Raw genomic sequence first — 144,179 nt, forward strand, 5'->3', positions numbered from 1 at the left:
ATACATAAGAAAGCATTCTAATTAAGCATAAAGATTAACTTTTTCTTGATTACACATTAAAATTCTTAAGGAAAGCTTGATTTGAATTTAGAACAACCAGTTAGAAACTTCTCAAGCTTGAGAGGGGTTGAGAAGAGAAGTCATTTGAGAATAATAATAAAAAACCATAAAATTCATTCTTACCTCAAGGATTAGCTTGCTTCTTTTTCTAGAAGTAAAGCCCCCAACCAATCAATTGGTTTAGCAAGCGGAGAAGAGAGCTCCAAGAGTGGTTGAAGAGAGAGAGAAGCTCCAAGCTCCCCAAAAGTAAAGGATTTTTAAGGGATAATAGAAAATATGATTATTTTAATGTAATAGTGGCATGGTATAGCTCACAGATGAGAATACAAAAGAATGAGGGTCTATTTATAGATGAGGGAGGCCACTAACTGAGTCCAGCTGGGTTCTAGAAATTTTCAGCCTCAGTTTGACTGAATTTGGATAAGATTTGGACCAGTTTAGCTCCCCTTTTGATCCAGTTTGATCCAAGAGAGAGGAGAGATAAAAATATCACAATTGTTTTGAATTAAAAACCCTCCTACACATGTGAAGGAGGCACCTACCTCAAAGGTCCCCCTCTCCTTTTTACCAAGGTGTCAAAAATTCATCATTTCTCTAAAATATCTCATATTTTTTTTAGTAATATCTCTTAATTTTTATAACTAATAAACCTTGTACTCAATCAACTCTTCATGTTATGTGAGCATTTACTCATTTTTGGGTATTTTCTTTTATTCATTGGATTTATCTCATCCCAACACATGGATTAATCATATTGGCTCATAGGAACCTTAATTAGACCATAATCCAAATTTTTTTTAAAATCTAGACCCTTAGGCTAAGGTCCCTTATATCATTTTTAATTGATTCCTAATGCATATTGGAGAGTTTATTTTGAACTTCTGTTTCAGGAAAATATATTTAAAATATTAGAAGAATTTTTATATCTAAAAATATCTCAATATTGAATTACCTCTCTCTAGAATTTTTCTTCTCTGTAAGCAAAAATAATATTTTCTTGTATTCAAAAATAGGGAATGATTACAGGGGATTGAGGTAAAAGCTTATTCATTATTGAGGCTGAGGAGGAATCTTACAATTCTAGTTTGAAATTCAAATTTCAGATTTGGGAATGCCCTTAGGAAGCCAAGAATGGCCACATAGCCATTCTTCTCATCATGCACAGTATGAATGGCCCTAGGGCATCCAAGGGCACCCAAGAATAGCCATAGGGCCATTCTCGCATGACCCCAAGGCTCAAGGTCATTTTGGAATGGCCGTAGGACATCCAATAATGGCCATAGGGCCATTATTTTCATGCACAACATGTGGAAGAATGGCCCAAGGACCATTCTTGGATGACCCCAAGGTCTCAAGATCATTTTGGGATGGACATGGGGCATCCAAGAATGGCTATAAGGCTATTCTTCTCATGCACAACAGGTGGAAGAATGGCCCTAGGGCCATTCTTGCATGATCCCAAGGCCTCAAGGTCATTTTGGAATGGCCATGGGATGGACATGGGGCATCCAAGAATGGCCCTAGGGCCATTCTTTTGTATCATAGTGCATGCAGTAGTGGCAATGGAGGCATCTAAGAGAACGGCTCAAGGGCCATTCTTGCATGACCCCAAGGCTCCATGGGTGCATCCAAGAATGGCCATAGGGATAATCTTTTCATGCACAACATGAGGAAGAATGGCCCTAGGGCCATTCTTGCATGACCCCAAGGCTTCAAGGTCATTTTTGGGATGGCCACCATGGGGCATCCAAGAAAGGATATAGGGCCATTATTTTCATGCACAACAGGTGGAAGAATGGCCCTAGGGCCATTCTTGCATGACCCCAAGGCCTTAAGGTTATTTTTGGGATGGCCACCATGGGGCATCCAAGAAAGGATATAGGGCCATTATTTTCATGCACAACAGGTGGAAGAATGGCCCTAGGGCCATTCTTGCATGACCCCAAGGCCTTAAGGTTATTTTTGAATGGCCATGGGGCTCCCAATAATGGCCTCCTTCCATGCACAATAGGTGGAAGAATGGCCCTAGGGCCATTCTTGCATGACCCCAAGACCTCAAGGTCATTTTGGGATTGCCTTGGGGGCATCCAAGGCCATAGGCCATTATTTTCATGCACAATAGGTGGAAGAATGGACCTAGGGCCATTGTTGCATGACCCCAAGGCCTCAAGATCATTTTGGGATGGACATGGGGTATCCAAGAATGGCCCTACAGCCATTCTTTTCATGCACAACAGGTGGAAGAATGGCCCAAGGGCCATTCTTGCATGACGCCAAGGCCTCAAGGTCATTTTGGGATGGCCATGGGGGTATCCAAGAATAGCCTAAGGGCCATTCGTTTAATGCACAACAGGTGGAAGAATGGCCTAAGGGCCATTCTTGCATGACCCCAAGGCCTCAAAGTCATTTTGGGATGGCCATGGGGGCATCCAAGAATGGCCCAAGGGCCACTCTTTTAATGTACAGCAAGTGGAAGAATGGCCCAAGGGCCATTCTTCCATGACCCCAAGGCCTCAAGGTCATTTTGGAATGGCCATGGGGCATCCAAGAATGGCCCTAGGACTGTTCTTTTCATGCAAGGCCATTATTCCATGACCCAAATGCTCAGCCCTTAGCATGAACCAGGCTCTGATACCGCAAGCACACACACACACTCACACAAACCCTAGAAGAGAACACACAAGGTGAGAGGCTGAAAATCCTTCTTCTTCTTCACACAACCAATGAGGTCTACAAGAAGATAAAGTGACTAACACACATAATAGAGTATATGCAAGCGATCCATAATGTGAACACGCTAAGAGGAGTGAGTAGATGTGGACTAGTTGATGTACTTCAACTGTAGAATCTTTGGCAAAGATATGTCATGCCAGCTATCAAACCCGCTAGTGATATAAATGTCGAATGGTCATGCAGGCGTCTCGTGAGTGTCAGATCATGTTGAGCTTGACATCTCAATAGGATCAAGCAATGATACAATTTCTAACATCTCTCCATCCTCTTCAAAGGAAGAACTGAATACTCAACCCGCATGGACCAAGAATAACTAGTCATATCCCTAGTAACTTGCCTAAAAAGCTAATATAATACCCCAATCCTATTGAAAAAACAAATAGGCTAGAAGTAGACTAGAAACTAGTAAGGGTATTCCAAGTGCAAATGGATGATAAACCTTCAATAGTCCCCATTATTGGAGTGGATGCCAATGTAGAGTCTAGTTTCACCTTACTTAAGATAAGATCAAGAAAAGAGCTAGTCCATTCCAAAACCCAAGGGACTCAAAACATGGATTGGGAGTTCAGGGCAAAAGCTTTGAGGCCATTACCTCCAAACTCTTGGGTAATGATAGAAGAGTGCCACACTCAAAAGGGCTAATACACATTCCATATACCATTATTGGTCTTGAGGGCTATGTAAGTGATAATGGACACACCCCTAGGACTTACACTACCTTCCTTTCCTCCCAAGTCTAGATTTATGTTGTTGGCTCCTATCCCAGGCCTATGGAAGGATCTAAAGGATTGGATGGATGATAGATTAAGAGCGGGCATGGAATGTTGTGGATCTTGATTTCCATGATCGGTTTGTGATCATGTGCATTCTGGTTTCCATCTCCAACATGTGGGTTTGATGAACTTGCCTTAGAATCGAGTTGTCTCCTAAATTCTTCAATCTCTTTGTCTTCATACATTTGTTTTCTACAAGGAGCAATCTAAATAACATACCACCAAGGTTCTAGTTAGAATAAAAGATTATATTGAAAACACATAAACTGGTCAAAAATGTGCATAGGGTCTAAAAATGTAAATTTATTATCACAAATAACAATGCATATTGTACCTTCTCTATCCACAGTTTAGTGCAATCAAATACAGAAAAACCTACTTCGATCTCTTCTAATTGTGGTTCTAGGCCTATTTGTCACCACTTTGAACTACTCCACGTTGAAGATGAACATGTTGAATTCTCTAAAATCTACTTAAAGAATCTCTTTATCTTTTTCAAATATTTCATTTCATCTTAAATCATATTATTATCACTTGCTCGAGCCTTACTTTGTTTCTCAAACATAGCCATTACTCCTGAATCGCACGTTATTTTTTGCTTGTCTATATGACCCACACAAAAATGATGGCCTCTCGACCATCATAGAGCTCCAAATGACCAATAAATACTATATTTGGAAAGTGCATGTGCATGTGCATAAGGACAAAAAGATTTAGAAATGACGTTGTTCTTTGCTTGTCTGTATGCCCCACACAAAAATGATGGCCTCTCAATCATAGAGCTCTAAATGATCAATACTATATTTGGAAAGTGCATGTGCATGTGCATAAGGACAAAAAGATTTAGAAAAGGAAGGGATTAGATTCATGCATGATTAGGTATACATATGTTTGGGGACAATTATCATACCTTCCTCTCATGTCCTCTTTGGAACTCCTCTTTTATAATCATTATCTCCTCCCCTTCCTCTATTGCCCTAGTAATAGTCTTATCCAACCTTCCTCGGGGCCTCGCCCGTGGATGTCTAGGACGAGAGGCTAGCCCGGGGGCGGCGGTCCCTCCTCCGAGATCGCGCCCGAAAGACTCCCCTCACCCGGAAGGCACGGGCGATTCCGCCAAGAAGGGGAAAAATCTTTTAACCAGGAGATTACTCTAACGAGTCAAATTTTTTAAAAAAATCTGGACCCTTAGGCGGCTAAGGTCTTCTAAATCAATTTTAATTAATTCCAATTGCACCTTGGAAATTGTTTTTTGATTTTTTGTTTCAGGGAAACATTTTTTTTATATTTGTAGAATTTATTTATCCAAAAATATCCTAATTTTGATTTACCACTCTCTAGAAATTTTTATCTCACTAGGCAAAACAAGGAAAAATGATATTTTCTTGTATTCAGAAACATAGAATGATTACAAGGGATTGAAGTAGAGGCTTATTTGATATTCAGGCTGAGGAGGAATCTTACACTCTATGTGAGCAAGCTCATACCTTTGGACCCACTTGTCCATCTTGAGATAATTGAGGGTAAAAAATTTCATAATCTTTGGCCACAATGTATGATCCATAGTATGCTCCCCACCATTGCCATGTGGCACTTGTTAGATAGACGTTATAGGTTAAAACAATTACGTGGCATATATAGATTAGATAGTTAAATTAGAATGGGGTTAGATAGAGGCCATGGCATTTAGACCTAAACAATTCTATGACACTAGCATCACTCCAACCATATATTGATTGGAGGTTAAGGAAGGAAAGGCACACATTTAGCTTTGACACTTAAGCATTCTCATACAAATGTGTTGTTGCTTCTTTCATGAGAGTGTGGAAAATGCCTCTATCATCTCTTCCATTGCATTTTATGTGTGTATATCTTCTAGATCGCCCATTAATGCTTGCAATTTCTACATGTTGTTTGGAACAAGATATCGCAATGCTCCAATTTGTAGCCTAACATAGTCTCATGGTTCACAACTAAGTGATTCACGTCCTTTGTGCCATCCTAAAAACAATAGAGAAATCAGTTTACAGAGATCATAATCTTTGACCACAATGTATGATCCATAGTATGCTCCCCACCATTGCCATGTGGCACTTGTTAGATAGACGTTATAGGTTAAAAAAAATTATATGGCATATATAGATTAGATAGTTAAATTAGAATTGGGTTAGATAGAGGCCATGGCATTTATACCTAAACAATTCTATGACACTAGCATCACTCCAACCATATATTGATTTAAGGAAGGAAAGGCACACATTTAGCTTTGACACTTGAGCATTATCATACAAATGTGTTGTTGCTTCTTTCATGAGAGTGTGGAAAATGCCTTTATCATCTCTTCCATTGCATTTTATGTGTGTATATCTTCTAGATCGCCCATTAATGCTTGCAATTTCTACATGTTGTTTGGAACAAGATATCGCAATGCTCCAATTTGTAGCCTAACATAGTCTCATGGTTCACAATTAAGTGATTCACGTCCTTTGTGCCATCCTAAAAACAATAGAGAAATCAGTTTACAGAGATCATATGAAATTTCTAGAGAGAGAGATTAGGATTGAGATGATCAATGATAGAAATATCAACAAATCTTCCATGGATTGGACATGATGGATTGTTGTTTGACGGACTGATGAAGATGAGCATACTTGCACCTTTTGTAGGGACAAAGAATTCTCTCAAAAAGAAAATCTCCTCGTGCTTATGTCAAGGCTCCATCCCCCTCCATTGTTGTTGACATAGATTGTTGTCAAACAATGGAGTTCGAGTCCTAAAAACCATTACAATCAACATTAAAGAAACTATCATGCATACATCAAAATGGTATGCCAAAAAAGGAAAGCCATCTGCGGGGTGGATGATTGCTACTACGATCATAGTATGGGTATACCACAATCGTGGTATACCCATACTACTACAATCATTGTATTTACAACTATAGATTGTGGTATGCCCATACTACTACAATCATGGTATTTATATACTATAATCTTGGTTTTCGACCTACTATATCTGATGGTAGGCTTAAAAGAAAAAAATGCCAAATTTAAGACTCATGCGCCAGAAGCTAGATATAACATGAAGTAGTTTAGGTATGGTCTCTGTACTCTCTCTCTCTTAGTAGTTCACATAAGATCTCTCAAAATTTGGATAACGTGTAGTTTAGGTAAGGTCTCTCTCCTCTCATCATCTCCATATGTCTACTCTCTGTCTCTATCTGTCTCTTAGTAGTTTAGGTAAGGTCTCTCTCCTCTCACCTCATCCATCGGTCTCTTAGTAGTTTAGGTAAAGTCTCTCTCTTCTCACCTCATAAGAATAACACTTTTATAATTAAAAAATTCCTTTATGCATCTTTCTAGGCATAGAAATCAAATTTAATAAGAATAACACTTTTATAATAAAAAAATTCCTTTATGCATCTTTCTATGCATAGAAATCAAATTTAATAAGAATAACACTTTTATAATTAAAAAATTCCTTTATGCATCTTTCTATGCATAGAAATCAATTTGAATAATTAATATCAGTGATATCCATGCATATTCATAGGTGAATATGTACATGGAGTAATTAGAATATTTCTTGTGGATGCAAAAATGGTGGGAATTACTCTTTTGGAATAACATAAAAATAAACTTTCTTTTTCACAAAATTCTGGAAAAATTTACTGTAACCTCCTTTGTATGGCTGACCATTTCTCATTTTTATCTATCTACACTTAACTTAATTAACCCAATTTATAATTATAGAACTCTAATCTACACAATTTTCTAAGTTCAAGAGAGTAAACAATAAGAAGAGTTTAATTAATCTCTTAGTTAATCTTTCTAGGATTAAGAAAGGCTGGAATGTAAAGAAGAGAAGGGGGTGGCCTTTTCATCAAAGGCATAGCATTTGAATTTAATTCAAGCATCTGCAAAACATAAAAACCATAGACTTTTCATTTAAAATTCATAAACAAAGTAAGAAAATTAGCTTACATGGAGCTTGTAAGTTCTCCTTTGGCTTGAGGGATTGAGGGTTCTACTATTGTTTGAAGCAATAGTGGCCCACCAATTCACTTTGGAGAGGATTAGGCCAAAAACAATTGAATTATTAAAAAATTCAATGTAGATGGCTCAGGAGATAGGAGTAGAGTAACAGTGCATAAACACCATTAAGCTTTTACAAAGGGGGGCTTCTATTTATATGAAAAAGTGAGCCTCTAACCAAGCAAACTGATTCTAGAATTTTCCAAATCAGTTTGGTCAATTTTTAACCATTTTTGGGTCAATTTAGCTTACTTTTTGGATCTAGTTTTGAAATAGGAGAGAGGAGAGATGAAAATATCTCATTTTATTGATTAAGAATTAGGAGTAATGATGAGAAAAAGGTGCCTACTTCATGAGGGGAGATCCCCACACTGAGGTGTCAAAAAATCAGTTTTTTAATTCTTTTCTTTGGTCCTTAGTCCACTCTTCATCTTATGTGAGCATTTACTCATTTTTGGGGGGGTTTTCTTTTGTTCTTCAATATATCTTCTCCCTACACTTGGATTGATCCTATTGGCCCATAGGAGCCTTAATTGGACCATAATCTACTTTTTTTGAAAATTTGGACCCTTAGGCTAAGGTCCTATTTTTAATTAATTTCTGAAAATCTGGACCATAATCTAAATTTTTTTGAAAATCTAGACCCTTAGGCTAAGGTCCTTTATACCTATTTTTAATTAATTCCAATTGCACACTGGAAAGTTCTTTTTGAATTTATGTTTCAGGGGAAACCATTTTAGACACTGGGAGGATTTTTATATCGAAAAATATCTCAATTTTGAATTACCTCCCTCTAGACATTTTCTCTCTCCAGGCCAAACAGGGTAAAACAGGATCTTTCTTTTATTTTAGAGAGGGGAATAGTTATAAGATCAGAAGGGGAGGTTCTTACACCTGCACACCTCAAAAGTTGGAGGGAGGAATCTTACATCCTCTCCCACTTAAAAACGCGAGATGTCCTCATCTTGTAAACTAGAGGACAACTCTTTCCCTTAAGATTCAATTGATTCCGGGGTTCCTTATAGTCTGGTCAACCCAACTGAATCCTGGGATAAAGATCCCTTATATAGAACTCATCATCAGATCACAATTCATTCAGATCATATCATTCATATCTTTAACACAATAATGGTCCATTAGACTGAAATTTCCATCTGAACATTCCTCCATGGGAATTTCAATTATACAGATTTTTAATTTGTCATCCCTTAACTTGATCCACTGGATCAAGTGTTAACAGTAGTAATCTGTCAGCACAATCCACTAATCTCATAGTGATTTGCTGAAGTCATTATCGTCATTCTAGTTACGAACATCATCATCACAGGGACTCGTCCCATTCATTCTTATTGTGGTTTTGCTCAGCTTATCGCTTTTCAACCAAAATTCAGGAATCATCATTTTTTAATCAAAATCCAAATCAACTCATCAGGTCTCAACCAGAGTTTTAAAATCATATCAACCACATTCGAATTCATCATCTGGATAGCATTTTTGCTTATAATTTCAAGGTCTTAGATTTACTCATATATACTGCCAGTAAAGAGCTACAATTATACCCTCGGTATATATGGGTAGTCATGGTCCTTGGAATTATAAGGTAAATACCATCATGAGACTAAGCCTCAAGCAAATCAGGGATTCCATGCAATTACGGTATTTCTATCTGAAGACCCAATTACTAATTTATGAATTTTAGTCTGAATATCGATTTGTATGAATTTCATCACACATTTCTAACTTTTTACTATTACTTCATAAATTTTTGACATTTTTGGCTTCTTGGTTGATCCACTTTAGCCAATTCGCTCTGATACCAGCTGAAAGATCCCTATCCCCTTTGCGCAACGAATTCTGGGGTGCTAGCAGCAAAAGTAGCACTTCTTGCGCAGGGCAGGGTCCCTCACTCGGGGCCTCACCCACGTATATCCGGACAAGAGACTAATCCTCAGTTCTTCCAGAACCGAACCCGGAAAAACTTCCCTCGCCCGGAAAGCACGGGCAATTCCTCCAGGATATTTTCACTCTAACGTAGTCAAGAGCCTTAAGTAACTGAACTGATCTGACCAAACCCGTAAGTCCCATAGTCAGATCGAGGAAAAGACTTGCACTTGGATCATAGAGACCAACGCTTTTTTCCTCATTAAGAGGCACATCCATTGATTCTTTTCCATAGAACAATTTTTATATAGGATTTACTTCATCTATCGTACCAACAGAATTGAGTCTCAATTTAGGGATCCATCAGTCTAGCCTAACCCCATCCAGTCCCGTGGGTTAGCCAACCGCCCAACCACTGTAGTGATGGGATCCATTTAAGAATTTGGTTGGGTTTTGTCCTGGGTACCAGGGAAAAGAGTTCCCGGGCTCCCTAGCCAGATATTCATGCAACTTAAAACTAGTCACACCACTTACACACCCAATATGAAATTGCCTTTTTCACAGATTCAGCTGTCTTTAAAACAATCTTATAATGAAACTATAGTATCACTGATCATAATCCTCCAAAATATTTGGTTAAATCCTAATTTTTAATTTTTCCTCCGTCGGTGTACCTATAGTATTACTGATCATAATCCTCCAAAATATTTGGTTAAATCCTAATTTTTAATTTTTCCTCCATCGGTGTACCTATGGCATCATTGGCAACCAGAACGCTCACCACTTGTCCACTCAGAGGGGCCTTTTCGATAGTTCCAAGCTCATAGAGTAACCGGTAATATTTTCACTTATAAAAATCAAAATGGAATCTCCGTTGAAGATCAGCAAGATCAACCAAATAATCTCCATAAAAGAGCCATGGACTCATCCGTTGAGGACTAGCAAGGTCAATCAACCAGATCCATGCTCGAATTTAGAAAACAACTCTTACTCCTTGTTCCAATATCTTCCCCGACGCACATGTGGGTATCTTGGGCGACCCAGAGCCTGAGCACCTTATGGTTAGCACCCTCTAGGATCCTTCGTAGGTCACCTAGCGCTTCACTCATAGGCCGCTTCCTTGGTCCCTCATCCACCGTACTGGAAGCTCACCATTTAAATCGAACCGAGGCTGGTCAAGACCTCGGCCGATCTTGCTACGTGAGACGTCCTCCATTGACTCTCCGTTAGCTGTTGGAACTTTATCAGTTAGGTCTCCACACGACCTCATTCACAAGACGATCAAAATGCTTCCCCAGCATTCTTGACATAAAATAGTCATTTAAAAATAGGTCATAAATACAGTTTCTATAACAAACTCTCGTCTTTTCACATTGTTCCACATCAATCCACATTATTTAATCCACATCCATTTCATATGTATTCCCATCCTCATCCAATCACAGAAATTGTTTTGGTTTTTATTTTCGCATGTACTTTGATACAAACTCTATTTGATCTTGATCATCGAAGAATAAGAAAGGAGCTCTTAATGTGACCTTACAACAAGGGTACATCTCTATATTATCTTAAGGAAGAGGTTCACAAAGCTGCCACATGGCAAAGTAATTTGGAGGTTCGGGAAAGAGAGGAAGAGGTTTGAGGAGGTTTGGGTAGAATTTGAATTTGGAGTCTGAAAAAATGTGCGAAGTACGGGTTGCCCACTAGTATAGATTATGCGAAGTACGGGTTGCCCACTAGTATAGATTATGATGTTCATATTATGATTTCCTGCAATATTAGAAGAAATATAGCAATATCGTGAGCCAACTTAGAAGTTGGCATTGTGCACAATTTTATGTTATATTTGGGGTTTCTTATTAGGTATAAATTAATTAGAATTTTTATCTTCAGCTGCCTTTGAAAAAGGGTCAACTATCACTTTTGAACTCGTAAAAGAAGCATGGGACAAGGATGACGAGTAATACCATGTGAAGTCAGTCAAGATACTGGTGGGTGTCTCCAGGTGTAGATTCATTCAGAATTGCGTCTCCTTTCTTTGGGAAGTTTGTTGGTTTACCAATAATTGATTGTGCTGGCTACGTCAATTGTTGGTAAACTTGATTGTTTGCAAGCAAAGTGTGTATGGCAAATAGGAAGGGCCAGTAACATTATTGGGGCCAATCCATCCTGATTTAGGAAACCATAAGAAGAAGTAGAAGGGTGGTAAAGTTTGTTGGTTTACCAATAATTGATTGTGCTGGCTACGTCAATTGTTGGTAAACTTGATTGTTTGCAAGCAAAGTGTGTATGGAAAATAGGAAGGGCCAGTAACATTATTGGGGCCAATCCATCCTGATTTAGGAAACCATAAGAAGAAGTAGAAGGGTGGTAAAGTTAATGAGCCCACCTCTCTTTTGATATAAAAAGAAAGCCCCTTCTTTGTGAAAAAGTTCCTCCTTACTAGAAATCAAATATCCACCACCATTTTGTTGTTGGTTATCCTAATCAACAACTTGTTCTAGTTTCTGCAACCTCCTTTATCACGAATATCCATGTTTGAGCAACCTTTTGTCTGGCATCCCAATTTAGACACTCCACGATTTTGTATATGTCTATCTAGCCACTATATGGGTACCACACATTGTTGGACCAATGTGATAAACCCAAAACATGTTTGGACAAGAGAAGTGTAACCAGGGGAACCTTTCATAGGTTTGATCTAGGGCCCACACAACTTAGTTGGGATTAAAACATTCATGCTTTAGGCTTATGATGATGTTGTAGATTGGGTTAGTGTGACCATTGAGTGTCTGCGAGTCAATATAATGCTAGTCACAAATAAACCAAGGTCTAGGTGTAGCTCTTACCCATCCCAATTGGCACTAGAAAATAGGAGAACACCAAGTGGAGAAAGAAAATGTGTAGGCATATATCAATACCATTGAGGTTGGTTTTTCTTCCAATTTTTGATAAAATTTAAACTAAAGGCATTTCATTTTTTTTTCTATATATGCGTAGTTAAATGGATATTATTTTTGCCATTATTTTTTATAAAATTCGAACTTAGGAAGGAAACCTTCATGTTAGCCCATCTCTAAGGGCAAAGTGGAAAAATTATCCTTTGATATTCCAAGAAAACAAGGTATTGTTGTACATGCAAAAAAAGAAACACTATTGCCACAACATGGTATTGTTGTACATGCAAAAAAAGAAACACTATTGCCACAACATGGTACATTCAATAGTTCCATGGGGCAAATTTTCAAAATTCAAAAATTTGTATACAATCAGCACAGTAGTTGAAAGACTCATAAAAACAATAAAAATGCATCACAGGGTAGATCCTTATATGTAAGAAAATGTGAGATTTTCTACACCATGATATTCTCATAGGGCAATCAATTAGGGTCATACTACTTTTGATGAGATCTAAATCACTCAAATGATTGAGGTAAATTCATCTCAATACAATACACTTGTATCTCTAGAAGTTGATTTAAAACAAAGTGGTCCACCAAGTGTCTTAACTATGATATATAGTTTTCCCTTTGAAAGAAAAATTTACCTTAATCTTTTATGCATAAATGGGGTTCAAAAAAATCATTTCGTGTTTGTTGAATAGTTGAGATCGGATAAAATTTATATTGGCATTGAAATTTTGGCAAATTTAGTAAAAATTTGATAAATGTTAAGATTTTTGGGGGAAAAAAGCTTAAGATGGTTAAGAATTTTCCCTATTTTGGGAAATTGCATTTCTTTTCAGGTACATGCACTAATGTGAAATCACTTATCCACTTTAGAGGTTAGTGGACACCACATGCGGTAGATCTAGCTATGCAATATAAGAAACATTTTCTCTTGTAGGAGAGGAACTTCACCCCTTTTTACGATATGTTGAACCCTCCTCCCCTCTCTCTCTCTCTTCTCCATTTATGTGTGTCTCTCGATTTTTTGTTGTGGTTTTTAATTGACAATTGGTGTCATTGAAACACTAAAAAAGGTATTATAATACTGGTTATCCAAGATTTTTAAAGGCTTCAACAAAACTAGGTGGTGTTTTTGTACTACTGTTACCTAGATCGTTACAAGACAACCTATTGTGCTAATGGATTGATTTTTTTGTAATGTTTATATGTATCTACACTTCTATTTTAGCTTTTTTGCACTGTTTAAGAGTCCATAGCGGACTCTTTATAATTGGCCATTTGCATAGCTATGCCTAAGATGCAATAAGGCCTTATCTTTGATTTACATTGAACATTGTAGTCTATTGCTAAATGGGAGAGTTCGAGAGTGGTTGCAACACATCATCGGATTCACCTCATTGCACTCGAATGAAATTGCTACAAGAGGAGGAGGAGGCAATCATCATCCACTATAATTTCTGTATTTTTTGTGATATTTCCAAACCCTAGACTCCCTTCAAGCTTCCTAAACAAGAGCTTCTTTTATAGTTGATTTTCAAAGACAGTGACCTCCATACAACCCTCAAAATGCAAAAACTATGGCACCTTCATAATGGTGTGAGAGAGACGAGAAGCTTCCATTTAATGTGTAAGAACACTTTAAACAAAGACAGTGACCTCCATACAACCCTCAAAATGCAAAAACTATGGCACCTTCATAATGGTGTGAGAGAGACGAGAAGCTTCCATTTAATGTGTAAGAACACTTTAAACAAAGTTTAAAGTGAATGTTTGGGCTCCCTACGAGCTTCAATGGTTGGATTCATAGCTATGATTTGGTTTCTTGTTGCAAGAAAATTAAGTTTTGTGTGTGTGTGTGTGTGTGTGAGAGAGAGAGAGAGAGAGAGAGAGAGAGAGAGAGAGAGAGAGAGAGAGAGAGAGAGAGAGAGAGAGAGAGAGGACCCCTTTGTAGGCACGTGTCAGTGTCAAAATGTATCATGCATACCAAAAATAAGAGATTTGGAAAGATTTATTACCAAAAAAACCAAGAGTGAAGTGAAGCTTGATATTCACCAACCCATCACACACTTGGCAAAAATGCACTAGTGTCCGATTCACTATTTTACCCTCTTTGTTAATCAACAAGTCTTTGATAAAGACTCGTTGGATACATTTAATGTGTGAGAGAGAGAGAGAGAGAGAGAGAGAGAGAGAGAGAGAGAGAGAGAGAGAGAGAGAGAGAGAGAGAGAGAGAGAGAGAGAGAGAGAGAGAGAGAGATTTTACCCTCTTTGTTAATCAACAAGTCTTTGATAAAGACTCGTTGGTACATTTAATGTGTGTGTGTGTGTGTGAGAGAGAGAGAGAGAGAGAGAGAGAGAGAGAGAGAGAGAGAGATTTGTTGGCTCCTTGTTGACAAGCAGGTTGGAGGAGAGAGAGATTTGCTAGTATGCTTTTGATCGCCTGCCGAATTATTCAATGTAGAATAAACGAAGGTCTATTAAAGTTAAAGTTTGTAGTTTTGTTTTATGCATTTTGAAAAGTAATTAATGAATTTTCATTTTTACAAACTTCAGTTCCCTATATATTCAGGTCGCTGCTTCATTAATTAATTAACGGGTCTTCGTCTCATTAACTAATTAATGGGCCTAAGGTTCGAAGACCCATTAATTAATTAATGGGCCTAAGGTTGACGTCGCTCTCCATTGAGTTTTTTTAAATTAAAAAAATGGACGACTCTCTCTCTCTCTCTCTCTCTCTCTCTCTCTCTCTCTCTCTCAACGTTCCCAGGCTTGCACCTACCTATTCGCACATTTAGGTTGGGCCTGTATTATGTAATTAATAGAAGCTGTTGCCTTATTAAATTAACACATGCTAAGGTTACAATCTTATTAAATTAACCTTAGCATATACAAATATATATATATATATATTTTAAAACTGAGACTATCTGTCTGTACAGTCGTGCGATCTCTCTCTCTTTCTCCCACTTCATCATTTAGATAGGTTGGTCATTCACGCTCTCTTTCTAGCCGTTCACTCCGTTCGTTTTACAGTCGTGTGATCTCTCTCTCTCTCTCTCTCTCTCTCTCTCTTCATCGTTTTTTAGGCAGGCTGGCCGTTCGCGCTCTCTCTCTCTGGTCGTTTACTTTGTTCGTTGCCCGTTCGATCCCCCCCCCCTCTCTCTCTCTCACATGGGGGCTTTGCCCTAGTCGTGAATTGTTAGGCGAATGCCTTTTTATATACTTCATTGAGGCGGTTCTCAGAACTTTCTGGAGCACGCCTTTGTTTTCTTATTTGTTAAGGTTGACGACACCCTTTCCTCTTAAGGTTTACGCTTGGCTGCATCTTTCATCAACTAATTAATGTGTGTTAAAATTTGGGACCCATATTCACACGTTCATGTCTCTCTCTCTTGCGGGGCTATTACCCAGTGTTGAAATGCAATGCAAGGGCCTTTTAAAGGCTTGCTGGGAAACCTCTAGAGCAGGACTCCTCTGGAAACATCCAGACCTTGACTATACCCATGTTTAGTTAATTGGCCCTCCTTTCCTAGGGTTAAAAATACTCTCTCCCACCCTTGTCTAATTAATTAATATGAAAAGAGAATTTAGGACCCATATGTATATATATATATTTTTGGGAATGACTCCCAAAAGAAACTCCAAAAACAAAACGTAGTCCCGACCAAAAAATCGTCAAAGTAGGGGGTTGTTAAAAGGTCTCCGCTCAAATACAAGGTCACGTGACTTCATGTACTTGTAGTTTGTTTGAGCTTCGCATTTGACCCTACACAGAGAGAGAGAGAGAGAGAGAGAGAGCAAGCGCTTTGGCTATGGCGGGTGCCTCAATAGCTGTGAGTTCTTCTGCCACGCAGTACTATGCGCCATCGCCTCGGGATTGTCTGCCCCAACCCTCCTACATCTCCAGACTGTACCTCGCAAAGCAGCCGCTTCCACGCCTTCGTCTGCGTGCCTACGGTTTCTCTCCTGCGCGGTTCGATGGAGTCAGCCACGACCACGGCCGCGGGAGTGTGTTCAGCCGCCATGGAAAGTCCCGGCTGTCTTCTGCAGCCTCCTCGGACGATCCGGTACACATCTTTAGACATTTCTTAGAAAACGACTTGTCTATAAGAAAAACCCTCATCATGTCTGTTCCTCAAATGCATGGATTTGTAGTTAGTTCACATATCACGGTTGTGATTGAAATGCATGGAATGATGGTATGCCTCCTAGTTTCTGGTAGCTGGACTGATAAAGAACCAAGCTATGTAGGGTAGAGGGACCAGTTGTTTTGTGCCTCATATCATGGAGGTTTATCCTCTTATCGCGAAGATTTCATGATAGGGCATGGGCATGGCATCCATATCTTGGTATGCCCGCCTGTCAGCATAAATGTAAACGTCCCAGTGCCTTTTCCATTATAACTTCAGAGAATTAAACCTTCATTTTTTTTGGGTGAAAAAAACCTAACCATTTGTCGAGAGCATTGGGGTACAACCAATCAAAGGACGTTTTCTCCTTCTAAATTAGTTTCTAACTTCATTTCTCTAGAGGTATGAACTAACAATGATGTAAAACTACCAGTTTTAGATGAGAAGACTATATATTTTTCTATTGTTATGAAACATGCCTCCATCTTATTATTGGGAAGATATATTGAGCCACAACACTAGATGCCAAGCGGTGTATCTACTGGCTTAGAAAAAGAGGAAGATGACGTCACTATTGATGGTACATGCATTGAAGACACGTAATAATTTTTTGTACAGTGTAGAGCTTGTGCCAAGATAAATCACTAGACCTTATAATTGTTATATTTTTTGACTATACACATGTGGAGGAACACCATGGAAGGGTAGGTATAGACCCTAGTGTGTGTTCCAGGCATGGTTTAGTATGTGTGGAAGGACTCCATGGAAGGATTGAGATCCTGGTGAGCTTCTGGCATGGATTGTTACATGTGGAAGGACTCCATGGAAGGATTGAGATCCTGGCATGATTTGTTACATGTGGAAGGGCTCCATGGAAGGATTGATATCCTGGTGTGAGTTCTTGGCATGGCTCATTACATGTGGAAGGGCTTCATGAAAGGGTAGATACCCTGGTGAGAGTTCATGGCATGCTGATGAAGTCTCATGGAAGGGTGGAAACCCTGGTGAGCATTCTTTATACCTATATGTGCGGTGCCCGAGACGGGTTTTGTACAAGATGAATAAGTTGGGAGATGGAATCCAAAATATTATGCATAAAGCATTTGTGTGTGTTTTGACATGCATGAATGACTTGTCTTAGGTGCCTGGACAATGCCTGGTATTTCTGTTTGTGATTGTCCATGGGCTTTGGGGATGCCTAGAAACCTGTGGACGCGTGTGTGCACACTTGTTTGGGACTGAGGTGGTGGTCTTATGTGTTCTGGAGGTGTAAGTGACCCCAAACTCAATTTACAGCTTTTATTTTATTATACTGAGGTTTATGAGTGCAGGTGTTCACATACACTTAAATTTGGCCAGACAAATTATAAAGTGTTCACCTACACTTAAGTTTGGGCGGACATTTTATAAAGTGTTTACATAAAGTGGAACAGTTTTTAATGAAACTTGGCCATTACTCAAAGTCGGCAATCCATCATGCAATAATAGCTCCACGAGTTATTTTGGGAGGGAGAAGCCAAAAGCAGCCAGGCGCCCCCTTTTCCAGCTGTTTTTGGAGTGGAACACTCTAGGGTTGGAGGACAAGTGTCAGTTTAGCATGCACAACAGCTCAACAAGGCTAGTCGACTCCTTCCAGGGCTGATATATAGCTGATTGCTTGCGTCCATAGCTGCTACAGATAAAAGCGACTCTTCTCTCTCTCTCTCTCTCTCTCTCTCTCTCTCTCTCTCTCTCAGTAGGCAACTACTTTTGGTTCCTCTACAGGACTGGGCGACTGCTGTACAACAGATTTCAAGGCTGCATTTGATGCTCCATAGACCTTGGGTTCAAGGCAAACAATAGGGCAACCCTCTCATCTCTTGGGCTGACATATACAACATGTTCATGGGCTGAAGACAGTGCTGTTCAGTCCAATTCAGCAAGGTTCTTCGCGACAAATTCAAAGGCAAACAGTATCTAAACCTTCGTGAAGCCTGTGGCTCTAAGGGTGAAACCTTCGGGAGGCCTGAGCTAGGGTTTTCATGGCTGGTTATTCGAGACATCACTACTGCTAGAGGGTGTGGTCACGTACTAGAGTATGGCTGTGCCTAGAGAACTCTTGGAAGGCTGAGATTGAGGTTTTAGGCAATTGTTTTATTTGTTTTCATTATATTCTGGATGTATCTGGTGCCAGTTTGTGGAGTGTTTACTCTCGAGCACCCGTTCTCTTGTACTGGAACACTTTGTTGGTAATAAAGATACCTCGGGGGGGCTGGCCCAACTTCAGCCCCTAGTGTTATGGCTTGTGCAGGTTTCTCATATTGTTGTTTCAGTGGTTACAAAGCATGGTTATGTATTGTCAGATGGTGATGTATTATGCCATGATGTTATGTATGGGATAAGATTTTTTGTGCACACGCTTTTGTATTTGTGACAATAATCACCATATACAACATCTAGCTAGCATTGGGTAAAGAGCGAGATTTGCTAGATTCAAGTATGTTAACAGAGTTCAGGACTATGAAATGTTTTTTGGCAAAGGAGAATGATGATGACACTGTCAGAATCGTGCATGCGGAAGCTTGAATACACGCTGTGAGAGAGAGAGAGAAGTTGACGCAGAGAGAGAGAGAGAGCGCGAGAGAGAGGTTGGCGAACAACGCTTGAATTGCTTTAGCAATGAATAGATGATAAAATACAATGGTGGGCATGGGTATTTATACCCTCATGCTAGAAATGGGCGACCCAAATAGCATAAATTAGTTAAATAACCTATCCCTTTGTTAAGGCATGTTCCCACATGAGATACTACTTTTAACACCCTCTCTGTAGCTCATAGTGGGCATAGATGAAGAAACCAAGTCGATGCAGATGCAACCATGGACACCCTAGCGTGGCCTTTGCTAGGTACACCTCGGCGGATAATGCACCAATCAACCTGTCTCCACAAGAAAATGCCATCTTGAGCTTTAGCTGCCACATAGAATAATGAATTGCAGACAACTCCACATCCATGATCCCCCATTCGTTGAGCTGCGAACACATCACGTTCAAAAAATCCTCTCAACCTTGAACTGTCGACACACGACGCCCAAAATTCTGCTACACAATGAACCAGGAACTCATCCCATCCATAGTCTGCTACCAATGAACTACGAACACATCACGTCCATAGATTTGTCAAGCTGTTCCATGCCAGATGCATGTGCCTTGAACTCCGACACACGGGTCCAAATCACCAAAACGGGAGCACAGACTGCCCCTCTCTGCCACTCACATGCCTCTCTCTGGCTGAAGCACGTGGTAGCATCCATCCACCAAGCTAGAATGCTGGAGCATGTGCCAGTGTAGTCCTCGCCACACCGGCAGACGCCGTAGCATCCCTAGTAGAATCACTTGAAGACTATGAAGGATTAGGGTTAGGGTTTTCACAAGCTCAAACAGGCGTGGAAACAAAGAGATGAAGGAACACGACTTACAATATGCTTCAATTAATGAAAAGGTGAAGTACAAGCCACATGATAGTGACCCCTAAAGGATAAGTGTTCACATGACCGGCCATAAATGTGCCGGGTGGACCAAAACACTTATAAACTGCATATAAGTGAAAATGAACTAAACTGGGGGAAAAAACCTCCACTAACTGAAGTAAAAAGTGCCCCAGTAACCTACTGATGATCACTAGCACTCCTGTGGGTGCATACACAGCATAAAACCCAACAAACCCCCCTGGAGTGATATGTGATCACTGACATCATCCACCAAAAGGAAACAAATTCAAAGCATTGCGGAATGCTTCAAATTTCGGACGTGGTAATGCTTTGGTGAAGATGTCTGCCACATTCTGATCTGTAGGACAGTAGATCAGACTGATATCTCCTGCCTGGAGTCTCTCCCGAACAAAATGATAGTGAATCTCAATGTGTTTCGTGCGAGCATGAAACACAGGATTCCTGGCCACAGCAATGGCACTCTGACTATCAGTATAGATAGGTGTAGGCTCCTCCACTGAAATATCCATATAAAGGTAATCAGAATTATGGCCAACAGCAGTAACAACAACAGCCCTAGAATTCACAACAACAACACGCAGGTGGAAGAGGCCAATTCAGAGGCAGGGGGAGTCAAAGAGGTCATGGAAATTGGCAAAGGTAGTATAATGATACACGTGGATGCTTTTAGTGTGGTAAGCCTGGACATGTGTAGGCAGATTGTTATAAGAAGCAAGGTGACATGCAAAATGGGAAATTGCAGCAAAACAACTATGCATCCTCATGCAGAAACAATGAGGATAATGAAAGGTTGTTTGTTATGCAGCATGTTGTTAATGCCATGTCTGAAAATGTTAAGCGCAGCACATAAAGATGATGTATGGTACGTTGATTTAGGTACTTCGAACCACATGACAAGTCATGGGGAGTGGTTCAAGGAGATAAAAAATCTTGAAAGACCAGGTTTTGTGGAAATAGGGGATGGCATTGCTCATCCAATTGCCTACACTCAACAGTAGTAGTGTAGGCTGCTCTGTACTCTGCCTCACAAGATGAAGTGGCCACTGTGGTCTGTTTCTTGCTTAGCCAAGAAATGCATGAAGCGCCAAGGAAGAAACAATTCCCACTAGTGGAATGTCTGGTATCAAAATCACCAGCCCAATCTGAATCACTGTAAGCATGTAACTGCATGTCACCCCCCTCAGGATAAAGCAACCCAAGAGACAAGGTACCCTGCAAATAACGGAATACACGCTTCACAGCTTGCCAATGTGACAACCGTGGGCTGTGCATGAATCTGCTCAACTGAGAGACTGCATACTGAATATCTGGCCTTGTATTACACAAGTAAATGAGGCACCCAACAGCCTGAGCATATGTAGTGGCATCAAAGGAAACACTGTCATCTTGTAGTGACAGTTTCATCCCAGGCTCCATAGGAGTACTAATAGGCTTGCAATCCTGAAATTTAAACTTCTCCAGAAGTTTAGCAACATAACGTGATTGCAACAACCCAATGCCTCTGTTATCCTGCACAAACTGTATGCCCAAATAGTAATGTACAAGGCCCAAGTCAGACATGTCAAATGTCTGTTGCAGTATCTCTTTAAATGCTGCAATTTTGTCATCATTTGATCCCATGAGCAAGAGATCATCCACATAAAGACTGATGACCAGCAGATCTGTCTCTTCTTTCTTCACATACAAAGTGGTCTCTGATGGACTGTTCACAAATCCCTGAGTGAGTAGAAAAGCATCTATTTTTGCATACCAAGCTCGTGGAGCTTGTTTCAAACCATACAAGGCCTTTTTCAGCCTGCATACTTTCCCCTCATGACCATGTTCTGCAAATCCCATGGGCTGAAACACATAAACTTCCTCCTCGAGGTCCCCATGTAGGAATGCAGTCTTTATGTCCAACTGGTGAACAACCCAACCACGATGTGCAGCCAATGCAATGACACACCTAAGTGTCGACATACGGGATGTAGGAGCAAATGTCTCCTCATAATCAATGCCCTTCTTCTGTGCATAGCCCTTTGCAACTAGACGGGCTTTGTACCTGTCAATGGATCCATCTGCATGTCTTTTCAACTTGTAGACCCATTTAGTACCAATGGCTTTCTTGCCTTTGGGCAGATCAACCAAATCCCATGTTTGATTCTTTTTAATAGAATCAATCTCATCCTGCATGGCTTTGTTCCAATGCACATTATCTCGTGCATCCACAAATGAATCAGGCTCATCATCATCCTGTAAACTGGCTGCCATAACCAGATTCAAATCTATGATGTGTGCATGCTCATTGGTCCTTGTCTCCCTACGAGTACGACCAGCAAGAGGACCCTCTAAATGGCTGTCCTGTAGTGTCCTCAAATACCATCTAGGTATATGTCTGACCTGTGGTGCCTGCTGTCCCATATTTGGTTCAGCTTCTGGCTCATTTGGCTGCTGAATTTCTGCACCACCTACATCATTTGCTGGCTGTCCATTACCCTCATGAGTTGGATCACCAACTGTGGAATGAAACTCCATGGGTAGAAGACCTTCAAATACATCATTTTCAGCCTGATTTGCCTCATAACCAGCCATGGATAATTCTGATTTTTCATCAAAAATCACATCCCGGCTGATAAATATCTTCCTGGATAGTGGGTCATATAACCTGTAGCCCTTGCTCTCACGGCTATACCCAACAAAAATGCATTTTGTGGCTTTATCATCAAGCTTCCTCCTCAACTCTTTGGGTATGTGTGCATATGCAAGGCACCCAAAGATACGAAAATGCGATACAGAAGGCTTGCGGCCATGCCAAGCCTCAAAAGGAGTAATAGAAACCAATGCCTTTGTGGGACATCGATTCAAAATATGACAAGCACACATTACTGCTTCCACCCAAAAGATATGTGGTAGTCTTTTTGCCTTTAGCATACATCTGGCCATCTCCATGAGTGACCGATTTTTCCTTTCTGCAACCCCATTCTGCTGTGGAGTGTAAGGAGTAGTATACTGATGTTTTATACCTCTACTCCCAAGAAAAGAATTCAGCACATGTGACATATATTCCCCCCCTCGGTCAGAACGGAGAGTTTTCACCTTGCATCCAGACTCTGTCTCAGCAAGTGCTATAAAGGCCAAAAATGCATCATATACCTGTGATTTCTGTGTCAAAGGATAGACCCAGCATATACGAGAGAAGTCATCAATAAATGTTGCAAAATAAAAGCAACCACCTAATGACTTCGTCTGCATGGGACCACAAAGATCACTGTGTATAAGTTGCAACTTCGCAGTTGCTCTTAGAGCCTGATCACGTGGGAAGGAAAACCTGTGCATTTTTCCCAAAATACATCCTTCACAAATGTGATCTGGAGGCTTCTCCATGAGAGGTAGATCTGTAAACATATTATGTCGCTGCATAAGCATAAGACTACCAAAATTTACATGCCCCATGCGAGCATGCCATAACTCCGCATCAACCATAGCTGGAGTAAGAGTGAATGCATGATAAGCAGACTGATCCACTGGCTGAAATGCATCCAACTCATAAAGTCCATGACATAATGTACCAGTAAGCATCAAGGTCAAGGCATTTGCTTTGTCTCTGACCATGCATTTATCATCATCAAAGTGGACTTGCATTCCACAATGTGCTAAAGAAGAAATGGACAACAAATTCTTCTTTATCCCTGGTACATATAAGGCATCTGTAAGGCGGAGAATGGAGCCATCAATGGCTGTAAGCTGAATCTCCCCAATGCCACACACTGGATATGAAGCATTGTTGGCACACTGAACAGTTTTGCCAACAGGGGCAGGGCCAACATGACTAAACAAATCCCTGCGAGATGTGATATGCTTTGAGGCACCACTATCAAAATACCAAGTACATGCATGCTCTGTCATACTGAGTGCCTGTGAAGACCAAGAGGCATCATAGCTGCATGTATAGAAACAGTAATCCCTGTCCTCAACAAAAGAAGCAGTCTCTGGAGGAGCTTTAGGAGCATTATTAACAGACATTCCAGCTTCCTTTGCCTTCTCTTTGGCAATCCTCTTCCTACATTCCGTAATGTAGTGACCTGGCTTCTTACAGTAATGACATTTGCCCTTCTTCTTGGGCTGTCCATTACCTTTCTTGGTATCCTGTGAAGAATCACCATCACCAGAATTTTGATTTGCACTCTTTGGCTGAGATTTCCCTTTCCCCTTTTGACCTGTAGCAAATGCTTGTTCAGCATTTGTGTTCATGTTCATATTCTTCCTCATTTGCTCCTCTTGTAGTAAGAGAGCAACAAGTTCCTGATACTTGAGGGGTTCAACAGCATTCCTCATGCTGAGGTTCAAAGAGGTATGGAAAGCCAAGTAAGATCTTGGCAAAGAGTGCAAGATGGTGGACACAAGCTGTGTCTCAGGAATAATCTCATCCACATTGATGAGTTGCTCTCTCAAATCCTGCAGCTTGTTTAAGTGGTTAGACATATCATCCCCTTCATTCATTTTCTGATTTTCCAGCTCTCTTTTCAAAAATGAGATCCTAGCCTCATTACGAGCAGCATACATCTGCTCCAAAGTCACCCATGCATTCTGTGAAGTGCCAGCTGAACGAATATGAGGTATAATAGACCTCTGAACTGACAATGCAATGAGTGACAAAGCTTGTGCATCCCTGGCATCCCATGTCTTTTGAGCATTTGTTCTCTGAACAGGCAATGGCTGTCCTGGAGCCTGTACCTGTTGTCCTCGTCCACGAGCACCCCCTTGAGGAGGAGTCTCTGGAGCCAATGGACCTGGACGTGGTTCATCACCACTAACAAAATCCCAAAGACCTTTTGCCACAAGCACATTTTTCAGCATAAAACTCCACAAGGAGTAGTTCGTGCCATCCAATTTGTCTTCCTTAGACAAATATGTGAATACATCACTTTGCTGTTGATTTGCCATTATGCTTTACGCACAATGTTGTACCTGTTTACCAAAAAACCCAAAAGCAAAAAAACCCTGATAACAACTGTACTCCACTGAATACAGTTTACCCAAATCTGCCTGCACTCTCAATCCTCTGAATGTGCAGCTTAATGCACCAATGACTGAGTAGAGCAGCAAATGGCGTACACAATGCCAAAATGCCCCAAAATTTGCTGCACCCAAACTGTGCAAAAAACCTGTATATTTCCTTGCTAGAAAATCTGCCTGTTGTGCCTGTATATTTTCACAGAGAAAATAAAAATGCCCAATATTCAAGACTTGTACTGCTTACCAGAGTTGAGATTTCAACGCAAATGACTGTTGTACTGTGCAGGTGCAGTGTACTGTACGGAGCAAATTGCAGGTACGGTGAAAGTACGACGGATGTACTTTCAGACAGAGCACTGTACTGAACAGTGCGTTTGAGTACTCTGCAGATCTGGAAGTCGCACAGCAGGTACAGTCGAAGCAGGTACAGTCGAAGCAGGTACAGTCGGGTACTGAAGCAGGTACACAGCATGCGCAGATTTGTATAGTCACCAGGTACAGTCGGGTATGAGCAGGTACACGTCAGCTGCTGCGACTGTATGCAGGTACAGTACGGGTACTGAAGGCAGCGCTGACTTGTACTGAAATGAAGGCGGTGCACAGGTGTTAATGAAGGCGGCGCAGTGTACGGTCAGGTACAGTAAGGCAGCGCTGACTGTACGGAAGCACCTTTCTGCTGCGCAGAGCTGGAACAGTACTAGCAGGTACTGTTGTACGGGCTGTACAGTAACTGTACGGCGCTCAGGAGTACTGGCAGCGTATGGGCAGGGCAAGAGCTGAGCTTCAAGCTCTGATACCAAATGAAGACTATGAAGGATTAGGGTTAGGGTTTTCACAAGCTCAAACAGGCGTGGAAACAAAGAGATGAAGGAACACGACTTACAATATGCTTCAATTAATGAAAAGGTGAAGTACAAGCCACATGATAGTGACCCCTAAAGGATAAGTGTTCACATGACCGGCCATAAATGTGCCGGGTGGACCAAAACACTTATAAACTGCATATAAGTGAAAATGAACTAAACTGGGAGAAAAAACCTCCACTAACTGAAGTAAAAAGTGCCCCAGTAACCTACTGATGATCACTAGCACTCCTGTGGGTGCATACACAGCATAAAACCCAACATCACTGTCACTGTCATCCTCGTCAGCTTTGCCTTTGCCTTTGTCATTCGTCGAGCCTTGAGCTTTAGCTTTGGATTTGCAATCCCGAGCCAAATGCCCTCGCTTTCCGCACTTATAACAACGGCTCCTAGACTTCTTATTGGATTCCGATGCAGCATGTGCCGATTCTACATCCTTCGGAACTCGAATCTTGCCTTGGGAAATGAGCACTGCTTCCTCCTCAACGAGAAAGGAGCTGAGATCATCAAATTCCAGCTTTTCCTTCGTGACTTGTAAGCGTAATGCCCTCGAGACCATCTCGTACTCCTCAGGCAACTTCGTAAGAACCAAGGCAGCTAACTGGGTACTAGTTAATGCACTATTCATAGCCTATAACTGATCATGGATAACCTTTGCCTTCATTAGAAATGACTGCAGAGAGGTCCCGGCTTCAAACTTGATGGAAAACAACTGGCCGAGAAGGGTCACTGCTCGCATTGTTGAGTCTCGATCAAACATTCCTGCAAGCTTTGACCACATTTCCTTGGCAATCTTTAAAGTCTGAATGGCAGGGGAAATTTCCTTGGTGAGAGATTCTGCAATCGCCGACATCGCCTTCGCATTGTGAGCTTCCCAATCCACAAGAGATTTGAGAAACTCCTCCTCCTGAAGACGTGTGAACCGATTGCTATCCCTTCGGGGACGTTCCTCCGAGCCATCAACAATGTCCCATAAGCCTTTTCTGCTAAACCATAGCCTCATGATCAAGTTCCAATGCGCATAATTGTCGCCATTCAGTTTGTCATCCTTGCTCGAACACGGGAGTCCCATCTCGAAAACTCCGTCCACCTCTTCTCAGTCGACCCGGTCTTCGATAACGCACGTCTCCTCCCTTCGCCTTCTCTTCTCCCAGCCGGCGGTTCTCTTGCGGCTGCACTCCTGCTGCACGAGCGGTGCCACTGGCCTCCTCTTTGCTCTGCCGCCTGCAAGAAAACGTAGCTTTTGCTGCTGCTCTGCCTCGCGCACTTGCGTGCCTTTCTTGCCGCCTTGCTTGAGTCCTGCTTCTGCCCGCTCAATGTGCGCCACCCTTGCTGGCTGCTATGCAAACGCTGCCCTTGCTAGCCGCCATGCATAGTGCGCTGCCTTGAGATACCCGCTTTTGCTGGCCTTGGGTGCTTTGGCTGCTTTAAGAAGAAACGTAGGTTTGCTCTAGCCTTGATGCAGACGCAGTCTGCCGCGCGTCTCCTCCCTCGTGCCTTGTGTGTGTCCGAGGATCAGAAGCCTTCAAGCTCTGATACCATGTCAGAATCGTGCATGCGGAAGCTTGAATACACGCTGTGAGAGAGAGAGAGAAGTTGACGCAGAGAGAGAGAGAGCGAGAGAGAGGTTGGCGAACAACGCTTGAACTGCTTTAGCAATGAATAGATGATAAAATACAATGGTGGGCATGGGTATTTATACCCTCATGCTGGAAATGGCCGACCCAAATAGCATAAATTAGTTAAATAACCTATCCCTTTGTTAAGGCATGTTCCCACATGAGATACTACTTTTAACACACTCCTCCATAACCTTATGCTTGAGGTTCTACACTACACGTAGCTAAGTCTTCATCATGAGAGATTATTCTCTTACCGAAATAAGAAGAATCTGCTGTCCCTCTTAATGGCTGTCCAAATGAATGCAAAGTTGTATTTCAAATGATAAGAATGTCGCATATTTAATAAGTAACCAAAATGACTGAAATGCGATGTCTTCTAGATGAAGCATCCACTTCTACATTCTTGGCCTCTCCATTCAGCATTGCAAGCTCATCATTCAAGCATTCAGCAGTGTGTTCTCCAACGCATCTCCTCCAGGAAGCATTGGGAGCAGCATAATCAGCAAAGAGGCCATAGTGGCCTATGAGACCAAAACTGAGACTACATCTGAAGTTGGTGTCTCATCAAAGAGAACAACTAAATGAGACTAAAAAGTACAATAAACTGATTGTCCTACAGTTATAAGAACAGAACTGTAAGACTCCGAGATGATACTGAGTAGAAAATACTGAAAAATGTATATCAAGTAGATCCATGTATGCTGATCAGTTGAAGTGTTGCCCTCTCCTTAGATCAAGTATCTCCGCCATGGGGCTGTCTAGAATGGAGAGGTCATAGAAGCGAGGTGGGCAACTCTGATGCCGAGCAATAATGGCTCTGATCTGGCGATGGTGAGGATGCCGTGGTCGGGATCCTGGTGGGCGTGGCTGACGAGCACGACATAAGATAACTGCTCTATCAGTGGTGACTCCCTGGGAGCGTGGTCGGTGCCTTGATGGCCCAATGGAGGAGGTATCAGGAGGTGTGTGGGCTGGGTTGCTGGTGTTGGTGCCGAAGAAATCTGTCAGGAGAGAGAAATGAAATGAAAATGAAATGATATATTAACGTCTTCAGAAGGCCAAAATGACCTATGAGACCAAAAATGTTACAACAATTGGTGGATCTGATACAATGTCTGTGTAAGAAAAGCTAAAAACAACTAAACAACTAACTGAAACTGAAACAAGAGAGAGAGAGAGAGAGAGAGAGAGAGAGAGAGAGAGAGAGAGAGAGAGAGAGAGAGTTCTATTAACGTCCACTAGATGCCTCAAAGGCGTATGGGACCGGGAACAGACAATACATCATTGTTAGTACATTCCACTTCGGGTTGGAAAGGTGAACTCAAAAAGATAAATTGAGAAATTGAAAAATCCTAGTATTCCTAGGATGAAACTAGTTTGATTACAAGAGAATCCTAGTATTCCTAGGATGAAACTAGTTTGATTACAAGAGAGCCATGTAGGCAATATTTCATAGAGTGGCAACTTTTTTATTGGGTTTTCTGAAGTCTTGAATGATGGCTTTTCCTCTGCGATACACTGCCCACTTCCCATTATTCCTTGCCTCTACAATCTTTGCTAGTTATTCTTTCCTATTCTTGAGTTGTTGGACCAATCATCTCCAAATCATAAGAGGCTTCTCCCTCGATCGCATCACCTTGATCTTCTCATCTATTGTTTGGTTTCTAAAACGACATGTTTTCCTTTGACTGTTATTGACATTGGGTCACCGATGTTCACAAAGGGGACGGCCCGAACTACTTTTCTTCTCATCACCTCTGTATCCAAGACATAGATGTCATTTTCCACTTCTTCTGGTTCTAAAACTTTGACGCGCTGCCATCCCTCTTCTAGGCCGCCCACTCGAATGTGATCCCTTAGTGAGTGTATTTTCTTCTGTTCTTGTATGTGAGACATCATTTCTTGAAATAGGTTTTCTTTGAGGAATGGTACTTACTTGGGTCGGAGGTGTAGGTGGTGTCGGGACCGGTTCTGTTGGTTGGCTTTTGATTTGGGTGAGCTTGTCTTCTAGGTTGTTGATGATTTCATCCTTTGCATTGAGAGCTTCCTTCATTCTTGTGATTTCTTGGTGAAGTATCTTGATTTCTTGCATGAACCATTTCTCCCACAAGCCCGGTTTCAATCCTGGGGGCGGTGGGGGGATGAAAGGACCCCTGCAAAAGATTTGATGTGTTCCATGGCTATCTTTTTTTGTGAGTGGGTGGGATTGTCCTGAGAAGAAAAACCTTCCTCTGGAGGGGGCAGCCCCTTCCCCTTCGGGGGAGGGGGGGAAAAGCTAAGCTAAGGCTCTAAAACAAAACCTAAAATTTGCAAAAAACCCTAAAACGAAACCTAAAATCAGCCTCAAAATCCTAAATCTGTAGCAGAAATCTAAAATCAGCAGCAAAACCCTAAATTTGTAGTAGAACCCTAAAAACAACAGTGAAACCCTAAAACAAAACCCTAAATCTGCAGTAGAACCCTAAAAACAACAGTGAAACCCTAAATCTGTAGCAAAACCCTAAAACAGCGGAACCCTAAAATGGAGAGAGAGAGAGAGAGAGAGAGAGAGAGAGAGAGAGAGAGAGCCGTGTATGAGGTGGTGGCCATTGGGCCGCCTTAGCGTTGGCCACACCTCTCCCATAAGTAGGGAGTTTGATGTTAAATATTGAATAGTGATTAATGTGGGAATAAACAAATGCTAGGTGGTTGTGTAAACTAGCAATGTATTATGTGTAAGCTTAGGCTTTAAAACAGCAGTTCCAAAGTGTGTGAACAACCGTATTGTGTATGAGTTCTTTTGTGTGGGAATAGCCTCTTAGAAGATATTATGTAAGTAGTGATGTGTGGCAAAGTGACGTCTATTAGGGACACTTGGCATCATTTTTGCCATGTGGCATATGTGGTGGTACCGTGGTAGCCTATGCCCACACCTTGTAAAGGGGGCCTCTCCTATAAAAAGGACCATTTATCATAATGAACATATGCTTTCCAGGACACTGTATTTTTTTCCTAATTCCTTTGCTATTGTGCTAATAATCTTGCTGGTCAACGTCTTTCTCTCTTTCATTAGTTGTGCGTGCTAATAATCTTGCTGGTCAACGTCTTTCTCTCTTTCATTAGCTGTGTGCTTACACTCTCACCCTAAGGTACAATAGTCAACAGTTGGTATCAGAGCTGTAGAAATCAATTGCTTATATCTCTACTGGTTGCAGTTTTGTTCACTACATCTGCTGACTAGCTGCTACTACATGCGCAGAACCAAGGTGGTTCCAAACGTTATGTACTGTACGGATCCGTACGTACTGTACGTTGTTTGGTACGGAAAAAAATTTTAAGGTACGTAAAAATACGTACCATTGGTAAAAATACATAAAATCTCAGAAATTTCAGCCACCTACATAAAATTTCAATCCATGTCCACATTGACATATAAAACTTTCGAAATAGAGACACAACAAGGTCAAAAACCTACTAATTCAAAAGTGAGAAATTAGAATCACAAGTCAATGCATGATTACTCTGACAAATTCAATGCACAATGCCATACAATTTCAATCAGGATTCAGCAATCATGCAATGCATAATATTTAGTGGGCAGCTCAGCTCTAGAGAGAGAGAGAGAGAGAGAGAGAGAGAGAGAGAGAGAGAGAGAGAGAGAGACTTGAAGGAGAGAGAGGCTGAGAGCTCTATGCACGGTCCACAGAGGGTGGGCTAAGGCTATGTGAGAGAGAGAAAGAGAGAGAGAGAGAGAGAGAGAGAGAGAGAGAGAGAGAGAGAGTTATGTTGCTGCCTTGGGGGCCTGAGCAAGGGTAGGTGGGGAACGCACCGGGAAAGAGGTGAAGCGAAAGGAAGGCGGCAGCGACGGGAAAGAGGCAACAGTAGCGAAGAGAGAGAGAGAGAGAGAGAGAGAGAGAGAGAGAGAGAGAGAGAGAGTGCGACTGTAGAGGCCCTTACCGGAAGGTGTGCGCCGTACGGAGTCCAGACGCTATCGCAGGCGAAACCCAAAAAAAAAAAAAGTTTATCGCAAGCGAACGGTTATCTTGCAGGCAAGCAAAGCAGAGCAAAGCAAAGCAAAAAAAGAAAAAAAAGAAAAAGGCGTACGGATCGATCCGTACGTACGGATCCCCGTACGGTACGGATGTACGGTACGGATTGGATCCGTACGTACGTTTTGATCCAACCTTGCGCAGAACCATGTGTGGCCTCTAGCCGCCGATCTAAAGCCAAGCACCGCCTCCAATCGCCATGCGTTGCTACTCCAGAGTTGCGCGTGGCCAGCTAGTTGGGCGTTGATAGTGTGGAGAGAACCACCTCCACCAACATCTGAGGTGGCTCAGCCCGGCCATTGGGCGGTGTTCCTGAAGCCAGCACCACCGTTGTGGCGGGTAGCTAGGATCCGCCACTATTTCGGGTGGCGATACTCTCAACCGGCGTCTCAGCCTTCTATCTGTCTTTGCCTAGCCTCACTGATTTGAGATTGCCGCCGCTTTCGCCCACACGCTTTGAGACACCGCCACCGAGTGGTCAAATGGGGGCTTCTTGGTGTACCTTTGTGCTTTTGTGGGGAAGAGAAAAGAGGCCTTATTTTAATAAAAAAACCACGAGGCCTAAAGCTTTTTTTGGGCCTTTTTTTTCCTATTAAAACCAAACCCTTCCCCTCATCGTTTCTCATACTTACATGTCACATAAGGTGCAAGGAGCTACACAATGCCGGGTCTTCAACATCCTTCGTGACATGAAGCTTGTCCTCGTCTCACAACGCTTCCCATGTACCCTAAAATCTTTTCTTTATCCTCACTTCTTTCTAGCCCATAACCCATCACCTTTTTGTCACTGCTTTTTTCCAAGTTTGCATGCATGCTTAGTGTGCACTGGAGATATATGGAGTTAGTGTGCAGTAATTCCGTCAAGTGATCCAGTAGTAACGACATGGAGATGACGACTTTAAGCAAGTGAAGCCTTGGGGATGGCTAGGATTTAATCCGCCACCACCGATAAGTTTGGACAATAAACATGAGCGCATTATCCAGGATCCCTTGAGGGACGATAGTGTTGGGCCCGAGGTTGATGGGTGCTCCATGCCTTCGCCAATCAATGATTGTTGGTTTCTTCAAGTGGTGTCAGGAGGCATTTGCTAAGTGGGATTCAAGTCTGAATTCGCACACACGTTGGTGGGTCCAAAAATGGCTTAATAGTCTTGACTTCATAGATCCCAAGTTGTGACGCATATTTTCAAGTACTTTTTTCTAAAACCCCTAATTAATAAATTTTAATTATTCGAGGTCTTTGCCGAATTGTGATGGAATCTAATTTATTGCATTCTTTTACTTTTCCACATGACTGGATAGTTCTTTTCAAAGTGACGAAGAGAGAATAGCAAGTTTGTCATGAACTCTTCATGTTATCTGGATAGCCACTAGGTGGTAGGTGGCAAGTGGCAGGCAGTCTTGCCAGAATTCGGCATAACCCAGAATAGGTGTCGAGTTAAGCAGTCTTGTGGTATAGTCAGAATCCAGGTGCCTAGGCCGAGGTTTTCGGATGGCTTATAGACAACGGGTAGTGCTCGCTAGATATCATCCCCTACTTGCTGGCTTCCTATTTGGTTTCCTATTTTAGTCTCTAGGGTTGACCATGTTAGTCAGAGGGGCTGGTCACCCCTCATGTCACGTGCATCCCGCACTTGGATGCCACGTAGACATTTTTGTACAGAAGGTGCAGGACCTGGGATGGTGAACTGGTCCCATGTCAGCCCAGTACGGGACGAGTCAGCCAGGGATCCATCTCAGATGTCCGAGGTCAGGTGTGCATTGTCCTGCACAGGAGTTTAAGGTCAGGTGTGCACTATCCTGCACATGAAACAGCGCCAGTCCGCGCTGTGAGTCTCCCTCTAGAATGATGTCAGTGATTCTGTGTATCTAGTATGGTACCGGATGCCAGATCACTGAGTAGTTAGTGGTTAGGACAAGGGGCCAGCCCATAGGGCTACCCCGGATCTTAGTGTGGGCATGGGAATGGTGTGGAACCACCCCCATGAGGGCCAGGAAGGCCCAGGCTGAACCCACCAGCCATGGAGGGGCTGTAGGACAGCCCTAGGGCAAGAATAAGGCAAATTCCAGGAGTTTACAGCCTTTACATGGCTGTAGGGCAGGTATGGGGCAGCCCATACAGGCTGCCCAGCCCTTGGAATGTGGGCAAAGGCTGTGCCCAGCCCTCTAGAAGTGTTGGGGTAAAGGCATTATGCCCACCCTTATAGTGTGTACAAGCCCATAAGTTATAGTACATAGTACACTTAGTACTTTTAATGTACTAAGTGCACTATGTGTACTAGTGCAATATACATGTGTGATAGGGGAGTCACACACTCATTATGAGTTGACTTATCCCCACAATCTCTCTCTCTCTCTCTCTCTCTCTCTCTCTCTCTCTCCCTTGTTCTCTCTGTGTATGTCCCACACATGAACTCTAACCCTAATTAAATCTCCCATTCAACTGGTATCAGAGCTTGGGTCGCTTCACACACCTCCAGTGCAGGGTAGCAGCGCTCGCAGCAAGTCGTAGGCAGTGTAAGCAGCAAGGCGCTGGTGGCCACAAAGCGTAACAAAGAAGCGAGGCTGGAATTCACCACTCGTGCGCTTGCAGCTTTCAAGCGTTGGTCGGCTGGCTACTAGGCGAGTGGCGCTCAGCAGCGAGCGAACACAGGCGAAAGCATGCGGACACGTAGTCAGGCGCCTACAGCAACGAGGCGGACACGTAGGCTTTAGTCGTTGGCTGGCTACTAGGCGAAGTCGGAGGCGGGCATCCATCGAACGCGCCAGCTTCGGTGAGGGCCAACGCGTGTAGCGCAAGCCACTAAACGGAGGCGGCAACATTGAGTTGCCAGCAGCAGCACCGGCTCGCCTTCACTTGTGTAGACCCCACGCCTGTGAAGCTCGACTACAAAGCAGCCCAACCAGGCAGCATACGTGTATCACTGTAGCAGTGTAGCCGGTCACACAAGCTGGTGGTAGATGCAGCCATCCGTACAACTGCAGCACTGCAGGCACATCAGCAAGAAGCGCCCCCCTCCCCTTTCTGCATCAGATTTCTGCAACAGCATCATAAAGAAATTCAGCCTGCAGATCAGAGAAATTCAAAAAAAAAAAAAGAGGTATTTGTCTTCAATTTTGGGAATTTCTTATCAATTCAATCAATTGAGTAGGTACAGGTGCCGAATTGCTCAATTTCTGAGCAAAATTGGCAAAATTGGGTGACATTGGTCACAATCAGGATCAATTTGCAGGAAATTGGATGTCGAAATTTGGGGCTTTTGATGTAATTGTGCAATTAAGCATTCATACATGCTGTATGATGTGAGAAATCGCACATTTGGGCAAAATTGCAGCAAATTGCAGTGCAAATCAAGGGGCTTTTGTGCCGATTGAATTGATTTGCATGCAGGCACTCGCAGTTGATGCTTTGGGCAACGTGTTGATGCTTGACAAGCACTCAATGTGCCTGTAAATCAAGGGGCTTTCATGTATTGAATGTATATGTGGCCAGGGGGAAGCATTGCGAAGACTCTGGATGCCTTCATGTGTGTCAATGTACCATGTATAATCAGAAATTGATCTTAAATCAAGGGGCTTTTCAAGATTTTATGCTTGTTAAGCTTGGCAAAGCAGCAGGCAAGACTTTTATGCCTTGAATCCTCAGAAATCAGCTTGCAGTCAAGGGGCTTTTGCCCAATTTCTGTTCGGGACTGTTGTATGCAGTGTTCGGGACTGTAAAAGTCTGATTTTTACTCATTTGGACAGCCAAGAGAGCATTTATTGCTACTGTACCTGTTGGTACAGATTTGGTACAGTTTTGTACAAGTTTTGGCATGGCTGTACACTGATTTGAGTAAGGAAAAGGTTCATTTTCAGTTGCTGTACTTGCCGGTACAGGTTTGGTACATCATTTGTGAGCAATTGGTACTGTTGTACAGTACTTTGGAAGGGCAACAGAGCACATTTAAGGTGCTGTCCTAAATCTGCAGCAACCAGATTTTGGTGATTTCATCACATAAAGTGGGAGAAAAGTTGCATTTGTGCTTCCGCAGTGGGAGATAAAGTTTGGGAGAACAACTGTGAGCACTTTGTGTGCTTTTGGTGCAGTGTTTGCACATTTTGCAGGGAGTCAGGCATTGACAGGTTGCATATTGCTATGGCAACCACAGGTGAGAGCTCTTCATTGCTTCACATCAAGAAGCTTGAAGGCTCACATAACTATGATATTTGGCAAACCCAATGCTATAATGTGTTGCTCCAGAAGAAGCAGCACAAGCCTATCAAAGAAAGGGGTGTAATGCCCGCTTCTCTTACTGCTGAAGAGTGGGAAGATATGGATGAGCTGGCAAGATCTACTATCATGTTGTCTGTGTCAGACTCTTTACTTTTCAGCATTCGTGAAGAGAAGACAGCTTGGGAATGTGGCAGAGATTGCAGGACTTGTATGCCCAGCAAAGTGCCTCAAGCAAAGTGTATTGGTTGAAGAAACTCATAGGTCTTCAGATGAAGGAAGGGGCGTCTATGACAGCCCATCTAAATGAGTTTAATGGCATTGTCAGCCAAGTTATAAATCAAAAGTTGGCAATGGACGATGAGTTCAAAGCCACCTTTCTCTTATGCACTTTGCCAGAGAGTTGGGACACATTCAGGACAGCCACTAGCAATTCGAATGCTATGCTGTCATATGCAGATGTTGAGGGTGCTCTTCTTCAAGAAGAGATTAACAGAAAGAATAATTCTGTTGGAAAGTCCAGTGCAATGAATGCACGTGGGAGATCCCAGCAAAGGGGTAAAAGCCAAGAACGGGGAAGGAGCAAGTCTCGCTCCAAAAAGGACTTGGAATGCCATTATTGTGGCAAGAAGGGACACATCAAAAAGCAATGCTACAAATGGAAAAATGATCAAAAGGAAAAGGGAAAAGGCAAAGACAAAGACAAAGATGAAGCCAAAGATGTAAAGCCAAAGGGCAAAAGTGGAGTCAAGATTGAAGAAATCAATGTGTCACATGCAGGTGACAGTGAGGATGAGGTCCTATTCACGTCTTCACTTGATGCCCATTCACTTCTTACAGGAGATGGTCATGGTATGCACTCATGGATCATTGATTCAGGTGCCTCTTTTCATGTCACAGGTTGCAGAGACTTGTTTGTCAGGTATACTGCTGGCAATGAAGGAGTAGTTTATTTGGGTGATAACCATGCATGCAAGATTCTTGGTAGAGGTGATGTGAGGCTTGTGTTTTTAGATGGCTCACAGCTTATGCTCCATGATGTCAGGCATGTGCCTGAGATCAAGAAGAACCTGCTTTCTATTGGACAGCTTGATGATGCTGATTATGTTACCACATTTGGTCGTGGAAAGTGGAAGATTAGTAAGGGCTCACTGGTTGTTGCCAGAGGCTCTAAGGTGGACACTCTTTACTTCATGCATGAAGGTGTTTGTCACCATGCTAATGTAAATGCAACCGAGCTGCCGGAAATCTCTATGTGGCATAGCCGGTTGGGACACATGAGTGTCAAAGGAATGGAGCAATTGTCTCGTTTGGGTTACTTGCCTTCTCTAAAGTTTTCAAGTTTTCAGTTTTGTGAGCATTGTATATATGGTAGGCAACTACAGTGCCCCCACAAGAAAGCTCTTGGACAGAAAGATGCTCAGTTAGAGCTTGTGCATACAGATGTATGTGAGATGCGGCAAAATATTTTGTGTCTTTTATAGATGATGCCACACGCAAGGTGTGGGTTTATCCTCTTTGTTTGAAGAGTGATACATTCTCAGTGTTTCAGAAATTTGTTGCTCATGTTGAGAATCAAACTGGCAAAACACTGAAGGCTTTGCGTTCCGACAATGGTGGAGAGTATATGTCCAAACAGTTTCAGGACTTTTGTGATGCTAAAGGCATCAAGAGGGAGCTCTCTACTCCTTATGATCCTCCACAAAACGGGACAACAGAGAGGATGAACAGGACCATTCAGGAGAAGGTCCGTTCTATGTTGTCACATGTTGCGTTATCTCATGGTTTTTGGACTGAAGCTGTTATGACAACCGTACATCTTATAAACAGGTCACCGAACGCGAGGCTTGGTGGGAAAGTGCCAGAGGAAGTATGGACAGGGAAGCCTCCGTCCTACAAGCACTTGAGAGTGTTTGGTTGCGTTGCGTACGTGCACATACGCAGGGAAATGCGCACCGAACTTGATCCTAAGTCTCACAAATGCATATTCCTAGGATATGGTGACAGAGGTGAAATGGGGTATAGACTTTGGGATCCCGTGAATAGAAAGATTATACGCAGCAATGATGTCATTTTTGATGAAACATGCATGTATAAGGAGTTTGCAAGGCAACAGGAGCCTAGCAGAGTCATCTTTGATGATGATGGACATCATGGACAACAACCAAGGGCTGTAAATCAGCCATTACAGCAGCAAAACCAGCCCTTAAATGGTGCTGAAAATGGTCCAAATGGACAGCCAGACATGGCAGAAGATATCCCTATGGATATACCACAGTTAGAGGAGATACCGGGCATGATTTTACAGCCTTATGGCCTGGAACAGGAGCCACCAATAGGCGATATGCAGGCTGGACAGCAACCTGCAAATGATAGTCATTGGGTACGGATGTCCACAAGACCCTCCAGAGCCCCTGACAGGTTTGTTCCAGGGGTTGACTACTTGATGCTCACTGACTGTGGGGAGCCCTCATGTTATAAGGAGGCTTTACAGAGGGCAGACAAGGCTCTTTGGGAGCGTGCCATGAAGTCAGAGATGGATTCTTTGCACAAAAATGGAACATGGAAGTTGATGCATTTGCCTGCAGGCAAGAAGGTTTTGCCATGCAAGTGGGTTTACAGGCTCAAAGTTGCACCTGATGCAAAGCCAAGGTACAAAGCCAGGTTAGTGGCTAAGGGCTTCAAGCAGGAATATGGTGTGGACTTTGATGAGATCTTCTCTCCAGTGGTCAAAATGACCACACTTACAGCTGTATTAGCTTTGGTTGCTCATGATGATCTGGACTTGATTCAGATGGATGTGAAGACTGCTTTTCTTCACGGTGATCTCCATGAGGAGATATATATGCAGCAGCCAGAGGGTTATGCAGTGAGTGGAAAGGAGAAGCTTGTATGCAAGCTGAAAAAGAGTCTTTATGGGCTCAAACAGGCACCAAGGGAATGGTATCATAAATTTGATACATTCATGAAATCCCAGAAATTCAGGAGAAGTGACATAGATCACTGCTTATACACCAAGAAAGCTTTGGATGGCAGTCTATTGATCCTCATCTTGTATGTTGATGATATGTTGATTGCCGGGAAATCTCGTAAGGAGATGGATGCCTTGAAGCAGAGGCTGCATCAAACCTTTGATATGAAGGATTTGGGTGATGCAAATCACATTTTGGGTATGCGGATACTTCGGGACAGAAATCAGCATGTGTTGTATTTGTCTCAGAAGGAATACATTGGCAAAGTTTTGCAGAGGTTCAATATGGATGGGGGGAAGAAGACTAGTACTCCTTTGCCTCCATATGTGAAACTCAGTGCTATGGACAGCCCACAGTCAGATAGTGGCAGGGCTGATATGGCCAAGATTCCGTATGCTTCAGCTTGTGGCAGTCTCATGTATGCCATGGTTGCTACTAGGCCAGACATTGCATTTGCAGTGGGAGTGGTTTCTAGATACATGGCCAACCCTGGCAAGAAGCATTGGGAAGCAGTGAAAGGTGTCATGAGATACCTGAAGGGCACACAGGATATGTGCATTTGTTTTGGCAAACAGGATGCATTAGTGCATGGTTACACGGATTCGGATTATGCCGGTCATCCAGATAACCGGAAGTCTACTACCGGTTATGTGTTTACATTCACAGGAGGTGCTGTGTCATGGATATCCAGGATGCAGAAGTGCACTGCCTTATCTACTACAGAGGCCGAGTATATTGCAGCCACCACAGAGGCTTGCAAGGAGGCATTATGGCTATCTCGGTTAGTGGTTGATTTGGGTTATACAGGGGATATTCCATTGTTGCATTGTGACAGTCAGAGTGCCATCCAGTTGGCAAAGAACCCTGTCTTTCATGCAAAGACGAAGCATGTGGATGTGAAGTATCACTTCATCAGAGAGGTGATAGAGAACAAGCAAATTCAGCTTGTTAAGATTCATACGGATGACAACCCGGCTGATCTGTTGACAAAGAGTTTGCCTCCGGAGCGGTTTGCTCATTGCAGACACTTGATGGGCATTGGATGAGGCCAGTTTCAGCCTTGATATGGCCTTGTATATTATCATGTACATGCTGATTTTTCTTTTCCTTCATTTAAGGGCACTTTGCCTTTAAGTGGGAGGTTGTTGGGGTAAAGGCATTATGCCCACCCTTATAGTGTGTACAAGCCCACCCTAAGTTATAGTACATAGTACACTTAGTACTTTTAATGTACTAAGTGCACACTGTGTACTAGTGCAATATACATGTGTGATAGGGGAGTCACACACTCATTATGAGTTGACTTATCCCCACAACTCTCTCTCTCTCTCTCTCCCTTGTTCTCTCTGTGTATGTCTCCCACATGAATAACTCTAACCCTACTTCTTCTCCCATTCATAGAAGCAGGCGCTTCACCTCCCAGCTAGTTAGGAATAAAACGCAGCATTTATGGATTTAATTCAGCATTTATTGCTGTATTTTCAGCAGTCGTGGGACATTTAAGGCTGGCCGCCTGGGTTTATGCTGGCCGATTGCTCATGAGGAGTAGTATAAATAGCCTAGCCCACAATCCCATTCATTCATCTCATTATTCACCAAGAGCTCAAGCAAATCAAGGGCTAGACAAGCCAAGGGAGTTGCTAAGCAAAGGGGTGGAGTATTGAAGGTCAAGGGCAGGGATTTTCCTAGCCAAGAAAGGTCAAGAATTCTGTATTTTCTTTTCAGATTCACATCATTCTAATAAAGCAAATACACCATCCGTGGTGGGGGCCCTACAGAGGGTAATTGGGACCCAATACAGTGTCCTCTCCATCTCTCCCTCTCTCTCTCTCTCTCTTTTCTGCACATCTCCTTTCAGTTTGTGCGTTAATTTTCCGTTGCCAAAAGAGTGCTGAATTCTGAGTATTGAAGTTACCGATTCTTCTCCGAAGCTTCCGCATGTTATAGTGGTATCAGAGCCTACTTCAAGTACAAAGATTCTGCAAAGAAACCAGATTATTTTCTCGCTCGTGTGGTTGGTTTTTAGACGCCGGTGGACTATCCCTTTCGGAGCTACTCCTGTCCCTCGAAGGACGGTTGGTTTTCAGCCTCTGGAAGCCTATGGACGTCTCCCACACAGATAGTGGATGGTCAGATTGCGTTCCGGAAAGGAAGTGCATTTTCTTGCTATGGCGAGCTTCGACGACGAGAGAGACCAAGAACCATGGGACCAGAGTGTACTAGGCAGCCCAGCTAGGGCACCAGGCTTGAGTGTCACAGACATGTTCCAGCAGATGATGCGAGCAATCGCAGAACAGACAGCCAAGTTGGATGAGCAAAAGGCGCAGATCTTGGCTCTGGAGGAGCGTACCCGCTCTCCAGCGTCGTGTTTTCCATCTCGTCCTTCCTCTCCTTCCGTATCCCAGATACCAGATCCTCGACATAGGAACCCTCTCCCAGGGTCACAGCCGTAGCCAAGCTCTTTGCTTGAGTTGCAAATGCGTGCATTGGAGATCCAACAACGAGAAGACGAAGCCATGCGACGCGTGGAACACGAGCGTTACCTCAAAGCATTGGATGCAAGATTGACACCGGCGGCGACCTCGAATCATTTTTCCGAGAAAATGAACTTCAGTAAGTATAATGGTAAACTCGATCCCACAACTCTTTATTCATGGTTACATCAATTTGAGGCTTACTTTGCTGCAGTTAGGAAAACAGATACTGACAGAGTGATCTTAGCCAGTTGGTACTTGGAAGGTGAGGCCATTCCTTGGTGGACTCAGTGGGCTCATGCCCACACCAGAGCAGCTATGGCAGCTTATGTGTGGGACAAGTTTGTCCGCGACCTTAAGCAGCGGTTTCTACCGTCCCACTACTTTGAGCGACTCGAAGACGAGTTCAGGGGAGCGCGTCAGAACGCGCAACCAGTCCTTCAGTTTGCCAATAGAATTTCGACTTTATGTGTGCAATTAGGCTTATCTGATACGGACAAGAAAGGGCAGTTTTTCTATGGTTTGGACACGCAAATCCAATGGGAGGTGCGTATGTTTAGGCCAGCCACCTTTGAAGACGCACTCTCGCTTGCACAGAGTGCAGAAATGAAACATAATGGTGGCAAGCCCAAGACTTCCTAGCCGGCTTCTCCTAGGGCTAACGCCTTGGAGGGTAAAAGCCAGAACCAGACGGTGTCTTCCCCGACAGAGCTCGGGAGCCTCTGGCTCCAAGAACTCGAACAATGCCTCAAAGCTTACTCGAGACTAGAAAGCGGAGGCAGGCAAGACAGGTGGCAAGTTGAGTGCTGAGGAGCTTGCTCAGTACAAGAAGGAGGGTAGATGTTTCTTTTGTCATACAAAACGACACACTTCTCGGGCTTGTCCGAAGAAGCTTGCAAAGCCGGCCACCGCCACCTCCACAGCTTCCGTGGTGAGCTCATCTCCCACACAGACCCCAGCGGCTACCCCTAGTTCTTCAAACCTCGGTGCTTCAGTTGGAGCAATTATTAGCCGGGAGCTCGAAGATGAGCAGAAGGGCGCCCTTGACCAGGAGTATGAGCGCAACGAATTGCTCAAGTCCTTTGGCTACATAGGTGGCCAGAGAGTCGTTGTCTTGTTTGACAGCGGTAGCACGGAGAATGTGGTCACGGAATAGGCCGCTAGGTGTGCCCGTTTCGAGCGGACTTCGGTGGACAAAGAGGTTGAGGGTTTTAGCACAGGCATGACAACGAGCGTCAAGTATGCAGCTCTAGGTGCTAAGTTAGTGATTCAGGGCATAGAGTTTGTGCGTGATTTTATGGTTGCCGCTCTTGTAGGAGCAGACATAATTTTGGGGATTCAGTGGTTTCACAAGTTTCTTCCTGATATCAAGTGGGACAAGCACACGTTCCAGATCAATCGGAATGTGTCAAACGCCCCGGTGACCATTAAGTGTGAGCCCGGAATTCCGAACTTTCCACTCATAAGCCACTTGCAGGCTAAGCCAGCAGTCAGGAAAGGCGCAAGTGTGTGATGATTTACATCCAGACAGCTCAGACAGTGGCCAGTGCTTTCGAGAAGTACTCGGTTCTCCACGAAGAGTTCTCGAAGATTTTTCTTCGGGACAGCCTCCCTCCCCAGCTTCCCCCGTCGAAACCGGAGGACCACAAGATTGACCGCCTTCCAGGCTCGGAACCCTCGAGCAAGCTTCCGTATCGCCTTTCCAAGGCAATGGAATTGGAGTTGGACCGCCAACTCCAAGAATTGTTGCAATCTGGCTTCATGCATCCCAGCGTGTCGCCATTTGCAGCATCGGTCTTATTTGTCAAGAAGAAAGATGGGTCTTCCCGTTTGTGTGTCGATTATTGTGCACTCAACAAGCTGACTATGAAGAGCAAATTCTCGATGTCTCCAATTGATTATATTCTCGAGAGGCTGAATGGAGCAAAGGTGTTCTCGAAACTAGATTTAAAGAGTGGGTACCTCTAGGTGCGGATTGTGGAGGGGGACATCCCCAAGACAGCCTTTCGTACGGAACGGGCCCACTATGAATTTGTGGTCATGCCATTTGGCTTGACGAACGCCCCAGCCACATTTAACGGCATGATGATGCGTGTTTTCTGGGGTTTGATTGGAAAGTGTGTGTTCATATTTCTGGACGACATACTCGTATTTTCAGCTACGGTTGAACAGCATGACGTTGATGTGGAGAAAGTCCTTAAGTTGCTGGACGGCAACGAGCTCTACGTCAATGAAAAGAAGTCAGAATTTTATCTGTTCTAGGTGCATTACTTGGGATATATAATTAGTGCTGAAGGCATTCGACTTGATCCGGCTAAAGTGGCCGAGATTGTCAACTGTGAAGTACCTCACAATGCCTATGACATTAGATCATTTGTGGGTATATGCCAGGCACCATAGAATATGCTCACTCACGATCCCTCACCACCTTGAGGGGTGTCATGATTTAACCCAGTATGGCTATTCCACCCACATCGACAAGTTTTCTGACCTCTCGGCAGATCTCACTGATCTGCTAAAGAGAGTGAAAACAAGAAGGCAAAAGATTCGAATGACTCCACGAGCGTTGGAGTCATTGGAGAACCTCAAGGTAGCTTTATCAGAAGCACCTTGTTTAGCACTTGCCTCGTGGGACGAACCATTTCAGGTGATCACCGATGCGAGTAACATCGCAATTGGAGGTGTTTTACAACAGAATGGTCATCCAGTAGCTTACATGTCTCGTAAGTTACTGCCCGCCGAGAAGAACTACTTAGTCTATGATCGTGAACTCCTAGTAGTGATATAGGTCGTGAAACATTGGAAACATTTCCTGTATGGCCGTGACTTCGAGGTTTGCACTGACCATCAGGCATTACGCTGGATGCAGACAATGCCAAGTGCACTGTGGAGTGATCGACAATACCGCTGGAGTCAAATGTTCCAGCAATTCGGTGGAATGATTGAGTACCTGCCAAGAAAGGCCAATCCAGTGGTCGACGCTTTGAGCAGGAAGGGACAAGTCTGTACGATTCAGACCACTAGACTTGATCTTGTTGGTACAGGACTAGAGGATATGAAGCACACGTATGCGGATTCCGAGGAATTCGGTACACAGTGGGAACAGGCATTGGATGCCACAGGACCATGCCACTTTCTGATACGCAATGGTTGGCTTTTCTACAAAGGCGGATTGTGTGTCATGAAGTCATTCAGGACAACTCTTCTCCATGATGCCCATGACGCCATTACAGGTGGTCATAGGGGCATGAATTCGACTCTGGAGAAATTAGAATGGCAATACTATTGGCCAAAGATGAGGCGTGATGTGTTTACATATGTACAACGCTGTGACATTTGTCAAAAGGTGAAAGCTCCTCGTGGAAATAAGATAGGGTTTTTACAGCCCTTGCCAATTCCTGAGGGTCCTTTCCAAGACATTTCGATGGATTTTGTTACAAATCTGCCTCCCAGTCCGAGTAAGCGTAATATGCAGTGCTTAACTATTGTTGATAGGTTTAGCAAATTTGTTATGCTTATTCCTTGCAGGGCCAATGTGACCGCCGAGGATGTTGCCCAGTTGTTCATTCGGCATTGGTACCCGATTGGCGGGATTCCTAGGACCATAGTGTCGGACCGAGATGCCAAGTTTACCAGTCATTTTTGGAGGGCATTGTTTGATAATTTTGGTACTAAGTTGAAATTTTCCAGTGCATTCCACCCACAGACGGATGGCCAGACAGAGTTATACAACTAGTTGGCCTTTGATGTGCTGAAGTGTTATGTCCACGATCAGTAAGGTAAGTGGGAATCGTATTTGCCTTTAGTTCAAGATGTTTTGAATGATTCTTTTCCTTCAGCTATTGGCAGGACTCCATATGAGGTAGCGTTTGGAAGACCTTTCCAGTCGTTGTTGATCGGGACTTCGTCTTCAGTACCGGGGGCGAACAGAGTGACGGAGTCTTACTAGGAGATTTTAGAGTCAGTATAAAGGACAGATTGGCTAAAGCGCAAGAGGCCTACACTCGATAGGCCAATAAAGACGGAAGGGATATGAAGTTTTCGGAAGGGGATTGGGTTTATCTTTGGATTATGAAGCAAAGATTGAAGCAGGTGGACAAGCGATGCCCAAAGTTGTCTTTCAAGAGCTTCGGACCTTCTCCCATCAGGAAAAAGGTTAATGAGGTGTCTATGCAGTTAAAGCTACCTCCGAGTTGGACTATGCACGATGTATTTCATGTCAGTTGGTTAAAGCCATATGCAGGTCCAACCCCTTCAGAGGTCAAAGACGAAGCGGAACCAGACATTGCTGATGAAGCAGAAGTTATGGTTCCAGAACAGATCCTTCTGCACCGTTTCAAGCATGGCTCAGGCTGAAGACTATGACAGTTCCTCACGAAGTTTCAGGACCGAGGAACCCATGAAGCGGTGTGGCTCGACAAAGAATTTTTCGAAGACTATCCGGCGTTATTGACGGATTATTTGGAGGCTATGCAGCTTCCATCAAGTTCAGCAGAAGGGGATGTCACGTGCATCCCGCACTTGGATGCCACATAGACATTTCTGTATAGAAGGTGCAGGACCTGGGATGGTGAACTGGTCCCATGTGAGCCCAGTTCGGGACGAGTCAACCAGGGATCCATCTCAGATGTCCGAGGTCAGGTGTGCATTGTCCTACACAGGAGTCTAAGGTCAGGTGTGCACTGTCCTGCACATGAAACAGTGCCAATCCGCCCTGTGAGTCTCCCTCCCTCTAGAATGATGTCAGTGATTCTGTGTATCTAGTATGGTACCGGATGCCAGATCATTGAGTAGTTAGTGGTTAGGACAAGGGGCCAGCCCATAGGGCTACCCCGGATCTTAGTGTGGGCATGGGAATGGTGTGGAACCACCCCCATGAGGGCCAGGAAGGCCCAGGCTGAACCCACCAGCCATGGAGGGGCTGTAGGACAACCCTAGGGCAAGAATAAGGCAAATTCCAGGAGTTTACAGCCTTTACATGGCTGTAGGGCAGGTATGGGGCAGCCCATACAGGCTGCCCAGCCCTTGGAATGTGGGCAAAGACTGTGCCCAGCCCTCTGGAAGCGGGCGCTTCACCTCCCAGCCAGTTAGGAATAAAACACAGCATTTATGGATTTAATTCAGCATTTATTGCTGTATTTTCAGCAGTCGTGGGACATTTAAGGCTGGCCGCCTGGGTTTATGCTGGCCGACTGCTCATGAGGAGTAGTATAAATAGCCTAGCCCACAATCCCATTCATTCATCTCATTGTTCACCAAGAGCTCAAGCAAATCAAGGGCTAGACAAGCCAAGGGAGTTGCTAAGGAAAGGGGTGGAGTATTGAAGGTCAAGGGTAGGGATTTTCCCAGCCAAGAAAGGTCAAGAATTCTGTATTTTCTTTTCAGATTCACATCATTCTAATAAAGCAAATACACCATCCGTGGTGGGGGCCCTACAGAGGGTAATTGGGACCCAATACTGTGTCCTCTCCATCTCTCCCTCTGTCTCTCTACTTTCTGCACATCTCCTTTCAGTTTGTGCGTCAATTTTCCGTTGCGAAAAGAGTGCTGAATTCTGAGTATTGAAGTTACCGATTCTTCTCCGAAGCTTCCGCATGTTACAGTGGTATCAGAGCCTACTTCAAGTACAAAGATTCTGCAAAGAAACCAGATTATTTTCTCGCTCGTGTGGTTGGTATTTAAATGCCGGTGGACTACCCCTTTCGGAGCTACTCCTGTCTCTCGAAGGACGGTTGGTTTTCAGCCTCTGGAAGCCTCCGGACGTCTCCCACACAGATAGTGGATGGTCAGATTGCGTTCCGAAAAGGAAGTGCATTTTCCTGCTATGGCGAGCTTCGACGACGAGAGAGACCAAGAACCATGGGACCAGAGTGTACTAGGCAGCCCAGCTAGGGCACCAGGCTTGAGTGTCACAGACATGTTCCAGCAGATGATGCGAGCAATCGCAGAACAGACAGCCATGTTGGATGAGCAAAAGGCGCAGATCTTGGCTCTGGAGGAGCTTACCCGCTCTCCAGCGTCGCGTTTTCCATCTCGTCCTCCCTCTCGTTCCGTATCCCAGATACCAGATCCTCGACATAGGAACCCTCTCCCAGGGTCACAGCCGCAGCCAAGCTCTTTGCTTGAGTTGCAGATGCGTGCATTGGAGATCCGACAACGAGAAGACGAAGCCATGCGACGCGTGGAACACGAGCGTTACCTCAAAGCATTGGACGCAAGATTGACACCGGCGGCGACCTCGAATCATTTTCCCGAGAAAATGAACTTCAGTAAGTATAATGGTAAACTCGATCCCACAACTCTTTATTCATGGTTACATCAATTTGAGGCTTACTTTGCTGCAGTTAGGAAAACACATACTGACAGAGTGATCTTAGCCAGTTGGTACTTGGAAGGTGAGGCCATTCCTTGGTGGACTCAGTGGGCTCATGCCCACACCAGAGCAGGTATGGCAGCTTATGTGTGGGACAAGTTTGTCTACGACCTTAAGCAGCGGTTTCTACCGTCCCACTACTTTGAGCGACTCGAAGACGAGTTCAGGGGAGCGCGTCAGAACGCGCAACCAGTCCTTCAGTTTGCCAATAGAATTTCGACTTTATGTGTGCAATTAGGCTTATCTGATACGGACAAGAAAGGGCAGTTTTTCTATGGTTTGGACACGCAAATCCAATGGGAGGTGCGTATGTTTAGGCCAGCCACCTTTGAAGACGCACTCTCGCTTGCACAGAGTGCAGAAATGAAACATAATGGTGGCAAGCCCAAGACTTCCTAGCCGGCTTCTCCTAGGGCTAACGCCTTGGAGGGTAAAAGCCAGAACCAGACGGTGTCTTCCCCGACAGAGCTCGGGAGCCTCTGGCTCCAAGAACTCGAACAATGCCTCAAAGCTTACTCGAGACTAGAAAGCGGAGGCAGGCAAGACAGGTGGCAAGTTGAGTGCTGAGGAGCTTGCTCAGTACAAGAAGGAGGGTAGATGTTTCTTTTGTCATACAAAACGACACACTTCTCGGGCTTGTCCGAAGAAGCTTGCAAAGCCGGCCACCGCCACCTCCACAGCTTCCGTGGTGAGCTCATCTCCCACACAGACCCCAGCGGCTACCCCTAGTTCTTCAAACCTCGGTGCTTCAGTTGGAGCAATTATTAGCCGGGAGCTCGAAGATGAGCAGAAGGGCGCCCTTGACCAGGAGTATGAGCGCAACGAATTGCTCAAGTCCTTTGGCTACATAGGTGGCCAGAGAGTCGTTGTCTTGTTTGACAGCGGTAGCACGGAGAATGTGGTCACGGAATAGGCCGCTAGGTGTGCCCGTTTCGAGCAGACTTCGGTGGACAAAGAGGTTGAGGGTCTGAGATGGATGCCTGGCTGACTCGTCCCGGACTGGGCTCACATGGGACCAGTTCACCATCCCATGTCCTGCACCTTCTATACAGAAATGTCTATGTGGCATCCAAGTGCGGGATGCACGTGACATCCCCTTCTGCTTAACTTGACGGAAGCTGCATAGCCTCCAAATAATCCGTCAATAACGCCGGATAGTCTTCGAAAAATTCTTTGTCGAGCCATACCGCTTCATGGGTTCCTCGGTCCTGAAACTTCGTGAGGAACTGTCATAGTCTTCGGCCTGAGCCATGCTTGAAACCGTGCAGAAGGATCTGTTCTGGAACCATAACTTCTACTTCATCAACAATGTCTGGTTCCGCTTCGTCTTTGACCTCTGAAGGGGTTGGACCTGCATATGGCTTTAACCAACTGACATGAAATACATCGTGCATAGTCCAACTCGGAGGTAGCTTTAACTGCATAGACATCTCATTAACCTTTTTTCTGATGGGAAAAGGTCCAAAGCTCCTGAAAGACAACTTTGGGCATCGCTTGTCCACCTGCTTCAATCTTTGCTTCATAATCCGAAGATAAACCCAATCCCCTTCCGAAAACTGCATATCCCTTCCGTCTTTATTGGCCTGTCGAGTGTAGGCCTCTTGCGCTTTAGCCAATCTGTCCTTTACTGACTCTAAAATCTCCTGGTAAGACTCCGTCACTCTGTTCGCCTCCGGTGCTGAAGACGAAGTCCCGGTCAACAACGGCTGGAAAGGTCTTCCAAACGCTACCTCATATGGAGTCCTGCCAATAGCTGAAGAAAAAGAATCATTCAAAACAGCCTGAACTAAAGGCAAATACGATTCCCACTTACCTTGCTCATCGTCGACATAACACTTCAGCACATCAAAGGCCAACTGGTTGTATATCTCTGTCTGGCCATCCGTCTGTGGGTGGAATGCACTGGAAAAGTTCAACTTAGTACCAAAATTATCAAACAATGCCCTCCAAAAATGACTGGTAAACTTGGCATCTCGGTCCGATACTATGGTCCTAGGAATCCCGCCAATCGGGTACCAATGCCGAATGAACAACTGGGCAACATCCTCGGCAGTCACATTGCCCTGCAAGGAATAAGCATAACAAATTTGCTAAACCTATCAACAATAGCTAAGCACTGCATATTACGCTTACTCAGACTGGGAGGCAGATTTGTAACAAAGTCCATCGAAATGTCTTGGAAAGGACCCTCAGGAATTGGCAAGGGCTGTAAAAACCCTATCTTCTTTCCACGAGGAGCTTTCACCTTTTGACAAATGTCACAGCGTTGTACATATGTAAACACATCACGCCTCATCTTTGGCCAATAGTATTACCATTCTAATTTCTCCAGAGTCGAATTCATGCCCCTATGACCACCTGTAATGGCGTCATGGGCATCATGGAGAAGAGCTGCCCTGAATGACTTCATGACACACAATCGGCCTTTGTAGAAAAGTCAACCATTGCGTATCAGAAAGTGGCATGGTCCTGTGGCATCCAATGCCTGTTCCCACTGTGTACCGAATTCCTCGGAATCTGCGTACCTGTGCTTCATGTCCTCTAGTCCTGTACCAACAAGATCAAGTCTAGTGGTCTGAATCATAGACACTTGTCCCTTCCTACTCAAAGCGTCGACCACTGGATTGGCCTTTCCTGGAAGGTACTCAATCATTCCACCGAATTGCTGGAATATTTGACTCCAACGGTGTTGTCGATCACTCCACAGTGCACTTGGCATTGTCTGCATCCAGCGTAATGCCTGATGGTCAGTGCGAACCTCGAAGTCACGGCCATACACGAAATGTTTCCAATGTTTCAAGGCCTATATCACTGCTAGGAGTTCACGATCATAAACTAAGTAGTTCTTCTCGGCGGGCAGTAACTTACGAGACATGTAAGCTACTCGATGACCATTCTGTTGTAAAACACCTCCAATTGCGATGTTACTCGCATCGGTGATCACCTGAAATGGTTCGTCCCACGAGGCAAGTGCTAAACAAGGTGCTTCTGATAAAGCTACCTTGAGGTTCTGGAATGCCTCAAACGCTCGTGGAGTCATTCGAATCTTTTGCCTTCTTGTTTTCACTCCATTTAGCAGATCGGTGAGATCTGCCGAGAGGTCAGAAAACTTGTCGATGTGGGTGGAATAGCCATACTGGGTTAAATCATGACACCCCTCAAGGTGGTGAGGGATCGTGAGTGAGCATATTCTATGGTGCCTGGCATATACCCACAAATGATCTAATGTCATAGGCATTGTGAGGTACTTCACAGTTGACAATCTCGGCCACTTTAGCCGGATCAAGTCGAATGCCTTCAGCACTAATTATATATCCCAAGTAATGCACCTAGAACAGATAAAATTCTGACTTAGGCCCAGGCTGAAACCACCAGCCATGGAGGGGCTGTAGGACAGCCCTAGGGCAAGACTAAGGCAAATTCCAGGAGTTTACAGCCTTTACGTGGCTGTAGGGCAGGTATGGGGCAGCCCATACAGGCTGCCCAGCCCTTGGAATGTGGGCAAAGGCTGTGCCCAGCCCTCTGGAAGTAGGCGCTTCACCTACCAGCCAGTTAGGAATAAAACGCAGCATTTATGGATTTAATTCAGCATTTATTGCTGTATTTTCAGCAGTCGTGGGACATTTAAGGCTGGCCGACTGCTCATGAGGAGTAGTATAAATAGCCTAGCCCACAATCCCATTCATTCATCTTATTATTCACCAAGAGCTCAAGCAAATCAAGGGCTAGACAAGCCAAGGGAGTTGCTAAGCAAAGGGGTGGAGTATTGAAGATCAAGGGCAGGGATATTCCCAGCCAAGAAAGGTCAAGAATTTTGTATTTTCTTTTCAGATTCACATCATTCTAATAAAGCAAATACACCATCCGTGGTGGGGGCCCTACAAAGGGTAATTGGGACCCAATACTGTGTCCTCTCCATCTCTCCCTCTCTCTCTCTCTCTTTTTTGCACATCTCCTTTCAGTTTGTGCGTTAATTTTCCGTCGCGAAAAGAGTGCTGAATTCTGAGTATTGAAGTTACCGATTCTTCTCCGAAGCTTCCGCATGTTACACCTCACTCATATTTTACCCATATTTATTCCCCATTTATTGTCGTGGGTATTTTTCCCAATCATGGAGGTTTTTTGCTCCAGTCGGCTGCCTACATGTAGTAGTATATATAGCCGGCATGCCTCCCTCACATATTCATTGCTTGTCTAGCTGCAGTCCCTCACTTACGAGGTTCTCCCCTCTTGCTCGGGACATGTATTCCTTTTGGTGATGATATTGAGAGCAGGTTCTCACCTGTGGTTCCTCTCTCTAATGTAATCACATGGATGTATCTGATTAGTCCTATAGGTCAGATGTGGCCTCTAAAGGACGTTAATATAGTTTTCTTTCTTTCTTTCTTTCTCTCTCCCTCTCTGTGTTTCCACTTTACCTTCTTTCACTGCACATTCTATCAGTGCTGACTACGGAAGCCAGGGAGAAGGATTGGGGTGTGAACATGGTGGTATCTTTCATCCTCAACTTTGCATGGATTAGATTGACCCTTCGGTTGACTTGAGGTTTGACGTGTCAAGGCCATCTCGGTAGACCGTCTGCATCACGATGGACTAACCGGAGTGGGTTAGCACTCATGGTCTAGGTACAGACCACATGTGCATAGTAACACAATACAACAATAACCCACTCATAACCCATACTTATAGAGCTTTAACCAATATCTAATAAAAGCTATACTTATGGGATTATTAAATTATAAGCTTTATTATTAACTTGTAAGCTTTCATGAGCCTTATAATCAGCTTGACTAATCTTTTGGGTGCCCTCTTCATAGATTAGCCAACCTAACCCTAGGGTTAGCCTCAACTACATAACACTAGGAGAAGACAATGGAAGCATGGCAAAGTCGTGGGAGTCTAGAGAGCTGGCAGGAAGAAGCACAGAGGAGGGAGGATGGTAGAGGGCTGGTGGGCTTGCACGCTGGAGGAGGTTGCACAGAGGCAAGACAAGGGGGCTGTTGTGGGTTGGTAGGAGCTCCTTCAAGACATTTGCAGTATCCCCACAGTAAGTGGGCATGCTAGTAACACAGCCAATATAGTGAAAAAAAATGTTTTTGGGAGACTTTTAGATAAAAAAAGGTAAGAAAACATGCATTGCATCCAAGGAAAAGAAAAGTCATGCATGGTTTTGACAACATATGAAATATGATTCATTGCAACTATGCAACCATTGTCAGAATACGCAACAGAGATGATGACCAGATCTGGGAACACGAGCAAACGCAATGCAGAAAACAACAGCACAAGAGAGAGAGAGATAGAGGGGTGTAACTCTACTCTATATACACAAAGAAGATCTCGAAGTGATACAGTATGTGGCAAGGGACTGGGGGCCATTTTATATGGCCCCCCTACAGCAGTCAGCCTGCTGTAGGGCAGGCCGACAGGGCCCCCTTACAGTAGTCAGCCTGCTGTAGGGCAGCCGACAGGGCCTGAACCTCCACGACCAGCCATCATCACCTGTCGGCCAGCAACAGGGTGTCGGCCAGCTCATCTGGAAGGTCGTGGACCTGAAGCAACACAAACAGCTAGCAGGACATGTCCAAATGCAGTCGGCCAGCTTCAGAGGTCCTCCTTCCACCACGGGGCTACCACCCAAGCTACAGAAAAATAGGAAAAAATGTGGGGAAAAATAAGGGGAGTGAGGAAAAATGAGAAAACACCTACAAGGGCGGGCACACCCACAACAAAGGCCCTGGTGTCTACAGAAAGACGAGATGACTTCTAACACCCCCTCTCAGCTCCTGGCTGTGAAACCAACCACAGGGAGTTGGGGTGCCGCCTGAGCAAATCCTGAGATAGCGACTTCGTGAAGAGGTCTACTGTATTCTCCTCCGTCGAACAGAACTCTAGCAAGATGTCATTAGCAACGATCTGTTCACGAACAAAGTGCCTTTGGATGACCATGGGTTCCTCCAGTGGAAGCCCAATCCTGCAATGCAACCTCTGCATTCTCACCACCTCACAAGCAGCCCGGTACTCTGCCTCTGTCGTCGACAAGGCAAAAGATGACTGCCTCTTACTGCTCTGTAAAACTGGTCCTAGGCTTGAAGTAGATGTCCTCGTGCCCGGATCTCCTCCCCAAATTGAGTCACTCCAACCGTGGAGTCAGACTCCATCAATCAATTCCCCTCCTATGTAAAAGAGTCCATGATCCTTTGCATGCCGCAGAAACCACAAGATACGCAATCCTGCCTCCTAAAGAGTTATCTGCAACCATGAGCTCAACTGCCTCATCAGGAAGCTCATGTCCAATCTGGTGTCCATCAACCAAATCAAGGAACCATTCTGCTTCCGAGTCAAAGTGGCATCACACTGCTCACAAGGATCAACACCTGTTATGGTGCAAAGCCAAGTCTTGGAAACCTGCTGAAGACCACGTAAGGCCTTCTGAAACCTGTCAACCACCCCCTTTGAATCCGGAACCACAAAGCCTGGAGAATCCACCTCCTTTTGCAAGTAATCAACTGCCACCTGCTTGGCTTTTCGAGAGGTCCCCGTGGAAAGAACATCCTCATCTACAGGAGTTTCTTTGTCCCGAATACTATGAGACATCAGAGCATAAGTAACCTGTTCAGTTTTCTCTGACTGACGAACACAAGAACCACCATCAGTACTGGAAAGTTCCTGCCAACTGCTGCCATCAACTGGCAAGCTATCCACCATCTGGTCCTGGAAAGCCTGCACCTGCAACGTACCCACACTTAAGTGGCCATTACCAGACGTTGCAGAGAATCCTCCAACCTCCTCTCTGCTTGAAGAAAATGAAACATCGGTGTCCATCACCTCCAGGTGCACAAAAGCCGGAGTCTTCATGATTGTTGCTGAGGAATCTTCACCCTTCTCGGTCTTCCGCTTGGGACACTGCCTCCATTAGTGGCCTTTCTTGCCACAATCATTACAGGTCCTCTCTGCCTCTAGTTTCTCGCGGTCAGTAACGGACTTCTTCTCAGAAGACTTCTCCGATGAAGCCTTCCCTTTGCCCGTGTTACGGCCTTTCGATCGTTGGCCAGTTAAGGCCTCCGAACCTCCACCCTGAGGAGGGTTCGTGAATCGTTCCTCCTGGTCCAAGACCATGGGGCACAAGCTCCTCCCACGTAATGGTGTTGAGCCTGCCAGTAGTAATCAAAGACGAGTAAAATGCCGAGTACTGAGAGGGCAAATGTGCCAGCAACGTTATGGCCATGTCCTCTGACGATATCTCCTTCCCAGCCTGAAGAACTTCCTGCTGAAGAGCCTGCAGCTTGTTAATATGCTCCCGCATCGTCAACGACTTTGTAGGGCTCGTAACCCGCATCTGTACTTCCAAGGAAATCCGCTTCATGGGCGATACCGTGTTGTAAAGAGAGGCCAAATGCTGCCATATACCTGTGGCCAGCGTCATATGCTTTACATGATTGAGTACTTGCGGTGTGTAGTTGAGGAAGATCAACGAACGGACCATGGCGTTGACACGATCCCACATCTGTGCCTGTGCCTCCCGGTCCTTTCGGATCGACGGTAACTCCCCTTCATCTACTTCCGGCCGTGGAACCCCAACAACGATGAAATCAGCGAGGTCGTAAGACTCCAGAACAGATTTCATCATAACCTTCCATATGCCGTAGTTGTTCCCGTCCAACTGACAGTCCACCGGGAACGTGGGGAGTGTAGGGATCTTCACATGCCTCTCGGCCATCTCTAACAGATCTGCCATTGCGGGGATGTACTCTGAAAAAGGGTGGGTGGGTGGGAACAAAAAAGAACTTACACCTGCAAGTGGCTGTCCAGCAAATCAGCCCGCCGTCCTCTTGCTTCTCCTCTTCCCAAACAGTCCCGTACAGTCCACCAATCAGCAACACAATAGTCTCCCTCTTGCTCACACAAATCCCAAGAACTATCAAGAGCCTCTGGCTCTGATACCATGTCAGAATACGCTGTGGAGATGATGACCAGATCTGGGAACACAAGAGCAAATACAATGCAGAAAACAACAGCACAAGAGAGAGAGAGATAGAGGCGTGTAACTCTGCTCTATATACACAAAGAAGATCCCGAAGTGATACAATATGTGGCAAGGGACTGGGGCCATTTTATATGGCCCCCCTATAGCAGTCGGCCTGCTGTAGGGCAGCCGACAGGGCCTGAACCTCCACGACCAGCCATCATCACCAGTCGGCCAGCAGCAGGGTGTCGGCCAGCTCATCTGGAAGGTCGTGGACCTGAAGCAACACAAACAGCCAGCAGCACATGTCCAAATGCAGTCGGCCAGCTTCAGAGGTCCTCCTTCCACCATGACCCAAGCCACAGAAAAATAGGGAAAAATGTGGGGAGTGAGGAAAAATGAGAAAACACCTACAAGGGCGGGCACACCCACAACAAAGGCCCTGGTGTCTACAGAAAGACAGGAGATGACTTCTAACAACCATGCCATGTTTATGAACATAATGACTCTCTTACTTTTTCAAATGGCACCACCATCAACAATGAAGGACCTGCTAAAATAAGGGCATAAAAAGATAGGAGCAGATGTCAAGGCTTTGTCAAAGTTTGCATTGTGTGTTATCGGATTTTGAAGGGGCTCCATTTCTTTCATAGTGCCATTCCTTTTGCAGTTGTGACAATTTCCTACACTCTAGCTAGGTCTACCTTAATTTCGTTAAGTTTGTTTGCACCATTTGATAGTAGGACTATGAAATCGCAAAGAAGGCACTGTATTCATTTCTATGTGGTTACTTCCCTTATAGAGCAGTTTTTGATGTCATGGATCAAGTATTTGGGATGAATATTGTGCTTAGAGTAGTTTATTCTTAAGGCAAGTACTAAAGATTTTCCATGTTGGAATCCTGAGTGTGTTTTTCAGTATATATTCAAGAAGCTTGAGGAAGATAGACATGATTGTGTCTGATTAAGGTGTGTTGTTCGGTGAGTCTAACGCAATTTGGTGATTTTAAACCATGGTAGGCTTCTGTTAGCACCGGTGTGAAAGGCACTGAAGCAGAGGAAATTCATGAAGATCCAGACAAAGCCGCAGATGACTCTTGTAATTCTCTAAATCAAGCTCCGGACAATCTCGACAAGGAATATTTTCCAACAGCAGAGTTGAAGGATGAAACTATTAAAGCAGAAGCAGGACAGAAAGATGATGGCAGCGAGTCTGCCAAAAAGTTTATAGGAGTTTTGAGGGACACAACCGAAGAGTTGAAGGAGCAGGCAGAGAAAGCAAGAGCAGCTTTAGCAGTGACAGCTCAGGAGACAGCAGCAGCTCTTGCGGCAACAGCACAGGAAACAGCTGAAAGGAGCAAGGAGAATTTGTCTTATATTGCAGAAAATGCCCCTGATCCTATCAAAGATATTGCAGACACAGCTCTGAAAGCCCATTCCGCTGATACGCCCAGAAAGGCTGCCAAAATTCATGATTTCTGCCTTGGTATTCCGTATGGTAAGCAATTGCTGGTAACTTTTATTCCAACTAGTTGTTTCTTACAGTCATGGATATAACAAGCAGGGATGTTATACACTTTGCACGTATCAATCATTTTGGAGGTAATGTTCTGAAGCTTTCTGAGTAACTTGACACCCATGTGCGTGTGAGGCAAGCATACAGGGGCCCGCACGGGCGCACACACGCATGCACATACACAAAGCTATATTTGGGCTCTCCTTGTTGAATCTTTCAGTCAAAACCTATCCTCCTCCTCCTCCTCCTCTCTCTCTCTCTCTCTCTCTCTCTCTCTCTCTCTCTCTCCACGTGTATGATGTACTGCACCCCACCATCTCCACTGGGTGGAATTAGTAGTATACCACTTATCATGATTGTACATCTATAGCATGCTAGACAGTGACTGCATAGTGAGCTGCATATGACTAGGATTAGCTTTTCATTTCAGTTTTTCTTTCCATGATACTCAGGACATGGACTTGCTGTATACAGATTTGTCTCATAGGTCAATCTGGCCTTCCGTAGACGTTAATATATCTTCTCTCTCTCTCTCTCTCTCTCTCTCTCCGTGTGTGTGTGTGTGGAAGGTCTTCATGCACCAAGGGACTCTTCCTATCTGGACCACTACATATGTTTACTAGGCCCCAAGGGTCTCCCTGTCACATGCATCGATTCTCAGATGCATGTGCCATGGCTTGATGGGGACATGCACAAGGTAGACATAGGTAGAGTAGGGTAGAAAGACCTGGATTACAGGGATGGGGTGGAGTCTTTGTCAGATTTAGGTTAGGGTTGGCTACATCAAATAGCATTTTCTGTGTGGGGTTGCGTGGGGGGAGGCTGATTTCTCTCCAGAGAGCGAAACCAAAATGGTTTGGACTTTCTGGTGTGGAGAATGTCAAGAAGTTCGTTCTTGTTTTTTGGGAGAAACACTCCTTGCATTTAATGAGACATCGGTATTCTCTGCATTTGGCTGGCCTGTGGTTGGTGATGGCACAGTTTCTCTTTCCTCTCTCAGCCCAAGGCCTTATGTTGTTCATTGTAGCAACTGTTCTGTGGGGTGGTGCCTTTTGGTTCTTTCTTGGTTGACTTCAATGTGAAAGGAAAACTTTGTTGGGCTGTGGTATGGAGTGCGTTAGGGAGAACAGAGGCTTTCTCAACGAGTGTGTGGAGGGTATTGATTAGAGCAAGCAGGGTGTATAGGTTAATGCTGTAACTTATATCCATAGTTTTTTTCATACTCGTATGGAAAATATTCCGTACTTCCATACCCGTATGCGTATGGTCGCGTATGGAAAAACTTTTCATACTCCAGCCAAAAAAGAAAATGTTTTGCATCTTTTCTAGACATAGAGATTAATTGTCAATGTGTGAAAGTCATGACGGATGAAACATGGTCAAATTGTGAAAACCATGATAGACCATCTATCATGGCTTCCACATATTTTAAGTCTCTCATGGTTCACTTCTTTGAAAATGGCATGTCTACCCTTTAATTTAAGAATCAAGTATGAAATCCCACGTATGGAATTTCTCCAAGGTTTGAACCATACTTATTTCATAGTTCCAGACTCATACACATATGTCGTATGGTTGCCGTATGAAAAAACTATGCCTGACAAGTTTTGGCATTTTCTTGCTCCACACTCCCTAGTCCCTACTTATGTAACATGTTACATGATACATCATTGATCATACATGTATGATGTAAACAAGTTACAGTAATATAAATATAAAGTCGGGAGTTTGGATTCTGGCTCTACATTATTTATGTTTTTTCTAATCCCAAAATCTTTGTAGTTTCAAGTTTCTTTGGTTTTTTGTGTCATATGTAGCATGTGTTTCCTTAAATTTAGGCTGTCATATGGTATCCAACGTATGGAATTTCTTGGGGGTGTGAACCGTACTTTTTTCGCACTTCCATACCGGTATGCGTTTGCCGTAGGGTTGCCGTATGGAAAAACTATGCTTATATCATGCTCGTGGGAGAAATGATAGTGATGGTAAGTGGTAATCTTGGAGGCTGGTAGTGGGCTTTTGGAGCTTTTGAGGCTGAAAGTGAGGTGACAATGGTTGGCTCCTGGGACGAGAGGGGGGCTTACTATATAACTTGACCCGCATGTACATCTTTGCTTAACACTTCAAGTATCCTGCTCAGGTGTGATTCGTTAAGTATGGTAACCGCTCCTGATTTGTGGAGTATGGCCTCCCCTCCTAAGCCTTTGACCTCTCCTGACATACATGTCTCATCTCTATAGGCTGAATGCCAAATGTAATGGTCCAGACCAAAGTGTGCCATAGTGACATGGAGAGTGTTTCTTTGGTCTCACGGGTGGCATATCCCTATATGGCATGCTGTTTTTTTTTTCTCTTGCTTTGCTATGATGATAACTCTTTATCCCAATATATTGCCCACTTATTTTGATCTCTGGCAGCTTGCTCTTGGGATCCTTGCACATATAAACCGATGTCTTTTGGAGTGTCTGTAAAGTCCTCATAGGACCATGCCCATGGCTTATCTGACATAGAACCACTATGGAACAAGATAGAGGACATACGTGAGAAACCATGGTGAGGTTTCCATAGACCTGAACGTCGATTACATGCCCATGACTGCGATAGACTCCTACTAGCAACTCACCACCTAACCGTAGATTTAGTACCTCGAACCACCCCCGAGCTTGAGGTCAGATTTGTTAGACATCATCCCCTTCTTGCTGGCTTCCTATTTTAGCCTCTAGGGCTGACCATGTTAGTCAGAGGGGTTGGTCACCCCTCACATATATTTTCCCTCATTATTCCCCATATTATGGAGTCTTGGGTATTTTCCCAGTCGTGGAGGTTTTTTATCACCAGTCGGCTGGCTGCCTACTCATGGGCATATATATAGCTGGCTTGCCTCCCTCATTTCTCATTGCTTGCTCAACATTGTTTGCTGCAGTCCCTCACATACGAGGTCTTCTCCCCTCTTGCTCGGGACATGTATTCCTTTTGATGATGATATTGAGAGGAGGTTCTCACCCGTGTTTCCTCTCCATCTCTCTCTCTCACTCTCTCTCTCTCCTGTGTTTCCACTTTTCCTTCTTCCGTTGCACATTCTATCATAATATTAGAGCGCCGGTGATCTTCAGTGTTGGATGCTCCCTCCTCTCCCTCCTGCGTTTTTGCGTTTTCAGCAAGGTGGACAGATTTGCATTTTTTCTCAGAAGTGCTGCTGGTCGCCTGCCTCTTCCAGGCGTTTCTTCTAAGCAGCCCGTGGTCCTTCTTCATCAGTTTAACCTCTAAGAAACCCCTTTCTATCAGAATATGCAGCGGAGATGAAGACGAGATCTGAAAACATGAATTGGCAGGCCGGCGAGCTCCCGAACCTGAATCGCTTCCTTCCTCCTTCGCTGCGCCCCTCAATCCTCCTTCGCTGCGCCCCTCTTTCTCCATCGCTGCCTGACTCGTTCCCTTCCTATCGCTCATTCCCTTCCTCTCTGCCTTCGCTTCCTTCCCTCTTCGTTGCCCCCTCCTTCCTCGTTTCCTTCCTATCGCTTCCTTCTTAATCGCTGCGCCCCTTTTCCTCTTTTGCTGCCTGCTGCTTCGCCCCCCTTCCTCCTCCGCCTCCCCTCCTTGCCTTTGCCCGCCCATTTCGCCTCTCCCCTCCTTCCTCCGCCTCTTCCCTCAGCGCAGTGCTGCTGTGCTGCCCCTCCCCCGCCCCTCTTCGCCTTTGTGTCTAGCCTCTCCCCCTTCTTCCCTTTTTTGCTGTTTCTTTTTCCTCCCTCCTTTCCTTTCCTCCACCTCGTCGCCTTCCTCTTCCCCTTGGTTTAGATTGCTCATCATCCGGGTTCAAGTTGGCCTTTTTCTTCAATTAGCATCATGGCTAATCATTCTCCCTCGGCCGGGCGAACCATTGTTTTCTCCCAAGCCGAGCTCGCGGTCCTCTACGCTGAAATAGAGAAAGACTCCAAAACGACCCTAGAATCTTTGGATCTCACCCGTCCTGTCTTTAGGCTCGGGATTGGGTCCTGGTGGCTCTGCCCTCCGACCTCGCTCTACACTTTCGAGATGTCAGGTTGCTTGAAAGAGGTTTCTTCCAAGTGGATTTTGACTCTGAGGATGCAGCCTCAGAGGTTTTGAAGGGCAGCCCTTTGCCATTGGACCCGAAGAAGATATTCTTTGTTCCCTACTCCAGCTATTTTGACCCTGTTGAGGAAGACCGGAACTGTTTTCCGATTACTCTCAGATTTCCAGGTCTTCCGTGCACATATTGGCCTATGTTAGAGGCCATCGGGTCTGCCTTTGGGCTTGTTCTTCAAGTGCCCCCCTTTCACGCCTTGCCGACATCTTCTGCCCAGGTGGTCATCACTGCCTCGGCGGATGCTGTCCCCAGGGTCATGGTTCTTGTCCGTGACATTGAGCTCTTTGAGGACTATGTTTTGCTTCCGGGCCCTTGTGGCCCTTTGAAGCAACGTATGGAGATTGCAGGTAAACCCGATCAGTGCCGGGTTTGTCACCAACAGGGTCACTTTGCTCGAGATTGTCCTCGGGTTCGAGGTCGCAGGAGGCCTCGTAAGCGTGCCTCTCAGGCGCCACCTCCCTTGGTTCCTTCCCGTCCTTCAGTCCGCCAGGTGTGGCGTGTTGTCTCTCACGCCTGCCCCCCTGGTGCGATTGATGGGAAGTCTTCCTCGGATCACGTACAGATAGATGATGTTTCTGGTCAGAGGGATGTGTCTGTTGATGCATCTTTGCAGAGAGATGATATTTCAGATCAGGTGATCTTGTGGAGTCCTCTCTACTTGGAGGGAGTGATATGCAGGATGTTCAGCACAGTGGGGATCATGTATTGCAGGATTTTCAGCATGATGCCATTGCCCTTGATGCCGCGCAGGGCGAACAGGTTTCTCGTACATATGCAGGCACGGTGCAGGGCCTCGGACAAGGGCATGTCAGTGGACTTTGCCCTGTGGATTTTCTCGTCCTCCAGCATTATGAGAGGCGTCCTCAGGCTGCCCATTGTCTTCTTAGATTGGGGGTCAAACCCTCTTCTCTTCCAGGAGAATTGTCTCATGGAATGTTCAGGGCCTTGGAGGGCTTCCCACCCGTGGTAGGAAGCGCCTTCTGAAGGACCAGCTTCACCTTGCTGTTACAGGAGGGTCTATGGATGTGCTTTTGTTGCAGGAATACAAATTGGATAGATCTCAGTGTGGCAAAAGTGGTAAGATGCTTTCTGGCCACACCTTCTGGTCCTCGGCAATTGGGACTAGAGGGGGTGTTTGTATTTCAGTGGCAGCATCTATTATACCTCATGTTATTGGGCACGGTGTTATCATCCCTGCTAGAGCGCATTGGATCTTGATCATGCATGAGGGTCAGAAATTAGGAATCTTGAATATCTATGCACCTAACGTGAGAGGTGAAAGGGTGGCCTTTTGGGACACCATTACAAATGTCATTCCCCAGGTTGATCATTGGATAGTGGGAGGGGATTTTGATATGGTTGAGCAACCTTCTGACAAGAAGGGTGGACGTGAAGGGGGTTTACACCCTTTGGAGCGAGCCTCATGGGAGAGGTTCACGGTTTCCTTTTTGCAGGGATTGCTGGACTGAGGATGACTTCAAGAGAAGGCCAAATTCCTTATCTTTCTCGTTGTGCCTCCAATCAGTAATGGGTGCATATTGGCAGAACCATTGAATCCCTAGGATCATGTCGTACCCTAGGAGGGGCGAGACAATGAAATTCCTCTGAAACTGGGCCTTCTGGATTGTGAAGGTGAACTGTTGAGCTTTTTGGGAGATATGGGTACGGAGGCCGGGAGTGAACCCGTCCACGTCCAAATAATAAGGTCCTATGGCACATCTCATCTTGGTCGCCAACTCCTGAGAGGGCATCGTCAGAACTGCCCATGTCGAAGAGAACAACAAATTGTTGCCCCTTCGCTGTGCCATATGCTTTGATAGGACCCTTGTGAAGCTCCTCAATTCCACCCTCCTGCTTATCATCGAATACCATTGTGGGTACTGCATTCAAAGCGCGCAAGAGTTGAACAACATTGGTGTTTGAGGGCGGGGGTGGAGGGGGTGGTACAGTTGTGGCGGTAGCCACTGTAGAGGTTTGTTGCTTGCCCTTTTCCGCTTGCCATTCGGAACAATCCTTCTTTGCATGTCTTGTGTGGTGGCAAAAAAAGTAGTGGTTCTTTGTGAAGTACCGCTCCTTCTCACCCGACTATAGGAATCCTCCGGTAAGGCCCACTTGATCTTTTCTTTAGGTGTCTTCTTGGGTCCACCTTGGCGCTCCTTCCGAGTAGAAGAGCTATTTTGGCCCTTCTTCTTTTGGTCTTTGTTGTTGGATGCCCCCTTACCGGACTGTTGGTTAGACGCTTGGTTTTGCTAGGTGGTCTGCGTTTGTTGCTGTCGGGGTTTCGGGGCGACTGGAGCGGTTTTGGGCTTGCTTCCATTGAGCATCATCTCATGGTTCTGCACAAGAGTCAAGGCCCTATCATAACTCTGGGGTTCGAAGTTTCGGACGGGGAACAGAATAATTGAATCCAAATCGTGAATGAATTGCTTCAGCTTCTCCTACGTGGACTTCCGAATTGCTGAGTTGATGTGATCACTCTGTTGGAGTAGGTGAGCATAGGGGAACCGTCTTGGGTGAGTTTGTAGAACTCGTCTTTATGATTGGTCATGTACTGCGGTGGTAGAAACCTTGTCTTCAGAGCAAACATGAAGGTGTTCCAATCGTTGCCCGGTAAGCCGGTGCAGGGATTGTGTGCAAATGGGACCAATAATGCCACCAAGTGATTGCATCACCTATGAGGTGTGGAGCCGCTAGATGGACTTTATCTTGAGGGTTTGTGATCTTGGAGAGTGGAAAGTGGGCAACAAACTGGTGGATGAAGTGGGTCACAAACGAATGGTCGCACTTGTTGTCGTACTTGGGAGGCGCGGATGACGGTTGTGCAAGCCATGGCTGTGGTTTTGGAGGTGTAACTTCCGAAGGGCCCAAGGGTTCCGCAAAAACACTTTGACCACTAATGCAATTAAACATTGAAATCGGTCACATCCTTGAACATACGCCACTTAATCAACAAAGCTGTAAAAGAGAGATGCGCACAGAGGCCGGAATGGGCCGTGCCCCCCCCCCCCCCCACTTTGGAGTATTTTATTACCCAAGGAGAATAATATCATATACAAGCTTTGAGGGCCTTACTCTCCTCATGGGAGATGCCGGATTATCCATATACAAATGCCATAACACAGCCCAACACAAGGCAACCATAAAATTCAGCCAGTACACAGGTGGTAGAAATGCCCAGCCATTAATATAATCCATATACCTTTGTGTGGGTATTGATTCTTCCCCAAAAACCATGGGTCTTCATGCAATAGAGCTGGTTCAGCCGGTACAGCTCTCCATTCAGCTGGTATTGGGCTGGTACAACAAGTACAACGGCTGGTGCAACTGGTACAGTGGCTAGTACAGCAAGTACAAGGGCTCGAACATCAGGTACAGTGGCTGGCACAGCCCTCAGATCAGCCGGTGCAACCTCCATTCAGCCGGTATAGTACATAAATCAGCTGGTATAGGGATGGTGCAACCATCAAGAGGCTATAGAAATAGAGAAACCTTCTGTTGAGGGGAGTGAAGGAGTGTAGGAACTCTGCCCATAAAGTGTTGTAAACAAGAATGCGAGTAACCATCATAGTGGAGGCTAGTTTGCAGCAAGAGAGCCTCTCTTAATGAAGAAGAGGGCTCCAATTTATAGATTTGGGCCTCCCATGAGCTAAAATGGAAAGAGAAGGCTATAATGAAGTGGAGAGCCACACAATAGCTGAAGTGACAAGTGTGAGGCCACTTGTTGCACTTTGATCCACTTTCTGAGAAGTGTGAGGCCACTTGTCTCACTTTGATCCACTTTCTTGCCACATGTCCCAATCTAAGAGATGGGTTCTCCCATAATCTTTACCTTTTAAAAGTATCCCAACTAGTAGATCTTTTGTCAAATGTGCTTTGGCATGTCCCCCCATTTTCTCAATTCCAGACGTAATGACATGAACGGAGTTTCCATCGGAGTCAGCCCAAAAATAGTAACCATCCTTAATTTTAGGAGTGTGATCCTTTGTATTCCAGGATGATCTCCCATTCCCAAAGCTTTTCCTTTCCAAATATTTAGACGTCTTGGAGTCCACCAGACTCCTTTCATACTAAGAAATTTCCAGGTTGGTGATAGGAGTGTTAGAATTGTGCATCTCCGTGTTTTGAGGCTTTACTATTTATCTGGGATTTTACTGGACTTTCTCCTATTTATTTGTCCAGGGCAAGTCAGCCAGCCCTAGAGGCAGTCGGCTAGGTCCCTACTTCACTATATAAGGAGTTCCCCATTATTCACTCATTCATCCACTTCCCTTGCACATAGTTGAACACTCAGTTGCTGGCCATTGCCATTGTAAAGCTTTACTGCTGAAGTCTGCTGTTATAAAAGGTGATCTTGTCCAACTCTCTCAATCTCCTTTGCACTCTTTCATATGTTTACTGTTTATGCTTCCGTGTGTGCTATCTCCTTCATGGTATTATACACTTAGGTCCAGGCTGCTCCAAACTCTGCAAATCTGCCCACTTTGTTGTGCGTTTTGCTTCCATCACTTCTCCGGTTGCAGATCAGTCCCATATAGTAGCTGCGTTTCTGGTCCAGCCCTCTTCTGGTGGTTGTCATTCAGCCCTAAAGGCTGTGTTTTGTTCTTCAGAGGCAGGTTTTGAAGTGTTTTGGCTGCGTTTTCTTGTACAGCATTTGTTGGTGGTGCATTTCTTGCTCGTGGTGTTGCCAGACAAGTGGCTCTACACTGTCTTCTTCCTCCATGAGTCCCTGCCCTTCCGGTAGGAGGTTCCCAGTGGATCTTGGACTGTTTTGCTGCTGTCCCGCCTCTTTCTCTCTACGGTTTGAGAGGGGGCTGATTGTTCCCGGTGCCTCGCTTCGTTGGAAAGCACTTGAGAGAAGTGTTTGAGAGCTGAGATTTGTTCTCTGGTGCTGTGGATATGGCTCCCCCTTGTACGAACAAGGATGACAAGTTGAAATGACCAAACTACGCTCATTGGAAGCTTCAGATGCGGAACTGGTTCATTCACAAGGGTTTGTGGGACATTGTTCAGGGCACTGAAAGGAAGCCCGAGCGTCTTCAAAACTCTAGGCAGTGGACTCAGGATCAGGAGGATGAATTTGTTGTGGAATTACAAGACTGGGAGAATCGAGACTTGAAGGCGCATTCTGTGCTTGTGCGGACCATCGCCGAGGAGGTCTCACCGGCAGTGCAAAATCTCACCAGTGCTCATCAGGTATGGTCAAAATTGGAGGATCTCTTTGCACGAGATTCATTGATGAGGTAGTTACCTTGCAGGGGCAGCTCTACGGCTTGTTATTTCCTGAAAACAATTCTATGCAGTCCTTTCTCATGAAGGCCAAGGTTATCCATGACTAGTTACTGGCTATGGGTGCTGCTTTGTCCTCTTCTCAGCTGGCTACTCTTATCCTCACCAAGCTTCCTCTGGACTATGATGTGATTTCTCGATCTTTGTGGTGCCAGGTCACATCCACTCAGTTGGATTTTGATGATCTTAGCTCCCTACTTTTGGAGGAGGAGTCCGTTCTCATCTCACAGGGTAAATTGAAGGTGTCAGTCAACTGTTGTTCAGGCAATTTACTTACTTTAGAAGAAAGGTCGGAGTCGCTATTTCTCTTGCGGAAAAAGAGGCCATCTGTCTAAAAATTGTTTGTCCAAGAAGAAGGACAAGACTAAGGGCAAGGCTTCATCTCAGAGAAAAGGCAAAGACACGACACAAGATAGTGATACAGATTCTAGTACCACTTCTAGGGCTCTCAGGGCGCTTCCGGCTCAGGAGACCCCAGATGGTGTGGTTTCTAGTACACATGCAATTTCCCGCCATGTGCTTCCAACCAGAAGAGGATTGTGGGCAGGAGAGGGGGCTGATTACAGCTCCACCTATTGGTGCATGGGGATCGTGATTCGGAGTTCCAAGCATTAGAAATCTGGCAGGACTTGGTTATCTTTGGTACAACATAGATTATGAACTGGATCTGTTCCAAGTTCATTGTTCGAGGCTTTTGGGACGTGATGTGTTCCGTCCACTGTTGGGGATTATGGGCGTGGTGTGTGCAGCAGCTCATCATCTAGTCTTGGAGTTCACTGCACACTTGTGTAGGAATTCGTGGCCAAGTAAAGTTCCTTGCTGTTCGTGGTGGCATCCTGTTTCGAGGAAACAGGTTGGTGGGTGCCCTCATCGAGGTGATTCCAGTATTCGCGGTGCTGGAGGGTCCATGGTTGCATCTTTATCGACTTCTCTTCTTCCGACTCTTGCACACACTGAGCTGCAGAGGGGGTGTTAGAATTGGGTATCTCAATGTTTTGGGGCTTTACTATTTATTTGGGATTTTACTGGATTTTCTCCTATTTATTTGTCCAGGGCCAGTCGGGCAGCCCTAGAGGCAGTCGGCTAGGTCGCTACTTCACTATATAAGGAGTTTCTCATTATTTACTCATTCATCCACTTCCCTTGCACGTAGTTCAACACTCAGCTGGCCATTGCCATTGTAAAGCTTTAGTGCTGTTATAAAAGGTGATCTTGTCCAACTCTCTCAATCTTGTTTGCACTCTCTCATATGTTTACTGTTTATGCTTCCGCTTGTGTTATCTCCTTCAAGGAGGATTGAGAAGGGGTGAAAGAAGTTACTAGAGTCTGCAGTGTTTGTTGTAATTGGTCCCTCAAGTCTTCTCAGGCCTATTGCTCGTGGTTTGCCTTTGATTCATGCTTTGCCTGCAGTCGCTCCTCTTTGGCCTTGCGTTTGGCTTTCTTTGCCAGCTCTTTGGCCAGCCTTGCTTCATGGTCTCACTCTTCTTTTTCGGTCATCCATCGACACCACTGCTCCATTGAGGAACTTTGTTCTTTGGGTGTCTCTTGTTGGGCCAAGGCTGCTTGTAATTCTACTAGTTTTTTTTCAATTAGGACTCTTTCAAGTTGAATCTGGAGTTGCCTTATCTGCTCCTTTAACTTTTGGTTGTGTTTGTCTTCTTTCTTTGAATGGTTCTTCTTCTTTTGGAATGTCTTCGAGCTTGATGCCATGGTGGATGGGCGAGTGGTGTTTCCCAATCCTAGCTTCTATACCTGAGTTTAGTGAGTCTTTAGCAATCCTTTAAACAGCATACATGAACTGAAAGAGTAGTCGAGACGACACCAGATGGGGTCCCAATTACCTATTGAAGCCCCCCCGCAAGCAGGAGTATTTGCTTAATTTCTTCTGGAGAACTTTATTTATTTGCGTCCACAAGATTGAGGGGACAAATTGATTGACTGACTTCCAAGCGCAAGGACAAAGTGACCAAATGCCGGGCAGAATTGTGCATAAGCTGTAGGCGACTGTGAAGCTATCTTCGAAGAGAATACGCCGGCCAGAGATTGGGGGATGGTGTGTTGGAGAACTTTGGAAAGAGACCAAAGCTTTGGATGCCTTGGGCTTGAAAGCACAAAGGATGCTGAAGTATGCAAAGGCAGGCTGCCTTAGCACACATGCTTGACTGAGAATGTAGACTTGAGTTTTATCTGATGATTTGGACCATGGCAAGACCCCTCCTTCTATATGTTCAGGGAATGCTGGTCAGCTGGCATTAATATAGTCGGCCTGGACTCAGATAAAATAGGCATTAAATATTTAATGCTCTTTTATGCTATGCGTGGATTGTCTTGCTGTTGGCCGACTCACATCTGACCTTTTCGACTGTTGCCCAGGCCCCATATAACGTTGCCGACTGGGTCTTACGATGGTGATTTTCACCCATCGCAAGGCCTTCCCTCCATGGTTTGCTCTTGGGGCTGGCCCCTACTGTATAGTATGCAATTGATATGCTTCTAATGCATTCTACACCTAAGGCTGACATCTACATGTACCTACATGAGCACTACTTGCTGAATTCTCCAAAGTGGGTTAAGAGGATTGACCTGATATCGACTTGATAGACCTCTATGGCTAGGAGACTGACCTATGTAGCTCGTGCTTGACATGTCTCGGACTGGGGCTCACAATGGGGTCACGGCATACGAAAAAATACCCTATCAAGGCACTACTTCTGTACATGTTTCTTGCACTATTGACATAGTTGTTTCCGTATGGCGTACGACACCATATCGTACGGAATACTATACAGACTTGTACGAATTTTTCCAAAGTTTTTTTCTTGCTTTTTTGAAAATTTTCCAAAAAAATTAAAAATTTTGGGGGGTAATGGACTTGTTTTTGCTTGTCTATGGTTGTTTGAGCTTCCTCTGTACTATGATGCTTTCCTCCTTTTTAAAATATTTCATATCTCGAATTGGAAATACCCAAGTTTATGAGTATTTTTTTAAAACACCGTATTTAATTGTATGATAAGAAAAAAATGTATATCATACCGTATTTTCCTGTACGATATCGTATCGTATGAATCGTACGGTATCGTACCCGACAACTATGACTATTGATGACTTGAAGCCTAAAAACTATGCATAAGCGTGGCAAAAGCTTGCTCTGATACCAAAAGTTGGCGTGGAGTGACCTGGAGGAATAAGATAAGCAAAGTAGAAGATAGAAAGAAAGAAAGAAATATTAACGTCCATGGAAGACACCAAGGGTCTATGAGACCATAAGTAATACAATGGTACCATGGATATATTGAGTAATGCAAGAACTGAAAAGGAAATAAAAAAATTGGGAAAAAAACATCAATGTGCGTATACATCCAGATAGCAAAGGATTATCCTAAGATCCCTCCTGAGCTAGTACCAATTTCACGGTAGAAAGAGGGTCAGGCTCTATGATGGGAGCATGTCATGTTGGCAGAGAATCTCTCGGATCTGTCTCTATGTTGTGGAGGGTCCTGATGATGTCGGCTAGGGGCATTTGGGTGGTAGAATGAATTGAGCTGTCTCGCTAAGAACTCCTATGGGGCGCGGAACTGGAGTGCGGGTATGGGTGGTGGGATCTGATGTTGGAGGAGACACTGGTATGGATGATGGATTTTGATGTGGATGCGTGTACCACAAATAAATCTGTGATGGCTCTCTAGGAGGTGTTCTGTCGGGGTAGGGCTTATCTCTTAGTGTGTTGCCTCAACACTACATCTCAGGCATCTCTGTTCCTCATGTTGTATCACTCATGTGGGTGGCCTGAACCCCTCTCTGGATGTAGTGTTGCCTCAACACTACATCCTTGGCATCCGTGATCCTCAACACTACATCAATGTGCGTATACATCCAGATAGCAAAGGATTATCCTAAGATCCCTCCTGAGCTAGTACCAATTTCACGGTAGAAAGAGGGTCAGGCTCTATGATGGGAGCATGTCATGTTGGCAGAGAACCTCTCGGATCTGTCTCTATGTTGTGGAGGGTCCTGATGATGTCGGCTAAGGGCATTTGGGTGGTAGAATGAATTGAGCTGTCTCGCTAAGAACTCCTATGGGGCGCGGAACTGGAGTGCGGGTATGGGTGGTGGGATCTGATGTTGGAGGAGAAACTGGTATGGATGATGGATTTTGATGTGGATGCGTGTACCACAAATAAATCTGTGATGGCTCTCTAGGAGGTGTTCTGTCGGGGTAGCGCTTATCTCTTAGTGTGTTGCCTCAACACTACATCTCTGTTCCTCATGCTGTATCACTCATGTGGGTGGCCTGAACCCCTCTCTGGATGTAGTGTTGCCTCAACACTACATCCTTGGCATCCTTGATCCTCATACTGTATCGCTAGTTGAGTGGCCCGAATCCCTCTTTGAAAAGGTAAAGGAATCTCTCCCGTATCTTGTAGTAAGCTGGACAACTAAACATAATGGGCCTCATCCGTTGCTGCTCCTATGGTGCATACTTTGCATATCCTCTCCTCCTGTGGGATATCCTCGGCTTTGCCAATCTCTACTTTGAGGTAGTGGGAAAATATCGTGAGTTGGCCAATCGCGATACGCAGAGCATGTGTGACATGCGCTTTTGTATGTATCCCTAGATCTTGATGAATCCATCCTTTGAGAGTCTCAAGAAGTGATCTCTTTGGAACTCACACTTCTTACCAATCTCTGACGGCGACACCCATGTTCAATGTATGTGTAGTCCGAGTAAATCTAACTGGATGATCCGGTTGATCTCATGTCGTGAGAGGTCGAGGTAGGGGGATTCTAGGCTGTACTGAAACGGGGGGAGATGGTCCATCTGTATGCCATGTGCATGAAACCACTTAACTACACACCAATACCATGCATGTGTTGGTAATGGTGGTGGCCGTTTCAACGAGGGCAACTTAACTCACCTGTTCCTACTGTATCTCACGATATATACGACTGTCAATGTCTTCTGGATGTCCAGAAAAAAAAGGGACAAAATGAACATGAAATAAACTATGAAAAAACTGAGCTAGTGGGGGGGTGTGATGGATGGAGCACCACTACTAGAGGCTCAGTATGCAACCTATATGTGCAGGGTATACAAGAATGCAATGCAGATCTGTCTAGCTCCAACCAGTACCATAATGGGGGTGTAATATGTGATACATAGACGATGGCGAGGCAAAAATACCTCGGAGCATGATCTCCGGGTGTGAGTGTAAGTGAGCTAGCCGCTCTTGGACATGGTGCTGATGTCGAGCCTGTATCTTTGTGATCTCCCTTTGATGTAGTCTGGGAGTCTGGTAGCCTGGTGCTCCCGGTCTGCGTCTGGCTCGGAGGTCCGCAGCGCACTGAAGTGTAACCCCCTCCTGTGTCAGGATAGGCACTGAGATAGATCTCTGGAAGAAATCAGTGAGCTGGAGCTGTCGCCCACCTCTCCCTGTGGTATGAGTCCATAGCAGTGTCTCTAGCAAGAACTGGCCAAATCTGCGCTGGTCTGCGGACTCCATGATCTGGCAGAGTGAGGGATGTCCACTGAAGATGGTGGTGTATCTCCCTCTAATGACACTATATGCTGTGCATTTGCATACATAATGTTCCTCACTCTCAACCTCCTCCTGGCATAGTCTGCATATCCTCTCTGCTCTGGCGATCCGTGCTGCCCTACCTGCCTCAATCTCAAGCTGGTGTGATGACACTCTGAGCTGGCCAATCACGACTCGGGCAGTCTCTGTATGAATCTATCCGCCGAGATACGCATAAATTGATCTCTATAGTATAGCATCTTCGGCAGTAGAGGCTGACTGGGTGTAATCCAAGTCTCTTGAGTGTATCGCTGCCATAAATCCTGCCGAAGGACTCTGTTCCTCTCACTGTGAGAGAGCTGGATGTGTGGCGCATGTATATCATACTGGAAAGGTGGTAGGTGATCTATGTCAAGACCATGCTGAGTGAGCCACTCTATCATCTGTGAATACCATGATCTCCTATCTCCACTCTCTGCGAGCTGCCTGGACGCCTCAAAAGCTCTATGTGAGAGTCGATCTGATGGCATATCTCTGATCCTCTGTATGAAGCAGATCGTCTGGAAGAGGGCCTATACTAGCATAGGAGGTGCAGCAAACTCCGTCCGGACAATGTCATGTGGGACGGAGGGTTTGCTGTGGATCATCCGTGAGAGCATGAGAATCTGAGGCCTCTCTATCTGAGACCATGTGGAGGTGGCGAGCCCAGGTGCCCATACTGCTGCAGCATACATCAAAGCAGGGGTGACTAGTGTGTCAAACAACCACCCCTTCGTGCGGGGCTCCTGGAAGTGTGCCTGGTCACACTCTCTCTCTAGCATGGCCAGAGTTGCATACTCTCGTGTGAGTCTATCCTTGGCTGCCTGTGCCATAGTAAATCTTCCTGGCGGCGTCGTAAATATAATCCCCAGGTACACACATGAGTCTACCACCTCTACCTGTCCTCGTGCTAGTGTGAAGATGGCCTGTCGTCGAACCGGCCCTGAGGTGTGGAAAATCATGGCCTTGGTTTTCCCAAGGTTCACTGTAAGCCCCCTTTGTGTGCAGAAGTCGTCGAGTGCATGGAGATGGTGTTGTAGTCCCATCTGCGACTCAGAGACTAGAATAATATCATTTGCATATACCTGAGATGTTTACCCCGTCCCCACCACCATGACCAATGAAGTCAGCCACCTCATCGATGTATAGCCCAAATAGTGTAGGAGAGAGTGGGCATCATTGCTTCACACCTATGGTGCTAGCAATAACATTAGATAGCCCCCCGGGGCATCGTATGCACCCGAAGACCTGCTCATATAAAGCATAGATGCTCCAAACCATCTCTGATGGGATCCCCAATGACCCTAGGTGTTGGAAGAGTCTCTCTCGTGGCACCGTGTCAAATGCTTTGTGGAAATCCACAAAGCAGTAGTGTAATCTCTTCTCCTGCGCCCTAGCCTGGTCCATCAGACATTTGAGAGTGAATATATGGTCAATAGTGGAGAGAGCTCGTCGGAATCCAGCTTGCCCTGGTGCTCGCAGTCCCTCCTTCTCTGCATATGAGCTCAACTCTGCCTCGAGCACTACGCCATAAAGTTTGGCCAATGTATGACCAATCATGATAGTCCTGTAGTTGCTGGGGTCTAGCATGTCTCCTGCTTTGTGGAGAGGCACGATGGTGTGCATAGTCCACTCAGCTGGTAGGCCCTCCACTAGTGCCCTATTAAAGAGGTGAGCAACAAAGGGTCCCAGTGTGTCAGCTGCATAGATAAGATGCTCACTTTGTATACTTGTGTGGTAGTCGATCTCCCATGCTGCAGCCGGTGGATAGCTCTCTCTACCATCGAGGCGGTAAAGAAAGTAGAGGTGGTAGGGCGGGACGCTTGTGGCTGTGGTATGGGCGGTTGCTGAGGGATATGGTAGAGGCTCTTTGCATATGTATGCCATGTGTGTGGATCCTCAATCGGGGTACGAGGGCGTCATCCTGCGCCATGCAGTGGCTGCATCTCTGCTCATGAGAAGGTGGTATATATCCCAGTATTGTGCCTCCTCATATGCACGCCTCTTACAGCGTGTGAGGGTCCTCATTTGTCGGCTCGCCTGTCTCTGTGTAATGGTCCCCAGTGCTCTCTGGGCACAGAGGTGTGTATATAGCTCTCTGCACTCATCATCATACCACGGATTCTGGGGCATGCTCCCAAATCAATCTGTGTGTGCAATGTGTGTATGATGGTGGAAGCTGCGGGGGGCGGCCGTATGTAGTAGAGATGACAGCTGGGTGGTGAGTGTGTCTAGAGGTGACAGGAGATCCATCTGGAATAGCCCGTCATATACATGATGCTCATATATGTCTGCCAAGTCATGGGTGAAGTAGAAAGTTGTATGCGATGCTTGTGTGGGCTATGTGGGTGCCGGTGTGGAGCTCGCCAGTGACAGTAAGAGGTACGTGTGATCTGCACCAATAGGACAGGGGGGGATGGTGAAAGATGTCACTGCCTGTGTGGTCTCCATGGACCCCATGATGTAGTCCACTGTGCTAACCCCCCCTGATCGTGGAAAGCATGTTAGTGGTCCTGAATCCTGCCACCACTGCCTCATCCCATTATAAATAACGAGATGGTGTCGCGCTCCCAGCTCAAGTAAGTGATGACCATATCTAGTGTTATCTGGCCCCATGTCCTTTGACACCCTGCAAGCTTCCGTGTCCTCCACCTCTAGTGTGTGCATCACCTCGGGGTGCTCGAAATCATAAATATCGCACTGTCGGCTCTGTGTCCGTGCATTGAAGTCCCCCATAAGGAGGACTTCCCCAAGGTTGGAGTAGTGTACGATCTCATCTGAAAGGGCTGCATATGGTGACTCTCCCAATGGCCCTGTGTCCTCCTCCCCGCCTCTACTCTCGTCCTCTGCTGTCATGGCATATCTCGATCCTCTAGGAGAGAAGTAGCATAGAGCAATGTATAACACCCTGTCTGCTGAGAGCTGCAGTCTAATCCACACGTGTCTAGCCTCCTGGTCACGTGCTACCACCTTTAGGCGCTCCTGTAGCTCTTGCTTGAAGAGTACCGCTATACCTCCAGATCCTCTCGATGTGCTTTGCTATGTGGTCCCCCTGTATGTAAACTCCCACTGATAGCCCTCTACTTTGGGTAGCCCCCTCTATGGGCTCTGGTGCGTCTCTGTCAGTAGTATTATGTCCCGTCCCTCCATGACCTCCTCCATCCTCCGAGGATGTTGCCAAAGTGCTCCATTGCAGTTCCAAACTGCTATGTGTATCTGTGAATCTGGATCCTCCATAGCCGATGTCCCATAGGCCGCTTGGCGCTAATCGGTGGCCTTGCCATTGATGATGACACGGCCATCGCGATAGAATGCTCTCTTGCCCTCTTTTCGGGCCTGTAGGACTCTTGGCATGCATGTTTTCCTGTGTTCTATCTGCATCCTTGTAAGGTCGTCATCCAAATAGATGGGATCTCCCTGTAATCCTCGTAGAATCACCCTCTTCCTCATGAAGGTGACCCTCTCCGTCTCTCCTACAAACTGTAGGATGAGGGCTCGCTTGCGTGTTGAGTCTTTCCCGGCTCTCCATGCTTTGGTGAAGGGGAGAGGGTCCTCTTCCCTATAGCCAAGCTTCATGCATAGAAGCTGTCCATCTTTGTCGGGAGTGGAGTCAGGTGTCTCGGCTATACCTGTGACTCGAATGTTGAGGCGGCGGGCATGCCTCATCTTCTCCTCCTCGATGGTGGTGTGAATGATTTGGTGTTCTTCCCTTTGAGTCTCCTCCCTCACTTCTTTACGGATGTTCTTCTTCACCACCTCAACCCATCGTGACTGCTTGGCTTCGAGTTTTCCCTCCATGTCTTTTGTGATCTCCTTGGAGATCTTCTCGTTGATGGCCGTGAGAGTGTTGTCATTGATCTCCCCTTCTTCCTTCTCGGTGTTCTTGACGGCTACCATGGATATATTGAGCCATGGAAAACTGAAAGAAAAAGTAAAATGAAAACATCTGACAGTACATGTGATCAACAGATGATCCTGTGTAGAGTGAGATATGTTGTGATCAGCTAATGACGATACCCGCCTCGGTTAGAACTGATCTGATGGTGGAGTGAATGTTAAGCCTCTGTGATGGGAGCATGTCATGTCGGCGGAGAACCTCACGAATGTGTCTTTGTGTGGTGGAGGGACCTGATGCTCTGGGTCGGGGATGTTTGGCTCGTAGGATGCATCAAGCTCTCTGGCTGAGAACTCCTTTGGGGCGTGGAGCTGGAGCGTGGGTATGGGTGGTGGGCTCTAATGTCGTAATAGAGGAACTGTTGTGGGCAGTGGATTCCGATGTGGATGTGTGTACCTTAAAGAAATGTGTGATGGCTCTCTGTGAGGTGTCCTGTCGGAGCCGGGGCTGTCTATCAACATGTTGCCTCAACACTACATCCCTGTGTCATCTGATCTCCATCAAGTACATGCTCAAGCATCTGTGATCCTCAAACTGTATCACCCGTGTGAGTGGTCCGAATCCCTCTTGGAAGAGGTAGTGGAATCTCCCTCGTAACTATTAGTAAGCCGGGCAAATGAACATATAATGGGCCTCATTTTCTGCTGCTCTTGTTGTGCATACTGTGCATGTCCTCTCGTCATGTGGAATATTCTCAGCTCTGCAAGTCTCTACTCTGAGGCGGTGGGAGGATACCCTGAGTTGGCCGATCGTGATACGCATAGCATACGACACATGTATTTGTATGTATCCCGGGATCTCAAAGAATCCATCTTCGGAGAGTCTCAAGAAAATAGAGAGAGAGAGAGAGAGAGAGAGAGAGAGAGAGAGAGAGAAAAGAAAACTATATTAACGTCCTTTAGAGGCCACATCTAACCTATAGGACTAATCAGATACATCCATGTGATTACATTCCACTTCGGGCGCAACAAAATGAAAATAGAGATAAAACTAAAAATAGTTCAAATTCCCTACATGACCGTAGGAGAATCCTAGATAACATGAAGGATTTCTCTAGCAGCTACTCTTCATTACTACCATGTTTGGTTGTCTTGAAATCTGCAATAACAGCTCTACCTCTACGGTAGACTGTCCATTTTCCTTGTTTCCTTGCTTCGTATACTTTATTGAGTTCTTGTTTCCTGTTTTTTAGTTGAGTGGCTGTGAGTTCATCCGCCATCCACACCTTCGTTCCCTTAAGTGACCTTGTTTGCTTCATGACTTTAATTTTGTCTTTCATATCTGCGTACCTCAAAACCACATGTTTTCCTGTGATATGCAGCGGAAGTCTTTGTATTGGTTGATCCTGTCACACAATATGCTCACACCGTCTTCTGTATCCTGAGTTTCGTGAGTTTAGCAATCCATTTCATTTACTTCAAACTTTAAAGAGATGAGAGAGAGATATGAACACTGTACACCAGATTGGGTCCCGAATTACCCACTGAAGGGCCCCCTATCCCGATAACGAGATAGTATTTGCTTTATTACTTTAGAGAGAATGACTTTGGACTGTAGATAAGCCAAACGCAAGATCTCGAAGGATCGGAGAGCGGCTGATCTGTACACTGCGGTAGAAACACCTCAATGACTTGATCTTGAGCCTATGCACTCCTCCCAAGGGCATGAGGAAGGGCTGCACACCTGAGGCTCAAAGAAGAAGAAGGTGGACTGTTCTACACACTGTTAGAATGCTGAAAACACATATGAATGCTGAGTTACCTTCACCAGATGACTGCTGAATGTGCTGATGATGCAGAGAAGGCTGGACACTGATGCAAACAACTGTTTCAATGCTGGAAACTGTTGTAAACTGTTGCTTCAAGGCTGGATTCTGTTGTGGACAGAAACGCATGTGTGTGGAGGATGCTGTGGACTGAAACGCATGTAAATCTGGGACTGCAGGAGCTGCTGCTGTATGGCTGGGACAGAAACGCAGCACTTCTGTACTGCTGGATCAGAAAACACAGGTATAAACAGGCTGCAATCTGCTAGATTCAGGCGTTGAACTGAGATGAAGAGTATGCTGAATCTATGGCATGAACTGATGCTGAATTCAGGCTGATTAGAGGCTGAGGACAAACACCTAGGGCTGGACTGAAGCTATGGTTCTCAAGGGCTGGAGAAGAAAGCTTATGGGCACTAGGGCATGGATTAGTCCTTAGTTGGAGGGTACAAGCCTGTAAGATTTGTCAAAAAGTCAAGGTTCCCCATTCAAAGAAGGCAGGTTTACTTCAACCTTTGCCTATCCCCGACGGACCTTTTATCGACATATCTATGGACTTTGTAGGGCCTCTACCAGCATCCACTGGATCCCGTAACACTCAGTGTTTTACCATTGTGGATCGCTTTAGTAAATTCTACATGCTCATCCCATGCAAGCATACGGCCACAGCCGAGGACGTAGCACGTCTGTTTCTCAAGCATTGGTATCTAATTTGTGGTTTGCCTAGCACCATAACATCAGACAGAGATTCCAAGTTTACCTCGCATTTCTGGAGGGCATTATTTGAAAACTTTGGAACTAAGTTGCAGTTGTCTAGTGCATTCCATCCCCAGACAGATGGCCAGACAGAAATTTATAATCAGTTGGCCTTTGATGTCCTCAAGTCATACTGTCATGACCAGCAGTCCAAATGGGAGCACTATCTTCCGTTGGTCCAAGCTATCTTAAACGACACGCATTCATCCAGTGTCGGACGGACTCCATATGAAGCAGCCTTTGGTCGCCGTTTTTCTTCTCTTTTGACGAGAATGGTGTCTCCATCTTTAGAGGCTAATAAAACCACGGAAGCATTTTCCGAGATCATTGAGTCAGTCAAGGACCACTTGACCAAAGCTCAGGAAGCATATAGCAGACAGGCAAATAAATCTAGACGAGATGTCCACTTCAAGGAAGGGGATTGGGTCTATTTGCGTATCATGAAGCAGAGATTGAAACAAGTGGGCAAACGTTGTCCCAAGCTTTCTTTCCGTAGTTTTGGCCCTTTTCCAATAGTTAAGAAGATAAGTGATGTCTCAATGAAGTTAAAGTTGCCTGCCAGTTGGACAATGCATGATGTTTTCCATGTTTCTTGGCTAAAACCATATGTTGGTCCAGAAGTGTTTGATGTTTCAGATGAACAGCAGCCAGACGTGGTAGACGAGGCAGAAGTTATTGAGCCTGAGCAGATCCTTCTTCATCGATGGAAGCATGGTTCCGGTCGACGGATTCGTCAGTTCTATACGAAGTTCCGAGATCGAGGCACCCACGAAGCCGTATGGCTCGACGAAGAGTTCTTCCAGGAGTACCCCCAGTTATTGGCGGACTACTTGGAAGCCATGAACCTGCCGCCAAGCTAATCAAGAGGGAATGTCACATGCACTCTGCACTAAGTGCATGGTGACAAGATGGCTCATCATCAGAAGTGCATCATTTGTACAGTTGTAGAACCCAGTAGGATGATATTTGTCGTATGCCGTGACCCCATTGTACATCCTCAGTCCAGGATAAGTCAGGCACGAGCTACGTAGGTCATTCCTCAGCCTTAGTGGGTTAGTCAGTCAGTCAAGTCCCTTAACCCACTTGGAGAGAATCATTCATGCATGTAGAGTCAGTAGAAGCCTTAGGGTTTGCATCAGAAAGCACTCTGCATCTTGCATAATATGCATACATATGCATGTGCATCATTTAGAACATCCCCAAAGCCTTAGGGAATTTACTGGGATTTATTTGGTATTTTTCCCATATTTATTAGTATTTATTTATCATTATTTGCATTATTGGGCATTTATAAATATTAAGTTTATTAAATGACCAACCCCCCAGTTAGTATAAATAGGCTTGCCTAGAGCCTCTTTTGCTCATTCAGTCTTCATTGTGCTAAGAGCTCTCCTCTCTCTCTTGCTCTCAGCATAAGTCATGGGCATCATGGAGAAGAGCAGAACGCTTTTCTCGAGTAACACAGAGACGGTTCTTGTAGAACAACCAACCGTTCTGTACTGAATAGTGGCCAGGCTCAGAAGTGAGGGCCAAACTATACTGAGTACCAAACTCAGGGGAGTCGACATATTGGTCTTTCATACTATCTAAGTCCTTCCCCGTGATTTCGAGAATGGTAGCTTCTTGGACTGCCTGGATGCTGGACTTTCGACTGAGAGCATCTGCTACTACTGGGTTATGCTTACCAGGGATGTATTCAATCATACCTCCAAACTGTTGGAAGATTTGACTCCACCTGGCCTGTCGATCACTCCACTGGGCACTTGGCATAGTCTGAAGCCACTTAAGTGCTTGGTGGTCTGTTTTCACTGTGAAAGCCTGTCCATAAATAAAAGGCTTCCAATGTTTGAGCACTGTGATCACACCCAAAAGCTCTTTGTCATATACTGAATAATTCTTTTCAGTGACATCCAACTTTCTGCTGTAATATGCCACGGGTCTATTGTCCTGCTGGAGGACTGCACCTATGGCGACATTGCTGGCATCGGTGATGACCTCGAAAGGTTCGTCCCATGATGCTAACTTTAATACAGGTGCTTCTGAGGCAGCTTTCTGGAGTGCACGGAATGCATCAAGTGCCTTACCCGTAACTGAGACTTTCTGCTTGCGAGTCTTCACCCCCTTGAGCAAGTCGGTAAGAGGTGCTGCAAGGTTGGAAAACTGATGCACATGGGTACTATAGGCCTGACAAAGACCTACGAATGAACGGATTTCTTGGGCGGTCTTAGGAATATCCCAATCTAAGATCTCTTGAACCTTTGAGGGGTCCAGTCTAATCCCATCGGAACCGATGATGTAGCCCAAATACTGAACTTCCTTAACACCAAAGATAGACTTTTTGGCATTTATGTAGAGCTGATTATCTCGCAAAAGTTGCAAGACTTTCTCCACATCTTTCTCATGCTGCTCCGCAGTTCCTGAGAAGACTAGTATGTCATCAAGGAATATGAGCTGTTTTTGGAATGTCAGCTTCAAAAATGCGGACCTGATGGTAACCACTCTTGAGGTCGATCTTAGTGAAAAATTTAGCACCGTCTAAACGCTCCAAAATGTACTCTATCCTGGGCATAGGAAACTTATTCTTGATAGTGAGTTTGTTTAATGCCCTGTAGTCTACACAAAGGCGTGCAGACTTGTCCTTCTTTTGGACAAATAGGATAGGTGCAGCAAATGGGGAGGAAGAAGGCGAATAAATCCGGCTCGGAGAAGCTCAGATAACTGCTTTTCCAACTCGCCTTCTAAAGTCTTGGAAAGACGATAGGGAAACCTGCTAGGAGGGTCTGATCCAGGGACCAAATCAATGTGATGGTCCTCAAGGCGAGAGGGTGGGAGACTGGGTGGGAGATCGTCCCTAAGCATAATGTCCTGGTGTCTGGATAGGAGGTCTGCTAACTGAGGGACTGAAGATGTAAGGGATGCTACTAATGAGGGAGGGGCTGTTTGAGCACGAACATAAAGGAGTGCTCCTTCTGCTCCCTTGCGGATAGCTCGTCGGGCCTGGAGATGCGAAATCAATGGAATGCCAAGAATGCTTCTATCCCCATGAATCATGACAGGCTCAGGAAAACCTTTACAAATAGTAAAAGTGTCCTGCCCCCAATCGGGAATAGGCTCATACTGACGGAACCACTGAATTCCTAAGATCATGTCACACCCTAAAAGAGGGGAGACGATGAAATCTCGTTGAAATGAGGCCTTCTGAACTTCAAAGGCAAACTGCTGTGCCTTCTGGGAAATGTGGGTGCGAAGACCAGGTGTAAACCCGTCCACATCCAGATGATATGGGACTAAAGTGCAGTTCAATTTATTAGCCAACTGGGGAGAGATGGCGTCTTCAGAACTACCCATATCGAAAAGGACTACAAACTGTCGGCCCTGGGCAGAGCCATAAGCTCGGATAAGGCTCTTCTGAGCAGCATCGCTCTCACCCTCCTGCTTAGCATCAAATACCACGGATGGCATAGGATGCATGGAAGGTAAAAGTTGAACTGCATTTGAGGTAGTAGGCGGGGCTGGAGGAGTTGGGGAAGCTGTGGCAACTGTGGCAGAAGGAGCTTTGGCAGCCTGTGCCGCTTGCCATTTGTGGCAATCCTTCTTACCATGCCCTATAATATGACAGAAAAAACATCTATTTTCTGACTGATACTTCTTTTGCTCCTCTGGAGGAAGATAACCTCCAGTAATGCCTGCTTTAGCCTTTTCATCAGGGGTTTTCTTAGGTTCTTTATCCTTCTTACCCCCTGAACTGGAGCTATTACTGCTGTCCTTCTTAGCATCTTTAGAAGATGCGTTACCTTTCCCTGTCTGTGCAGCTGATTGCTGCTGCTGGGGTTTGGTACTGGACTGAGATGTCTGCTTGGGCTTGCCCCCGTCGAGCTTCATTTCTTCATTCTGAGCGAGAGTCAGAGCCCGGTCATATGTACTTGGTTCAAAGTTACGAACTGTGAACCGAATGTTGGAGTCCAATCCACGAATGAATTGCTCCATCTTGGCCTGCTCAGATAACCCTAACTGCTGTGCTAAAGTAATAACCTTACCGGAAAACTGAAGCACTGGAGAACCGTTCTGTCTGAGTCCATAGAACTCGTCTTTCAGACCGGTCATGTACTGGGGCGGGAGAAATCTGGTCTTCAGGTCATGGACAAAGATGTCCCAGTCAAAGGCTGTGACACCTGTGGCCTGGTCAGTATGAATACTAGACCAATGCTGCCACCAAGTGACTGCCTCACCAGTGAGATGGGGAGCCGCTAAGTGGACTTTGTCTTGTGGGTCTGTGATCCTAGCTAATGGAAAATGAGCATTAAATTGATGAACAAATTGATTAACTGAAGAATGATCACACTTACCATCATACTTGCTGAAATTCGGTTGACTGCGAATGATGGTGGTTGAAGCTGCTGCGGGATGCTGGCTGGTGACACCTATGACTGGGGAGACTGAGGAGAGCTGCTGATACCTCAAGTGTATGGCCTCCTTTTCCCGTTGGTGTTCGAGTAACATACGTTCTCGATCAAGCTCACGTTGGTGTTCCCGAGTGGCGAGTTCAGCCTGACGCCGGTCTTCGTCGATCCTGCGTTGGGCTTCCTCATAGTCCTGTCTTTCTTCTTTTTCTCTTCTCCTTCGGGCCTCGTCCTCTCTCCTTTGTTGTTCCATCTGAAAGAAGAGGGAGATGTAGTCGGGTGCTGCTGGAGGTGTAGAAGGACGTGCTGCTGCTGCCTCCAAGAGTTGGAGACGCTCCATGAGTAGCTGGTTCTGAGCTCTTAGAAGAGCTATGGTGTCTGCTGTAGGCGGAAGAGCAAGGTCTCCTTCGGGGGAGACGTCTTCCGGCTGATGAGTACTCTCTCCTGTAGACATGATGCTGAAGTCGGTGGTCGTGCCGGAACGCAATCTAACCATCCGAGGATGCCCCCACGCTAGGATACGGTGTGTGTGGACTATCTGAATCTGATACCAATGTGATATGCAGCGGAAGTCTTTGTATTGGTTGATCCTGTCACACAATATGCTCACACCGTCTTCTGTATCCTGAGTTTCGTGAGTTTAGCAATCCATTTCATTTACTTCAAACTTTAAAGAGATGAGAGAGAGATATGAACACTGTACACCAGATTGGGTCCCGAATTACCCACTGAAGGGCCCCCTATCCCGATAACGAGATAGTATTTGCTTTATTACTTTAGAGAGAATGACTTTGGACTGTAGATAAGCCAAACGCAAGATCTCGAAGGATCGGAGAGCGGCTGATCTGTACACTGCGGTAGAAACACCTCAATGACTTGATCTTGAGCCTATGCACTCCTCCCAAGGGCATGAGGAAGGGCTGCACACCTGAGGCTCAAAGAAGAAGAAGGTGGACTGTTCTACACACTGTTAGAATGCTGAAAACACATATGAATGCTGAGTTACCTTCACCAGATGACTGCTGAATGTGCTGATGATGCAGAGAAGGCTGGACACTGATGCAAACAACTGTTTCAATGCTGGAAACTGTTGTAAACTGTTGCTTCAAGGCTGGATTCTGCTGTGGACAGAAACGCATGTGTGTGGAGGATGCTGTGGACTGAAACGCATGTAAATCTGGGACTGCAGGAGCTGCTGCTGTATGGCTGGGACAGAAACGCAGCACTTCTGTACTGCTGGATCAGAAAACGCAGGTATCAACAGGCTGCAATCTGCTGGATTCAGGCGTTGAACTGAGATGAAGAGTATGCTGAATCTATGGCATGAACTGATGCTGAATTCAGGCTGATTAGAGGCTGAGGACAAACACCTAGGGCTGGACTGAAGCTATGGTTCTCAAGGGCTGGAGAAGAAAGCTTATGGGCACTAGGGCATGGATTAGTCTTATGCTGAGAGCAAGAGAGAGAGGAGAGCTCTTAGCACAATGAAGACTGAATGAGCAAAAGAGGCTCTAGGCAAGCCTATTTATACTAACTGGGGGGTTGGTCATTTAATAAACTTTTCGTGTTGTTGTTCCTTAATCTGTTTCTCCAGGGTTGAAAGATGTTGTTTTGTCTGATGTAGTTCATTTTGCAAGGCTGCATTTGTTTGCTGAAGATGTTGAATCATGCTCAGGAGGTACCGCTCCCATGGTGATGGTTTTTCATTGGGTTTGGTAGGAGGAGAGATAAGGGTTTCGGAGAAGGTTTTCTTGCTGGCCATGTCAAACTGCTGGACTGTTTGAGAGGTTGCTCTTCACGAACCCCACCCCCATGAGGTGCAAGCCCTTACCTGCTTGGAGGTGGGTTACAACCCTACCCTACAACTAAGGTGCGCAGGTGGGCAATAGGTGAGAGGGAGAGTTATGTTGCTGCCTTGGGAGCCTGAGCAAGGGCGGGTGGGAAATGGCGGCCCAAAAAGCGAAGCGAAGGGGAGCAGCAGCGAATAGAGAGGGCGGGTGAAAGGAGAGCGCAGAGAGAAGCAAAGCGAAGGGGAGCAGCAGCGAAGAGAGAGGGCGGGTGTGGGGGGCCCAAAAAGCGAAGCGAAGGGGAGCAGCAGCGAAGAGAGAGGGCGGGTGAAAGGAGAGCGCAGAGAGAAGCGAAGCGAAGGGGAGCAGCAGCGAAGAGAGAGAGAGAGAGAAATGAAATGATATATTAACGTCCTCAAAAGGCCAAAATGACCTATGAGACCAAAAAGGTTACAACAATTGGTGGATCTGATACAATGTCTGTGTAAGAAAAGCTAAAACAACTAAACAACTAACTGAAACTAAAACAACAACTATGAGGAAAAGTAAGGTACTAGGAGCTCCTAATGGATAACATTTGGGAAGGAAAACTCCAGCAACAAAGGTAAGCATCATATACATCACTATCCAAAGATGTCTCTCATCGGTCGATGGCGGATATCCTCAATGTCCTCCATGGTGAGTACTCTGATTGGACGTCTGCCATGCCGTGCTAGTATGCTTTGGTGTAGGAACCAACTACACCTGTTCCTGTTCAAGGAGGCAACTAGCCTTTGCATTTAAGCATTAAATTCACACAATTGTACCTGATTTTATCTGATGAGAGCATTTCCATAGTCTGCAAGAGAGAGAAAGAGAGAGAGAGGCTGTGGGGAGCAAGCTCAACCCTCAATTCCTGAGTTGTAGGGCAAGGGAATGCACCACGAATGCTGGTTTTCCTGCAACAAAACCACACGATGGCTGCAAATGAGCCTCCTCTTCCCAAATTCCCACGCTTCCCTCTTCTCTATGAGGAAAATGCACCAAAATTTGACACTTGGCACATTTTTAAGCCTTTTCCACATGCAATCTTCCAGGCTAAAAATCTCCTGACTGGTTCACATTCTCACAACAGTCCTTTGTCAGCTTTTGGTCCCCTTGACATTCCGCACAAACTGACGCGAACACTTTTCAATTCTGACACTGCCAAAAATAGCAGTTCCCTAAATTTTAGGGATGATGTCATCTGCATTCCTTTTGGTCTCCTGACCATCTTTGACCGCTATGGTCACTTCAGAATTTGCTTAGAATTCAAGATACATTCACATTTCGGTGGCGGCCACTTACTAGTGTAAACTGGCCTATACCCTCATTCAGTGGCCATGTCCTAGACACTGTCCTTCATCTTTCAGTGCCCATGTCCTGGACACTGTCATTCATCTTTCAGTGCCCATGTCCTGGACACTGTCATTCATCTTTCAGTGCCCATGTCCTGGACACTGTCATTCATCTTTCAGTGCAGTTCTCAGGCTTAGCCAACCACTGGTCCAAAGTCCCACTGGCTGACCCATTCTGACATTGCAATGGCCCAAGCCCTTCCAAGAGATACCGGGGGAAAGCAACAGCAACCAAAGAGAAAGAAAAGAAAAATATATACTTATAAAGAAATGTAAATAAGGAAAACAACTGCAAAAAGTTTCACCTCCTGGTGACATACCTCCCTCTTGAAAGAAGCAAGCGACCTCGATTGCAAGTCCACATGCAAACGGATGACACAGGACGATCACCAGATTCCCCAGGTGATTAGTGTCATCGCATGTATCTCCTGCCAACGGATGACACGGGGCGATGATAGGAATTCCCCACTACCATTTGTGCCATCGCAGGTTCAAGCCTTTCAAATACATGTTTCCGGATGCAACACAGGGCGATAGCATATATGTTGTACTATTAGTGTCACAACATGTAAATCATTCATTTGAAGCGTAACAGATACAACTTCAAAGCACTGAAAGTTCATTCATTGATTAAGTCATTGACAACAAATGTCAAAACTGTACATTGCCAAACATATAATACAAATGTACAGGTCATTCAGAATTCAGCTTCAAAAAGCATATTAAACCATTGCAGGTTCTAACAGGAAGGCTTCCTTGTAAAGTTGCATCAACTGAGGTGAATCAGCCAGTTCAACCTCATCCATCCATTTAGCATCCATTGGTGAATAATTTCTGAATTTCACCAAGTACCTTCTTGCAACTTGTCCTTTCACTTTTCTGTCTTTATGGGCCAGAATCTGCTCAGGAACCAGAATTTCATCCAATTCCTCCACTTCAGGCTGTTCCTCTGGCACCATATCTTCTGACACATTGCCAATAAAAGGCCTCAAAAGGCTCACATGAAATGCATTATGTATCTTCCAGGTTTCTGGCAATTTCAGCCTGTATGCCACATCACTTATCTTCTCTGAGACTTGGAAAGGACCATAATATCGCATACTCAGCTTAGGAAACAGACGTTCCTTGCCCTTTCTTTTTCTCAGTCGTGCCTTTTCAAAGCGCAATAAGACCCAGTCATTCTCTTTAAACAAGAGCTCTCGACGATGCATGTCAGCAGCTCTTTTCTGCTTAGCTTGTGACTTTTCCAAGGCATATTTGACCTTCTTATACGCTTCTTGCCATCCCTCAATATACCGATCTGCTTCAAATATCTTATCCTTTGTCTGCAGAATGGGAGGTACTTTCTTGCCACCTTCAACAATTTCAAAAGGTGCCTTGCCAGTAGAGGAATGCACTGTATTGTTGTAAGCATACTCTACTAATGGCAAATAATGCTCCCAAGTTGCCTTATGTTCTGAGACATAACATTTCAGCAGATCCAAGACAGCAGAGTTAGCCTCTTCAGACTGCCCATCAGTTTGAGGATGAAAAGAAGATGAGAATTTCAAGGTCGTGCCCATATTCTCAAACAATGCTTTCCAAAACAAGCTAGTCATCCTTGGGTCTCTATCACTGACAATAGACTATGGCATACCATGGTATTTAAAGATATTCTGCATGAAAACCTTTACCATGTGCTCGGGCTTTATCTTCTTTCTAACAGGAATGAAGTGTGCCTGCTTACTGAATCTACATATTATAGTCCAGATTCCATCATTCCCTGTCGTTGTCCTTGGAAGATCAAAAATGAAGTCCATGGCAATACTTTCCCATGGTCTCTCTGGAATAGGCAGTGGTTGCAATAACCCAGGTGCCTTCTGTCTATCAAACTTGACCTTCTGACATACTAGGCAAGATCTGACATAAGCATCAAGATCACGTCTCATGGCTGGCCAATAAAAGAAAGTCTCAACCGCTTTCACTGTAGCATCAATGCCTCGATGTCCAGCATATGGTGGAGCATGACTTTCTAGCATTACCTTCGGCCTTAACTCCTTAGTGACACATAGCTTTCCATGCATCATGAGAAAGCCGTCTTTCAGAACATAGTGATCATGATGTTGATTATTCATTAGCTGCTCATAGATTCTGGAAAAATCTTCATCACTGGCATACTGCTCTTTCATATCATCCAATTCCTGGTGATAAGAAATAGAAACAGCTGACACTTGTGGTTTGCGAGACAATGCATCTGCAACCACATTCTTCTTGCCTTCCACATGCACTATCTGAAAATGGAACATTGACAGAAAATTTGCCCAGCGCATGTGTTTCTCTGACAATTTTGCCTGTGTGAGAAAGTATCTGAGCGTCTGATGATCCGTTTGCACAACAAAATCAGCACCAAGCAAATAGTGTTTCCAACTAGTAAGTGCATGGATCACAGCTAGCAGCTCTTTCTCATAAATCTGATAGTTCTTCTCAGTGTCAGAGAGTATTCTACTCTCATATGCCACGACTCGGCCATTCTGCATCAAAACAGCACCAATGCTGTTCCCACATGCATCACACTGCACAACAAATGACTTAGACAAATCTGGCAATGTCAACACAGGGTCTGTAGTCATTTTCTGTTTCAGGCATCTAAATGCTGATTTCTCTTTATCTGTCCATTGCCATTTAATGGCCTTCTTTTCAAGCGCATGTAACGGTGAAGCAATCTCTGCAAAATGCCTTACAAATCTGCGGTAGTAAGAGCATAGGCCAAGAAAACTGCGAACATCATGCACAGTCTGTAAATCTGGCCATGAAACGATTGCTTCAATCTTAGCAGGATCCATTGTGACACCATCCTTTGATACAATGTGCACAAGGAAGTGAATTTCTTTCAGAAAGAATTCACTCTTCTTGCCATTAATGAGCAATCTGTTGTGTTTCAGCTCATTAAAGACTGCTGTCAGATGGTCTCTGTGCTCCTCTTCACTCTTTGAATAGACTATCATGTCATGAAAGAATGTGGCATGACTAAGAACTCATAGAGACCAAATGTAGTGCGAAATGCGGTCTTGTGCACATCCTCGGGTCTGATTCTAATCTGATGGTACCCACTCTTCAAATCTATCCTGCTAAACATTTCTGCTCCTTGCAAATGGTCAAGAATATCATCTATGCGCGGAATCGAAAATCTATTCTTGATCGTGTTCTTGTTCAAGGCTCTGTAGTCAATACACATTCGCCATGAACCGTCTTTCTTCTGTACTAGTAACACAGGTGAACAAAACGGGGAACTACTGGGCTGAATTAGTCCCTTCTCTAACAGCTCATTAACCTGTGTCATAATCTCTTTCTGCTGGGCTGCGCTAACCCTGTACGGTGGCCTATTGGGCGGACTAGACCCTGGAATAAGATCTATGGCATGATCCTCTGGCCTCTCAGGGGGTAACTCTCCTGGTAAAGATTCTGAAAAACAATCTTTGAACATATCCAAGAAAGCTTTTCTATCTTCGTCTAGTGTAGACAAATCAGTTTCAACTTCATTCACTTGCTTTGCAAAAACCAAGTACGCAGAAAGATGATTTTTCATTACTGAAGTTATAGCAGAAGCAGAAATAACTGGGACAGACTCTCCTTTCAGCTTCACATCCAAAACATGAGTCTTGTCCCTATGTACAATTGTGATTTTCCTGTTGAAAGCATCCAACACTGCATGTTTCCTATGACACCATGGAATTCCCAACAAGACATCACATCCTTCCAAGGGCATGATAAGAAACTCCTCTGTGTCCACATAACTCTGTATATGCATACGAAGTTTGCCAAGTATAGGAGTGACAGGAACTGAATGCCCAGAGCATGCCAAATCAGCCTGTCCAACTGGTCCCATCTCTTCAGCACGAATCTCCAACTTGGCTGCCAATGCCGGTGAAATAAAGTTGGCTCGAGCACCAGGGTCAAAGAAAATCAGCACTGTAGCATCTCTGATTTTACCCCATGCTCTGCACAATTCTGTAGCATTATCACATGGCTGGTCACCAACCATGTCAGGTACCAATCCTGCACTCGGCATTGTCTTCTTCTTGAGTGGCCCTTCTTTATCCTCGGCATCTTTTGGTGGCTGTTGTGGACATTTTGCAGCCATATGCCCTTTCTGTTCACAGATGAAACATTTCCCAGCTTGCATCAATGCCTTTCTCTCTTCAAATGACTTGCCATAGAATGGCCTCTTCTGTCCTTTGCCTTGACCAACACTTTTCTGAGGTTGTGACGGCCAAGTCTTCTTCTCAAATGGCTTCTTTCTATAGAATGGTCTAGGTGGGAAATCCCTCTTCATAAGTGGTTCCTGTTTGCCCTGAGGTTCCTTGTTTACTGTGCTCTTAAAGCCACGTGAACCTCCTTGTAACAATGCATTAGCCATATTTGCATTCTCAATGAGCTGAGTCATATTAGAAACATTGGTCTTAATGCAATAATCCCTGATTTCTTTGGGCAAACCACAGCAATACTTTTCTATTTGCTCTGACAATGGCACTGTCCTGTAAGAAGTTACTGGCAAGAGTGCATCCCAAAACTTCTTATTATACTCTTCCAAATTTACATAGTTGGCTGCATCAAGTTTGTGCCATGCTGTCATAACATCCACTTCAAAAGTAATTGTAAGCCAGGCAAAAGAGAACTGCTGCTTAAATTGAACCCATGTAGCAGGTGCTTGTCCTTGCATCAACAATGAGGTCCACCACTGTAATGCATTACCTTTCAAGAAAGTAGCAGCCTTCCGCACCTTAGAAGACTCCGTAAAGTTACCCCCAGTGTATGCTGCATCAAACTGCTGAATGAAAGTCAGCGCTTTCAATTTGTCCTGCATCCCACTGAAAGTCTCAAACTTTACTGCTTGACCTCCTTCTTTGTAATCCTTTTGCACCTTTTCTGCATCAGTCCTTACTGCTCTTTGTCCACTAGGTTGAGAAAATTCAGCCACACTGACAGGTGCTGCGGGCCCCAAAGCTGGACTAAAATAAGTTTGAAATCCGGGCTGCACACCTATATTGGCATAAAGAGGGTTCACAGCTTCCATAGGCATCATTCCTGGTGACCCTCTTGACATCAATCTTGGCAAAACTGTGGGTGGTCTAGCCATGGCCTGGAAAACAGATCCACCACCAAAATAGCCAGGCTGGGAAGCAAGGAATGGAGGAATGGTCGGCATGACCCTTTGCACATTACTTTCCTGGCCATTAAATGCATGTACCTGTGCCTGTGTAACATGCTGCACTGGATCAGCTGCCACTGCTGGTATCTGCTCTACATGCTGTGGCATCCTTGGCATTTGTTCCTGTGCCCTCTCAACTGCATGCTGAGATGATTCAGCCTGGGAATCCCCTGTCCTTGACTGCAAATACCTCTTCATCCTGGGATTCTTCACCAACTGTTCAAAGGTACCAACCATGCTTAGGAGCTGCGCATGAAATAAATCCTCTTGTTCCTGTTCTTCCTCTAACAAGGTTGGCTGTACTACTGGCTCCATCCGAGCAGAGGCTGACACCTGGGCACCTGTCACCTCTATATGCTGTCTGCGAGTAGAAGAGGAACTCTCTTCGGCAGGAAGCTTGCCTTTTCCTTTGTCTGTCATACTGTCAACTGAAAGTTTAAGGGAACCTGTATCCAAAGAAAGAGACCGTACTCTTTCTCACCTGTAATCAGCTGTACCTCTCTCTGTGTGTCTCTTGTTCACCCAATCCAATCCGTGTCCGGGCTCTTGCAGAAAAGAGGACCCTGTCCCGGCAACGGAACCATAAAACCGGTCTATGGACACATAAAGCGGTAATTCATTCACAAATAACCTGGACTTACTGAGACACACATTCACAGAATCCTCGCTCCCTCGCTCAACAACACATTGGCCCCGAAGTCCGGCGCCCCTTGCGGTATTTCTTTATTGTTAAAAGGTTGGAAATTGCAAAGCACAAGTGCAACAAAGCACTCTACTTACATCAGCTGAATTTTACAAATTTTAGAAGAAATTTGCCAGCATAACTGCACTAAAACTGTTCCATAACATCTCAGAATGAATCCCAACTGACAGGCTCACTTCCATAGGCATCAAGCTACCCAATAGAGTACAAAACATCACAATTCAGCTTGCTGTAATTTTCTGCACAGACCTGTTTTCAGCTCTGTTTTCAACCCAAAATAACCCTTGTATTGTCTTGGAGGACTTTAGCAAAGTCCTACTGCATTTTGGCATCAACCGGGCAACATAACAGCCCAAAAACAGCACCTAAACAGTGCTGAAACAGCATTGTTTTAAAGAGGTTATTACCCTCTTCTGTCCCTGCTTTGGTGTAGGAACCAACTACACCTGTTCCTGTTCAAGGAGGCAACTAGCCTTTGCATTTAAGCATGAAATTCACACAATTGTACTTGATTTTATCTGATGAGAGCATTTCCATAGTCTGCAAGAGAGAGAAAGAGAGAGAGAGGCTGTGGGGAGCAAGCTCAACCCTCAATTCCTGAGTTGTAGGGCAAGGGAATGCACCACGAATGCTGGTTTTCCTGCAACAAAACCACACGATGGCTGCAAATGAGCCTCCTCTTCCCAAATTCCCACGCTTCCCTCTTCTCTATGAGGAAAATGCACCAAAATTTGACACTTGGCACATTTTTAAGCCTTTTCCACATGCAATCTTCCAGGCTAAAAATCTCCTGACTGGTTCACATTCTCACAACAGTCCTTTGTCAGCTTTTGGTCCCCTTGACATTCCGCACAAACTGACGCGAACACTTTTCAATTCCGACACTGCCAAAAATAGCAGTTCCCTAAATTTTAGGGATGATGTCATCTGCATTCCTTTTGGTCTCCTGACCATCTTTGACCGCTATGGTCACTTCAGAATTTGCTTAGAATTCAAGATACATTCACATTTCGGTGGCGGCCACTTACTAGTGTAAACTGGCCTATACCCTCATTCAGTGGCCATGTCCTAGACACTGTCCTTCATCTTTCAGTGCCCATGTCCTGGACACTGTCATTCATCTTTCAGTGCCCATGTCCTGGACACTGTCATTCATCTTTCAGTGCAGTTCTCAGGCTTAGCCAACCACTGGTCCAAAGTCCCACTGGCTGACCCATTCTGACATTGCAATGGCCCAAGCCCTTCCAAGAGATACCGGGGGAAAGCAACAGCAACCAAAGAGAAAGAAAAGAAAAATATATACTTATAAAGAAATGTAAATAAGGAAAACAACTGCAAAAAGTTTCACCTCCTGGTGACAGAGGCCTTGGCCCTAATCATCCGGGAAATCATAGAAACCAAGGGCCTCTCCATACATCTCCATCCATCAGTGCTACCTGCTCGGCTGTGGTGATCCACTGAGGGTCCCCATATCTCCACTCCATATAGCATGGCTGAAGTGACCAAAGTGTCAGAGCCAGAGCTTTGTTCGAGGTTCCTGAAATTGAACCTGCGAACACATCCTCTCTAGTCTCCCCAATGCTGCATAAGCTCTGGTCAATGTGGTCTTCGCTGCTCTCCTCAAGGAAAATAGCGGGCCACTAAAAACTACACCAAGGTAAGTATATGCATCTGTATACTCCACTGTCTCCTGACCATATGTAAAGGTGGGTACTGACCTCCTAACCCACTGTGCTGTGGTGTTAAACACCATCACCTTGGTTTTACCAAGGTTAATAGACAATCCATTGTCCTGTGCATCCCTGTTATACTGGAATGGTGGTAGATGATCCATGTCTAGGCCATGCTATGAGAACCAATGTGTGACCTGTGCATACCATGATCCTCTGTCTCCTGCCTCAGCCAGCTGTCTAGATGCCTCAAAAGCTCTGTATGACAATCTGTCCTGTGGCATCTCTCTGAATCTGTCTAGCAGGCATATAGTCTGGAATATGGCCTCTACCATCATAGGAGGCGCAGCCTGCTCGGATAATGTCATGAGGTACTGACGGTTTGCTGCGTATCATGCGTGCCATCATGAGGGCCTCTGGTCTCTCTATTTGTGTCCACCAATGGGTAGCAAGGCTTGTCGTCCATACCGCTGCTCCATACATCAGTGCCGGTGTGACTAATGTGTCAAATAGTCATCCCTTCGTCGGGGGCTCTTGAAAATGCACCTGGTGGCAGTCTCTCTCTAGCATAGCCAATGCTGCATATCCCCGTGTCAATCTAGCTCTGGTTGCTGAACCCATGGTGAAGTGTGTGGCTGCTGCAGAGAAGGTAACCCCTAGGTACACTTATGATGTCACCACCTCCACCTGGCGTCCTGCGAGAGTGAATGTCAGTTGACTCCTGCCCTGTCTCGATGTATGAAAGACCATAACCTTGGTTTTCCCAAGGTTCACAGTAAGACCCCTCTGTGTGCAGAAATCATGGAGTGCATGTAGATGCTGCTGTAGACCTCCTGGAGACTCAGACACTAATACAATATCATGAGCATAAAGCATAATATGTAGTGAGGTACCTGCTAGATCAACTCTATCTCCGCCTCCCCGTGTAATGAAGTCAGCCACCTCATCAATGTATAACCCAAATAGCGTGGGGGAAAGTGGGCATCCTTGCTTGACACCAATGGTGCTAGCAATAGTCTCGGACATACCTCCTGGGCATTTGACTCGCCCAAAAACCTGCTCATATAATGCATAGAAGCCCCATGTCATATCTGCTGGTATGCCAAGAGACTGTAGGCGCTGAAAGAGCCTCGCTCTTGGTACTGTGTCAAATGCCTTGCGGAAATTCACAAAGCAGCAATAGAGCTTTCTCTTCCTCACTCTGGCGTGATCAATCATACATCTCAAAGTGAATACATGGTCAGTGGTAGAGAAAGCTCTCGTGAAGCCTGCCTGCCCTGGTGAGCGTAAACCTGCTCGCTTAGCATATAAGCTAAGCTCTTGCTCCAACACCTGCACCATAGAGTGTGGCCAACACGTGGCCAACCATAACCGTCCTGTAGTTGCTCGGATCGAGCATATCCCCTGTTTTGTGGATCGGCACAATAGTGTGCATCGTCCACTCCGCAGGCAAACCCTCTGCTAGTGCCCTGTTAAACAGGTGTGCAAGAAAAGGAGCCAAAGAATCTACTGCATATATGAGATGCTCACCCTGTAGGCCCCATATGGTCGGCGGCCCGTCCATGCTGTAGGCGGCGGATAGCTTCCTTTACCATCGAGTGGGTAAAGAAGCTAGCTGTGGTAGGTTGAGGCTCCTGTGGAGGCTGAGGTATAGGTGGCGGCGTGGTATAGGCCCTTTGCATGTGTGCCATGTCTGTGGGTCTGCAATGGGTGTCGGTGTTCGGGGCTCTCTGAAGTGCCGCCATGAGATAGGGCTATCTCTACTCATGAAGAAATGGAAGATCTCTAGCTTCTGTATCTCTGCGAAGGCCCGCCTTTTGCGGCGAGTAAGTCTCCTCAACTCCTGCTCTGTGATGGCTCCCAAGGTTCTCTGTATGCGGAGCCGTGAGTATAGGGCTGTGCACTTGTCATCATACCATCTGTTCTGTTCTGGGGCATAGTCCCAAATCTCGCAGGCTCTCCTGAGTGGACATGATGTGGGAAGCTCTGTAATGCAGTCGTGTGTAGGAGTGATGCCAGTTGGGTTGTAATGGTATCCATAGGTGCCAAGGGATCCATGAGTAGGAGCCTATCCTCTACTCTGCCAGTGTATATGTCTGCCATGTCATGTGTGAAGTAGATGGTAGTGTGTGGCGTCGGTATGTGGGGGGTTGGTGATACTGGTGATCCGGCTAGTGAATATGCCAAGTATGTATGATCTGCCCCAATAGGACGAGGTGGGATGGAGAATGAGGTGACAAGCTGTGATGCCTCCAAAGATCCCATAATGTAGTCTACCACCGTGCCTCCTGTCCGTGTATGACCCCCATGTGGGAAGCATGTCAGCCCTCCTGATCCCGACCACTGTAGCATCCCGTTATAAATAACGAGACGATGCCTGGCTCCCAACTCTAGTAAGTGGTCCCTATAATGTCCTCTGTCTGGTCCAGTGTCCTCTGATGCCCAACTAGCTCCTATCTCCTCTGGATCCACATAGTCATACACCTCACACTGTCTGCTCTCTGTGTGGGCATTGAAGTCACTCGTAAGAAATACCTCCCCTAGTGTAGAATAATGCATAATCTCCTCTGACAGACAAGTGTATGGCGAGGCTCCTGTCTCCTCCTCCTGTGGCATGTCCTCTGTAATGACATAGGAGGATCCTAATGGAGGAAAGTAACATAGGGCTGTGTATATAACCCTGTCCTGTGAGAGCTGTAAGCTGATCGACATGTATCTGGCCTCTGGGTCCTGTGCTACCACTCTCAGTCTCCCCTGTAGCTCCCGTCTGAATAGAATTGCTACTCCCCCCGACCCTCTCGAGATACCCTGGCGTGTGGTCCTCCTGCATGCTGACTCCCACTGGAATCCCTCTACTCGAGGTAGCCCTCTCTCTGGGCTCTGATGTGTCTCTGTCTGAAGTATGATGTCTCTCCTCACCATAACATGCTCTAGTCGTCCAGGCTGCACCCATAGTGAACCATTATAGTTCCATATTGCCATGTGTATCTCTGTCAGTGGCCTGGTCTGTGTCCCATAGGCCCCAAACCGCTAATCCATGGGCCGGCCATCAATGATGACCCGACCATCTCGATAGAAGGCCTTCTTGCCTTCTCTCCTCGCGTGTAAGACTCGTGGCATGCAAGCTTTCCTATGCTCTAGCTGCATCCTTGTGAGATCATCATCCAAGAAAATAGGAGCTCCCTCTAAGCCTCGTAGTATGACCCTCTTCCTCATGAAGTTTGTTCTTGCCTCCACATCCCGAAACTGTATGATGAGAGCTCTCTTCTTTGTCATGTCTTTCCCGGCCCTCCAAGCTTTGAGGAAGGGGGGGGGGTCCCTCATGTGAGTATCCAAGTCGTGTGCATAGTGTCTGCCCATCCCCCTCGGGGGTAGAGTCGGCTACCTCGGGAATCCCCGTGACTCAAACATTGAGTCTACGAGCATGTTGCATCCGCTCCTCCTCAATGGTGGTGTTGATGATTTGGAGCCCTTATTTTTGGGCATCCTCTTTCACTTCCTTTTTGATGTTCCTCTTCACCACTTCTACCCAACCCTCCCTTGTTGCCTCCATCTTACCTTCTAGGCTCTTGGTGATTGCCTTGGTGAGTTCCTCTTTGATGGCCTCTTTGTCAACTTCCACAATCTCCCCCTCCTCCCGTGGTGGTCGGTCCCGTAGAGAGATCGATTTCCTCCTTCATAGCGTCCCGTTCCTTCTTCCATCCCTCTTTCTAATCTTTCCATGCTTCTTTCTCCTTCTTCCCTCCTTCCTTCTCTTTCTCCCTCTCCTTCTCCCAAGTCTCCTTCTCCCTTTCCCAAGCTTCCTTCTCTTTTTGTAAAGCTTCGATCTCCTTCTCGACTTTGGAAAGTCGGTTGATGATGATGTTGATGGCGGAGTCCGCCGTCTTCTTGTTTCTCTGATGGAGATGTTCAGCCTCCATTTTGACTATCTCCTCTTTGCTTGCACCCTTAGCCATGTCGATGTACCTTGGAGAGATAGAACCCTAACGATTATGTTGCTGCCTGGGAGGCCTGAGCAAGGGTAGGTGAGGAAAGGATAGTGAACATAACCTGGATTGGGCTGGGGCTTCACATGGCGGCAGCAGCAGCACAGGCGACGACCAAAACGAAGCGACGGGGAGGGGATGTGCAGGCGATGGGGAGAGAGAGAGAGAGGCGACGGGGAGAGAGATGCGAAGGTGACGAGAGAGAGAGAGAGAGAGAGAGAGAGAGAGAGAGAGAGAGGGGGGGGGGCAGCGGGTAGAGAGAGAGGTGGGAGGGGATGCGCAGGAGAGAGAGAGAGAGAGAGAGGGCAGGGGGGCTGGCGGGAGGGAGGGCTGGTGGGAGGGGGGCGAGGGGCTGGCGGGAGGGGGTTCAGAGGGGGGCGAAGGGGATGCAGAGGGGGGCAGAGGGGGGCGAGGGGCTGGCGGGAGGGGGCGCAGAGGGGGGTGTGGGGCTGGTGGGGGCTGGCGCAGAGGGGGTTGCTGGCGGGGGAGAGAGAGAGAGAGAGAAATGAAATGTTATATTAATGTCTTCAAAAGGCGAGAGAGAGAGAGAGAGAGAGAGAGAGAGAGAGAGAGAGATTTATTAACGATTACTAAAGACTTGAAGGGTCTGTGAGACCAAAAAGATGTTACATATGAGAGAGAGAGAGAGAGAGAGAGAGAGAGAGAGAGAGCAATTATTTGCTATGCTTTGACAGGTACTTTTCTTGTAGTGGGAGGCTTACTTTGGTTTATCATATCTGGAAGTACTGCTGCTATTCGCTTCGGAGTCATATTAGGTGGCATTCTGTTAGCTTTGAGTGTTTCGAGTTTAAATGCTTGGAAGGAAGGAAAATCATCGAGCTCGTACATCAAAGGACAAGCAGGTGAGAGTTTGGTTTCTTGATGATTACAAAAAGAATAGTAAAGTCAAGATATGTTCGGTCTCTCATCCATTTAAACTGCATATTTTGGCCATTGTTATCTGGCTCTGTCCACTATTTGTAGCATTCCTTTGTGTACGTATCTCCTTTGTTGTATGCTTTGAAGCCACCACTAGGCAGCTTTCTATGTTGGTCCCATAGGTCATATTTGGCCTCCGGGGACGTCTCTCTTTCTCTCTCTAGGCCATCAGTGGTATTGGCTGAGGCGGGCATTACCATTAGTTGACCATGGCTAGTTCACCTCATACATAGGGTCATATGCTGATATCACATGTTTATGTACTAGTGATAGTTGTTTTTCATTTTCTTTCAGTTATTTTTTCCATGGTTCAATACACCCATGGTATCATTATATCACTCATGGTTTCATAAACACTTGTGGTCTTTTGTAGACCTTACACTAACTCTCTCTAGATAACATATCATACTTGTATCACCCCTTCAGCATATAGAGATGCATTAGTAGCCCTGGTACTCCATCCACACCCTCTCGTTTGTACACCACCATTGAGTCCCCTATGGTCGTGTTGTCATACTTGTACATTTTATTCTCACTCCACATTTTCCTCTTGATGACTGGAGGAACATCATTGTACTACTTGTTTGTCTCATAGGCCAATTTTGGCCTTTTGTAGACGTTAATATATCTTTCTTTCTCTCTCTCTCTCTCTCTCTCTCTCTCTCTAGTTGAGCTCAGGAGACACAGAGAGACCCTCTTGGCAGACAGGAGGCCGAGCCATGATGTACCTAGACAGAGGACCCTGGCAGATTTCTTTGGCACCAGCACCAGCAACCCAGCCCACACACCTCTTGATACCTCCTCCATTGGGCCATCAGGGCACCGACCACGCTCCCAGGGAGTCACCACTGATAGAGCAGTTATCTTATGTCGTGCTCGTCGGCCACGCCCACGAGGATCCCGACCACGGCATCCTCACCATCACCAGATCAGAGCCATTATTGCTCGGCATCGGAGGCGCCTACCTCGCTTCTACGACCTCTCCATTCTAGACAGCCCCATGGCGGAGATACTTGATCTAAGGAGAGGGCAACAATTCGACTGATCAGCATACATGGATCTACCTGATATACATTTTCCAGTATTTTCCAGTATTTTCTACTCAATATCATCTCGGAGTCTTGCAGTTTTGTTCTTATAACTGTAGGACAATCAGTTTATTGTACTTTTTAGTCTTGTTCTCTTTGATGAGACACCAACTTCAGATGTACTCTCAGTTTTGGTCTCATAGGCCACTAGGGCCTCTTAGAGACGTTAATATATCATTTCATTTCATTTCATTTCTCTCTCTCTCTCTTTCATGTGCGTGTGCATACATACAGTTGAGTTGCAGAGCTGTAGCAGATTCCTTGGTTCTCATATAAACAAATCAGGGATCTAGTCATCCTAGAGAACCCCGAGCACCAGTGTTCCCAGTCATATTGGTCACACCTCCAGGCCTAGTAATCACACTAGCACTGCCAGAAGTGCGATCATATCAGTAAAGCTCCCATCCCTGTGGAAATACTAGTCCATGTCATAGGACTACTGATCATATAGCAAAGCCCAAACACTGAACATCCCGAGGGTGATTCACCAATCAAACTAGTGTCCAAATGCATAGAAAGATCCAGTGAGAATCCATCTTTGCATTTATTTAAGGATACCTTGTTGTTCAGGGAGCCAAATGGTGACAGCTCCAAGGTCACCTGCGGGACACGATCCCACACGCGTGAGAATATGGTGTCTGAAGCGTGCTGTTTTGGACTGGTCGCACTGTTAACAGGCTGGACAGCAGACCTGTAAGCAATTCTGAAGATGCTCCAGGCGACCCCAAGGCAATGGATGTTGGCAGAAAATCTCCAATAGAAAGCAGCCAGGTGTGGACTCACCAAGCAGTGGATTTACAGGCTGAAAACAAGGTGGATGTACCTGTTCTGCAGGGCAGATGTACAAGTGAAGAGACTTGTGCAAGGATTGTGAGAATTCTTGTGCAGGGCAGATGTACCTCTGAAGAGACTTGCGCAGGGCGAAGGTACCTGTGAATATTCTTGATTGTCAGCAGAATCTTTTTGTCCTCATGGCCTATGGCTACATGAAATTCTACTGTTTGCTGTGTATTCATGTTTGATGTACTTCGAGCAATCAGGTGCAAGGTGGAGGAATCCCCGAGCACACATGATCTTGTACTTGGAAGCAGACTCCTTTTGGTAATCTACCCTAAAGGAAGAGAAGGCCTTGCCCGGGCGCCAAGGGCGTGGAAGGGGGGGGAGGGTGGGCCGGGTGGTGGTGTGTGGTGTGTGGTTTACATCTTCAGCCCCTAGTGTGGTCTACTTTGTCATGTTAAGTGCTCATAATCTTGTTTCGCCCACATAGAAGAACAGCTTGAGAGACATGAAATAGATCTCATTGCAAACTACGAGGAAAGAAAATGGAGTAAACAACAATTATTTAACACAAATTCAATTGGTTATGCAAAGAAAAAATGCAGTCCTAAGTATGTGAATTTTCCCTTGCTCCAAGCTTGTTTCCATCGGGTGAGATACATGGCTTGAAAACGGGGGATTTCCAATGTATATTTGCATATGCATTTCATTTTGTGTATGTGTGAAGATAAAAGATTTATTCGATGCATGACTTGTTTTCGTGTCCTGCATGCTTGCTTATGTCCGGTCTCATAGCGCTCGGGACGCCCGGCTACGAGGCTGTGTGGATGCCTTTGCTTGTTGATTTACGATTGGCTTTTTGCAAGCACCAAAACTGACCATCGAAAGTCTCAAAAACCATGTCAAAGGCTTAGTTATATTTTATAAGGTGGAGTGTTCACTGTTCACACCCACATTAAAAATGGGTGTGAACACCCACAAGTTAATACTATACCTGATGTACATGGGAAGACTTCTCATGCTCTAGTTGAGAGATAGTTATTTAAAGCATGGGGTCAACTCAAGGATGAGCCTGTCCTCTTCATGTTTGTTGACGACTGCGCTACAGACAACTTCATCTCATCTCAGATGGTTGCTTCTTTGGGCCTTAGTATGGATGATTTGGGAATAGAGATTGATGCATGTTTCACATTTGCAGATAAGACCGTGAAGGTCACCCCTATGATTGGGAAACTTCGCATTCATATACAGGATTATGTGGATCATGATGACTTTTTGATTGCTCCACTATAGGGATGTGATGTGTTATTGGGAATGCCTTGGCATGCACGTCTGAATCCAAAGCCGGATTATAAGAATAAAAAGATAGTGATAACTCACAAGCATAAGAAGCATACTATTGGCAACAGGAAGAGATCATGACGCATGTGAATGAACTCTTAGAAAAGGGTCTTATTAGACCTAGTTCATCTCCTTATTACTCTCCTATTCTCTTTACTCAAAAGAAGGACGGTTCTTGTTGATTATAGAGCTCTTATCAAAATAACCATTAAGAACCGTTTTCCTATTCCTCGCATTGATGATATCTTGGATCGCTTGCAAGGAGCTTAGGATAGACTTGAAGATTGGATATCATCAAGTCAGAGTTGCATCCCAGGATGTGCATAAGACTCCTTTTTGTACTTCATTTGGGCTTTATGAGTATTTGGTCATGCCTTTTGGTCTCACCAATGCTCCAACTACATTTAACAGACTTATGGATCGGATCTTCCGAGAACATTGCAAATTCATTGACACATTTTTTGATGATATCTTGGTATTCTCGCGAAATGAGCAAGAACATATCAAACATTTGACCATTGTGTTTGAAGAATTAAGGAAACACCAACTCTTTATAAATGCTAAGAAGAGCGAGTTTTTTCTTTTTGAGATCCATTATTTGGGTCATATTGTTTCTAAAGATGGAGTACATATGGATCCAGAGAAAGTTCAGACTGTAATAAATTGGCCTCAACCCAAGAATGTCTTGAAGCTTGAGGCTTGAGCAACGAGCAAAGACACAAGAGACTTGAACTTCCTCGAAGGCTTGAAGGTGTGTGTGTGCTTGTTCTTATATAGATAGGCAAGAGAGAGAGAGGCAAGACTCAAGAGAAGAGGCAAGGGCCAAGGGCCAAGGCAAGAGGGTCACTATGGGCCCTTGTCACTATGGGCCAAAATGGCCTAAAATACGTCCCCAAGACGGCGGCCCCCAACAGCCAGAAAACAGTCACAAAACTGATCGTTGGAATGCGCAATGGCTAGTTGCCGTCCCCCACACCATCTTGGCTCGGAGCTGTCCCCGCCCCCCCGTCTCTCGTGTGGGACGCCTCCAAGGGGGACGTCCGTCCGTCCCCGTTTTTTCCGCATCCCCGCGTCCTAGCCTCCCGTCCCCTGTGACTATGGTTTGCACTCCTATGGAACCAGGTTTAAAACTCACTTGAGGATGCTGATGAGCCATTTGATGCTGGCACTTATCAGTAGGCTGTGGGATGCCTTATTTATCTATGCACTACCTATGTGGATGTTCAGTTTGTTGTTTCGCAGTTGAGCAGATTCATGCATAGTCCAGCACTTAGCATTGCCAAGCATGTAAGCGTGTCTTTCGCTACCTTAAAGGCATCATTGACTTTGCACTGTTTTATGGCAGCTCGTCTACATTTTGCTTGATTGCTTTTACATACAGTGATTGGGCAGGATGCTATGACATGCGAGTGTCTACCAGTGGATATTCTTTTCTTCTCGGTGGTTCATGCATTTCATGGCTCAACAAGCAGCAACCTACAATGGCCACTTCTAGCTTTGAAGTTGAATACATGGCAGTCTTTACAGCTATTGTGAAATGTTTTTGGCTATGACGTCTATTAGGCGATCTTGGTATTAGACAGCCGTCTTCTACCACCATCTACATTGACAATCAGAGTGCTTTGGCCGTTGCTCGGAATTCTGTATTTCATGCTCTCAAAAAGCATACATTATGTCAGGGAGAGGCTTCATGCTGGAGAGATTGACTTATGTGCTCACACATGCCAATGTGGCAGATGGATTTACAAAGCCTTTATTTAGAGAGAAGTTTGAAGCTTTTGGCAAAGCTTTAAACCTAAACAGCCTCTACCAGGGTAGTTTGCTACACCTTGTTTACATTCACATCATTCACTTCAAGGGGGGTTGTTAGCCATTTCTCCTCATAGAAGTTTTGGTGTGAACTAGTCTACTCACGGGCAGTTTTTACCATGGCTAGACATGGTTTTTTTTCCTGTGTGAACACACTTATTGTGTGTTGGTATTTTAGACCTAGACTATATTGTACTTTGTACTTTGTACTCTCACATTTTTATTATTATCAAAGTACATTTTTTGCACTCTCTCACTTACGTTTTGTGTGTGTGTGTGTGTGCAGAGCTTCCCCCATACCCATTCAGTAATATACATTAGTTGTAGGCTAGGTAAAGAGTCTCTCCTCTCCTTCTCGCCACTCATCATTGTGCATGTGATTAGCATTAATCTTTCTTGCTTAGCGTTAGCCATCATCAATCATGCTTTCACATACATAGCATGTTACATTGGTATTAGGGCATCTAGGTTCATCCTAAGTAGTGTTTTTGCATGCTGAATTAGGGTTCTTGAAGTTAGGGTTTGAGTTTTTAGGGTTTCAGGTTAAAATTAGTGTTTGTGTTTTCCCTCAAATCAGCCCCTACATCAATGTTTTGAGCTCTATTTTCAGTTTGCATCAACCTTAGGGTTTTGCTAGAAGTGTATGCATGTGTCAAGTCTAGGTCTAGTAGGCAAAATTTGTGTTTTCTTCATGTCTGAGAAGCCACCCTAAGAGAAGTATTTTTAGGCAATGCAAGAGAGCAATGAGACGTGCTGGCAAAGAAAAGAAGAATGTAAGCTCGCCATTTTCAAGAATGGAAAGAAATTATGACCAGATTTAAAGAACAACGTGAAGCTCCAAGACGTCAAGAATACAAAGAACGACAAGATCGATGGCGTCAAGAATTCAATGAAAGTCAAGCCCTCTTGGAAGCCATTTTTCAAGGACTGACTTCACCCACAAAGACCGTAGGCAAAGTGGAGAATTCACAATTAGTTAAAGCTCAGCAGGAGGGAGTTTTCAAGGATACCACGGAGCTCTCAGGACCATAAGTGGATCAAGAGACAATTTCCTCAAGTAAGGAGTGTAGCCCAGTGGAAGCTCCTAAGGAGGTGTCGATGTTGGTATTGGAAGAGTCAAAGCAGTAAACTTATAAATTGCTTTGCCTTTTGTTAATGAAGCTTGAACCTACCAACATAAACCTACATAAATCTTAGTTATAAAATAACATAAGCTGTAAAAGGGTTGTCTGGACACTTACCACCTGTGCTAAACCCACAAGACAATGTTTATGCCCAAACAAGTAGTGCATACACACGTCCAAAGGGTGCCTAACGTCCCCTATGGCAGACACCATGGACAATCATAGGTAGAAATACTAGGCATTGTCCAGGTTGTAAAACAATGTCACACAAATCAAAGTAACGTCCAGGTATGCATCAATTGTGAACTTTTAGAATCACTGATGTGCTTTATTGTACTTCAAAGATTCCGCCTACCATCTTAATACACCATGTGTACATGGTTGAAATCCACAAAGGCATCATGAATATCTCATAGCCTTCTCAAGACCCAATATCGATATGGGCTCTGTCTGAAAGCCAAAATATCTTGCCATGGCCTTGGACTGGCCTTGGACTTCATATGGGCACCCACCCATATGATCTGTACGTATGCCTAGGTCTAACATGCTCGGCATGTCCCGAGAAGTCAGGGGGTTGTGACATTACCTCTAATCAGTTATCCGTGACTGATAGAGATCCAGACCAAAAGGCGGTCACATGATCTGCCCTATCACCACGCTTTGGCTTCCCCTGGGGAATCCAGAACTACGCTTGCCTTTGCCTTGCTTTGTTATAATAGCATCCCGTCATCATGTTTGCATGCCCACGAGGTGTGAACACACCGACCACGTGTATCCATGCCTAGCTGACTCCATGCACTTTCGACGACTTCACTGGTTGCCTAGCCTTGTTTCGTACAATACCAGACATTGTCCACGCAGTACAACAATTTCACACAAATAAAAATCATGTCTAGACATGCATCAATTATGCATATGAACATGTGGAGAATCACCCATCTGCATTCTTGTACTTCCAAGATTCCGCCCTGCCATCTTAATACACCATGTTTACATGGCCAGAATTCACACAGACACCATGAATATCGCCTACGGGCTCCTCCCGAAAGTCAAAATATCTTGCCATGCCCTTGGACTCCATATGGGCACCACCCATATGATCCATAGGCATGTCCTCAGAAATTAGGGGTTTGTGACATTTAGTTAGGTGTTTTGTGAATTATAATAATTGATATTATTGTAATAGCAGCAAGTTTTTGACTTGACATATGCGTGATGTGAATGCTTTTTTAATATCATGTCTAATTATCTGATTTGCCTCTGACAGTGATATCTTTAATCATTACACTCAGGGAAATCCGAAAATTTTTGGAGGTGAGAAATTGTTTTGGTTTTTATTTCCACATGTACTTGGATACAAGCTCTATTTGATCTCGATTTCTACTAACGCTTACATCTACACATGCTTGTGCACGTTTACATCTACTTGCGGTCGCGCTCCCGCTTGCATGCACTTGCACATTTACATCCACTCACACAAGCGCACTTGCACGTTTTATAACCGCTCGCACTCGTGCTCGTGCTTGCATGAACTTCATGGAAAAATGTTCTTATAGAGTTCTCTTGTATGGCACTTGTTGCAGGTTAAGACCTTCCCAACTGCCTTTATAGCTCTTGCCAGGTTTGTATTTATATTGTGCTTTTAATTCAAATCTACAGAAAAGAAAGGGTCTTGTTGCATGGTCTCCACTAGAGGAGAATGTGGAGCTGTGTAGGAACCTATCCATTTGATAAGAGATCCTGCTTTGAGTGTGAATCCTCTCGGTTATGTTGGGATAAAATAAACCAGCTATAAAATGAGGTGAATTTCAAGATGATTTTTCTTCTGCCGAAGTTTCCAGAATGTGTCATTTGTTTTTTGCAGTGCTGGAATGCTGGGATTCTACTGTTATGTCCATCTGGCAGGAGGAAATCCGCCAAAAAAAACAAAGCATGCACCCACAGCTTAATTTACTTCATCGAAGAATAAGAAAGGAGCTCTTAACGTGACCCAGCAAAATGCTGGAGTATGGGACCTTACAGCTGAAGTGGGTCGATGTTCTTGTCTCAATGTGGTCTGTGGCCAATAAGACAACGAGGTGGTGGTCCTAACATAAGCAGGATCCAGTTGCGTAAGAGGATTTTCACCATGCTTACATGCCTCTAAGGCGGCAGAACATCTTTGTTAATGATTACTGATAAACTTGAACATTCACAAACTTGGAGACCACGAGCTATCTCATGTGTAATCACCCCAGCAGAGTGGAACATATAGATGTTATTGCAAATTATGATTTCCTGCAATATTACAAGAAATATAGCAAGATCTTGAGCCAACTTAGAAGTTGGCATTGTGCACAATTTCATGTTAGATTTTGGGTTTTTTACTAGGTATAAATTAATTGAGTTTTTATCTTGAGCTGCCTTTGAAAAAGGGTCAACTATCACTTTTGAACTCGTAAAAGACGCATGGGAGGAGGATGATGAGCAATACCATGTGAAGTCAGTCAAGATACTGGTGGGTGTCTCCAGGTGTAGATTCATTCACAAAGTGTGTGTCCTTTCTTTGAGAAGTTTGTTGGGTTACTGGCTACGTCAATTGTTGGTAAACTTGATTGCAAGCAAAGTGTAAGAAGAAGGGGTGGTAAAGTTAATGAGCCTACCTCTCCTTTGATATAAAAAGAAAGCCCCTTCGTGAAGAAGTTCCTCCTTACTAGAAGTCAAATATCCACCATTATTTTGTTGTTGTTATTCCAATCCCCAAGTTGTTCTAGTTTGTGTAACCTCCTTGATCAGGAATATCCATGTCTGAGCAACCTTTTGTCTGGCATCCCAATTTAGACACTCCACGACTTTGTAAATGTCTAGCTAGCCACTATATGGGTACCACACATTGTTGGACCAATGTGACACACCCAAAACACGTTTGAACTTTGGACAAAAGAAGTGTAACCAGGGCCACCTTTCTTAGGGTTGATCTAGGGCCCACACCACTTAGATGGGATTAAAACATTCATGCTTTAGGCTTATCATGATGTTGTAGATTGGGAGTGTGACCGTTGTGTGTCTGCTTAAGGTCTAGGTGTAACTTCTTACCCATCCCAATTGGCACTAGAAAATAGGAGAACACCGAGTGGAGAAAGAAAATGTGCAGGCATACATCAATACCACTGAAGGTCAGTTTTTCTTCCGATTTTTGATAAAATTTGAATTAAAGGCACTTCATAAAAAATATAAAATTTCAATATATGTGTAGATAAATGGATATTATTTGTGCCGTTGTTTTTTGATAAAATTCGAACTTAGGAAGGAAACCTTCATGTTACCTCATCTCCAAGGGCATAGAGAAAAAATTATCCTTGGACCTTCCAAGAAAACTAGGTATTGTTGTACATGCAAAAAAAAAAACACTGTACATTCAAGACTAACGAAAACAATAAAAATTCATCACAGGGTAGATCCTTAGATGTAAGAAGATGTGAGATTAAATTTCCTTTGGTCTTTCTTCACCATGATGTTCTTATAGGGCAATCGATTAGGGTTATACTTCTTTTCATGATGAGGCCTAAGTCACTCAAATAATTGAGGTAAATTCATCTCGATACAATATAGTTGTATCTCTGGAAGTTGATTTAAAACAAGGTGGTCCTCCAAGCGTCTTAACTATGATGTCTAGTTTTCCCTTTGAAAGAAAAATTTAGCTAAATCTTCTATGCATAAATGGGCAAGAAAAAAAATAATCATTTAGTGTTTTTAAACAGTTGAGATCGGATAAAATTTATATTGGCATTGAAATGGAGGGTTAAATTTTGGAAAATTTAGTAAAAATTTAGTAAATGTTAAGATTTTTGGGGGAGAAAAGCTTAAGATGGTTAAGAATTTTCCCTATTTTGAGGGGTTTGGGAAATTGCGTTTCTTTTCAGGTATGTGCACCAATGTGAAATCACGTATCCACTGCAGAGGTTAGTTATAAAATCACCACATCATCGGATTTTCCTCATTGCACTTGCATGAAATTGTTGGAAGAGGCAATCATCATACACTATAATTACTACATATTTCCAAGCTCTATACACTATAATTACTACATATTTCCAAGCTCTATACACCCTTAAAGCTTCCCAGAAAAGAGCTTCTTATATACCCGATTTTCAAAGACAGTGACCTCCATACAACCCTAAAAATGCAAAAAACTGTGGCAGCTTCATAAGGGTGTGAGAGAGACCCTAGCTTCCATTGTGCAAGAAGGCTTCAGACAAAGCTTATGGTGAACGTTTGGGCTCCCTACAAGCTTCAATGGTTGGATTCATAGCTATGATTTGGTTTCTTGTTGCAAGAAAATTAAGTATTTTTCTTGATCTTGCTTCCACACCTAAGTGATGGAAACGATGTATGATCCTCATGGCTTTTCTTGCTCAAACCATTGCAAGAGGCATAAGGGTTTTTCAAGATTTGCTCGATTTAAGCATTTTCATAAGATCTTGGAGGCTTTCAAGCCATTCTTTTTTTTTCTTCATCCTTACATAAAACCCTAGGCATGGGTGTGCATGGAAGTATTAAGAAGCTAAGGGGGAGTGTGGGATTCATTGCCTCGGGGCTGTGGTGGGAGGATTAGGTACCCAGAGGAGTGGTGGGAGATTTGAAGTCACATGTATTAAAAAATGTATGGATATGTATGCTACAAATAATTGACATTGAGGGGGTCTTGCATCGGCTCACATTGTTGGCAACTACTTGATTGGGATGCATATGGTAGATGCTTATGAGCAATGATATGATGCTAAATTCATGCTAAAGTATTGCTGGAATGATGCCACGGATGTATGTACATGTTTGGGATTATTGCACATGACATTGGGTGGTTTGGATTCAAGAATTGGTCAAAAATTATTTTCTAGAATTTTTGGCATCAGATTCTCGTACAAGTACAGATTCTTGTCAAAAATTGTAGAAAATAATCTGTTTGAAAATCACAGGAGGTGGGGGTAGTAGACATGACTAATTTGCATGATGGCAATGAGGATTTGGATGTCAATGAAGTACCTAATTCTGCACATGTTAATTTTGATGCCACTGGAGAACATATGAGTCACTCCAACCATGTGAGCTTCTCCAACCAAGCCATGGGGTGTGGGAAATCAAGCTCCATCTATGGTGATACACAAACCATGATGGAAATGATTCATACTTTTATAGACACAATGATTGGAGAAATGCGTAAAGTTTTTAAAAAATGGAACATAGAGACAAGAAGCAATTTTGAAAACATGAATGAGTGCACTGGAATGCTTCAACATGATTCTCAAAGTGTGGGCAAGCAAACATGGGTACATGGAGAACATATGCCTTCACAAGGACATGTAGGGAGTCAAACAGATGCTCAATGGAAAGGCAAACAACCCCTTCAACCCTCTTATTCACCAAGCTTCAACTTTTTCTTCCCAAAAGAGTACCTCAGCAAGGTCCAATGGGAGGCAATGATCAATAAATGCATGAGGTTTTCCACTTGAGGGTGCATTTCAAAGGCAAAAGGATGATGCGTGATGATCCATTTGGTGGCAAAAAGAATCATCTTGCACCTAATCCACTTAGATTTGGTAGCTTTTTCCAAAAAGATGCTTCTTTTGCAAGGGGTCATGCTAGTGACATTGGGCATAATGTGGAAGATTTTGGCATTGATGGCACTTGTGGTAGGCAAAGAAGCAATGCAAGAAGGCATATAAACGATGAGGATGACCATAATGATTTCAACGGCATCAAATTTAATGGCAAGTCTACCAATGATGAGTTGGAAGAGTGGATTAATAAGATGGATTTGTACTTTGAGTTAAATCCATGTAGTGAAAGAGCCAAGATCTTCTTTGTTTCCCTCATCTTGAAGGCTCCGCACACATATGGTGGAGGCATCTTGTTACAAATGATGATGTCATACCTTCTTGGGATGTCTTCAAAGATGAGATGAAGACATTTGCATTGGAGTTTCAAAGGCATAGCTTGGTTGAAATGTGGGCTGGTTTGGCATGAATGGAAAGTGTATTGGAGTACACTCATAAATTCATGATGCTCTCACCTAAAATATTTCTTATCTCGGCCCAATCTCACTCCCAAGAAAAGAAGGTGGGTTGCTACTCTTCAAAGTTATGATTTCAAGAGGTGGGTTGGCACTCTTCAAAGTTATGACTTCGAGATCACTTACACAAAGAGGAAGGACAATGTGGTTGCGAACTCACTCTCTAGAATGTGGGCATGTTCATTGGCAACCATATCGAGGTGCATAGTGATTGGATTATTGATAGTACTTGCTTGATGAAGAGGCAAGACATTCTAAAGCATTATGAGTTCACAATATTGCTCTTTAGTTTGACTAATTCCCTAGTTCTAATTTTAATTTGATTGATGCAAGAAATTTCAGGGAACATCTAGAATGGTTTTGTCCTTGTGTTTTTTGATGTCATCTTGTTCTACTTCAAGAATATTGCCGTTCACGAGAAGTATGCTCGCAAGGTCTTGGAGATATTCAGAAAGCATAGAATTTTTGTTGAGTAAATGCATTTCCTTTCCTGACTATATTGAGTATTTGGGATTCATGGTATTTAAAGACGAAATCTCGGCTCATTCAGTAAAGATTCAAGCTATCATCATCGATTGGCTTGAACCCAAAATGGTGAGGAAGTTAGAGGATTTGTTGGCTTAACTGGATGGTATCAAATATTTATCCATAGAGGTATGCTAAGATTGTCTCATCTTCTCTTCTTAAGAAGGATTCACCATTTTAATGGGCTCCAATATGCCAAAGTGCATTTGATAAGCTGAAGGTTACTTTGGTGGATGTTAAAATTATCGAAATTTAGCAAGCCCTTTGAGGTAATCTCAGATGCAATTTGATTTGCTATTGGTGGGATCCTTATCCATGCAGGACGACCTATAGCTTATAAATCCCGAAAGCTTAAACCTCATGAGAGGAATTATGCGATTCATGATCTAGAAATATTGGCAATAGTGCATCAGCCACAACCACACTTAGCAACCAAGAGAGGAACAAGAAATCGTCATCATCATCATCCTCACTATCACTCTCTTCCTCCTCTTCCTATCTTCTTACAGACTTTGAGACCGCCCCCTTCAAGAACTCGCAAAACCAGGCTCAAGGTGCCCCAGAGCCTCAAAAATCACCAAGAATGCTCTCTCTCTCTCAACCAAGAAAACCACCCACAACCACACTCAAGAGAGCAACAAGAACTCATCATCCTCACTGTCACTCTCTTCCTCCATTGATGCAAGAAGAAGAAGAAAATGCACAAGAGAGAGAGCTTGTTGCAACAACTAAGAGAAAGGAAAGAGGAAGTTCTAACCTCCACCCAAATGCACAAGAGAGAGAGCTTGTTGCAACAACTAAGAGAAAGGAAAGAGGAAGTTCTAACCTCCTCCAACCACCCAAATCACACGACTCTGTGTGTGTGTGTGTGTTTGGGGTAAGGTCTCATGATCTAGTCTTACTTCCATCTCTCATCCATAAAGGACACTCCTTGGTACTAATTTAAAAAAAATATCGCATTTTAAAAAAATCACATTCATTCACATCTCATCCATTCAGACCACATCACATTCACTCACATCACATCTCATTCATTTTACCTCACATCTCATTCATTCACATCTATCCTGATTCACATCCATCACATCACATTCATTCATATCCATCATATTCACATTCATTCATACCCATCATATTCAAATTCATTCATATTCATCACATTCACATCCACATATATTTATGACACATCACAGCTCTTTTCATCACATCACATTCTTTCACATACACATCTATATCCATTCTTTCACCACATACTCATTCACATCAATTCGCTCACATATACATTCACATCCATTCTTTCACATATACATTCACGTCCATTCTTCACTTATACATTTACATCCATTTTCATCAGATCTATTCACCTCTATTCACATCACATCCATCCATTCACATCTATCTGATTCACATCACATCTTATCACATCTATTCACCTCACATCTCATCACCTCTATTCACATCACATCCATCCATCCACTCACTTCTATCTGATTCACATCACATCTATTCACCTCACATCTCATCACCTCTATTCACATCACATCTCATCACATCTATTCACCTCACATCTTATCACCTCTATTCACATCACATCTTATCACCTCTATTCATATCACATCCATCCATCCACTCACTTCTATCTGATTCACATCACATCTATTCACCTCACATCTCATCACCTCTATTCACATGACATCTCATCACATCTATTCACCTCTATTCACATCACATCCATCCATCCATTCACATCTATCTGATTCACCTCATATCTCATCACCTCTATTCACATCACATCCATCCATCCATTCACATCTATCTGATTCACATCACATCTCATCATATCTATTCACCACACATCTCATCACCTCTATTCACATCACTTCCATCCATCCATTCACATCTATCTGATTCATATCTCATCTCATCACATCTATTCACCTCACATCTCATCAGCTCTATTCACCTCACATCTCATCACATCTATTCACATCACGTCCATCCATCCATTCACATCACGTCCATCCATCCATTCACTTCTATCTGATTCACATCTATTCACATCACGTCCATCCATCCATTCACATCTATTCACATCACGTCCATCCATCCATTCACATCTATCTGATTCACATCACATCTCATCACATCTATTCACCTCACATCTCATCACCTCTATTCACATCACAACCACCCATCCATTCATTCACACTTATTTGATTCTCATCACATCTCATTTCATCTATTCATAGAATTTAAACAAAATTTAAGAGAATTTTAATTTTTGATATAAAGATTCTTTACACATCTAATTATGCATAAAAATCAACTTGAGTGGGAATGACACTTTTATAAAAATCCTTTTATGCATCTATTTATGCATAAATTTAATTTTAAGGAAAATAACACTTTTGAAATAAAATTAAATCCTTTATGGATCTTTCTAGGCATAAAATCAATTTTTATGAAAATAACACTTTTGAAATAAAAATAAATCCTTTATGCATCTTTCTATGCATAAAATCAATTTTAATGAGAATAACACTTTGAAAGAAAAATAAATCCTTTATGCATCTTTCTATGCATAAAATCAATTTTAATGAGAATAACACTTTTGAAAGAAAAATAAATCCTTTATGCATCTTTCTATGCATAAAATCAATTTTGAAGAAAATAACACTTTAAAAAAAAATAAGTCTTTTATGCATCTTTCTAGGGATAAAATCAATTTTAATGAAAATAACACTTTTGAAAGAAAAATAAATCCTTTATGCATCTTTCTATGCATAAAATCAATTTTAATGAGAATAACACTTTGAAATAAAAAAAAATCTTTTATGCATCTTTCTATGCATAAAATCAATTTTAATGAGAATAACACTTTTAAAAGAAAAATAAATCATTTATGCATATTTCTATGCATAAGATCAATTTTAATGAGAATAACACTTTTGAAATAAAAATAAATCTTTTATGCATAAAATCAATTTTAATGAGAATAACACTTTTGAAAGAAAAATAAATCCTTTATGCATCTTTCTATGCATAGACCAATTTTAATGAGAATAACACTTTTTAAATAAAAGAAATCTTTTATGCATCTTTCTATGCATTAGATCAATTTTAATGAGAATAACACTTTTGAAATAAAAATAAATCTTTTATGTATCTTTCTATGCATAAAATCAATTTTAATGAGAATAACACTTTGAAATAAAAATAAATCTTTTATGCATATTTCTATGTATAAAATTAATTTTAATGAGAATAACACTTTTGAAAGAAAAATAAATCCTTTATGCATCTTTCTATGCATAAGATCAATTTTAATGAGAATAACACTTTTTAAATAAAGATAAATCTTTTATTCATCTTTCTATGCATAAAATCAATTTTAATGAGAATAACACTTTTGAAATAAAAATAAATCTTTTATGCATAAAATCAATTTTAATGAGAATAACACTTTTGAAATAAAAATAAATCTTTTATGCATCTTTCTATGCTTAAAATCAATTTTAATGAAAATAATAATTTTATAATAAAAATTTACATTATGCATCTTTCTATGCATAGTTTCAAATTCAATGAAAACAACACTTTTATAATAAAATTTCCATTATGCATCTTTCTATGCATAGAAATTAAATTCAATGAAAACAACACTTTTATAATAAAAAGATTTTCAATATGCATCTTTCTATGCATAAAAATTAAATCTAATGAAAATAACACTTTTATAATAAAAAATTTCTATTATGCATCTTTCCATGCATAGAAATTAAATCTAATGAAAATAACACTTTTATAATTAAAAAAATTCTATTATGCATCTTTCCATACATAGAAATTAAATCTAATGAAAATAACACTTTTATAATAAAAACATTTCTTTTAGAAAATGCACAAACGGTGGGAATTACTCTTTTATAATAACATAAAAATAAACTTTCTTTTCTAAAAAAATTAAGAAAATTTTGCCATAACCTCCTTTGTATGGCTGACCATTTCTCAATTTTTACATTCTAACATCAATTTAAAATTAATCCTAATTTGAAGTAAAGTACTCTAATCTACTCAATTTTCACTTTCTAAAGAGTAAACAATAAGAAAAGTTTAAATCAATTTATTTGTTACTCATTTTAGGATAAAGAAGGGCTGATTTCTTAAGGAAGAGAAGGGGGTAGCCTTTTCATCAAGGCATAATATCAAGATTCACTTTAATCAACTAAAAAAGCAAAGAAATCAGAAAATCATAGATTAGAAATTAAAAAGTAGAATTTTTAGCTTACAGGGATTGAGGATTCTACTCTTGTTTGGATCAAGAGTGGCCACCAATTCTTTTGGAGAGGATTTAGTCAAAAACAATTGAATTATCAAGTGAATTCAATGTATTTTACTTTGGGAAGGGAGTAGAGTAACAGTGCATAAACACTATTAACCTTTTACAAAGGAGGAGGCTTCTATTTATAGGAAAAAATGAGCCTCTAACCAAGCAAACTGATTCTAGAATTTTTTAGATCGATTTGGTCAATTTTTGACCATTTTTGGGTCAGTTTAGCTTACTTTTTGGATCTAGTTGAACAGGAGAGAGGAGAGATGAAAATATCTCATTGTTTATGAGTTCAAAACTTCTCCACACATGTGAAATAGGTGCCTCCTTCATGAGGGGAGATCCCCACACTGAGGTGTCAAAAATGCATCATTTCCTCTAAATATCTCTTCTTTTTTAACTAATAAACCTTGTCCTTGGTCAACTCTTCATCTTATGTGAGAATTTACTCATTTTTTTGGGGATTTTTCTTTTATTCTTCAATTTATCTCATCCCTACATTTGGATTAATCTGATTGGTCCATAGGAACCTTAATCCAAATTTTTTAAAAAATTTAGACCCTTAGGCTAAGGTCCTTTTTACCTGATTTTAATTTATTTCAATTGCACATTGGAAAGTTCTTTTTGAATTTCTGTTTCAAGGGAAACCATTTTAGACACTAGGAGGATTTTTATATCCAAAAATATCTCAATTTTGAATTACCTCTCTCTATATATTTTTCTCTCTCTAGGCCAAAACAGGGTAAAACAGGATCTTTCTTTGATTTCAGAGAGGGAAATAATTATAAGATCAGAAGGGGAGGTTCTTACACCTGCACACCTCAAAAGCCGGAGGGAGAAATCTTACATCCTACCCCACTTAAAAAACACGAGATATCCTTATCTCGCAAAAATTAGAGGAGAACTCTTTCCCTTAAGATCTAACTGATTCTGGGGTTCCTTATAGTCTGGTGAACCCAACAGAATCCTGGGATAAAGATCCCTTATATAGAACTCATCATTAGATAACAATTCACTCAGATCATAACATTCAAATCCTTATCACAATAATGGTCCATTAGATCGAAATTTCTATCTGGAACAGTCCTCCATGGGAATTTTCAATTATACAGATTTTTAATTTGACATCCCTTAACTTGATCCACATGTCAAGTGTTAACAGCAGCAATCTGTCAGCACAATCCACTAATCTCATAGTGATTTTCTGAAGTCATTAACGTCATTCCAGTTACGAACATCATCACAGGGACTCGTCTCATTCATCCTCATTGTGGTTTTGCTTAGCTTATTACATTTCAACCAAAATTCAAGAATCATCATTTTTCAATCAGAATCCAAATCAACTCATCAGTTCTCAACCAGAATTTAAAAATCATATCAACCACATTCGAATTCATTATGTGGATAGCATTTATGCTTATAATTTCAAGTCTTAGAGTTACTCGTATATACTGCCAGTAAAGAGCTACAGTTATACCCTGGGTATATACGGGTAGTCATGGTCTTTGGAACTATAAGGTAAATACCATTACGCCTAGGTCTCAAGCAAGTCAGGGATTCCATGCAATTGCGATACTTCCATCTGAAGACCCAATTACCAATTTATGAATTTCAGTCTGAATAACAATTTGTATGAATTTTATCACACAATTACAACCTTTTACTGCTTCTTCATAAATTTTTGACATTTTTTGCTTCTCGATTGATCCACATTAGCCAATTTCGCTTTGATACCAGCTATAAGATCCCTGTCTCCACCGCGCAACAAATTCAGGGGTGCTAGCAGAGCAGGACTTCTTGCGCGGGGCAGGGTCCCACACTCGGGGCTTCGCCCACGGATATCCGGACAAGAGACTAATCCATCGGTTCTTCCAAAACTGAACCCGAAAAAACTTCCCTTGCCCGGAAAGCACTGGCGATTCCTCCAGGATAACTTCTCTCTAACGTAGTCAAAAGCCTTAACTAACTGAACTGATCTGACCGAACCCGTAAGCCGAGAAAAGATTGCACTTGGATCATAGAGACCAACGCTGTTTTCCTCATTGAGAGGCACAACCATTGATTCTTTTCCATAGAACAATTTTTATCCGGGATTTACTTCATCTATCATACCATAATAGAATTGAGTCTCAATTTAGGGGTCCATCAGTCCAGCCTAACCTCATCTAGTCCCATGGGTTAGCCAACTGCCCAACCACTGTAGTAATAGGATCCAATTAAGAATTTGGTTAGGTTTTGCCCCGGGTACCAGGGAAAAGAGTTACCAGGCTCCCTAGCCGGGTATTCACGCAAACTTAAAATTAGTCACACCACTTACACACCCAATATGAAATTGCCTTTTTCACAGAATCAGCTGTCTTTAAAACAATCATTTAATGAAATCATAGAGTCACTGATCATAATCCTCAAAATCTCCGATTGAATCCTTAATTCCAATCATTCTCCGGTTGAATCCTTAATTCCAATCATTCCTTCATCGGTGTACCTATGGCATCATTGGCAACCAGAACGCTCACCACTTGTCCACTCAGGGCCCTTTTCGATAGTTCCTAGCTCATAGTAACCGGCAATATATTCACATATAAAAAATGGAATCTCTATTGAAGATCAGCAAAGATCAACCAACGAATCCATATAAAAGAGCCATGGACTCATTCGTTGAGGACCAGCAAGGTCAATCAACCAGATCCATACCCGAATTCAGAAAACAACTCTTATTCCTTGTTTCAATATCTTCCACCACGCACATGTGGGTAGCTTTGGTGACCCAGAGCCCGAGCATCGTATGGTCAGCACCCTCTAGGATCCTTCGTAGGTGACCTAGCGCTTCACTCATAGGCCGCTTCCTTGGTCCCTCATCCATCGTACCAGAAACTCACCATTTTAATCAAACCGAGGCTGGTCAAGACCTCGGCCGACCTTGCTACTACGCGAGATGTCCTCCATTGACTCTCTGTGAGCAGGGCTATTTCAACTTTATCAGATTAGGTCTCCACCACGACCTCATTCACAAGACGGTCAAAATGCTTCTCTAGCATTCTTGACATAAAATAGTATTTTAAAAACATGTCATAAATATAGTTTCTATAACGAACTCTCCTCTTTCCACATTGTTCCACATCAATTCTCATTTATTTCATATGTATTCCCATTCTCATCACATCATTTTCCATTTCATCACATCTTTTCTCATTTATCCACATCAGATCTCATCTACCCATATGCACATCTCATCATATCACATTCATTCACATCTCATCCATTCAGACCACATCACATTCACTCACATCACATCTCATTCATTCACATCTATCCCGATTCACATCCCATCACATCACATTCATTCATATCCATCATATTCACATTCATTCATACCCATCACATTCACATTCATTCATATTCATCACATTCACATTTATTCATATTCATCACATTCACATCCAAGTATTTTTATGACACATCACATCTCTTTTCATCACATCACATTCTTTCACATACACATCTATATCCATTCTTGCACATACTCATTCACATTAATTCTTTCACATATACATTCACATCCATTCTTTCACATATACATTCACATCCATTCTTCACTTTTTATACATTTACATCCATTTTCATCACATCTATTCACCTCACATCTCATCACGTCTATTCACATCACATCCATCCATCCATTCACATCTATCTGATTCACATCACATCTCATCACATCTATTCACCTCGCATCTCATCACCTCTATTCACATCACATCTATTCACCTCGCATCTCATCACCTCTATTCACATCACATCCATCCATCCATTCATATCTATCTGATTCACATCACATCTCATCACATCTATTCACCTCACATCTCATCACCTCTATTCACATTACATCCATCCATCCATTCACATCTATCTGATTCACATCACATCTCATCACATCTATTCACATCACATCACATCTCATCACATCTATTCACCTCACGTCTCATCACCTCTATTCACATCACATCCATCCATCTATTCACCTCACATCTCATCACCTCTATTCACATCACATCACATCACATCCATCCATCCATTCACATCTATCTGATTCACATCACATCTATTCACTTCACATTTCATCACCTCTATTCACATCACAACCACCTATCTATTCAGTCACACTTATCTGATTCTCATCGCATCTTGTTACATCTATTCATAGAATTTAAACATAGAATTTAAGAGAATTATAATTTTTGATATAAAGATTCTTTACACATCTATTTATGCATAAAAATCAACTTGAGGTGGGAATGACACTTTTATAAAAATCCTTTTATGCATCTATTTATGCATAAATTCAATTTTAAGGAAATAACACTTTTGAAATAAAATTAAATCCTTTATGCATCTTTCTAGGCATAAAATCAATTTTTATGAAAATAACACTTTGAAAGAAAAATAAATCCTTTATGCATCTTTCTATGCATAAGATCAATTTTAATGAGAATAACACTTTTGAAATAAAAATGAATCTTTTATGCATCTTTCTATGCATAAGATCAATTTTAATGAGAATAACACTTTTGAAAGAAAAATAAATCTTTTATGCATCTTTCTATGCATAAGATCAAATTTAATGAGAATAACACTTTTGAAAGAAAAATAAATCCTTTATGCATCTTTCTATGCATAAGATCAATTTTAATGAGAATAACACTTTTTAAATAAAAATAAATCTTTTATTCATCTTTCTATGCATAAAATCAATTTTAATGAGAATAACACTTTTGAAATAAAAATGAATCTTTTATGCATCTTTCTGTGCATAAAATCAATTTTAATGAGAATAACACTTTTGAAATAAAAATGAATCTTTTATGCATCTTTCTGTGCATAAAATCAATTTTAATGAGAATAACACTTTTGAAATAAAAATAAATCTTTTATGCATCTTTCTATGCATAAAATCAATTTTAATGAAAATAATAATTTTATAATAAAAATTTCCATTATGCATCTTTCTATGCATAGAATTAAATTCAATGAAAACAACACTTTTATAATAAAATTTCCATTATGCATCTTTCTATGCATAGAAATTAAATTCAATGAAAACAACACTTTTATAATAAAAAAATTTCAATATGCATCTTTCTATGCATAGAAATTAAATCTAATGAAAATAACACTTTTATAATAAAAAAATTTCTATTATGCATCTTTCCATGCATAGAGATTAAATCTAATAAAAATAACACTTTTATAATAAAAAAATTCTATTATGCATCTTTCCATGCATAGAAATTAAATCTAATGAAAATAACACTTTTATAATAAAAAAATTTCCTTTAGAATGCACAAACGGTGGAAATTATTCTTTTATAATAACATAAAAATAAACTTTCTTTTCCACAAAATTCAAGAAAATTTTGCCATAGCCTCCTTTGTATGACTGACCATTTCTCAATTTTTACATTCTAAAATCAATTTAAAATTAATCCCAATTTGAAGTAAAGAACAATAAGAAAAGTTTAAATCAATTTATTTGTTACTCATTTTAGGATAAAGAAAGGCTGAATTCTTACTGAAGAGAAGGGGGTGGCGTTTTCATCGAGGCATAATATCAAGATTCACTTTAATCAACTAAAAAAGCAAAGAAATAAAAAAACCATAGATTAGAAACTAATAAACCTTGTCCTTAGTCAACTCTTCATCTTATGTGAGCATTTACTCTTTTTTGGAAGATTTTTCTTTTATTCTTCAATTTATCTCCTCCCTATATTTGGATTAATCTGATTGGTCATCACTCTACTTTATACATTATTACGCTACTTTTCATTGTAAAGTCTCACATATTTATGTGCATCATTGTAACGATATCAAAACTAAGTGTAATGGTTTATCAAGCTTGATTTTTTATAGTAAAATTTCTTTCAACATTGATGTTATCTTTCAACATACAAGGAATATGGATGTGACACTACAAACTGCATGAGTTAAGACATATCAAATACTTGATTGAAATCTTCCAATGCAAAGTTACTTCTTTTCTCTCTCTTTTTTGATGAGAAGTTTCATTCATTAAGGCTTGTTGCATATATCCATTCTACCTAGCCTATTTTTTATTGCATGGGGCTAGTCAAAATACTCAAATTCAAAATTTTGGGTGCTCATCCGTTACATACGGAAAAGAAAAGTGTAATCTTTCAACTTATTGGTAAGGACAACTGTTACATGTATTTCCTAGGAAAATGGAAACTTGGGTAGCCAAAGAAGGCTAGACAGGTGATATTGGGAAACTAAACCCTATAAAATACTTGTACTTTGTGAGGCCATCTGGATTGGCCTCACAAAGTACAAGTATTTTATAGGGTTTAGTTTTGGGGTTATTTATAAGTGCAAGTATCTTATAGGGTTTAGTTAGTAGAACTCACAAATTACAAGTATTTATAAGTACAAGTATCTTATAGGGTTTAGTTAGTACAACTCACAAATTACAAGTATTTAGTTTTAGGTTTAGTTTTGGGTTTGTTTTGAGCACACTGCACCGAAGTGTTGCCAAGCAGTGTTGAAACTTGAAGCGTGGCATGCTGGTGGATTGGGTGTGGGATTTACACACAGAGAAGGGAGGCTTCTTGAGGCTGCTGACGAGCGGAGCGGTTGAATGGATGTGAAGAAGAAGATGAGGTTAAGGGTGTTTATAGTCGCTTTGGCCTGCCAACCCCAACTCTCGACCTACCATATATATTGAGGTGTGCCATGGAGGCTCTGCATGGGACCAGTACGCCCTTGCTCTTCATCGAGATCCCTTGCATGGGACGACAGAGCCCCGTCTTCTCTCCATGCTACTGAGTGACATTGACGGCTGGCGCGCCCCTCCTGATTACTACAGTGCTCCAGCGCTGTGCCTCTCTTCTGATCTTCGTGCTGCTAAGTGATGTTGCAGTCGACAGGTGCACCTCCTTATATTGCAAATGCTCCTCCACAACGTCACACCTGCTCTCTGAGCTTGTTGCACAGAGCCGCGTCTTCTCCAGTGAGTGATGTCGTCAGCTGCTGGCGCCCCTCCTTACTGCACTGCTCCTCCACAACACCGCCGCCTCTCCTCCACAACTCACTGCAGCACTTCCTCAGTTTACAGCTTAAGATGGATGATCTCGTGATCAGAAAATGTATTAGATGCTAGAACCTTCGTATCCTAAATCAACTTTCATCCCAAAAGCGCCATTGTGTTGAACCTGAGATATAATAGCAAACATGTACATATAAGGTTAAAGAAGAGTCTCTCACAGTTGTGTGAACCTAACTAGATAAGCTGAGCCAACAAGAAAGGCTACTGGGCTTGCAATAGCCTGCTCCTCGATATGCATGCCAGAGAAGAGTTGAGTGTTCCCTTCCTATCAAAGTCATCCTAAGTGTTCTCTCTAGATTTAAAGAGGCTTTAGGGAGGGCATCATTTTCTTTGATACAAAGGGCTTATTTCATACATGCCCAGGAAAGCATCGACAGCGGTAATAGCCCTACATTAATTAGTGATCGTGAAACAATATCACATAAGACTCGTCGCATCATCGACATTAGTATCGCCGCAGAGCTGACAAAGGTATTCCTATTTTTCTCTCTTTTATATTCAAACAAACTAATGGCCACTTTCAACACTGAAGGTGTATCTTTGGTCCACTTTCGATACTGAGAGTGTTATTTGGGAAATGAGTTAAGGGCACGTTCCCTTATGTTTATAAAAATTTGGGGAGGACTATGCCAATTTCCTACCATACTTTATGTATATTTTTTTCCACTCGCACAAACAAGCAAAAAATTAGTATAACTTGAACAACGACGTGTAACTTAGATTCAGATGTGCTAGGAGGTAATTTGTAATTATCCTTTTTGCAAGGTACTTCAAGATCTCCATCGATCCATTAGGAAAAATTTGGACTATGAAATGGGCCGCCCTGTAAGAAATCCTAATTTTTAGTAATCTTTTGATTAAAAATGCTAATTTTGATCCCATAGTGAGAGACAAAGCAAATGATTTTCCTATTTTTTATAGACTTTTTTATGTCCTACCCTCTACATTTTATCTACTCTTACACTAGCTTTTAGTACTTTTATAGTCTAATATAGTTTCGGAATCTTTTAACCCACTACTTTTAGATGCAATTTGCATCACTATTCCCAAGGTTTCACTTTTCGGCCATAAGGGGAGCCCAAAAATTGACTTTTTTAAAATTTTAATTTTTTGAGTTTTTCTATCAAAAAAACTTTCCTTATACATATATAAACCCAAAAAGTAAAATTTTATCATTTCTTAGTCATAACTACCTCATAACAATCTTGTCATATCTTTCTAACTTCTATGATATCTAATGATTGCAAGGTGCATTCTAATATTTTATAACAAAAATAGAATGCAAGTTGCACTACTTTTAGATGCAAGTTACCTCACCATTTCCAAGGTTTCACTTTTTGCCCATAAGGGGGGCCCAAAAATTGACTTTTTTAAAATTTTTATTTTTTGAGTTTTTCCATCAAAAAAACTTTCCTTATACATATATAAACCCAAAAAGTGAAAATTTATATCATTTCTTAGTCATAACTACCTCATAACAATCTTGTCATATCTTCATAACTTCCTCAGAATCTTCACTCTTGCCAACTAGGACCAAGTACAGCTTAGAGCAACAGAAGCGTCTGAATAGAAGAAGAAAGGAAAGGACATCTAGAAGGAATCCAGATAGAAATACTAATAAGAGGAAGTGAGGGACAGGAAGGAGAAGAAAAGGAGAGAGAAAGAAGGATGTATAGAAGTCAAGGCACACTAAGAGATGAGGAGAAAAGCAATAAAGAATATGACTTATGGGAGGATCTCAACAAGATGAAATTGAATATGACTCTTGAAAGATCCCTGCCCCCTCCACGCAGCAACGAATTCGGGGATGCTAGCAGCGGGAGTAGCACTTCTTGTGCAGGGCAGGGTCCTTCACTCGGGGCCTATCCAGACAAGAGACTAATCCCTCGGTTCTTCCAAAATCGAACCCGAAAAAACTTCCCTCGCCTGGAAAGCACGGGCAATTCCTCCACGGATATTTTTACTCTAACGTAGTCAAGGTCATCACTAACCAAACTGATCCGATCGAACGTGTAAAGATACTCGGTCAGATCAAGGAAGAAACTTACACTTGGATCATAGAGACCAACGCTTTTTTCCTCATTGAGAATCGTTGATTCTTTTCCATAGAATAATTTTTATCTGGGATTTACTTCATCTATCGTACCATAACAGAATTGAGTCTCATTTTAGGGATCCACCAGTCTAGCCTACCCCATCCAGTCCCATGGGTTAGCCAACCGCCCAACCATTGTAGTGATGGGATCCAATTAGGAATTTGGTTAGGTTTTATCCCAGGTACCAGGGAAAAGAGTTTCCAGGTTCCCTAGCTGGATATTCATACAAACTTAAAGCTAGTCACACCACTTACACACCCAATATGAAATTGCCTTTTTCACAGATTCAGCTGACTTTAAAACAATCTTTTAATGAAACCATAGTATCACTGATCATAATCCTCCAAAATATCCAGTTGAATTCTCATTTCCAATCATTCCTTCATCGGTGTACCTATGGCATCATTGGTAACGAGAATGCTCACCACCTATCCACTCAGGGGTCTTTTCGATAGTTCCTAGCTCATAGTACCTGGAAATATATTCACTTATAAAATCAAAATAGAATCTCTGTTTGAAGATCAACAAGATCAACCAACAGATCCATATAAAAGAGCCATGGACTCATCTGTTGAGGACCAGCAAGGTCAATCAACCAGATCATGCCCGGTTTCAGAAAACAACTCTTACTCCTCGTTCCAATATCTTCCTCGACGCACGTGTGGGTATCTTTGGCGACCCAAAGCCCGAGTACCCTATGGTCTCTTCGTAGGTCACCGAGCGCTTCACTCATAGGCCGCTTCCTTGGTCCCTTATCCACCGAAAGCTCACCATTTAAATCGAATCGAGACTGGTCAAGACCTCGGCCGACCTTGCTACGCAAGATGTCCTCCGTTGACTCTCCGTCACAGCTGTTGCAACTTTATCAGTTAGGTCTCACAAGACGGTCAAAATGCTTCCCCAGTATTCTTGACATAAAATAGTCATTTAAAAATAGGTCATAAATATAGTTTCTATAATGAACTCTCGTCTTTTCGCATTGTTGCACATCAATCCACATTACTTAATCCACATTGTTGCACATCAATCCACATTACTTAATCCACATTCATTTCATATGTATTCCCATTCTCATCATATCATTTTCCATCTCATCACATCTTTCTTCATTTATCCTCATCAGATCTCATCCACTCGCATCTACCCATATCCACATCTCATCACATCATATTCATTCACATCACATATCATCCATTCACATCTATCCCAATTTACATCACATCCATTTCACATCACATCTCATTCATTCACATCCCGATTCACATCACATCACATCCTATATTATTCATTCACATCCCGATTCACATGTCATCACATCTCATTCATTCACATCCTGATTCACATGACATCACATCTTATTCATTCACATCCCGATTCACATCACATCACATCTATTCACGTCCATCACATTCATTTATATCACATCCATTTACATCCATCACATCACATTCATTCATATCCATCACATTTATTCTCATCACCATCCCATCCCATACATTCTATCCACATTACATCACATCACATCTATCCACATCATGTCTCATTCATACACATCTCATCTCATTCATCCACATCTGGATCCAATCGTTCACATGTACGACTACCCACATCTATCAATACACATCCACATCCATTCTTTCACATACACATCCACATCCCTTTATATCACATCACATCCTTTCACATACACATCCACATCCCTTCTTTCACATACAGATCCACATCCATTCTTTCATATACACATCCACATCCATTCTTTCACATACATATGCACATCCATTCTTTCACATACACATCTACATCCACATCCACATCCACATCCACATCCACATCCACATCCATGTACTTCCCATCTCACTCACTCTTTCACATATCCTCTCATCTCATTCTCATCTCATCATTCTCATCCACATCCATTTACTTCACATCTCATCCCCATTCATTTTCATCACACCACATCCTATCACATCCCGTTCACATCTTATCGCATCTTATTTTCATCTTATCACATCCATTCACATCCTATCGCATCCCATTTACATCTTATCATATCCATTATCGCATCCCATTTACATCCATTCACATCCATTCACATCTTATCGCATCCTATTTACATCTTATCACATCCATTCACATCCTATTCCCATTTAGTAGTTTTTACTACTTTGATATCGATAATGAAACTTTTTCTGAATTTCTGCCAATTGTCTTGCCTGGATAAAGGTTCTTTTTCTCGAGGACGACTATTTCCATATTCTTTCTCAATTTCTCAAATGAATTATATTCAATATTCTCCTTTTGGAATAGAAGAATTCATGGGATTTACAAAAATCAATTCTACCCATATTTCCACTTTTGATAAATAATCATAAATTGAATTATACTAAAAATTTATCTTTTTCTCATTTAATTTCTTGGACCTCAAATATCATGGAAATTCCTTTTTTTGCATTTGATTATTTGCATTCCAATATCATGGGAATTCCTCTTTTATCATCAAATATTTCTCATAAAATAAATTCATCAAAAATAAAATATCCATTAATTCAATATGCTAGGAATTTATCTTTTCCCATCTAAATGATTGAATTCCAAATGTCATAGGAATTCCTCTTTTACCATTTAAATATTTCTCATAGATAAAATAAATTTATCTAAAATTCATCTTTGAATTTAAATAAAATATCCATTAATTCAATATGCTAGGAATTTCTCTTTTTCCATCTAAATGATTGAATTTCAAATGTCATAGGAATTCCTCTTTTACCATTTAAATATTTCTCATAGATAAAATAAATTTATCTAAAATTCATCTTTGAATTTAAATAAAATATCCAATAATTCCAATATGCTAGGAATTTCTCTTTTCCCATCTAAATGATTGAATTCCAAATGTCATAGGAATTCCTCTTTTATCATTAAATATAATTACCATAATTTTCTCATTTCATAATTATTTAATTACATATAAACTTAAAAATTAGTTTTCCATTGAATGTGACAAAAACCATTTTTTAACCTAGGATATTCAATCCTAGAATATGATAGGAAGTCCTCTTCTCACGTTATGCATAATAATAAATTATGCATCAATTTCTTAAAAATATTACTATAGCTCTACTGCTATTACTGGCAATTTTTAATTTTTATGAAAAGAATAAGACATAGTAAAATAATTATGATAGTATAACTATCTTTTAGCATTAAATCCAATTTATGGATTTATCCCATAATATTACCATATTTTTCAAGCATATAAGTATAAAAATCATTTTCTTAAACCTTTAGCTTCACAAGCCTAGAGTTTGATTTGTGAATAGAGAATTTCTCTATGAGAAGCATTAATTGAATATAGAATAGGTCATAGGAATGACCATTCTTTGGAAGAGAGAGAGAGATATGCTTTAAAAAAATATTTAAATTTAAGCATAAATGAAAACTTTGTGTTTAATCACTGTAACGTCCCTCCCAAGCCATGTATGTATGTGTCTCTTTTAATATAGATTTCAATAAGAAAAGAGAGTGTAATTAGAAAGAGTGAGACAATAAGGCTAGAAACATTAGAAAAGTGTTAGAATAAAAATATTAGCTCCAAAAATCCTAAAAGAAATAAGAACATAAGAATAGTTCTATTAAGAGATAAGTATCTCCAAAAATAGAATTTCGATTTTAGGTGATAAGAGGTCATATTTAGAGTACTTTTACACATTTAGAGTCCATGCATACTAAAAATGTGGAAAAACAACGCGTTTCTAAAGATAGTGCGTTTGCGGCTATATACAGACGTTTTTGCCTATTCTGCCCGCGCTGGCTTGTAGACTAGATGCCTTCCCGTTCTTTTGACTGGTTACATGACCATATTCTGAGTTTTTATCAGAGAGTTATGGCCGAAACAGTTTGCTGTTTCTGTCAGGGTCTCTACATAGAAAAAACTGTGAGAAGGCAGCAAGTAGCCTCAAGGTAATCCTAGAGTTTGAGATATATATATCCCTTCATTCTTATCTAATATCTCAGAAAAGAAGCTTAGATTGCTATAGTCTTTCGGAGGAAGAGACCAAAACTCCATAGCTTTTCTTGTAGAGAAAGAATAGTAGACCGTAGTCCTGTTAGAGAAGGTTATTTTGCCATAGATCTTAGAAAGAGAGAAGAATCACAATATGAGTAAGAGGAGATAAAGCTTGGAGATTATTGGATGATTTCAATCAAAGGACAAGGTATTAGAAGACTCTATTCTCATATGTCAAGTTCTAAAGCTCTTGTTAACGAGCAAAGGCAACGATAAACGACAAATTTCTATAAGGTATATACATATTTTATTTTTCAATTATATATCATTCTTAGGGGTTGAGGTATGGCCCCGGCTTCTCTATTGATTGTTACAGTGATCTATTTGATTGATTTACCATTTAAAGTTTGTATTCTTTTAAGCAATAGCATATGCCTGAATAAAGAATGTCTTATCGCAATCTCAAGTTGAAATGCTGAAATCTTTGTGAAAAAGATTATTTTCTTAAAGAAGGTGACATGGATCCTAGTCATATGGTTTAGTGAGTAAATGGATTGTTATATCTTGGTTAAATTAAGATACAGGTACAACTCTCCCTGCCTTGACGCTGCCCCGTTCTTGTGCTTGTATAGCCGGACGGCGGAGACGTTAGTAAGGCCCGGAGTTGTCCCATGGTATCCCTCATACCATTGGGAGAATGAGGTTTGCCGATTGAGGCAAGTGATTGTGATGATGCTGCCTAGTTCTGAGGGCCCAGGCTAGTGCGGTAAATAAGCCCACCCTAGTGCGCAGACATCCCTCTGAGGGGCGGGAGGATCGAGCGATGGAGCCTGAGAGGGCGACAGGCCGGCTTGAGTCCTCGCCAACAGCCGACGATGAGGTGTATGGTCCCGTAGGGTTTTGCCCAGCATGTAGAGGCTGGAAGGCCGAATTCTAGATCATCGGCAGAATAAGAATAAGAGAGCCGGATTGGCTTGTATGGAAATGGATTCATGTATAAACTTTTTATATAATTGCATCTTGTCTTTGGTATAGTTGTATTGTGTAAGAAGGCTGTTATAACGAACCTTGTGAAGAAGGGCCCTAATTAAGGAATATGCTTATTTATGTCAAACAGTGTGGTAGTATTAATTAGATAACAAATTGATGCGTGAGTAGGGTGGAAAGTGGGAGGATGGAATGCCCTGACGGCACCATCCTACGGATGGGTGGACCCGATTAGTCGGGTAGCTTTCCAGCAAATTAAGTGGAAGCCCTACGTTAGATAGTTAGGTTCTTGGGCAACTCTATTCAAGAAGACTAGGTCAGCGGGGCTGTGCCTTGCATAAGATGAGGAAAAAAGCGTTGTCCCTAGAAATCAAGTCTAAGTAGTTGCCCAATTTTTTTTGATCAATTGCCCTATGGGTGATTTGATGTTTAGGAAATCACGCTCCCCCTGCGGGATAGAGCTAGGTCATACCTATGAATCGTATCCTTGAATCTCTGTATGGTCAAGGTGTCGATGAGTAGGAAATTTTTCCCAAGATAAGACTTAGCGGACTATCTTAAGTGTTTCCCCTGTTTGTGGAAGGGGGGGAACCTTACAAGTGGTATCAGAGCCGATCTTAGTTCCTAGGATTTATTTTTTTCAAAGGTTAACTATCAAAGGGATTAAAACAAGTGATTGTTTATCATATGAGGACGAATCAATCATCTCTACTGGCCATAGAAGTGATTTGAATATCCTCACATGTTGAGACAATCATCTTATGAAATTGTGCTTGTATCTTGGGGGTGCACACGCAAGATATTTGTACAATAAATTTGAGAAATTAGATTGGGGAGAAAACCTTTTGTGAGGAAAACACAGGGTGATCAAATTAAGAAACTAGTGAGAGACTGAATGACTAGAAGGATAGACCGAAACTTGTTTAGAAAAGTTTTCAAGATGCATATTATAAATTATTAAGATTATAACTCCATTAAGGTTTGAATAGTTGTCATGTGAATGCCATCCATTGGATGCTTTAGACTAAGACAATCATCCAAGATTTTGAACCCATCTCAGACAAACATGGGTCTCGGATGTGTAATTTCTAGAGGATCATGCTCTTAGATGTGTTAATCCCAAGATACTAGATGTGTAATTTTCAGAAAACCAATCATCTTAGATGTGTCAATCCTGATAATCTTTGATGTGTAAATCCCAAGGCACCAGATGTGTCAATCCCAAGGCACCAAATGTGAAATTCTCAAAAAAATGAAGAACTCACATATATTAATCCAGAATGCCTTTAGATGTGGTGCTATGATAAGTATTTGATAGTTTTGAACTTTTAATGGATACAATGAAAGAAGCAAGCTCACCCTTGCTCGCGTCTAAAAATCGTACGAAATGCCAAATTAGTTGGAAGCATTGTTATCAATCTAACCATTGGAGCTAGAAAGTTAGAAGCATTGTTGTCAATCTAACCACTGGAGCTAGAATCAGTTATATGAGATGCCATGAAAGTACACCTTCGTGAAAGGTTTTGTCCTCTAGGATTTCAAGAGGATAAAATGAATGAATTTTTGGAGCTAACCCAAGAAAGGAAGACCCTAAAAGAATACCACCTAAACTTCTCCGATTTGCTCCAGAGATGGATGAGGTAACTCTTCTCCATTGATTCATTTGGAAGCTTAATCTACCTTTGAATAACCTCATCAAAAATGTAAAACCATCCTCTATTTCAGAAGCCATAATTATAGCCAAAGACTGTGATAAAGTTATATATATATATATATAGAAAGTGTCGAGAAGAACATGAGTCCTTCCATGTTAATCAAGAAGAGGTCCCCTAATTCAAGAGGAACGTCAAGCCCACCCTTGGCTACAAGGAATCATGAGCTAGAGCAAAAATTAGGTCAAGAAATAGGGATAGTAGGGTTAAAGTTAACCGAATTCAACAAGTATTTCTGTGAGTAAATAGAAGAGGATTGGTGCAAGATTCATGTGAAGTAATGTGCATGATGAATAGAGGTATTCTACAAGACGATACTAAAATTATGAAATTGCTATCATAGGTTAGATTGCGTAAAGAATTGATTTCCTTACATTTTTCCATGAAAATTTGTTAAGTACCATATTACATGGGGGTATAGAATAAGGATTTCGAAGGTTCATATCATATGAGAGGTATATGGATGCATGAATTTAGGATAATAAGGCCTATTAACTTTAGAATGATAGACATTTTGGAGGCACAACAATACAAGCCAAACACATGAAATAAAAGACTCTTTAAGAACAATGTTTAGATAAAAGAAGATTTTTACCTAGTGGTGGGGACACCAATTTGAAAGAGACAGGAGGATTTACTTAGATACTACCCTAGCTCGCGAGATGAGGACATCTCGAATCTTTTAAGTGGGGGAGATTGTAACGTCCCTCCCAAGCCATGTATGTATGTGTCTCTTTTAATATAGATTTCAATAAGAAAAGAGAGTGTAATTAGAAAGAGTGAGACAATAAGGCTAGAAACATTAGAAAAGTGTTAGAATAAAAATATTAGCTCCAAAAATCCTAAAAGAAATAAGAACATAAGAATAGTTCTATTAAGAGATAAGTATCTCCAAAAATAGAATTTCGATTTTAGGTGATAAGAGGTCATATTTAGAGTACTTTTACACATTTAGAGTCCATGCATACTAAAAATGTGGAAAAACAACGCGTTTCTAAAGATAGTGCGTTTGCGGCTATATACAGACGTTTTTGCCTATTCTGCCCGCGTTGGCTTGTAGACTAGATGCCTTCCCGTTCTTTTGACTGGTTACATGACCATATTCTGAGTTTTTATCAGAGAGTTATGGCCGAAACAGTTTGCTGTTTCTGTCAGGGTCTCTACATAGAAAAAACTGTGAGAAGGCAGCAAGTAGCCTCAAGGTAATCCTAGAGTTTGAGATATATATATCCCTTCATTCTTATCTAATATCTCAGAAAAGAAGCTTAGATTGCTATAGTCTTTCGGAGGAAGAGACCAAAACTCCATAGCTTTTCTTGTAGAGAAAGAATAGTAGACCGTAGTCCTGTTAGAGAAGGTTATTTTGCCATAGATCTTAGAAAGAGAGAAGAATCACAATATGAGTAAGAGGAGATAAAGCTTGGAGATTATTGGATGATTTCAATCAAAGGACAAGGTATTAGAAGACTCTATTCTCATATGTCAAGTTCTAAAGCTCTTGTTAACGAGCAAAGGCAACGATAAACGACAAATTTCTATAAGGTATATACATATTTTATTTTTCAATTATATATCATTCTTAGGGGTTGAGGTATGGCCCCGGCTTCTCTATTGATTGTTACAGTGATCTATTTGATTGATTTACCATTTAAAGTTTGTATTCTTTTAAGCAATAGCATATGCCTGAATAAAGAATGTCTTATCGCAATCTCAAGTTGAAATGCTAAAATCTTTGTGAAAAAGATTATTTTCTTAAAGAAGGTGACATGGATCCTAGTCATATGGTTTAGTGAGTAAATGGATTGTTATATCTTGGTTAAATTAAGATACAGGTACAACTCTCCCTGCCTTGACGCTGCCCCGTTCTTGTGCTTGTATAGCCGGACGGCGGAGACGTTAGTAAGGCCCGGAGTTGTCCCATGGTATCCCTCATACCATTGGGAGAATGAGGTTTGCCGATTGAGGCAAGTGATTGTGATGATGCTGCCTAGTTCTGAGGGCCCAGGCTAGTGCGGTAAATAAGCCCACCCTAGTGCGCAGACATCCCTCTGAGGGGCGGGAGGATCGAGCGATGGAGCCTGAGAGGGCGACAGGCCGGCTTGAGTCCTCGCCAACAGCCGACGATGAGGTGTATGGTCCCGTAGGGTTTTGCCCAGCATGTAGAGGCTGGAAGGCCGAATTCTAGATCATCGGCAGAATAAGAATAAGAGAGCCGGATTGGCTTGTATGGAAATGGATTCATGTATAAACTTTTTATATAATTGCATCTTGTCTTTGGTATAGTTGTATTGTGTAAGAAGGCTGTTATAACGAACCTTGTGAAGAAGGGCCCTAATTAAGGAATATGCTTATTTATGTCAAACAGTGTGGTAGTATTAATTAGATAACAAATTGATGCGTGAGTAGGGTGGAAAGTGGGAGGATGGAATGCCCTGACGGCACCATCCTACGGATGGGTGGACCCGATTAGTCGGGTAGCTTTCCAGCAAATTAAGTGGAAGCCCTACGTTAGATAGTTAGGTTCTTGGGCAACTCTATTCAAGAAGACTAGGTCAGCGGGGCTGTGCCTTGCATAAGATGAGGAAAAAAGCGTTGTCCCTAGAAATCAAGTCTAAGTAGTTGCCCAATTTTTTTTGATCAATTGCCCTATGGGTGATTTGATGTTTAGGAAATCACGCTCCCCCTGCGGGATAGAGCTAGGTCATACCTATGAATCGTATCCTTGAATCTCTGTATGGTCAAGGTGTCGATGAGTAGGAAATTTTTCCCAAGATAAGACTTAGCGGACTATCTTAAGTGTTTCCCCTGTTTGTGGAAGGGGGGGAACCTTACAAGTGGTATCAGAGCCGATCTTAGTTCCTAGGATTTATTTTTTTCAAAGGTTAACTATCAAAGGGATTAAAACAAGTGATTGTTTATCATATGAGGACGAATCAATCATCTCTACTGGCCATAGAAGTGATTTGAATATCCTCACATGTTGAGACAATCATCTTATGAAATTGTGCTTGTATCTTGGGGGTGCACACGCAAGATATTTGTACAATAAATTTGAGAAATTAGATTGGGGAGAAAACCTTTTGTGAGGAAAACACAGGGTGATCAAATTAAGAAACTAGTGAGAGACTGAATGACTAGAAGGATAGACCGAAACTTGTTTAGAAAAGTTTTCAAGATGCATATTATAAATTATTAAGATTATAACTCCATTAAGGTTTGAATAGTTGTCATGTGAATGCCATCCATTGGATGCTTTAGACTAAGACAATCATCCAAGATTTTGAACCCATCTCAGACAAACATGGGTCTCGGATGTGTAATTTCTAGAGGATCATGCTCTTAGATGTGTTAATCCCAAGATACTAGATGTGTAATTTTCAGAAAACCAATCATCTTAGATGTGTCAATCCTGATAATCTTTGATGTGTAAATCCCAAGGCACCAGATGTGTCAATCCCAAGGCACCAAATGTGAAATTCTCAAAAAAATGAAGAACTCACATATATTAATCCAGAATGCCTTTAGATGTGGTGCTATGATAAGTATTTGATAGTTTTGAACTTTTAATGGATACAATGAAAGAAGCAAGCTCACCCTTGCTCGCGTCTAAAAATCGTACGAAATGCCAAATTAGTTGGAAGCATTGTTATCAATCTAACCATTGGAGCTAGAAAGTTAGAAGCATTGTTGTCAATCTAACCACTGGAGCTAGAATCAGTTATATGAGATGCCATGAAAGTACACCTTCGTGAAAGGTTTTGTCCTCTAGGATTTCAAGAGGATAAAATGAATGAATTTTTGGAGCTAACCCAAGAAAGGAAGACCCTAAAAGAATACCACCTAAACTTCTCCGATTTGCTCCAGAGATGGATGAGGTAACTCTTCTCCATTGATTCATTTGGAAGCTTAATCTACCTTTGAATAACCTCATCAAAAATGTAAAACCATCCTCTATTTCAGAAGCCATAATTATAGCCAAAGACTGTGATAAAGTTATATATATATATATATAGAAAGTGTCGAGAAGAACATGAGTCCTTCCATGTTAATCAAGAAGAGGTCCCCTAATTCAAGAGGAACGTCAAGCCCACCCTTGGCTACAAGGAATCATGAGCTAGAGCAAAAATTAGGTCAAGAAATAGGGATAGTAGGGTTAAAGTTAACCGAATTCAACAAGTATTTCTGTGAGTAAATAGAAGAGGATTGGTGCAAGATTCATGTGAAGTAATGTGCATGATGAATAGAGGTATTCTACAAGACGATACTAAAATTATGAAATTGCTATCATAGGTTAGATTGCGTAAAGAATTGATTTCCTTACATTTTTCCATGAAAATTTGTTAAGTACCATATTACATGGGGGTATAGAATAAGGATTTCGAAGGTTCATATCATATGAGAGGTATATGGATGCATGAATTTAGGATAATAAGGCCTATTAACTTTAGAATGATAGACATTTTGGAGGCACAACAATACAAGCCAAACACATGAAATAAAAGACTCTTTAAGAACAATGTTTAGATAAAAGAAGATTTTTACCTAGTGGTGGGGACACCAATTTGAAAGAGACAGGAGGATTTACTTAGATACTACCCTAGCTCGCGAGATGAGGACATCTCGAATCTTTTAAGTGGGGGAGATTGTAACGTCCCTCCCAAGCCATGTATGTATGTGTCTCTTTTAATATAGATTTCAATAAGAAAAGAGAGTGTAATTAGAAAGAGTGAGACAATAAGGCTAGAAACATTAGAAAAGTGTTAGAATAAAAATATTAGCTCCAAAAATCCTAAAAGAAATAAGAACATAAGAATAGTTCTATTAAGAGATAAGTATCTCCAAAAATAGAATTTCGATTTTAGGTGATAAGAGGTCATATTTAGAGTACTTTTACACATTTAGAGTCCATGCATACTAAAAATGTGGAAAAACAACGCGTTTCTAAAGATAGTGCGTTTGCGGCTATATACAGACGTTTTTGCCTATTCTGCCCGCGTTGGCTTGTAGACTAGATTCCTTCCCGTTCTTTTGACTGGTTACATGACCATATTCTGAGTTTTTATCAGAGAGTTATGGCCGAAACAGTTTGCTGTTTCTGTCAGGGTCTCTACATAGAAAAAACTGTGAGAAGGCAGCAAGTAGCCTCAAGGTAATCCTAGAGTTTGAGATATATATATCCCTTCATTCTTATCTAATATCTCAGAAAAGAAGCTTAGATTGCTATAGTCTTTCGGAGGAAGAGACCAAAACTCCATAGCTTTTCTTGTAGAGAAAGAATAGTAGACCGTAGTCCTGTTAGAGAAGGTTATTTTGCCATAGATCTTAGAAAGAGAGAAGAATCACAATATGAGTAAGAGGAGATAAAGCTTGGAGATTATTGGATGATTTCAATCAAAGGACAAGGTATTAGAAGACTCTATTCTCATATGTCAAGTTCTAAAGCTCTTGTTAACGAGCAAAGGCAACGATAAACGACAAATTTCTATAAGGTATATACATATTTTATTTTTCAATTATATATCATTCTTAGGGGTTGAGGTATGGCCCCGGCTTCTCTATTGATTGTTACAGTGATCTATTTGATTGATTTACCATTTAAAGTTTGTATTCTTTTAAGCAATAGCATATGCCTGAATAAAGAATGTCTTATCGCAATCTCAAGTTGAAATGCTAAAATCTTTGTGAAAAAGATTATTTTCTTAAAGAAGGTGACATGGATCCTAGTCATATGGTTTAGTGAGTAAATGGATTGTTATATCTTGGTTAAATTAAGATACAGGTACAACTCTCCCTGCCTTGACGCTGCCCCGTTCTTGTGCTTGTATAGCCGGACGGCGGAGACGTTAGTAAGGCCCGGAGTTGTCCCATGGTATCCCTCATACCATTGGGAGAATGAGGTTTGCCGATTGAGGCAAGTGATTGTGATGATGCTGCCTAGTTCTGAGGGCCCAGGCTAGTGCGGTAAATAAGCCCACCCTAGTGCGCAGACATCCCTCTGAGGGGCGGGAGGATCGAGCGATGGAGCCTGAGAGGGCGACAGGCCGGCTTGAGTCCTCGCCAACAGCCGACGATGAGGTGTATGGTCCCGTAGGGTTTTGCCCAGCATGTAGAGGCTGGAAGGCCGAATTCTAGATCATCGGCAGAATAAGAATAAGAGAGCCGGATTGGCTTGTATGGAAATGGATTCATGTATAAACTTTTTATATAATTGCATCTTGTCTTTGGTATAGTTGTATTGTGTAAGAAGGCTGTTATAACGAACCTTGTGAAGAAGGGCCCTAATTAAGGAATATGCTTATTTATGTCAAACAGTGTGGTAGTATTAATTAGATAACAAATTGATGCGTGAGTAGGGTGGAAAGTGGGAGGATGGAATGCCCTGACGGCACCATCCTACGGATGGGTGGACCCGATTAGTCGGGTAGCTTTCCAGCAAATTAAGTGGAAGCCCTACGTTAGATAGTTAGGTTCTTGGGCAACTCTATTCAAGAAGACTAGGTCAGCGGGGCTGTGCCTTGCATAAGATGAGGAAAAAAGCGTTGTCCCTAGAAATCAAGTCTAAGTAGTTGCCCAATTTTTTTTGATCAATTGCCCTATGGGTGATTTGATGTTTAGGAAATCACGCTCCCCCTGCGGGATAGAGCTAGGTCATACCTATGAATCGTATCCTTGAATCTCTGTATGGTCAAGGTGTCGATGAGTAGGAAATTTTTCCCAAGATAAGACTTAGCGGACTATCTTAAGTGTTTCCCCTGTTTGTGGAAGGGGGGGAACCTTACAAGTGGTATCAGAGCCGATCTTAGTTCCTAGGATTTATTTTTTTCAAAGGTTAACTATCAAAGGGATTAAAACAAGTGATTGTTTATCATATGAGGACGAATCAATCATCTCTACTGGCCATAGAAGTGATTTGAATATCCTCACATGTTGAGACAATCATCTTATGAAATTGTGCTTGTATCTTGGGGGTGCACACGCAAGATATTTGTACAATAAATTTGAGAAATTAGATTGGGGAGAAAACCTTTTGTGAGGAAAACACAGGGTGATCAAATTAAGAAACTAGTGAGAGACTGAATGACTAGAAGGATAGACCGAAACTTGTTTAGAAAAGTTTTCAAGATGCATATTATAAATTATTAAGATTATAACTCCATTAAGGTTTGAATAGTTGTCATGTGAATGCCATCCATTGGATGCTTTAGACTAAGACAATCATCCAAGATTTTGAACCCATCTCAGACAAACATGGGTCTCGGATGTGTAATTTCTAGAGGATCATGCTCTTAGATGTGTTAATCCCAAGATACTAGATGTGTAATTTTCAGAAAACCAATCATCTTAGATGTGTCAATCCTGATAATCTTTGATGTGTAAATCCCAAGGCACCAGATGTGTCAATCCCAAGGCACCAAATGTGAAATTCTCAAAAAAATGAAGAACTCACATATATTAATCCAGAATGCCTTTAGATGTGGTGCTATGATAAGTATTTGATAGTTTTGAACTTTTAATGGATACAATGAAAGAAGCAAGCTCACCCTTGCTCGCGTCTAAAAATCGTACGAAATGCCAAATTAGTTGGAAGCATTGTTATCAATCTAACCATTGGAGCTAGAAAGTTAGAAGCATTGTTGTCAATCTAACCACTGGAGCTAGAATCAGTTATATGAGATGCCATGAAAGTACACCTTCGTGAAAGGTTTTGTCCTCTAGGATTTCAAGAGGATAAAATGAATGAATTTTTGGAGCTAACCCAAGAAAGGAAGACCCTAAAAGAATACCACCTAAACTTCTCCGATTTGCTCCAGAGATGGATGAGGTAACTCTTCTCCATTGATTCATTTGGAAGCTTAATCTACCTTTGAATAACCTCATCAAAAATGTAAAACCATCCTCTATTTCAGAAGCCATAATTATAGCCAAAGACTGTGATAAAGTTATATATATATATATATAGAAAGTGTCGAGAAGAACATGAGTCCTTCCATGTTAATCAAGAAGAGGTCCCCTAATTCAAGAGGAACGTCAAGCCCACCCTTGGCTACAAGGAATCATGAGCTAGAGCAAAAATTAGGTCAAGAAATAGGGATAGTAGGGTTAAAGTTAACCGAATTCAACAAGTATTTCTGTGAGTAAATAGAAGAGGATTGGTGCAAGATTCATGTGAAGTAATGTGCATGATGAATAGAGGTATTCTACAAGACGATACTAAAATTATGAAATTGCTATCATAGGTTAGATTGCGTAAAGAATTGATTTCCTTACATTTTTCCATGAAAATTTGTTAAGTACCATATTACATGGGGGTATAGAATAAGGATTTCGAAGGTTCATATCATATGAGAGGTATATGGATGCATGAATTTAGGATAATAAGGCCTATTAACTTTAGAATGATAGACATTTTGGAGGCACAACAATACAAGCCAAACACATGAAATAAAAGACTCTTTAAGAACAATGTTTAGATAAAAGAAGATTTTTACCTAGTGGTGGGGACACCAATTTGAAAGAGACAGGAGGATTTACTTAGATACTACCCTAGCTCGCGAGATGAGGACATCTCGAATCTTTTAAGTGGGGAAGATTGTAACGTCCCTCCCAAGCCATGTATGTATGTGTCTCTTTTAATATAGATTTCAATAAGAAAAGAGAGTGTAATTAGAAAGAGTGAGACAATAAGGCTAGAAACATTAGAAAAGTGTTAGAATAAAAATATTAGCTCCAAAAATCCTAAAAGAAATAAGAACATAAGAATAGTTCTATTAAGAGATAAGTATCTCCAAAAATAGAATTTCAATTTTAGGTGATAAGAGGTCATATTTAGAGTACTTTTACACATTTAGAGTCCATGCATACTAAAAATGTGGAAAAACAACGCGTTTCTAAAGATAGTGCGTTTGCGGCTATATACAGACGTTTTTGCCTATTCTGCCCGCGCTGGCTTGTAGACTAGATGCCTTCCCGTTCTTTTGACTGGTTACATGACCATATTCTGAGTTTTTATCAGAGAGTTATGGCCGAAACAGTTTGCTGTTTCTGTCAGGGTCTCTACATAGAAAAAACTGTGAGAAGGCAGCAAGTAGCCTCAAGGTAATCCTAGAGTTTGAGATATATATATCCCTTCATTCTTATCTAATATCTCAGAAAAGAAGCTTAGATTGCTATAGTCTTTCGGAGGAAGAGACCAAAACTCCATAGCTTTTCTTGTAGAGAAAGAATAGTAGACCGTAGTCCTGTTAGAGAAGGTTATTTTGCCATAGATCTTAGAAAGAGAGAAGAATCACAATATGAGTAAGAGGAGATAAAGCTTGGAGATTATTGGATGATTTCAATCAAAGGACAAGGTATTAGAAGACTCTATTCTCATATGTCAAGTTCTAAAGCTCTTGTTAACGAGCAAAGGCAACGATAAACGACAAATTTCTATAAGGTATATACATATTTTATTTTTCAATTATATATCATTCTTAGGGGTTGAGGTATGGCCCCGGCTTCTCTATTGATTGTTACAGTGATCTATTTGATTGATTTACCATTTAAAGTTTGTATTCTTTTAAGCAATAGCATATGCCTGAATAAAGAATGTCTTATCGCAATCTCAAGTTGAAATGCTAAAATCTTTGTGAAAAAGATTATTTTCTTAAAGAAGGTGACATGGATCCTAGTCATATGGTTTAGTGAGTAAATGGATTGTTATATCTTGGTTAAATTAAGATACAGGTACAACTCTCCCTGCCTTGACGCTGCCCCGTTCTTGTGCTTGTATAGCCGGACGGCGGAGACGTTAGTAAGGCCCGGAGTTGTCCCATGGTATCCCTCATACCATTGGGAGAATGAGGTTTGCCGATTGAGGCAAGTGATTGTGATGATGCTGCCTAGTTCTGAGGGCCCAGGCTAGTGCGGTAAATAAGCCCACCCTAGTGCGCAGACATCCCTCTGAGGGGCGGGAGGATCGAGCGATGGAGCCTGAGAGGGCGACAGGCCGGCTTGAGTCCTCGCCAACAGCCGACGATGAGGTGTATGGTCCCGTAGGGTTTTGCCCAGCATGTAGAGGCTGGAAGGCCGAATTCTAGATCATCGGCAGAATAAGAATAAGAGAGCCGGATTGGCTTGTATGGAAATGGATTCATGTATAAACTTTTTATATAATTGCATCTTGTCTTTGGTATAGTTGTATTGTGTAAGAAGGCTGTTATAACGAACCTTGTGAAGAAGGGCCCTAATTAAGGAATATGCTTATTTATGTCAAACAGTGTGGTAGTATTAATTAGATAACAAATTGATGCGTGAGTAGGGTGGAAAGTGGGAGGATGGAATGCCCTGACGGCACCATCCTACGGATGGGTGGACCCGATTAGTCGGGTAGCTTTCCAGCAAATTAAGTGGAAGCCCTACGTTAGATAGTTAGGTTCTTGGGCAACTCTATTCAAGAAGACTAGGTCAGCGGGGCTGTGCCTTGCATAAGATGAGGAAAAAAGCGTTGTCCCTAGAAATCAAGTCTAAGTAGTTGCCCAATTTTTTTTGATCAATTGCCCTATGGGTGATTTGATGTTTAGGAAATCACGCTCCCCCTGCGGGATAGAGCTAGGTCATACCTATGAATCGTATCCTTGAATCTCTGTATGGTCAAGGTGTCGATGAGTAGGAAATTTTTCCCAAGATAAGACTTAGCGGACTATCTTAAGTGTTTCCCCTGTTTGTGGAAGGGGGGGAACCTTACAAGTGGTATCAGAGCCGATCTTAGTTCCTAGGATTTATTTTTTTCAAAGGTTAACTATCAAAGGGATTAAAACAAGTGATTGTTTATCATATGAGGACGAATCAATCATCTCTACTGGCCATAGAAGTGATTTGAATATCCTCACATGTTGAGACAATCATCTTATGAAATTGTGCTTGTATCTTGGGGGTGCACACGCAAGATATTTGTACAATAAATTTGAGAAATTAGATTGGGGAGAAAACCTTTTGTGAGGAAAACACAGGGTGATCAAATTAAGAAACTAGTGAGAGACTGAATGACTAGAAGGATAGACCGAAACTTGTTTAGAAAAGTTTTCAAGATGCATATTATAAATTATTAAGATTATAACTCCATTAAGGTTTGAATAGTTGTCATGTGAATGCCATCCATTGGATGCTTTAGACTAAGACAATCATCCAAGATTTTGAACCCATCTCAGACAAACATGGGTCTCGGATGTGTAATTTCTAGAGGATCATGCTCTTAGATGTGTTAATCCCAAGATACTAGATGTGTAATTTTCAGAAAACCAATCATCTTAGATGTGTCAATCCTGATAATCTTTGATGTGTAAATCCCAAGGCACCAGATGTGTCAATCCCAAGGCACCAAATGTGAAATTCTCAAAAAAATGAAGAACTCACATATATTAATCCAGAATGCCTTTAGATGTGGTGCTATGATAAGTATTTGATAGTTTTGAACTTTTAATGGATACAATGAAAGAAGCAAGCTCACCCTTGCTCGCGTCTAAAAATCGTACGAAATGCCAAATTAGTTGGAAGCATTGTTATCAATCTAACCATTGGAGCTAGAAAGTTAGAAGCATTGTTGTCAATCTAACCACTGGAGCTAGAATCAGTTATATGAGATGCCATGAAAGTACACCTTCGTGAAAGGTTTTGTCCTCTAGGATTTCAAGAGGATAAAATGAATGAATTTTTGGAGCTAACCCAAGAAAGGAAGACCCTAAAAGAATACCACCTAAACTTCTCCGATTTGCTCCAGAGATGGATGAGGTAACTCTTCTCCATTGATTCATTTGGAAGCTTAATCTACCTTTGAATAACCTCATCAAAAATGTAAAACCATCCTCTATTTCAGAAGCCATAATTATAGCCAAAGACTGTGATAAAGTTATATATATATATATATAGAAAGTGTCGAGAAGAACATGAGTCCTTCCATGTTAATCAAGAAGAGGTCCCCTAATTCAAGAGGAACGTCAAGCCCACCCTTGGCTACAAGGAATCATGAGCTAGAGCAAAAATTAGGTCAAGAAATAGGGATAGTAGGGTTAAAGTTAACCGAATTCAACAAGTATTTCTGTGAGTAAATAGAAGAGGATTGGTGCAAGATTCATGTGAAGTAATGTGCATGATGAATAGAGGTATTCTACAAGACGATACTAAAATTATGAAATTGCTATCATAGGTTAGATTGCGTAAAGAATTGATTTCCTTACATTTTTCCATGAAAATTTGTTAAGTACCATATTACATGGGGGTATAGAATAAGGATTTCGAAGGTTCATATCATATGAGAGGTATATGGATGCATGAATTTAGGATAATAAGGCCTATTAACTTTAGAATGATAGACATTTTGGAGGCACAACAATACAAGCCAAACACATGAAATAAAAGACTCTTTAAGAACAATGTTTAGATAAAAGAAGATTTTTACCTAGTGGTGGGGACACCAATTTGAAAGAGACAGGAGGATTTACTTAGATACTACCCTAGCTCGCGAGATGAGGACATCTCGAATCTTTTAAGTGGGGGAGATTGTAACGTCCCTCCCAAGCCATGTATGTATGTGTCTCTTTTAATATAGATTTCAATAAGAAAAGAGAGTGTAATTAGAAAGAGTGAGACAATAAGGCTAGAAACATTAGAAAAGTGTTAGAATAAAAATATTAGCTCCAAAAATCCTAAAAGAAATAAGAACATAAGAATAGTTCTATTAAGAGATAAGTATCTCCAAAAATAGAATTTCGATTTTAGGTGATAAGAGGTCATATTTAGA

General features: G+C 42.8%; 3 protein-coding genes and 1 pseudogene across 3 annotated transcripts; 1 reads left to right on the top strand and 3 right to left on the bottom strand.

The window, feature by feature from the left end:
• The first annotated feature begins 16,093 nt into the window (after window positions 1-16,093).
• Window positions 16,094-106,980, top strand: LOC147639969 (protein FATTY ACID EXPORT 3, chloroplastic-like). The gene is made up of 6 exons (XM_086775737.1): window positions 16,094-16,457; window positions 56,537-57,014; window positions 98,200-98,367; window positions 105,850-105,896; window positions 106,166-106,203; window positions 106,447-106,980. The coding sequence occupies exons 1-6, from the start codon at window positions 16,203-16,205 to the stop codon at window positions 106,529-106,531; spliced, it is 1,071 nt and encodes a 356-aa protein (XP_086631863.1). The 5' UTR covers window positions 16,094-16,202; the 3' UTR covers window positions 106,532-106,980.
• Window positions 88,938-90,538, bottom strand: LOC147639970 (uncharacterized). Its single transcript, XM_086781769.1, has one exon. The coding sequence runs from the start codon at window positions 90,378-90,380 to the stop codon at window positions 88,938-88,940; it is 1,443 nt and encodes a 480-aa protein (XP_086637895.1). The 5' UTR covers window positions 90,381-90,538.
• On the bottom strand, window positions 96,438-97,179 carry LOC147639971 (uncharacterized; annotated as a pseudogene).
• Window positions 97,138-97,597, bottom strand: LOC147639972 (uncharacterized). The gene has a single exon (XM_086775748.1). The coding sequence runs from the start codon at window positions 97,472-97,474 to the stop codon at window positions 97,229-97,231; it is 246 nt and encodes an 81-aa protein (XP_086631874.1). The 5' UTR covers window positions 97,475-97,597; the 3' UTR covers window positions 97,138-97,228.
• Window positions 106,981-144,179: the final 37,199 nt, after the last annotated feature.

The sequence above is a fragment of the Cibotium barometz genome, chromosome 3 (assembly GCF_041138505.1).
Source record: "Cibotium barometz isolate CiBa-2024 chromosome 3, ASM4113850v1, whole genome shotgun sequence".
NCBI classification, from domain to species: Eukaryota; Viridiplantae; Streptophyta; class Polypodiopsida; order Cyatheales; family Cibotiaceae; genus Cibotium; species Cibotium barometz.

Bases quoted from the DNA above. Each gene is read 5' to 3' on its own strand.
- LOC147639969 (XM_086775737.1), top strand. From the start codon at position 16,203: ATGGCGGGTGCCTCAATAGCTGTGAGTTCTTCTGCCACGCAGTACTAT. The intron at 105,897-106,165 runs GTGAGAAATTGT...CACTTGTTGCAG, and splicing joins AAATCCGAAAATTTTTGGAG to GTTAAGACCTTCCCAACTGC. The intron at 106,204-106,446 runs GTTTGTATTTAT...TGTTTTTTGCAG, and splicing joins GCCTTTATAGCTCTTGCCAG to TGCTGGAATGCTGGGATTCT.
- LOC147639972 (XM_086775748.1), bottom strand. From the start codon at position 97,474: ATGGCTAAGGGTGCAAGCAAAGAGGAGATAGTCAAAATGGAGGCTGAA.
- LOC147639970 (XM_086781769.1), bottom strand. From the start codon at position 90,380: ATGACTCAGCTCATTGAGAATGCAAATATGGCTAATGCATTGTTACAA.